Source organism: Tinamus guttatus, unplaced genomic scaffold (assembly GCF_059628265.1).
Source record: "Tinamus guttatus ecotype Peru unplaced genomic scaffold, ASM5962826v1 Tinamus_guttatus_pri_ptg000472l, whole genome shotgun sequence".
Lineage (NCBI taxonomy): Eukaryota > Metazoa > Chordata > Aves > Tinamiformes > Tinamidae > Tinamus > Tinamus guttatus.
The window spans coordinates 1,093,040-1,220,145 of record NW_028289006.1 but is presented as its reverse complement, the minus strand read 5'-3'; the positions used below and the strand labels follow the sequence as shown (position 1 = coordinate 1,220,145).

The window sequence follows — 127,106 nt, the reverse complement described above, 5'->3', positions numbered from 1 at the left end:
AAAGGGACAGAGAGACACTCCTATCTGCTGCTTTGGGGTTTATTTGCCTTCATCAGGTCCGCCTGCAGTGATGACCTTCTGAGCTGGCCCAGCAAGAGGATGACCATGAAAGCTGTTGCTTATAAAAGCTTAGGATCTGTAGGACTTTCAGGATGAAGAGCCAGTGACTGGATGTGTTTTCTTTCTGTGCGAGGTGGTGGCGTTTCGCCGGGTCCCCAGCTCCTTTCCCGCAGCGGAGGGCAGCAGGTCCTAGTGGCGTCAGCCAGCGCCGCGTTCGCTGCGAGGTCGCTGTAGACAGGGTCTGACCAGCGTGGCTTGGATTAAAAGCAGCATTGATATCGTGGGGAGGGGAGAACTATTTTAAAAAGTAATATACTGGACGCTTGCTCAGCTACTCGCATTTCTGAGTATTCAGCACATAAAATAGAAAATCTATGAGAGCTCATATTAAGATATCTATTTTAACTCTATTTTTAAAGATCAGTTTAAATGTTTGGGAGATAATTTGGCAGTTATTTTTTTCTAGAAGTTGCTACTCTCACTGAAAAGTATTTGGAAAGAAAGGGCAGCCTCCTGCTTCCTCCTTTCCCAGTAGCAGCTACTGAAGTTCGTATGTCCTTCTACATTAAGAAATAGACCTGTTGTGATATATGTCACTAATGTGTCCTGAATTGGTGCTGAAAATATTTAACTGCTGGTGTAGTCAGAAAAAAAAATCATTTTTAGCATAGATAATGTGATTGAGTAAATGACTTCTTTTCAACTGAATAAAATTTTTTTTTTCCTAGTGTCTATTCTCCATGTTCTGGGGAAAAAAATGGAGTTATTTTTGTTGCGTTATTTTTATTGGTGAAGAATCAGTTGAGTGGTGCTGCCGCAGGGGATGGTGTGGAAAAGCTGCTGAATTTGGTGCTTTTGGCTCTTCACAGTGCTGTGATGCATCTGGGGGAGAAGGTGTTGGGTCCTTGGGAGGGAGACGGTCAGAGCGTTTCCTTGTGGTGCCCGTGGCTGTTGTGGAGACCACAGCGCCTCACGCATCTCGGTTGAAAAGCAGTAGGAGTCGTGTACAGCAAATAAATGAATGGTACCACACCTGACTCCCTGATAAATATCTCTCGTTGGGAAGTGCTTTGCTGCTCCTCCAACCTGCCGGTGCTGCTGGAGGGACGTGTCCATTCGCAGAGCTCTGGCAGGTTGGTCGTGTTGCGGGAGAGTCTTCGAGAAATCGGAGCTGTCGGGATTCTCTAAAACCAGCCCTGGAGGAATTTAAAACACTGTCCAATGGTTTCTTGGGGAGCTCCTGAAAACGACCCTGCGCAGTCATATAATCCTCTTGGAAATAATTTATTTCAGATCAAAACATACAAAGTGCCTGTGTGGATATTCAAACCCGTGTGCAAGACATACACGAGCTTGATCCTGCAAAAGAGATGGGTTAATGATAATTTGCTTGACACCATGGATACCTCAATGAAAAAAAAAGATCTGGAAATCTTGTCTAATTTGGATCTCGTGAAGCAGAAATGGCCTATGCTGAACTTTAAAACGTGGGGACTGTATAAAGAAGAAAATCAGTGGCCCATCAACCATGTGGAAATTATGTATTTGAAAGAGAAAATGAGCAAGCAACAACCTGGATGGGAGAAATTATTTTCAGAGTTCTTCTCTGTTGTCCATTTTCACCAGGATCTCTGCAAGGAACGTGCGGAGTAGCACCATGTCCCTGGGAAATTTCAGTGACTGTTAACCAGTGCTTCCAAAGTGAGGGGCAATTAAAAAGAAGATTCTCACAACTCACCCGAGTGAGTCACTGCAGTAACTGCGGAGCGAGCGCAAAGGAAAAGGTGGAGCTTTTCCATGGAGGATACGCCAGGCATCGGTACGAGCTGGTGGGGTTTCAGCAGAGGCTGGAAGGATAAAATTTCCACAGGAATTGATTGAGAGTCTGGATACCTGTAACGGAGCACACGTTGATACCCAGAGCTGCAGGTTTGTTCCTCGGGACTCCTGCCCATGGCGCGCGCAGGCGGCAGCCCAAGCAGGGGCTGCCCGGAGCTCGCGGTGGGCTCGATGCAACAGGGATTTCACCGGGATTTGCAGCGTTCTTGGGCCTTGAACGGGCACAGAACCAGCCAGGCTTGGAGTGCGAACCGGAGCTGAGAGGAACCACGAGAACTGCGGCGTGGAGCGTGGGGGCAGCCCGCAGGGAAAAACTGTGTCTAATGCGGGGAACCCGGCTCACGCTGGGCATGGGAACGTGTCTGCTCTGCCTTTGTTTTCAGCTTGTCGCACACGGGCAATTAAATGGCAGCTCTGGTATTGTCACCATTTCATACGCACTAGGAGCTGTAATGTGTAAGAAACGGAGAGTCAGGGTGTATGAAGAAAGGCAATCTGTACAACTAAGGGCTACAGTTAGTGGGGAATCCTTTGGGGCTGAGGAGATTCCTAAATTATCCTTGCTAATAACTGTTATGACAGCAGGAATTCTGTAGGAATTCAGCAGGAATTCTGTGTGCCATCTGGCATGCAATGGTTGCATTGGACATACCAGAAACACATGGTAGAGAGCTACAGAATTGATAGGACCTAGACCCTGGCTATAAGAATGGCTGGAAAAAGCTTCTATCTAAAAATATGGAAAACTGGGTTTAAATATCAGGCTGTTAGAATATTTGGATGGTTGAGGGTAACTCAGTCATTAGTGTTAGGGTTTTTTGTGTGCACATGGTTATAAATTGTGTGTAAAACAACAGGAAGTCCAAACCAGATTCAATTACAGATCTAAAAAATGTAAAGATTCAGTTAAGCTTTTGTGGCTTTACTCATTTTCCTGTGAGAAGCTGAAAGTCTAATTACAGTCATTGCTTTGGGTTAGCAGGAGAAAGAGAGTGCTTGAAAATTTGAGACAAGATCTACAGAATGCAAAAGTGTTAAAATATGCTTTATCATGAAACAGATGAGATTCTTTGGGTTTGGGGAAATATTTCCACCAGACATCTTAGCACAGGGTTTTTGTTTTTTGTTTTTTTTTTTTTTTTTAAGATAGAGCTACTGCAGTATAATGTGAACCTGAGAATTTGTCAGCAAAGGCAGAGGGCAAAAGCAGCTATTAGAAAATTATGGGAGAACAGCAACTTTCAGGCACTTTCCCAGTCACGTTAGCTGCCAAAGCTTGATGCCAGCACGTTGCTGAAAAACCTCCTCGAGGCCCACAGACTGCGTTACCAGCGGCAAAGCCAAACCGTGCGTTACCCAGCAAACAGGCCAGTGCTGTTGAAATGCTCACGCAAGCTGCGGAGGCGCCCGGGGGTGACGGCCGCCAGCCCAGGGACGCGGGGCAGCTGGCGGGGGGACTGGCAGGGCTCGGGGCACAGCGGCAGCCCGTGCTCGCGGCCGGGGGAGCCGCTGCCTTTGCTGGCGCCGCGCGCGCGTCCGGCTCTTCGCTCTGCCCGAGGCTGCGCCCCGACCCGCGGGGCCGTCCTGCAGCGGGAGCTCGGCGGGGGCGGCCCTGGGGAGGCTCTGCGGGACGTGGGCGCACGGGGAAGCGCTGCCGGTTCCCTCGCCCGCTCACGGGACCTCCCCTCCGCGCTGCGCACGGAGCCCTCCTGAACCCCACTGCTGCTCTCCCTTCGATGTTACGGCTCCAGGGTGTTGAGCCTATCTGGCTGGCTGGTGTTGGAGCCACTCATCTGCCTCAACAGCCCTAGGAAGGGCTCGCTCTCTCCAAACAATTTAAAAATGAAAGAACAAGCAAACAAAAACCCCTCACTTGGCTCACGCCAAACCCCTAAGCTGCTGTGAAGGAAAAGGTCCTTCCTGTCCGGGGATCAGGACTCCAACCCAGGGCACAATCCTCAGCACGACAAAGTGTCCCTGCCCCTGGCACCGAACACGGAGGCGCACACGGCGCGTCAGCTCTCCATGTGCCGCGGGCTGTGCTCAACACGGAGCCGCCGGTGGGTTTGGGAGGAGCTGCCCGGCTGCAGGCGCATCATGGCAGCCGTCTGCCCCAGTCCCACTGGAATTTCTTTTTGGTGTCACATATTTCAATGGGGAGCAGCAAAACGGTCAGAAAGTTTCAGAGAAAGGTCTGGGGTGCTCTGCCCCTGTGCTAAGGCACGACATTGTAAAGAGAAGTCATCACTGGCCAGCAACTGGATTCACGTGGCTTGAAGCCAATTTAACAAAGAAGCATCAGCACATCTAATAATTAAAAAGAGGAAAAATCAAAATGCTTTTTAGCCCCTGTATTAGGAAACCAGAATTGGACTCCCACCTAAGCTCTTGCGCTTCTGATGTGTTTCTGTCTCAGAAGAGTGGTGGAATCAACATTTTTACACAGACCATAGAAAGAAATGTGCACATTATTTTGAGGACTGTTGGGATTACCATGACTGAGTAATTACCTGAGTTCTGGGTTGTAATCGCATCTAATTCTTCTAGGGCATTTTTTTAAAATCAGTTGGTCTCAAAGTACTTTATAGATAAGATAAATCTCAAGATACCAGTTTACAGTTGGGAGGCAAATACTGAAAAGCAAACTGTGATATCCCAGTTTTTGGTGGTGTATGATGGAATTAGGAATTGGCAGATGGAAATTGATCTAAAAGAGTCAATTAGGGATAGGCAGAATAAAGTGTGTAATTTAACGTAACGCTTCTGTTGTTTTATGTAATATCTTTCCTGCTCTTAAAAGGAACAGAGGAAGCTTACCATAAAGAACAGACGTTACAGCTTATTTATTTAGTTGGTGTCCAGTTGCGGCTAAGACACATGAGGAGTAATCGATACGTTTACAGGTGACCGATAGCGTAAGTATAACTGACAGCTTGGAGATAAACACAAAGAGCTGAATCTGCAAGAAAATCAGCCCTGCTGGGAAACGCGGCCCAGGACAGTTCCAGCAGCTGGAGTAGAGCGGAGAGAACTTCGCAGACGCTTAAGAGATGTCCAGAGTTGTATAAAGTCCTTTTCCAACTACAAATGTTCATGGTTTCACAGCATAGAAAAATAACTTACTCTGCTGGGTGGGAAAAAAAAATAGGAAACGTATTCCGGAGCAACGAGGTGAAAAGTGAACATTTGTAGCCTTAAAAGGAGCATTTGTGGCTACTGTATCACAGTCTACTTCTATTACAAAACTCATTTTTTTATTAGAAAGAAGGTTAATGTGTTGCCACAGAAACACAGACTTGAAAAAGATGCTGTTACAGCAGAAATACAAGTGCGCTCTATGTCGAGTATGAGCCAAGGATTTAGCAAATGTCATGTTTGTGGTTTATTGCTTCAGAAGAATAAAGAAGCTCTATCTGTGGCCTATGTAAAATTGCTGCAGTCTAGAAGATGAGCAAATTAGAAGAGGAAATCATTAAGGTGTAATAAGCAGCAGCAGCAGGAATTATAGTCTGCCGGTGACTGGAACAAATGCTGCTTTGCAGGTGGCTTTTTGCAGACACCTGTGCCTCAACCTCAGCATAACCCCCACATTTCATGGGTCCTACCTCTGAGCCGAGGGTCTGCAGAGCAGCTTTGTGGTACGAAGTTCCTCCCTCAGAGTCAGCGAGGTGGGAACACCTTTCACAAGGGTCCAAAATCTGGGAACGCCATAAAGCGCTAACAGGTCTTCAGAAGAACCGAGGAGAAGTTTCCTGCTGAACCTCCTCTTTGGGAGCTGTCAGGCATGAGAGGAGCTCTGGGACCTCTGGAGAGGCACCTGGAGCTCTGGAGTCCTCCCTGGTGGAACTGGCAGCTCTGTCCAACAATATACGGGTATAGGTGCTCAACAGCTGAGGAAAAATGATGATTTATTTATTTATTTGTTTGTTTATTTGGATGTTTTGGATTCACCAGTTTATGCGGCCTTCAGTGGAAGTGCTGGTAAGAATCCACACTGCCATGGGCCACAGTGAGCTCAGGGGACACTTGGACAACTTAGAGGCTGCAGTTCTAAGTTTCCCACAGGAAAACTCTTGTGCCTCTGCACAAGCAACACGCACAAAACAAAACCTGGTCCTTGCAGTGGGCAGGGTTTGTACCTTTAACATAGCGATAGTGAGTCAAGCCACAGCTTCACAACTACATGTCCTTGAAATGGGCTTCTAACAGACACACAATAACACAAGTCATTTCAAGGACAGAGTAGGAAGCAGCTCCTGTGTTTCCTCTTGGTTTTTACTCCTGCATTACTTGACAACACTTGTCTGAAGGCCATGGCCACCACAGGCCTGGTGGGTCGTGCCTAGCACTTGTCACAGACGATTGCAGAGAATCCCTAGCGATGCTGAAAAGCCTGACTAATAATCGGAAAGCACTTGAGAGTTCATAACAGGTATAAACAGGCTTAATCACTCTCATCTTTAATTACAGAAGTCTTTGTAAAGCTGTGTTGTTCTCCACATTTCTCCCTGTAATCTTTCATGCTGCTTTTAGACAATTTGTGTATTTCTCTTGCACCGTAGTAGTGATGCTCCTATCAGCTAGTGCACCCTGTTCTGCATAATTCATGTCTGGGCCACTCACAGGTTGTGCTTTGCAATTATAGCCCACAGGATTTGGGCCAAAGGAGCTCAGATTTCCCAGCTCTTCTGCCCCCCAGCCCATGTTGGGACTGCAGTTGGTCTCACTTAGTCCGACGGCACAGGAGCCCCCAGCACCTGCAGGCTCATGCACAGGTTTTCCTCCCTTGAACTCACAGCTATTTCCATGTTGTTACACTTCAGCAGCTTCTCAGTTGGCTTTTTGGTCTCTCTCTCATCTTCATCATCAAGTAGTTCTGAAGCTCTCACGTTCTTCACGTCTTCCTTCCTCTTTTTTTTTTTTTTTTTTTTTTTTGGCAATTCAATCAGTAAATTGATTCCAGACTTGTTCAGCTTCATTTTTTGTCTTCCCAAACTGACAAAATCTTTTCCCAATTGTTTCTTCAAGGTATGCCTGTTCCATACCCAGAGTGAAATAAAAATTCCAATTGCCTCTCTGCTCTGCAATCCCAGTAAAAAAAAATGCAGCTCTTACTTGTGAAATCTTTGCCTTTCATCCATACCTGTCCCTTTTTGAGCTTTTTGGTAATACTGTCATGATACGATCACAGAATAGATTAAGAGGTGCCTCCAGAGTCTCTGGTCCAGCCTTCTGCTCAAAAAATGCCAACCTCAAACTTGCCCAGGTTGCTCAGGACCTTGTTCTGTTGAATTCTGAGCGTCTTCAAGGATGGAGAATCCGCAGCCTCTCTGGGCCCCTTTCAGGACTGAGCCAATCTCATGGGGTAGATCTGTTTCTCGCTTCTGGTCACAGGTCCCTTTGCTGCAGCGGGTGGCTGTTGCCACTTGTCCCGTCCCTGGGCTATTCTGTTTGTTCCCTGTTTTTTTTTTTCTTTCTTTTTTTTTTCTTTTTTTTCTTTCTTGTTTTGTAGCTCCCCTTGGTATCTCTAGAGCCCAGTGTTCCCCGGCCTGACGCCCGCTATGCCCCGCTTGCTATGAGAGATGGCAGTGAAACCCCAGGGCAGACACGTTGCCGCTGGCTTGTGTGTTCCTCCCTCCCTTCCTCTTTCCACCTGGGGGCAGAAACCGCAGGTTTGGGCCCCTCCACCACATAAACCTCTGGCACGATGCAAACTTCGCCCTGTGGTGCTGGCGCTGAAGGAGTTTCCACTTCCCTTTCCCCTCCCGCTTCCCGGCCCCTCCAGGCCGCGCCGCCTCCCGCTCCCTCAGGCCCCGCCGTGACCCGCCCGTCCCAGCTCCGCGCGCTGCTGGAGGCGCCAAGCGCTGGGCGGTGCTGCCACCTTAAGGCTTCTTCGAGGAGCTGTTCCAGGAAACGAGGAGCGCTGGAGAAGCCGGGAAGCGGCCTCTCACCAAAGGGCATCTGAACCGGTGCGAGGAGTGCCTTGAAGCTGCTCCTCCGGCTCGCCGAGTTCCGTGACCGCTCTGCCAGTTCACATGGAGAAAATATAGAAAAAGGAAATAATGGAAAAACAGGTTGCCCTGCTGCCTGTGCTCTGCACCCACCATGGGCTTACCCCCAAACACGCATTTTGGCACTGATTTCCAGGAGCTCTCAGCAATGTTTGAGGTGCAGTTGGGTTTTGCACTGAATTTGCACTCTGGCCGCTGCATTATGTAAGGCCCAAGGCAGCCCCTGGGCTCTGTTTCCCGAGAGCAAGAAGGACAGTGGGATTAACCAGCGCTGAAGCTGTGTCCTGGCAAAAGTGCCCTTCACTGTTGCACTTACGAGAGTTGCACATGGAAGCAAGTAATATCAGACTGAGGTGCTGAATTTTGCCTTAACTCAAAACACAGTGAAGACAAATCAGAAAAGCCTTAGACTTTGGAACAGGCAATAAAGAGTATGCAATAATAAAAAATGTCCTATGGCCTCCCCGTGTTTCGTCTTATCCTGGAATAGCACCAATCAGAAAGCAACTGTTAGGAGTTAATACACATAAAACTGCACCTGTATTCAGCAGATAGATAGGAGGACTTTTGAAATTTCCAAGTTTTTAGTTACCCACGCTAATATTAGGTCATCTTAGAAAACAGCAGTGCAAAATCGTGGCCTTTCCATTGCCTTCCAACATTGGCTGTAGCCGCTGCCTCTGGTCCTTCTCCCCTCCCTAGAAAAGACCCCGACTTACGGAGACCTCTGTAGAGTGTTGGGTAATTTTGTTGGTGCAATGTTTTCATCATAGAAACTCAATTCCATGGTGCAGGTGTGCAGGTGCAGGAATATTAACAGAAAATATTAAAATGACTTTCGAAAATTAAACTTGCTCCTAAGCTGTTATGTCCAGGTGCTGTGCACATGTAGCAAGTCCTATTGGCAAAACTAATGTACAGATGATTTACGACGGAGTACTGGCAGGTAACCAGCAAGATACACACTTCACAGTAAGATCTTGCCTGCAGTTTCATCATTTCTAATTTCTAGTTCACTCCACATGCTCCCCCTGTTATTAATCAAACCATGAGCTTGGTTGGGCCAATGTTCAAACTCCTGCAGTCATTTAAGATTTTCCTAATCACAAAATATTAAAATATACATTTAAAGTGCCAGTGTGCACACTGGTTTGCGACGTATAAACTATCATTAGGAGTGCGAGGCAGAAATCAAACAGAAACAACCTGCTTCCCTCTCCTAATACTAGGCAGCAATGTTTCATGTTTCCAACATACTGACAAAAAAGGCTTTCAGAAACGGACTTGTATTCAAGCCATTGTTTATAGTGACATGCAAAGTGCAGATAAAAACATTTAAAATTGCTAATGAGAGCCTGACACTGTCTTATTCATGAAAATGGCAAAATAATAAACTCTGCACTGTAACAAGCACACTCTGCCCCAATGATTAGCAAGTTATAGGTCATCAAAACGTATGCTTGAGTACTTTGAACATATTTAATAACCATTTGGAGAAAAAAATAAGCTGGCATAAATGCATATTTTATTTTTACTTTTAAAGTGCAACGTTATTTACAGTGTGCTAATAGAAGTTCTTCAAACCTTTAATGAACTGCTTGACAAAGGCCACAATTCAGGAGCCGGGAGACCGCTGAGCAGAACCACCCCCAGTCTGTGTCCAGGGAACAGCAGCTGCATTTTCTCATTCATTTAAGGCTGGACGTCCAGGGCATTTGCCTTTGCTGTGCATAGGCTGCTCCCCAGAGCCTCGTAGCTCTTCTCTTGCTTTCTTGTCTCTTTGGATTTCTGCACTGGTCACTAATTCCTCTTCATCTTATCATGAGTTCCTGCCTCTTGAAGGTCCTCATGCAGCTAGGTGTGATACAAGACCACTGAATGATGCCCCTTGCAAATGCGCATCCATCAGCTATTTGGTTGGCAGGGATCCTGCACAAAAAACTCTTGTCATCTCCTCACCCCCGATCACCCCACACAAGCAGTAAGAGATGTCTCTGAGATCAGAGGAAGGCCCAACAGAAACTGTAATGTTTAGTCTTGGTGGCTCAACCAAGGATTATCAATTGAAAGGCTGTTTTTGGAAAACATCTCATAAATGACATTAAATGAGAGATTTGAGCTGGTCTATGAAGGGGCAAGGCCGGAGGCTATTTTGCTTGTTACGGATTGCCAGGAGAAGCCGCGTGGTACCTTGCGGTTTGAGGAGGATCCTTCCTTAGCCTGGTGTTACCTGTTACAGGGCCGTAAAATTCTCTAGCTGGGATTCCCTGAAGGCTTCCCACTGGCTCTGCAGCACCTCTGGCTGTGGCAGAGGACTCCATACCCCTGGACCCACCACACCATTGGCATGGCTGTGATGTGCCCAAACCGCAGGCACTTGCCCTCACCAGACAGATGCGTGACACTTCCCACAGAAAAAGGAATAATTCAGACTACTCAGACTTCAGAGACAAAAAGTCGCTCTCTAGGGTGTATGGTTGTGTAAAGGTCAGATTAATTATTCTTGGTGCAATAACAGGTATTACACACCCTGTGCTATCTGAAAATGGCAGCTCTTGCTTGAAGACCAATATACCTAACAAACACTGTTTGCCCACAGGCAGATACTCAAACTTCTCATTATTTTGCATAAAGTTCACTGCATTTAAGATAGATTCTTGAAAAATATAATCATTGGTGAATAGTTTTTAAAATGGAAAATTTTCATCAAAAGTCTAGCGTCTAGGAAATCTGTAGCGTCATGACAAATGACATGATTCTGCAGAAACTTTTTGCGCTCCCCATTGGAGCAAACACATTCACCAATTCTACGGCTAGTGTGAATGGAAGGTGATGTGGATGGAGATGTTCAATTGTATGTTTATGAATCCAAGAAAAGTGTGGAAAGTGTAACAGCAAGGACATTCTATAAACCATGAGAATCTTTTGCCTGGTTTTAGCTCTTCATTCAGAGATGCATTGAGCACATGCAGTTCTGAATGCTTTCCTGGCAAGCCAGGACTGTTCAGAACCCATCCAAAACAGGCTGATAGGCAAAAACTTATAGGCAAAAGAAAAAGAACTACCACTCATTTATCCATTTCATTTCCTAAAATCCGACTTACCAGGAGATAATGTCACCCAGGATAATTCTGTGCTGATCTATGAGCAATGTGAGCATCAGAGAGAAATGCAGCTCCCCACCAACCTCACGCTTTAGCAAAGCAGGATGTTTCCCCACACTGATTTTGATGCACTTCTCACAAAACCAAGCCTCCCCAAACCAAATGGCCAAAAGTCCCCCAGATCTTCCTGTTACAGCAGAGAAAGCCCCCGAAGTTTGTACTAAAATAAAAATGGAAAGGAATATATTCGTGGGTCTTTGGTACCTTAAAGAGCAAGGCAGGAAACCCATCAGCTGAGATAAATCATCGGCCTGTGGTATTAGGGGCATAAGCCTTATTTTTCTGACAGCTCCGCAGGAGAGTGTGAGTGGAGGCAGCTGCTTCTGTTCCTTTACCTGCATGAGTTGGATCTTCCAAGAGTTCAACCAGACACACAGACACAGAGGTTTCATAGTGTTTCTAGTAGGCATTTTAGACCAGAGCTGTTACCAGGATCAGTGCTAAGCAGTACTTTGCTTCGGAATCTGCCCATGCCGGGGGGTTAGAAATTGCACGTGCTGAGCTCCCTTTGGCTGCACCAGGCTAACGTGCAGGTGGAAACCTCGCGGCCTAAGACTGCAGTAGGAATTAAGGCCTGTCGGAGAATCTGAACTTAAATTCAGCTATCAGCCATTAGGAACCAAACCAGCTTGCTCCGATTTCTGCCTTAACTCCAGTTCTAGTGGTGTATCATAGAATCATAGAATCACAGAATGCTTAGGGTTGGAAGGGACCTCTAGAGATCATCTAGTCCAACCCCCCTGCATACGCAGGGACACCTAGAGCACGTGGCACAGGACTGCATCCAAGCAGGTTTTGAAGATCTCCAGAGAAGAAGACTCTACAACCTCTCTGGGCAGCCTGTTCCAGTGCTCTGTCACCCTCACTGTTAAGAAATTTTTCCTTAAGTTCCTATGGAATTTTTGATGTTTCAGTTTCCGGCCATTTCCTCTAGTCCTATCAGTGGCCACCACTGAAAAGAGACCATCACCGTCCTCTGCACTCCCTCCCTTGAGGTATTTATATACACTGATTAGATCCCCTCTCAGCCTTCTCTTCTCCAGGCTGAACAGGCCCAGCTCCCTCAGGCTCTCCTCATAGGGCAGATGTTCCAGGCCCCTGATCATCCTTGTAGCCCTGCGCTGGACTCTCTCCAGCAGCTCCACATCCCTCTTGTACTGTGGGGCCCAGAACTGGACACAATACTCCAGATGCGGCCTCACCAGGGCTGAGTAGAGGGGCAGGATCACCTCCCTCGACCTGCTAGAGATGCTCTTCTTAATGCACCCCAGGATCCCATTGGCCTTCTTGGCCACGAGGGCACACTGCTGCCTCATGGTCAACTTATCATCCACCATGACACCCAGGTCTTTCTCTGCAGAGCTGCTCTCCACAAGGTCGGTCCCCAGCCTGTACTGGTGTCTGGGGTTATTCCTCCCCAGGTGCAGGACCTTGCACTTGGCCTTGTGGAATTGCATGAGGTTTTTCACCGCCCAGTTGTCCAGTCTGTCCAGGTCCCTCTGGATGGCAGCGCAGCCCTCTGGGGTATCGGCTACTCCTCCCAGTTTCGTGTCATCAGCAAACTTGCTGAGGGAGCACTCTGTGCCTTCATCCAGGTCATTGATGAATAAATTGAACAGGACTGGACCAAGGACTGACCCCTGGGGGACCCCACTAGCCACAGGCCTCCAACTAGACTCTGCACCGCTGATCACCACTCTCTGGGCCCTGCCATCCAGCCAGTTCCTAATCCATCTCACTGTCCACTCATCTATCCCACACTTCCGGAGCTTGCCCAGGAGGATGTTGTGAGGGACGGTGTCAAAAGCCTTGGTGAAGTCGAGATAGACGACATCCACCGCTCTCCCCTCGTCTATCCAGCCGGTCATTTCATCATAGAAGGCTATCAGGTTAGTCAGGCAAGATTTCCCCTTGGTGAATCCATGCTGACTACTCTTGAGCACCTTCTTGTCCTCCATGTGCCCAGAGACAACGGCCAGTATGAGCCGTTCCATCACTTTTCCGGGGACGGAGGTGAGGCTGACTGGCCTGTAGTTGCCTGGGTCCTCCTTCTTGCCTTTTTTGAAGACTGGCGTGACATTGGCCTTCTTCCAGTCTTCCGGCACCTCCCCCGTTCTCCAGGATCTTTCAAAGATGATGGAGAGCGGCTTAGCTATGACATCTGCCAGCTCCCGCAGCACTCTGGGGTGCATCCCATCAGGGCCCATGGATTTGTGGGTATCGAGGTTCCTTAGGTGCTCTCTGACCCAATCTTCCTCTACCCAGGGCAAGTCTTCCTCTCCACCAGCTTCTTCTCTTGTCTCTAGGGCCTGGGGCTCTAAAGGGCTGCCCTTGGTAAACACCAAAGCAAAGAAGGCATTGAGCAACTCTGCTTTTTCTGTGTTATTTGTAACCAAGGTGCCCATCCCGTCCTCCAGTGGACCCACGTTTTCCCTGATCTTCCTTTTGCTGTTAATGTATTTGAAGAAATTTTTTTTGTTATTTTTAACGTCCCTTGCCAGCTTGCCTTCCAGTCGTGCCTTAGCTTTCCTTGTCGCATCTCTGCACTCCCTGACTACGTTCCTGTATTTCTCCCAGGGGGCCTGTCCTTTTTTCCACATTCTGTATACCGCTGCCTTCTGCTTGAGCATTGCCACAAGCTCCTTGCTCATCCACGCAGGTCGCCTGCCCCCTCTGCCTCCCTTCCTACACACAGGGATGCACTGTTGCTGGACGTGGAGGAAGTGCCGCTTGAAAACTAACCAGCTCTCTTGGGCCCCCCTTCCTTCTAGAGCACTAGCCCATGGGATTCTACCGAGGAGGTCTCTGAAGAGGCTAAAGTTGGCCCTCCTGAAGTCCATCGTCGCAAGGCTACTTACAGCCCTGCCTCCTCCTCGCTGAATCGTGAACTCCACCAACTCATGGTCACTGCAGCCGAGGCTACCCCCCACCTTAACATCTCCTACTAGGCCCTCCCTATTTGATAGCACGAGGTCCAGTAGCCCACCTCTCCTCGTCGGCTCCTCCACAACCTGCGTCAAAAAGTTATCATCGACGCTCTGCAGGAACCTCCAGGACTGCTTATGCCTGGCTGTGTTGTCCTCCCAGTTGATGTCGGGGTAGTTGAAGTCCCCCATGAGAACCAGGGCCTGTGACCGTGAGGCAACATCCAGCTGCCTATAGAAGGCCTCATCAACCTCCTCGTCTTGGTCAGGTGGCCTGTAGCAGACACCCACCACAGTGTCTCCCACATTAGCCTGCCCTCTAATCCTTACCCACAAGCTCTCAACTCGCTCATCCTCGACTCCCAGGTTGAGCTCCATGCATTCCAGTTGCTCTCTCACATAAAGAGCAACTCCACCACCTCGCCTTCCCAGCCTGTCCTTCCTAAAGAGCACATAGCCTTCCATGGCAGCGCTCCAGTCATGCGAGCTATCCCACCACGTCTCTGTGATTCCGATGAGATCATGACGCTGGGACCGCACACAGATCTCCAGTTCATCCTGCTTATTCCCCATGCTTCGCGCATTGGTATACAGGCATTTCAGGGAAGCAACAGAGGCCACAGGTTTCCCAGGAGGGGTGAAAGAGGACACTCCGGGATCATTTCCTATCCTCACTTCCCCACTACCATACTCCCGCTGGACGCCATCTGACCTGGGCTGTGCGGTACTGCTTGCCGTGTCAGTGTGCCACTCCCCTTCCCCCTTCTTGCCTAGTTTAAAGCCCTCCTAACCAGGTTGGCCAGCCTTTTTGCAAAGAGACGTGTGCCCCTCTTGCTAATATACAGAGTACGAGGTCAGGGCCCATAATGACCATGGCCTAGTCACCTATTGATCGGATGAAACACTCCCTGGTGTTACACGTTCCTGGGAGATCAGCCTGGCAGCATCTCCCACAATGCGAACACATCAGCGCAAGATAAAGCCGGGCCATTGGCTTAGCCAAGACTTCAGTTCCTCAGCTTGCCTTTAGTACTTGGGGCTTACTTAAGGAAACCTGTTTCCAAAGACAAACTTTATGCCAGGGGCTGCTTGACTTGTCCGCACGCAGCCACCTTCTGAGAATAAACTGCTTACGCTGCCTGACTGCTCGCAGCCGTCACTGCAGCCTGGTGCTGGGACGTCTTCCAGCACGAGCACCGAGTTGTCTCTTCAGGGTGGAAGATCAGCCCAAATACTTCCCTTGCCTTCCATATTAAGCTTAGAGTCATTGCTCTCCAAGAGAAAGAGATAGCATGGGGGTGGATGGGCTGGATGAAAAAAGAGTAAAATAAAATTACAAGTTGCTTTGGTAATGGATGATCTGCTGTGAGTGGTATAAGAGAAAGTGTAGGAAGATAGGGGAAAATAAAAGAAGAAAAGCCTAAAGAGCAGCTTTCTTTGCAATGTGGGAAGGTTGGCAGTAAGTCATAGTAACCGTAACTACGAAATACTTGGCTATTTCAGTTCTGCTGACTGCTTTGTTATGAGCAGGCTGTTAGCACAGTTCAACTTAAGGCTGTTCGAATATTTCCAATGTACAAACCTTGATCTGGAATCCAAGACAGTCACAATGAACCAAGTGAAACTAAATTATCCAAGTTGGGTCGTGGCTCAGCTAAATTAGTTTGGGACTGTTCAGCCAATTTTTTTTAATTCATTTCTAATGGCTGCCATAGTTCTTAGAAACTTAGTATTTACGTAACCTTCTTCTACACCCTTCAGAAAATTAAATATTGCACTTGAAATTTGGCAGGCAGCAGCCTTCTGTCAGGAAGACACATTGTACCAGCCCTCTAAAACTGTGCTCCAATTGGCCATGTTGCAAATACTTAAAAACCCGGTTTGCATGTACTTGATGGAGTTTTAGTTTTTCACCAAAAATTCCCAAGAAACGCCTGAACGGAGTCTGTAGCAGTTACTGCTGGTTGCTAGAGGCTGGAAGGCGTGCATAAGCAGCATGAAGAGGCTCCTTCTTCCCTGCTCTCCCCTTGCCCTCTTCCTGAACTGGTAGCAGAGCTAGGGAGGAGAAGCCACCTAAGTGAAAACAAAATAGGCAAGAGGCAGATTGTGGGCTGAAAAACAGGTGGAAGTTGGACCCCAAAAAAAAAAAAAAAAAAAACACTGGGACTAATAGTCCCTGAGATGGGGTAGCAGACCATGTTTGGAAGAGGACACTGAAGCATTTCTGGGGAGCTCATCATCTCCAGCTCTGCTTCAGTCTGGGAGATGGAGACCTAGGGACCGAGGCAGTGAGGTTGGCATTGACTGTGCTGTGATGCCAGGCTGGGCTTTGCCAGAATGAACCATCGCTGCATTTTTAGATCCATCAACAGAGGTTGGAGGGAAAGGGGTCAGTCTGCCTGGATCTGGATGACAGCTCAACAAAACACTCATTTCAGTTGACTCCTGCTTCCTGGCTGGCTCCACTAATAAAACAAAGAGGGAGGAAAGGAGAAGTGCTTCCTTAGCTGCTGAAAGCTGCCCGGGAGCCTGGATTTTAACCACATCTCCAGGCAAGGAGTATATTATGCTGACTAATTATGGAGCCAGCAGTTTTCACAAACAGCATTCCCAGTTGCCCTTCATGTACCTGGAAAATACTTCCCAGGAGGATTTTCTCCATAATCTCCTCAGGATCCCAGTTGAGGCCGACCAGATTATAGTTTTCATGCATCCTCCTCCTTGCTCTCCTTTAAGATGGCTGTGACATTTTCCCAATCACCAGGCACCTCCCAGGATTGCTGGGAGCTTCCAAAGAGGGCAGGGAGTGGCCTCACAGCTGATTTAAGAGTACTCCCTGCCTCTGCCTCAACTGTGGATAACACTTGGCTCTGCTAGTTGGCTCAGGAGCCTGGAAAGGAATGTTACCGGTGACAGCAGAGGCAGAAGGGTCATTAAGCCCCTCAGCTTTCCCAAGTTCTTGGTTATGCAGTTCCTGCCTCAATGTCTGGTGGATCCACATGTTCCCTAGCCTTCCTTTTGCAAGCACTGGATCTGCAGAAGCCCATCTTGTTGTCCTTCACATCCCTCACCGGCTCCAGGTCCAGCCAAGCTTTGGCTGCATATCTGGGAAATATCTCTATATTCTTCTTGCTTCTTTCTCCCGTGCAACTGCTCTTCATAGCTGAGCTCTGTCAGATCCCTATTCACCACTGCTGGCATCTGCCACACTTGGTCACATTTCTGAGTGTTGAAGCAGGCTGTTCTGGTGCTTTGAGGAGGTTGTGCTTGAAGAGCATCCAGCTCTCCAGGGCACTTTTGAACAAAGCGAAATCTCTAAACAAGGTGAAATCTGCTCTCTGGAAGGCCAGGACCATTTGTCCTGGTCATATCTCTCAGGACTTTGAAATTCACAGTTATTGCAGCTAACACACACACAGCCTTGGCCTTTGTATCCTGAACCTGTTTTCATGTGACAAAGCCAGCAGAGCATTCACCTTTGCTCATTGATCTCCTCTGCCAAAAAACTGCCTTCAGCCCCCCCCCGCCCCAGAACCGCCTGGCTTGCTTGTGCCCAAACATATTCCCCCTCCAGCTGAAGTGCACCCAGGAGGAACCAGGCCTGCAGTTTTAAGATGGCTCTTCTGGAGCAAGCGGTCTATAGAGGGCATCGACCACAACATGGCCCACGTTGCTCTGTCCCCCTGTACTGCCCACAAACTCTTACTTGCCTCCTCGCCTCTCCCGAGGCAGAGCTCTGCGCATCCTCTCATAGAGCACAACCAGTCCTCACCCTTTGCAGCCTGTCATTCCCAAGGGTCTGTGTCCTTCCACTGCACCACTCTAGGCATCAGAGCTACTCCAGCATGTCTCTGTAATCCAAAGTCAGCTCTGCATGATCTTCAACTCTGCAGGAGATTCCTCCTGTTTATTTCTCATGCTGCCTGTTTGTTTACAGATACCTGAGATGAACCGTGGTCTTGCTGCTTTCACAAGGGACCTGCAGGAGTTTAGCCCGTTGTGTATGCCCAGGGCCCACCAAGGGAGCCTTTGCACACACGTCACGAGCATGTAGCCTCCCTGGGAAAGGGCACTTGGACGCTGTGGCTACAAACCAGAGGTCATCGCAGTGCCTGTCCAGGCACGGCACTTCACACTCCCACCTCTCTATCACTGCGGCAGCAACTGCTCCATTAGGAATTTTTCTCTGATCATGCTGAGACCACAGATCAAGTTAGCTAGACCTAACTGTCATAATAGCAAGCTTTAGTGATTTTGCATGGCTGTGATGCCAGTAGTACACAGGTGTGCTGGTTTATGAAATATTCAAACTACCTCCATAATTGTGTTTTCATTAGCGCTGCACCAAAGGCTGGAAATGTAAGGCTCCTTGCAATGCAGTTACTGCCCCCCCTTGCATCTGAGCTGTATGCTACAAAAATCAAGGTCATCACACTGACTGACGTTTGCAGTTACATAAAGATCATTATTCCCCAAAACATAAATGATTTTTTAAGTGTTAGATCACTGTTTTAATCAGTAGCTGTGATTTTAACACTTACTGTAAGACAAAGCTTAACGCTGCCTGAGGTTTCTCAAGCTCCAATGACACAAACTTTCAGCCCTGCACACAGAAAATCAAACAGCCTGTGTGTAGAAGCTTGGATTATCTGGGATTATCTCTGGAGGCAACTCAGGCAAAACTCGTTCAAACTCACCACTTGAGAATGTAACAAAACTGGATGGCTTGTTTGAATGGTGGCCCCAACTTGGCTGTGGGACAGGGCACACAAACAACTGGACTTCGCCCAGTTCTGCCCCACGGAGGTCACTGCTGCAGAAGCCACTTCCACAGCAAGGGCAAAACAATTCATAAGATCTGACTTTGGAAGAGGAGGAGGAGGGATCCTCATCACCACTCCCCCAGGGCTGACCTAAGCAAGAGGAGGAGACTGGGCTTTAAGCCGAATCCCATAGTCACACGCCAGCAAACACAAGAAGGAGGGAGCAGAAAGGCAGAGGGAAAAAAGGGTGGGCAAGAGAGAGAAAGTAGGAAAAAGAAGACAGCTAGTGCAGGAAAGGAGTGAAAGAAAGGTGAAGGAGGCAGAGGAGAAACAGAGAGGCAGGCACAGTCCTGGGTCAGAAAAGGCAGAGCAAGGAGCAGGCAGGCTGAGAAATGGCATTGCTTCTGTGGCTGGGGTCCCAGCTGGCGGCCTGCTGGAACAGCATCTCCGTCCTGGGAGTCTTTGTCGCAGTCTTCACTTTGCTTCTTGATTTCATGAAGCGCAGGAAGAAGTGGAGCCGCTACCCGCCGGGCCCAACCTCCCTGCCCTTCATTGGGACCATGCTGCACGTTGATTTCCGCAACCCGCACCTCTCCTTTGAGCAGGTGAGCTTCACTGCCCAGCCGCAATGGTGCTGGCACCCTGCGAGGGCTGCGTGTGCCTGGGGCTCTTGGGGAACGATCCGCAATGAGGAGCCCCTCTCATGACGGCAGGACTGGGATGGGGATGACCTGGAATGATCGGATCAGAGGTGGGAACTCTCACCTTTGCACAAAAGCAAAGGGCAATGACCTCTCCAACCTCCAGGACAGAACACGCAAACAGATAAGCACAGGGCAAACTGGCCGGCTACCGTCTTCTAACAGCTGGGGGGGCTCAGTGAGAGACCCTGCGTTGCCCCTGCAGTGCGGGATGTTGTCTCGAATCAGCAGGTTGCCGGGGGCAAGGGCACACAGAGGTGATCAAACAAGGGTGAGGGAGCAAAGAGCTGTGGGCTTGGGAGGTGGCTGCAGGAAGGGCAGTTCCCTGTGGATTGCCTCAGCACCCCTGCGGTCTCGGAACAGGGGATCCACCTCTGCCATCTGTCCCGGCAGCAATGCACGAAATCTCTGCAGCGCTCCTCCTCAGAGTCAGGATTGATCTCTTCTCAAATTAAAAGAGCAGCTGCACAGTTTGCAGCAGCTAAAACACGTGGTGTTTGGTTTGTTTTTGTTGGTTTTAGTGCTTCAGTTTACAAACTCCAGAGGCCTCTTTTTAGGTCAGCACTCTTCAGCTGCCATCCAAAATCTGCTGAATGGAGAAACTAAGTAGAGCATTTGTATTATTTGCTTACATATAGTCCAAAAGAATAACCATTTCAAATCATATCAAATCAGGGCCAGGCTAGCTGCAATCTTGACCAGAAATTGCTTTTTATGATGTACTTTTAGTGGCAGGGAAGTACTAATTTCCTTTCCAACTCCATTTCAGTCATTTCCTTGATGTATGGAAATGAAGGCTTTTATACATGTGTACATATAAAAAGAAATCAGAGACAGCAAAGTGTGGGGGGCATTCCTATCACTGCAGGCTCCCAACAACAGACTCCTGAGCACTTGATGTAGTAGTGAGTAGCAGTGAAGCTTTGACCCATCATCCTAGGGTCCGAAGTCTGAAGGGCTTGTCTGCCTGCAGGGAACTTGGCTCCTGACAAGCCTCAGCCTGAGAGTGCAGCTGACTGGCTTATCTGCTTACCTGCCCCTTCTGTCAACATTTCATCTGTCACAGATCATGTAACATGTTTGGGTGCATGCCAGTTACCTATTTTGTTAGCTATACATATTTCTTGCCCTAAAACTCCAGCATGAAAGTACCTCTGCCTACTGTCTTTTTGAGATCTGGCCTCTGGGCAGATCTTTGGAAGCAAAGATGTATAAAACAAATCACTTCTTACTTGATTGTCGATGTTTCCTTCTACCAGAACAGACTGAGTGTCTCAAATCTTGCAGAGTCCTTCAGCCCAAAATAAATATAAGGATTAGGGAATGACATGCTGTTGAGTGTGAAGTCTTTAAAAATCTCAAAAGAGGGCCTGACCTCCTGTTTTCAGACAAAATTCCACGTATTTGCGCTTGGCAATAGTGTCACCAAGATCGCTGTATTCTGAACTTTTTTCAGCTGACACTGCGTTGATTCCTGCTTCAGCTGGAGTCTGGCACTGCTCTGAGCTGCTGCCCTCAGAGTTTCCCATCAAGTGTCAACTGAAGGTTTCCTAACGAAAGCACTTGCAGTTACTAAATTTTAAAGGCCTTAAGAAAGGATATGATGATTCTAGGATTTTCTCTTTTTTTTGGTTTTACCATCTAGCAAAAAAGCTTATTTTCAGTGAGCGCTTCTTTGTCTCGGCAGCTTCGGAAGAAGTTTGGGAACGTCTTTTGTCTCCAGAACTGCTGGACCAACGTGGTAGTGCTGAATGGGTATAAAACAGTAAAGGAAGCCCTGGTCAACAACTCAGAGGACTTTGCGGACAGGCCATACTTGCCCATGTATGAGCACTTGGGCTATGGAAGGAAATCTCAAGGCAAGTCCTCTGGAAATGGACGTTCCCTGCTAGAGCTAGCATGGGGAGGGTCGTGTGGATGGAAGATTTTGCTAGTTCAGTGCCTCCATCTCCTGTCCCTCTGGTCATTCTCTTGGTACACTCTGCTGCTCTGCTGCTGTAGTGACAAAACCAGACTAAATGAAAAATCTCCCCCTCTCTACTCCCAGTTCTAGTGAGTGACTTTCTGTACCAGCTCCTCTGTGCTGTGAGGACTTGACTAGCCAGAACTGGAGCTGGTAGATCCCACTGCCCAGAGGCTGGTGCTTACACTGCCACACTAGGTACATTTCAGCAGCAGCACAAAAATCAGGTTCCTCCAAGACAAAGAGACTAACATCCATCAGCCTGCCCAGATCCCTCTTTCTGGTTCTGTGCACTGACACAAACTGCTACTCCAGTTCACACAAGCTGAGGATGCAATTCCAAAGAGTTTGGGGAAATTATGTGACCTTCCTTTCTTCTTTGCAACATTGTTGCTCCCACATTTTCCTCTCCATCTCTGTGAACCATGTACATGTGTTAGAAAGTGCAATAACAAGTGCCTTGAATTGATGTACAAATCAGCTGCACAAGATCAGACCCTTCCATCCGTCCACACAAACTCGTGTTGGCTATTCTGGGTGGACTTTGCATGGTGTACACATCCACGCTCCTCACATTTCCTGCTCATCATTCCAGGGGTTGTTTTGGCAAGATACGGGCATGTCTGGAAGGAGATAAGGAAATTCACGCTTTCTACCTTGAGGAATTTTGGGATGGGCAAGAAATCCCTGGAGAATCGAGTGATCGAGGAGGCAGGATTTCTGTGCTCTGCAATCAGTTCTGAAGAAGGTTTGTCACATCAGAAGGACGGGGAAATTGGTCTAAACAATAGAAAAAGGCAATAGAACGATGCAGGAAGAAAAGTAAGAATACAGCTATTCCCATTCACATGCAGTGTTCTCTTTCTAAATGCGAGCAGTTTCAAGTCAGTATACGTAATAATTGCTGCTCTGTGAGCAGCAGCAATTGCTAGGGAGGCTACTGTATGTAACAGCAATCAGTGTGAGACAGAAAGTAAGCAGTCATAAAGGTAACAGCAGTCCCAGGAGAGGTCAAACACCATTATTTCCAGAATTCATTACCTATTACCTTTATGAAGCTCAGACCAACGCAGCGGTATTCTCACACTTGAGAGAAGTGAAGCGTCCACTTTTTGCAGTGCAGCGCTTGACATTTAGGCACAAAGCAATGTGGTACCTGGTGTGAGACAGCACGAGGCTGCAACTTTTAGTTTTACTTTGAGAGTTTCTCCTTTACATCATGATCACCCAAATTCTAGCAGGAGATGAGGAGATCGTCTCTTCGCAGGGTGGTGCATTTGCACTCACACAGTTTGGGGGCTTTTCCTCATGCACACATCAAGAAGCCATTTGTGCATTCTCTTACGCTGACAGTTGAGTTACCATCAATAGCTTAATGCTGCTGAGCCTCTTTGCTTGGTCTCCATTTTCATTTTTAGGTCGCCCTTTTGATCTGCGTTTTCTTGTAAACAATGCGGTCTGTAACGTGATCTGCACCACTGTTTTCGGAGACCGTTTCAACTATGGAGACAAGACATTCAAGGAGATGATACGTTTGTTTGAAAACTCCATAAAAGAAGAAGCTGGATTCCTGACTACGGTAACCCAATAATGCAATTTTGTCTGTAAAAAGCCACCCTTTGTTCCTTTAGAGTACTGTGTTTTCATTGCTTTTTCTTTTGACTAGTGTCACATAATGTCCTGTCTCTCCTTCTGGTTCTGGCATCCCAGCTTCTTAACGTGGTACCTGTTCTGTTGCGAATCCCTGGAGTGAACAAAAGAGCCTTTCGAGGGCAAAAGGAGTTAATGGACTTCGTAGACGTTCTTGTACATAAGCATATGGAGACCTGGAACCCTGCTTATACCCGAGATTTCACTGATGCATTTTTAAAGGAAATGGATAAGGTAGGGAAAAAATGGAACCTCAGGGTCCAAAGTTAGTTCCTCTTTTTTAAGCTTCTTGATGGAAGCTGACTTTCCTCATGAAGCTCTCAAGACGCCTCTTGACAACTAATATCCTATTTACTTAATTTGACTTTGTATCTCAAATGATGTTGACTTTTTTTTCACAACGTGCCTTCCTTTATTGTCTTCAGAGATCACACGATGTTAGTGCCCATTTTCTACCTCAGATTTAACTCGATTGCTCAGGATTCCCCTCCTCCCTTACAGTCTGTCAGCAACAAGTTTTTAAACTTTTAACTGATCTCATGTTGGAATACAGAAGAGTCAAACACCATTTATAAGGCATTTAAAAGACAACAAGTGAGATTTTACTAATATTTCCAAGTCTGCTCTGGCTGACAAGTCGACATGCAAAATTTTGTGTTCATCAGAGCCTTAATGATGTGACAGCTCAAAATCATTTAGAAAACAGCAGCAACAGACTAGATTTTTGGTACCACCGCCTGGCCAGCATCCTGCCTTTAAATCAGCCTATGGCTTGGAAAGATGGCACCAGCTAAGAGCTGTTTGCCTTTGAACCCCTTGATAAATAGTTAGTTCATTCCACTGCCCTTCTACAGATGCGATGAAGGCCTAAATCTCAACTCCACCAGTATTAAAAGGGCTCTCTCCTTTGATTCAGCTAGGCATAAGGTCAGTATAAAATGTAAGGCATGAGTATCAGCCCATCCAGCCACCACATGCTTCTGTAAATGGATTCACTAAATTTCAAGTGCCAGATGAACAATAACAGTAAATTCTGTCTGAGGATTGCTTCTGGCAACTGAGTCCTCAGGACAGACCCCTTCCCTGCAGAACAAATCCTGCAGTGCTGTGGGGTGTCAGCTACCTCCCGTGTGCACCTTAGCTATGTTGCTCTGCACTAAGATGGACTATTCCAGGGTGGCAGAAATGTCTTTGTCTAAGAGATTTGAGCCTGAACGCCTTCCCTCTTGTCACATATCTCTTCTGTTCACTAAGATCTCCTGATGAGCCAGTCATTAAAATCCTAGTATGGGGCCAACTTTGGTCAGATCAGCCCCATAACTCCCTTCCTAGAGATGTCTTATTTGAATAACTGTTGAGTCTTAAAACACCTTTTTAAACTACTCTACATATTAAGACAGCATCGAAAAATGCAGAATAATTTAACAGAAGCTAGTCCCTAGGCATGAGTAAGGCATGAGTATCAGCCCATCCAGCCACCACATGCTTCTGTAAATGGATTCACTAAATTTCAAGTGCCAGATGAACAATAACAGTAAATTCTGTCTGAGGATTGCTTCTGCCAGCTGAGTCCTCAGGACAGACCCCTTCCCTTCCGTTCCCTTCCTGCTGAGCCAGTCATTAAATCCTACTATGGGGCCAACTTTGGTCAGATCAGCCTCATAGCTCCCTTCCTAGAAATGTCTTATTTGAATAACTGTTGAGTATTAAAATACCTTTTTAAACTGCTCTACATATTAAGACAGCATCAAAATATGCAGAATAATTTAACAGAAGCTAGTCCCTAGGAAAGAAAAGCATAAAAAGGATTACAAAAGAAAAGCAGAACAACTCATGCAGGGAGCTGGTCCTATCTCATATGCTGACAAATTTGAAATCAATTAGCATTTGGATGAGATACCAGTTTTAATCAAAATGGTGTTGAAGGCTTAATTGGCAGCAGTGATACCCTGACTGCTTTTTTTTTTTTTTCTTCCCCCCCAGTTCTAAGAAAATACTAGGGCTAGAGCAGAGACAAGCAGTAATTCATAGCTATAGAGAAGCCCCTCAAAATACAGTTAATTTTGCGTTTGCCACATGAATGCAGCCTCCTCTGCATGGGTTTTCTGATCTGATCAAAGCTGAATAGTTCTGCTCCCCCTCCTCTGGAGGAGGTTGTTCTGGGAAGTGGCAACAGCCAACTCGCTGAATCGAGAGCACAAGATGTTCAGTTTGGACCTGAAAACAGGCATAATGTTCATTTCTCCCATGGGTGTGGGAGGTAAATGATGACCTTCAAATGCATGAGGTGACAGGGTAACTGAAGTACCGTGGTCATATACAGACAGTTGCCTCTGTCGAACTCCACTTGGCCAATGAATACATACTTGATCAGCAAAAATGTATCGGTACCTCTCTAGAATGATGCTCTTTTCTCCCAGTGTGTATCTTTGGTCCAATCACAGTTTATTTTGTTTTGCTTCACTCAGGGTAAGGCAGCCGAGGAGAATGGTTTCAACTATAACAATCTTCGTCTGGTTTCAATTGACTTGTTTGGAGCTGGTTCTGAGACCACCTCCACCACCCTCCGATGGGCATTTCTGTACCTGCTTCTCTACCCAGAAATACAGAGTAAGTGAGAGCACAGTTAGAGGTATGGCTTGTCCTGTCAAGCCCTGTCTTTCTCTAAGCAGACTGAACACCTCTCCATCTTTGCACTAAGAAACAGCTTTGGTGTTTGTTGGTCTAGAATAAACCAAGAGAGATAGTACCCCAAATGTAGCTCTTCTGGCAGTGAGAAAGAAGGAACCTTGGATAAAAAGACTATGGAGTTGGAAAAGAAAGTTCATGCTCTCCTCTCTCCTTAGTAGGTCCCAAGACTACTTAGGGTCCCCTCATGGCCACAGTAGCCTCCTTCCAGTATTTGGAAGAGTTACTAATCTGTTTTAATTCTCTAATGCTGCGTGACCAAGTACACCTGGAGCCATAAAGAGCAGGAGTTAAGGGAGGGTGTCTAGGGACAACATCTTTCTTAAAGACTGGGCACAAATAATAGTTTTATAGACTGCTGTGCAGAACTGAAATATCAGTGCATTTCTCTTTGGTTCCTGATCTTCTCTGTAACTGCTTGTTCTGCTCTCGCCCAATAGTGCATGCTACCAGGCTTCCTACAGCTTGCACCAGCCCTTCTGAGTTTATCATCTAAGGGAGTTTTGATTCCTTAGTTACCCTGCTTTAAACAGGGAAGAAAACAAACAAACAAAAAGCAAGATGAAACCAAACCAAATCACCAAATCTGCCTATGAGATGAGAGGTTAGCAACTAAAAAGCAGATCTGGAGCATCAGGGGAGTATCCCACAAGTTAGATGACGCAATACTTTGTCCAGATAGGAACAAAGCATTTGTCTCTATCTGCTAGATCTAAGTGATGCCAGTATCTGTCAGCAGCACTGACACTTCCACTGTTGAACTGATCCAACAGTTCATACTGGTACAGCTGAAATGTTCTAAAACAAAAAAATGCGGCCAAATATTGCTATAATATATTCAAATATAAAATAAATCCAAAGGCTCCAGTCAAGTTTAGCTCCTCACTGTGGAAGGAATTGCCTAACTAAAGAGGGAGAATGCCTGCTCCAGAAAGTGTAGACAAAGGTAAAAGCTGAATATCTTGAAAGACATTGTATCATCTTCTGCGTAAAATGTCTTCTCAGAAAAAGTCCAAGCAGAGATTGATAAAGTGATTGGCAGAGAGAGATCGCCCAGAATGGAGGACCAAGTGAACATGCCCTACACCAATGCTGTGATCCATGAAGTACAACGTTATGGAGATGTTCTTCCTGTTGGACTCCCTCATATGACGTACCGGGACATCGAATTTCAAGGCTACTTCATTCCCAAGGTGACTGTGGACACACAGGCAAAGCAGCAGCCTTTCCCTGTGCAGGTGCCAGGCTCAGCTTATTGGGCCAAGGCAGGGCCTACATGACTCTGTCATGAGAGCCGTGTCACCACCAGGGAGATGGCCACAGCGGTGCTCTAGGTTTCTGCCAGTTTTGTGAGAAGCCAACAAGTGTAGCTGCAGCTCAGCACAAAGGTTTGCTTTACTCTACGTGAGCTGTGACTTGCACTGCTCTGTTCTAAGGGGAAGGGAAAGGAGCCTAGAGGGCTCTGTGGAGGCACACAGCATAGGGAGACTTTCCCCACGTGGTAGCAGTTAAAACCTCTGGAGTTATTCAGATGCCACTGGCACATTCAATCCACTACCACTGTGACAGGCAGTAAGCGATACACTTCAGTCCAGGTAGCATTGGCAGCAAAGCCTGGTAAATTTTTCTCACCTTGCATTAACTCCTGTAGTTTAAAATACTGACATGCAAAACAGGAAAGATTTGCCATTTTTCACAGCCCATTTGATGTTTGGGCTTTGAAGCCCAGCAGTTGGCTGCTTCTCTCCTGCTATAAAGCCAACCCAGGAGGACCTGAAGTGTGGAGGCCATTTCCACAACGTGATCATGGATTTGGCCTTTGCGTTGCATGTTCTTTGTCAGGATGCCGCTACAGGAGTTCTAATGCTGCAGAACACTGGACAGGCACCGGACAGGGCTGGGAAAGTGCCCTGCTGTATTTATATTTTAAATTAGGGGTGGGAGAGGAGTTGTGTGCCTCATTCTGAGGTCCCTAATGATGGCTGCTGTTAGGGGAGAGAGACCAGCACCAACCTGTTGTGCCACGATAATCCTGCTGTTCTCACCTAAACTGTTTCCTCTTGTGCGGGAGCGCAGGGGACGACAATCATCACCAACTTGTCTTCCGTGCTGAAGGATGAGGCGGTCTGGGAGAAGCCACACCAGTTTTACCCCGAGCACTTCCTGGATGAGAACGGGCAGTTTGTGAAGCGAGACGCTTTCATGCCTTTCTCAGCAGGTAAATGTAAGGGGAGGATCTAGCTGCCCAAGAGGAAGCCGAGTACAGACCAGGAGGGATGATCTACCTCCGGAAAGTGGGAAGCCTTTTCCAGGCACCATCTCAGGAAAACCTTGTAACAGGCTGGAGGGGCTCGGTTCTCCACCTTTCCAAGCTCTCTGGCCAAAACCTGTGCAGCTTTCACAGGTTTTGAAGCTACATCTAACTTTGAGTCTGGCCCATCCTTGAGCAGAGGGTAAATGACCTGCGGGGAGGGCTCTTCCAACCTAACTTATTGTACAATCGAATGCACACCCAGTGGGTCTGTCCCAAGCTGGCTGGCTGCACACACCCATCCACACCCTTTGCATGGGGTTTGCACAGCACTTACCTTCCCCCTTCCCGCTGCCCGGAACAAAATACAGTGATCCTCTGGTTCACTCCACACAGGGGTTGCTTCTCCCACAAAGATTTGAGTGGTTTAACGGCCTCTTGCACAGACCATTTCTACTCCCTTTCTTGCAGGTCGTCGCATCTGTCTGGGGGAACAGCTGGCAAGGATGGAGCTCTTTATTTTCTTCACCACTCTCCTACAGAAATTCACCTTTGTACTCCCGGAGGATCAGCCCAAGCCACGGGAGGACCGTTACTTTTCCCTCACATGCTTCCCACAACCCTACCAAATTCGAGCTCTCCCAAGATAAGTGTGCGCTGCTCTCCTTACCCCAGAGAGAGAGCTGCAGTTGGGCTGGGCTTTGTCACTGGCTGCAGAAACAGCTCACTGAGTGCAGAGCTAATGAAAGATTACACACTGGAAAGCATCCATAAAATATCAATATCCTTGCAGCCACAGAGGCAGGGAATTTGTGAAATAACAACACATTTTCTACAAACATTTTTAAAGAGAAATCCCACTCTTTAGATTTACTATCTCCTATCTGATTTTTCTTTAAACCTTTTCCAGTGTCAAGTGAAGTGAGCTCTTGGGCAGCACCTTTGGTACTCGCAAAGGGCTGTTTGAACCAATTTTGCTGTAGGCTTCACAGGTAGCTTTCTCATTCTTCCTGCAATACTTCTGCTCAAATGTCTTGCAAGGTGTTAAGGAGATCAGACTTATTGATATTTAGATTTGTGGGGACTAAATTTTAACCCCGTGATTGAAATGACTGTAGCACAAATGAGTTCATAGGCAGCACTATGACACTCCAGCAATCCACAAAATAATCCAAAGGAATAAAAGTGATCTGAAAAATCTTTCTCTCCCCCATCCTTGTGATTGTCTCATAGTTCTCATGTCTATCTGCCTCTAATATTCACTTGACAATTCTCTGCTTACAGCCAGAATGCAGTTTTAGTCCTTTTAGCGTTGTTTGGTTGGTTCAGTGACCATGAACTAAATGTTCATGAACTTACCAGCGGGAATTCTTTTTTTTCTAAGAGATTTTGGTGAAGTAAACCTAAATGTAGCCAGAGGGAAAAAAAAAAAAAAAAAAGAGTTCGTTGATGAGAAAAAAATCTAAGCTGAGGAAATCAAACTCACTTGGCTCAACTCAGTGGAGATTCTAAGAGAATGGCTTGGGACAAGAATGGTTAAAATAAAAGGGACCAAACAATAGGTCAACGGGTCTAGCGCTGAAGAAGAGTAAAGGACAGTATTTTTTCGAGCAGAAAAAACGCCAGGCCTTGCCCGGAGCGAACGCCGCCAGCGCCGCCACCGAGACGGACCGCCCCGCAATGGCGCCCGCGGCGCCAGGCGGCCGTTGAGGAACGTCCCAGCAGCCACCGCGGCGGCCGAGGTGCGGAGGAGGAACCGTAAGGACTCTGCCCCTCCCTCCGCCCGCGTGGAGGGGCCCTTCTTGTCTCAAACAACCGGACCGCACCCAGCGGTGCCCCATGGAGGGCACCGCTGCAGGAGCCGCTTCCACAGTAAAGGCAAAACAATTTGTAAGGTCTGACTTTAGTGGTGGAAGAAGAAGGGGAGGAGGAGGGATCCTCATCACCACTCCCCCAGGGATGACCTGAGCAAGAGGAGGAGACTGGGCTTTAAGCCGAATCCCATATTCACAGGCCAGCAAACACAAGAAGGAGGGAGCAGAAAGGCAGAGGAAAAACAGGGTGGGCAAGAGAGAGAAAGCAGGGAAAAGAAGACAGCTAGTGCAGGAAAGGAGTGAAAGAAAGGTGAAGGAGGCAGAGGATAGAGAGAGAGAGAGGCAGGCACCAGTCCTGGGTCAGAAAAGGCAGAGCAAGGAGCAGGCAGGCTGAGAAATGGCATTGCTTCTGTGGCTGGGGTCCCAGCTGGCGGCCTGCTGGAACAGCATCTCCGTCCTGGGAGTCTTTGTCGCAGTCTTCATTTTGCTTCTTGATTTCATGAAGCGCCGGAAGAAGTGGAGCCGCTACCCGCCGGGCCCAACCTCCCTGCCCTTCATTGGGACCATGCTGCACGTTGATTTCCGCAACCCGCACCTCTCCTTCGAGCAGGTGAGCTTCACTGCCCAGCCGCAATGGTGCTGGCACCCTGCGAGGGCTGCGTGTGCCTGGGGCTCTTGGGGAACGATCCGCAATGAGGAGCCCCTCTCATGACGGCAGGACTGGGATGGGGATGACCTGGAATGATCGGATCAGAGGTGGGAACTCTCACCTTTGCACAAAAGCAAAGGGCAATGGCCTCTCCAACCTCCAGGACAGAACACGCAAACAGATAAGCACAGGGCAAACTGGCCGGCTACCGTCTTCTAACAGCTGGGGGGGCTCAGTGAGAGACCCTGCGTTGCCCCTGCAGTGCGGGATGTTTTCTCGAATCAGCAGGTGGGCAGGGGCAAGGGCACACAGAGGTGATCAAACAAGGGTGAGGGAGCAAAGAGCTGTGGGCTTGGGAGGTGGCTGCAGGAAGGGCAGTTCCCTGTGGATTGCCTCAGCACCCCTGCGGTCTCGGGACAGGGGATCCACCTCTGCCATCTGTCCCAGCAGCAATGCAAGAAATCTCTGCAGCGCTTCTCCTCAGAGTCAGGATTGATCTCTTCTCAAATTAAAAGAGCAGCAGCACAGTTTGCAGCAGCTAAAACACATGCGGTGTTTGTTTTTGTTGGTTTTAGTGCTTCAGTTTACAAACTCCAGAGGCCTCTTTTTAGGTCAGCACTCTTCAGCTGCCATCCAAAATCTGCTGAATGGAGAAACTAAGTAGAGCTTTGTATTATTTGCTTACATATAGTCCAAAAGTATTACCATTTCAAATCATATCAAATCAGGGCCAGGCTAGCTGCAATCTTGTCCAGAAATTGCTTTTTATGATGTACTTTTAGTGACAGGGAAGTACTAATTTCCTTTCCAACTCCATTTCAGTCATTTCCTTGAAGTATGGAAATGAAGGCTTTTATATATGTGTATATATAAAAAGAAATCAGAGACAGCAAAGTGTGGGGGGCATTCCTATCACTGCAGGCTCCCAACAACAGACTCCTGAGCACTTGATGTAGTAGTGAGTAGCAGTGAAGCTTTGACGCATCATCCTAGGGTCCGAAGTCCGAAGGGCTTGTCTGCCTGCAGGGAACTTGGCTCCTGACAAGCCTCAGCCTGAGAGTGCAGCTGACTGGCTTCTCTGCTTACCTGCCCCTTCTGTCAACATTTCATCTGTCACAGATCATGTAACATGTTTGGGTGCATGCCAGTTACCTATTTTGTTAGCTATACATATTTCTTGCCCTAAAACTCCAGCATGAAAGTACCTCTGCCTACTGACTTTTTGAGATCTGGCCTCTGGGCAGATCTTTGGAAGCAAAGATGTATAAAACAAATCACTTCTTATTTGATTGTCGATGTTTCCTTCTACCACAACAGACTGAGTGTCTCAAATCTTGCAGAGTCCTTCAGCCCAAAATAAATATAAGTATTAGGGAATGACATGCTGTTGAGTGTGAAGTCTTTAAAAATCTCAAAAGAGGGCCTGACCTCCTGTTTTCAGACAAAATTCCAAGTATTTGCGCTTGGCAATAGTGTCACCAAGATCGCTATGTTCTGAACTTTTTTCAGCTGACACTGCGTTGATTCCTGCTTCAGCTGGAGTCTGGCACTGCTCTGAGCTGCTGCCCTCAGAGAGTTTCCCATCAAGTGTCAACTGAAAGTTTCCTAACGAAAGCACTTGCAGTTACTAAATTTTAAAGGCCTTAAGAAAGGATATGATGATTCTAGGATTTTTTTTTTTTTGGTTTTGCCATCTAGCAAAAAAGCTTATTTTCAGTGAGCGCTTCTTTGTCTCGGCAGCTTCGGAAGAAGTTTGGGAACGTCTTTTGTCTCCAGAACTGCTGGACCAACGTGGTAGTGCTGAATGGGTATAAAACAGTAAAGGAAGCCCTGGTCAACAACTCGGAGGACTTTGCGGACAGGCCATACTTCCCCATGTATGAGCATTTGGGCTATGGAAGGAAATCTGAAGGCAAGTCCTCTGGAAATGGACGTTCCCTGCTAGAGCTAGCATGGGGAGGGTCGTGTGGATGGAAGATTTTGCTAGTCCACTGCCTCTACCTCCTGTCCCTTTGGTCATTCTGTCTGTACACTCTGGTGGTGTACTAACAAAACCAGACTAAATGAAAAATCTCCCCCTCTCTACTCCCAGTTCTAGTGAGTGGCTTCCTGTACCAGCTCCTCTGTCCTGTGAGGACTTGACTAGCCAGAACTGGAGCTGGTAGATCCCACTGCCCAGAGGCTGGTGCTTACGCTGCCACACTAAGTACGTTTCAGCAGCAGCACAACAATCATGTTCCTCCAACACAAAGAGACTAACATCCATCAGCCTGCCCAGATCCCTCTTTCTGGTTCTGTGCACTGGCACAAACTGCTACTCCAGTTCACACAAGCTGAGGACGCAATTCCAAAGAGTTTGGGGAAATTATTTGACCTTCCTTTCTTCTTTGCAACACTCGTTGCTCCCACATTTTTCTCTCCATCTCTGTGAACCATGCACATGTGTTAGAAAGTGCAATAACAAGTGCCTTGAATTGCTGTACAAATGAGCTGCACAAGATCAGACCCTTCCATCCGTCCACACAAACTCGTGTTGGCTATTCTGTAGTGGACTTTGCATGGTGTACACATCCACGCTCCTCACATTTCCTGCTCATCATTCCAGGGGTTGTTTTGGCAAGATACGGGCATGTCTGGAAGGAGCAACGGAAATTCACGCTTTCTACCTTGAGGAATTTTGGGATGGGCAAGAAATCCCTGGAGAATCGACGTGATCGAGGAGGCAGGATTTCTGTGCTCTGCAATCAGTTCTGAAGAAGGTTTGTCACATCAGAAGGACGGGGAAATTGGTCTAAACAATAGAAAAAAGCAATAGAACGATGCAGGAAGAAAAGTAAGAATACAGCTATTCCCATTCACATGCAGTGTTCTCTTTCTAAATGCGAGCAGTCTCAAGTCAGTATATGTAATAATTGCTGCTCTGTGAGCAGCAGCAATTGCTAGGGAGGCTACTGTATGTAACAGCAATCAGTGTGAGACAGGAAGTAAACAGTCATAAAGGTAACAGCAGTCCCAGGAGAGGTCAAACACCATTATTTCCAGAATTCAGTACCTATTACCTTTATGAAGCTCAGACCAACGCAGCAGTATTCTCACACTTGAGAGAAGTGAAGCGTCCACTTTTTGCAGTGCAGCACTTGACATTTAGGCACAAAGCAATGTGGTACCTGGTGTGAGACAACACGAGGCCGCAACCTTTAGTTTTACTTTGAGAGTTTCTCCTTTACATCATGATCACCCAAATTCTAGCAGGATATGAGAAGATTGTCTCTTCGCAGGGTGGTGCATTTGCACTCGCACAGTTTGGGGGCTTTTCCTCATGCACACATGAAGAAATCATTTGTGCATTCTCTTACACTGACAGTTCAGCTACCATCAATAGCTTAATGCTGCTGAGCCTCTTTGCTTGGTCTCCATTTTCATTTTTAGGTCGCCCTTTTGATCTGCGTTTTCTTGTAAACAATGCGGTCTGCAACGTGATCTGCACCACTGTCTACGGAGACCGTTTCAACTACGGAGACAAGACATTCAAGGAGATGATACGTTTGTTTGAAAACTCCCTAAATGAAGAAGCTGGATTCCTGACTACGGTAATCCAATAATGTAATTTTGTCTGTAAAAAGCCACCCTTTGTTCCTTTAGAGTACTGTGTTTTCATTGTTTTTTTTTTGACTAGTGTCCTGTCTCTCCTTCTGGTTCTGGCATCCCAGCTTCTTAACGTGGTACCTGTTCTGTTGCGAATCCCTGGAGTGAGCAAAAGAGCCTTTCGAGGGCAAAAGGAGTTCGCGGACTTCTTAGACGTTCTTGTACATAAGCATATGGAGACCTGGAACCCTGCTTATACCCGAGATTTCACTGATGCATTTTTAAAGGAAATGGATAAGGTAGGGAAAAAATGGAACCTCAGGGTCCAAAGTTAGTTCCTCTTTTTTAAGCTTTTTGATGGAAGCTGACTTTCCTCATGAAGCTCTCAAGATACCTCTTGCCAACTAATAACCTATTTACTTAATTTGACTTTGTATCTCAAATGATGTTGACTTCTTTTTCACAACGTGCCTTCCTTTATTGTCTTCAGAGATCACACAATGTTAGTGCCAATTTTCTACCTCAGATTTAACTCGATTGCTCAGGATTCCCCTCCTCCCTTACAGTCTGTCAGCAACAAGTTTTTAAACTTTTAACTGATCTCATGTTGGTATACAGAAGAGTCAAACACCATTTATAAGGCATTTAAAAGACAACATGTGAGATTTTACTACTATTTCCAAGTCTGCTCTGGCTGACAAGTCGACATGCAAAATTTTGTGTTCATCAGAGCCTTAATGATGTGACAGCTCAAAATCATTTAGAAAACAGCAGCAACAGACTAGATTTTTGGTACCACCGCCTGGCCAGCATCCTGCCTTTAAATCAGCCTATGGCTTGGAAAGATGGCACCAGCTAAGAGCTGTTTGTCTTTGAACCCCTTGATAAATAGTTCATTCCACTGCCCTTCTACAGATGAGATGAAGGCCTAAATCTCAACTCCACCAGTATTAAAAGGGCTCTCTCCTTTGATTCAGCTAGGCATAAGGTCAGTATAAAATGTAAGGCATGAGTATCAGCCCATCCAGCCACCACATGCTTCTGTAAATGGATTCACTAAATTTCAAGTGCCAGATGAACAATAACAGTAAATTCTGTCTGAGGATTGCTTCTGCTAACTGAGTCCTCAGGACAGACCCCTTCCCTGCAGAACAAATCCTGCAGTGCTGTGGGGTGTCAGCTACCTCCCGTGTGCACCTTAGCTATGTTGCTCTGCACTGAGATGGACTATTCCAGGGTGGCAGAAATGTCTTTGTCTAAGAGATTTGAGCCTGAACGCCTTCCCTCTTGTCACATATCTCTTCTGTTCACTAAGATCTCCTGATGAGACAGTCATTAAAATCCTAGTATGGGGCCAACTTTGGTCAGATCAGCCTCATAGCTCCCTTCCTAGAGATGTCTTATTTGAATAACTGTTGAGTCTTAAAACACCTTTTTAAACTACTCTACATATTAAGACAGCATTGAAAAATGCAGAATAATTTAACAGAAGCTAGTCCCTAGGAAAGAAAAGCATAAAAAGGATCACAAAAGAAAAGCAGAACAACTCATGCAGGGAGCTGGTCGTATCTCATATACTGACAAATTTGAAATCAATTAGCATTTGGATGAGATACCAGTTTTAATGAAATTGGTGTTGAAGGCTTAATAGGCAGCAGTGATACCCTGCCTGCTTTTTTTTTTTTTTTCCCCCGGTTCTAAGAAAATACTACAGCTAGAGCAGAGACAAGTGGTAATTCATAGCTATAGAGAACCCCCTCAAAATACAGTTAATTTTGCGTTTGCCACATGAATGCAGCCTGCTCTGCATGGGTTTTCTGATCTGATCAAAGCTGTATAGTTCTGCTCCCCCTCCTCTGGAGGAGGTTGCTCTGGGAAGTGGCAACAGCCAACTCGCTGAATCGAGAGCACAAGATGTTCAGTTTGGACCTGAAAACAGGCATAATGTTCATTTCTCCCATGGGTGTGGGAGGTAAATTATGACCTTCAAATGCATGAGGTGACAGAGTCACTGAAGTACCGTGGTCATATACAGACAGTTGCCTCTGTCAAACTCCACTTGGCCAATGAATACATACTTGATCAGCAAAAATGTATCGGTACCTCTCTAGAATGATGCTCTTTTCTCCCAGTGTGTATCTTTGGTCCAATCACAGTTTATTTTGTTTTGCTTCACTCAGGGTAAGGCAGCCGAGGAGAATGGTTTCAACTATAACAATCTTCGTCTGGTTTCATTTGACTTGTTTGTAGCTGGTTCTGAGACCACCTCCACCACCCTCCGATGGGCATTTCTGTACCTGCTTCTCCACCCAGAAATACAGAGTAAGTGAGAGCACAGTTAGAGGTATGGCTTGTCCTGTCAACCCCTGTCTTTCTCTAAGCAGACTGAACACCTCTCCATCTTTGCACTAAGAAATAGCTTTGGTGTTTGTTGGTCTAGAAGAAACCAAGAGAGATAGTACCCCAAATGTAGCTCTTCTGGCAGGGCTTAGTGGCAGGGGGAAAGAAGGAACCTTGGGTAAAAAGACTGTGGAGTTGGAAAAGAAAGTTCATGCTCTCCTCTCTCCTTAGTAGGTCCCAAGACTACTTAGGGACCCCTCATGGCCACAGTAGCCTCCTTCCAGTATTTGGAAGAGATACTTATCTGTTTTAATTCTCTAATGCTGCGTGACCAAGTACACCTGGAGCCACAAAGAGTAGGAGTTAAGGGAGGGTGTCTAAATACAACATCTTTCTTAAAGACTGGGCACAACGAATAGTTTTGTAGACTGCTGTGCAGAACTGAAATATCAGTGCATTTCCCTTTGGTTCCTGCTCTTCTCTGTAACTGCTTGTTCTGCTCTCGCCCAATAGTGCATGCTACCAGGCTTCCTACAGCTTGCACCAGCCCTTCTGAGTTTATCATCTACGGGAGTTTTGATTCCTTAGTTACCCTGCTTTAAACAGGGAAGAAAACAAACAAACAAAAAGCAAGATGAAACCAAACCAAATCACCAAATCTGCCTATGAGATGAGAGGTTAGCAACTAAAAAGCAGATCTGGAGCATCAGGGGAGTATCCCACAAGTTAGATGACGCAATACTTTGTCCAGATAGGAACAAAGCATTTGTCTCTATCTGCTAGATCTAAGTGATGCCAGTATCTGTCAGCAGCACTGACACTTCCACCAGGGAACTGATCCAACAGTTCATACTGGTACAGCTGAAATGTTCTAAAAAAAAAAAATGCGGCCAAATATTGCTATAATATATTCAAATATAAAATAAATCCAAAGGCTCCAGTCAAGTTTAGCTCCTCGCTGTGGAAGGAATTGCCTAACTAAAGAGGGAGAATGCCTGCTCCAGAAAGTGTAGACAAAGGTAAAAGCTGAATATCTTGAAAGACATTGCATCATCTTCAGCATAAAATGTCTTCTCAGAAAAAGTCCAAGCAGAGATTGATAAAGTGATTGGCAGAGAGAGATCGCCCAGAATGGAGGACCAAGTGAACATGCCCTACACCAATGCTGTGATTCACGAAGTACAACGTTATGGAGATGTTGTTCCTCTTGGACTCCCTCATATGACGTACCGGGACATCGAGTTTCAAGGCTACTTCATTCCCAAGGTGACTGTGGACACACAGGCAAAGCAGCAGCCTTTCCCTGTGCAGGTGCCAGGCTCAGGTTATTGGGCCAAGGCAGGGCCTACATGACTGTGTCACGAGAGTCGTGTCACCACCAGGGAGATGGCCACAGCGGTGCTCTAGGTTTCTGCCAGTTTTGTGAGAAGGCAACAAGTGTAGCTGCAGCTCAGCACAAAGGTTTGCTTTACTCTACGTGAGCTATCACTTGCACTGCTCTGTTCTAAGGGGAAGGGAAAGGAGCCTGGAGGGCTCTGTAGAGGCACACAGCGTAGGGAGACTTTCCCCACATGGTAGCAGTTTAAACCTCTGAAGTTATTCAGATGCCACTGGCACATTCAATCCACTACCACTGTGACAGGCAGTAAGCGATACACTTCTGTCCAGGCAGCATTGGCAGCAATGAAAGCCTGGTAAATTTTTCCCACCTTGCATTAACTCCTGTAGTTTAAAATACTGACATGCAAAACAGGAAAGATTTGCAATTTTTCACAGCCCATTTGATGTTTGGGCTTTGAAGCCCAGCAGTTGGCTGCTTCTCTCCTGCTATAAAGCCAACCCAGGAGGACCTGAAGTGTGGAGGCCATTTCCACAACGTGATCATGGATTTGGCCTTTGCGTTGCATGTTCTTTGTCAGGATGCCGCTACAGGAGTTCTAATGCTGCAGAACACTGGACAGGCACCGGACGGGGCTGGGAAAGTGCCCTGCTGTATTTATATTTTAAATTAGGGGTGGGAGAGGAGTTGTGTGCCTCATTCTGAGGTCCCTAATGATGGCTGCTGTTAGGGGAGAGAGACCACCACCAACCTGTTGTGCCACGATAATCCTGCTGTTCTCACCTAAACTGTTTCCTCTTGTGCGGGAGCGCAGGGGACGACAATCGTCACCAACTTGTCTTCCGTGCTGAAGGATGAGGCGGTCTGGGAGAAGCCACACCAGTTTTACCCCGAGCACTTCCTGGATGAGAACGGGCAGTTTGTGAAGCGAGACGCTTTCATGCCTTTCTCAGCAGGTAAATGTAAGGGGAGGATCTAGCTGCCCAAGAGGAAGCCGAGTACAGACCAGGAGGGATGATCTACCTCCGGAAAGTGGGAAGCCTTTTCCAGGCACCGTCTCAGGAAAACCTTGTAACAGGCTGGAGGGGCTCGGTTCTCCACCTTTCCAAGCTCTCTGACCAAAACCTGTGCAGCTTTCACAGGTTTTGAAGCTACATCTAACTTTGAGTCTGGCCCATCCTTGAGCAGAGGGTAAATGACCTGCGGGGAGGGCTCTTCCAACCTAACTTATTGTACAATCGAATGCACACCCAGTGGGTCTGTCCCAAGCTGGCTGGCTGCACACACCCATCCACACCCTTTGCATGGGGTTTGCACAGCACTTACCTTCCCCCTTCCCACTGCCCGGAACAAAATACACTGATCCTCTGGTTCACTCCACACAGGGGTTGCTTCTCCCACAAAGATTTGAGTGGTTTAACGGCCTCTTGCACAGACCATTTCTACTCCCTTTCTTGCAGGTCGTCGCATCTGTCTGGGGGAACAGCTGGCAAGGATGGAGCTCTTTATTTTCTTCACCACTCTCCTACAGAAATTCACCTTTGTACTCCCGGAGGATCAGCCCAAGCCACGGGAGGACCGTTACTTTTCCCTCACATGCTTCCCACAACCCTACCAAATTCGAGCTCTCCCAAGATAAGTGTGCGCTGCTCTCCTTACCCCAGAGAGAGAGCTGCAGTTGGGCTGGGCTTTGTCATTGGCTGCAGAAACAGCTCACAGCGCAGAGCTAATGAAAGATTACACACTGGAAAGCATCCATAAAAAACCAATATCCTTGCAGCCACAGAAGCGGGGAATTTGTGAAATAAGAACACATTTTCTACAAACATTTTTAAAGAGAAATCCCACTCTTTAGATTTACTATCTCCTATCTGATTGTTCTTGAAAGCTTTTCCAGTGTCACGTGAAGTGAGCTCTTGGGCAGCACCTTTGGTACTCGCAAAGGGCTGTTTGAACCAATTTTGCTGTAGGCTTCACAGGTAGCTTTCTCATTTTTCCTGCAATACTTCTGCTCAAATGTCTTGCAAGGTGTTAAGGAGATCAGACTTATTGATATTTAGATTTGTGGGACTAAATTTTAACCCCGTGATTGAAATGACTGTAGCACAAGAGTTCATAGGCAGCGTCACAGTGCTCCAGTATCTGCTCACATTTGCATGCATCTTTTTAATAGTTAATGGTAGAAGCTAAGACGGCTACTGAATTAACACAAATACTTTTTAGTAACTTTTGGTATAATTGTAACTTCAGCAGGAAATCCACATTTATGCTGTTAATCGAAAAAATAATTCAAAAGAATAAAAGTGATCTGAAAAATCTTTCTCCTCCCCCCATCCTTATGATTTTCTCATAGTTCTGATGTGTATCTGCCTCTAATAATCATTTGACAGTTTGCTGCTTACAGACAGAACACAGTTTTAGTGCTTTTAGCGTTCTTTGGTTGGTTCAGGGACCCTGAACTGAATGTTTATGAAGTTACCAGCAGGAAGTCATGTAGCCAGAAAAAAATAAAATCAGCAATCATGCCATTGAATAAATAGCATGGGTCTATCTAGAGCAAGGATTGTCATTTTTGTGTGTAAACACAGGCGGGGTCTATCTAGAGCAGGTAATGTCATTTTTATGTGTAAACACAGGCTCAAGGAGTGAAAGACCATCTGCCCAGGTGAATGTTGAACAGCAGCACTTTGGAGGAAGGGTTCTTCCTCTGCCTAAAGCCAAGAACCTGGCTACTACATGTGCAGTTCCCTAGTCAATGGCCTCAAACATCCAATTTTCAGGTGCTTCAGTCAAAAAAAAAAAGAAAAAAAAAGTTCGTTGATGAGGAAAAAAAAAAAACCTAAGCTAAGGAAAACTTGGCTCAACTCTGTGGGGATCTTAAGAGAATGGCTTGGGACAAACATGGTTAAAATAAAAGCAACCAAACAACAGGTCAAGGGGTCTAGTGCTGAAGAAGAGCAAAGGACAGTATTTTTTCGAGCAGAAAAAACGCCAGGCCTTGCCCGGAGCGAACGCCGCCAACGCCGTCACCGAGACGGACCATTACGAAATGGCGCCCGCGCCACCGGGCGGCCGTTGAGGAACGTCCCAGCAGCCACCGCGGCGGCAGAGGCGCGGAGGGGGAACCGTAACGACTCTGCCCCGCCCTCCGCCCGCGGCGCTGCACCACGTGGGAGGCCCTCGGGCAGCTGCTATTTGCTAAGGAAGGTGCTCGCCCCGCCCCGAAGACGCGGAGTGGCAGCGCCGCGGCCCAATGAGAGGCCGGCGTCCCGGCGCACCCCGCCCGCCGGCGGCGGGGCAGAGGTGGCGGCGGCCAAGATGGCGGTGGCCGGCAGGGGCGCCGCGGTCGCGAAGCCCATCTTCAGCCGCGACCTGGGCGAGGCGCGGCGGCGCGTGCGGGAGCTGTACCGGGCCTGGTACCGCGAGGTGCCCAACGCCGGTGAGGGGCAGCCAGGGAGCGAGCGGCGCGAGGGCGCAGCGCGCGGGAAGGCGCGCGAGCTCAAGGTCGTAACAGCCGCCCCGCCGCCGTTGGCTTCTTGAAGGGCCGGTGCAGGAGGCCGGTACCGCTTCCCCGGGGCGCGTGGAGGGGCCCTTCTTGTCTCAAACAACGGGACCGCACCCAGCAGTGCCCCATGGAGGGCCCCCTCTTATCTCAAACAACTGGACTTCGCCCAGCTGTGCCCCATGGAGGGCACCGCTGCAGGAGCCGCTTCCACAGTAAAGGCAAAACAATTTGTAAGGTCTGACTTTAGTGGTGGAAGAAGAAGGGGAGGAGGAGGGATCCTCATCACCACTCCCCCAGGACTGACCTGAGCAAGAGGAGGAGACTGGGCTTTAAGCCGAATCCCATATTCACAGGCCAGCAAACACAAGAAGGAGGGAGCAGAAAGGCAGAGGAAAAACAGAGTGGGCAAGAGAGAGAAAGCAGGAAAAAGAAGACAGTTAGTGCAGGAAAGGAGTGAAAGAAAGGTGAAGGAGGCAGAGGAGAAACAGAGAGGCAGGCACCAGTCCTGGGTCAGAAAAGGCAGAGCAAGGAGCAGGCAGGCTGAGAAATGGCATTGCTTCTGTGGCTGGGGTCCCAGCTGGCGGCCTGCTGGAACAGCATCTCCGTCCTGGGAGTCTTTGTCGCAGTCTTCACTTTGCTTCTTGATTTCATGAAGCGCCGGAAGAAGTGGAGCCGCTACCCGCCAGGCCCAACCTCCCTGCCCTTCATTGGGACCATGCTGCACGTTGATTTCCGCAACCCGCACCTCTCCTTCGAGCAGGTGAGCTTCACTGCCCAGCCGCAATGGTGCTGGCACCCTGCGAGGGCTGCGTGTGCCTGGGGCTCTTGGAGAACAATCCACGATGAGGAGCCCCTCTCATGACGGCAGGACTGGCATGGGGATGCCCTGGAATGATCGGATCAGAGGTGGGAACTCTCACCTTTGCACAAAAGCAAAGGGCAATGGCCTCTCCAACCTCCAGGACAGAACACGCAAACAGATAAGCACAGGGCAAACTGGCCGGCTACCGTCTTCTAACAGCTGGGGGGGCTCAGTGAGAGACCCTGCGTTGCCCCTGCAGTGCGGGATGTTGTCTCGAATCAGCAGGTGGGCGGGGGCAAGGGCACACAGAGGTGATCAAACAAGGGTGAGGGAGCAAAGAGCTGTGGGCTTGGGAGGTGGCTGCAGGAAGGGCAGTTCCCTGTGGATTGCCTCAGCACCCCTGTGGTCTCGGAACAGGGGATCCACCTCTGCCATCTGTCCCAGCAGCAATGCACGAAATCTCTGCAGCGCTCCTCCTCAGAGTCAGGATTGATCTCTTCTCAAATTAAAAGAGCAGCAGCACAGTTTGCAGCAGCTAAAACACATGCGGTGTTTGGTTTGTTGTTTGTTTGTTTTAGTGCTTCAGTTTACAAACTCCAGAGGCCTCTTTTTAGGTCAGCACTCTTCAGCTGCCATCCAAAATCTGCTGAATGGAGAAACTAAGTAGAGCTTTGTATTATTTGCTTACATATAGTCCAAAAGTATTACCATTTCAAATCATATCAAATCAGGGCCAGGCTAGCTGCAATCTTGACCAGAATTTGCTTTTAATGATGTGCTTTTAGTGGCAGGGAAGTACTAATTTCCTTTCCAACTCCATTTCAGTAATTTCCTTGAAGTATGGAAATGAAGGCTTTTATATATGTGTATATATAAAAAGAAAAAGAGATCAGAGACAGTAAAGTGTGGGGGGCATTCCTATCACTGCAGGCTCCCAACAACAGACTCCTGAGCACTTGATGTAGTAGTGAGTAGCAGTGAAGCTTTGACCCATCATCCTAGGGTCAGAAGTCCGAAGGGCTTGTCTGCCTGCAGGGAACTCGGCTCCTGACAAGCCTCAGCCTGAGAGTGCAGCTGACTGGCTTCTCTGCTTACCTGCCCCTTCTGTCAACATTTCATCTGTCACAGATCATGTAACATGTTTGGGTGCACGCCAGTTACCTATTTTGTTAGCTATACATATTTCTTGCCCTAAAACTCCAGCATGAAAGTACCTCTGCCTACTGTCTTTTTGAGATCTGGCCACTGGACAGACCTTTGGAAGCAAAGATGTATAAAACAAATCACTTCTTACTTGATTGTCGATGTTTCCTTCTACCACAACAGACTGAGTGTCTCAAATCTTGCAGAGTCCTTCAGCCCAAAATAAATATAAGTATTAGGGAATGACATGCTGTTGAGCGTGAAGTCTTTAAAAATCTCAAAAGAGGGCCTGACCTCCTGTTTTCAGACAAAATTCCAAGTATTTGCGCTTGGCAATAGTGTCACCAACATCGCTGTATTCTGAACTTTTTTCAGCTGACACTGCGTTGATTCCTGCTTCAGCTGGAGTCTGGCACTGCTCTGAGCTGCTGCCCTCAGAGAGTTTCCCATCAAGTGTCAACTGAAGGTTTCCTAACGAAAGCACTTGCAGTTACTAAATTTTAAAGGCCTTAAGAAAGGATATGATGATTCTAGGATTTTTTTTTTTTTTTGGTTTCACCATCTAGCAAAAATGCTTATTTTCAGTGAGCGCTTCTTTGTCTCGGCAGCTTCGGAAGAAGTTTGGGAACGTCTTTTGTCTCCAGAACTGCTGGACCAACGTGGTAGTGCTGAATGGGTATAAAACAGTAAAGGAAGCCCTGGTCAACAACTCGGAGGACTTTGCGGACAGGCCATACTTGCCCATGTATGAGCACTTGGGCTATGGAAGGAAATCTCAAGGCAAGTCCTCTGGAAATGGACGTTCCCTGCTAGAACTAGCATGGGGAGGGTCGTGTGGATGGAAGATTTTGCTAGTCCACTGCCTCCATCTCCTGTCCCTCTGGTCATTCTCTTGGTACACTCTGCTGCTCTGCTGCTGTAGTGACAAAACCAGACTAAATGAAAAATCTCCCCCTCTCTACTCCCAGTTCTAGTGAGTGGCTTCCTGTACCAGCTCCTCTGTGCTGTGAGGACTTGACTAGCCAGAACTGGAGCTGGGAGATCCCACTGCCCAGAGGCTGGTGCTTACACTGCCACACTAGGTACATTTCAGCAGCAGCACAAAAATCAGGTTCCTCCATAGACAAAGAGACTAACATCCATCAGCCTGCCCAGATCCCTCTTTCTGGTTCTGTGCACTGGCACAAACTGCTACTCCAGTTCACACAAGCTGAGGATGCAATTCCAAAGAGTTTGGGGAAATTATGTGACATTCTTTTCTTCTTTGCAACATTGTTGCTCCCACATTTTCCTCTCCATCTCTGTGAACCATGTACATGTGTTAGAAAGTGCAATAACAAGTGCCTTGAATTGCTGTACAAATGAGCTGCACAAGATCAGACCCTTCCATCCGTCCACACAAACTCGTGTTGGCTATTCTGTAGTGGACTTTGCATGGTGTACACATCCACGCTCCTCACATTTCCTGCTCATCATTCCAGGGGTTGTTTTGGCAAGATACGGGCATGTCTGGAAGGAGCAACGGAAATTCACGCTTTCTACCTTGAGGAATTTTGGGATGGGCAAGAAATCCCTGGAGAATCGAGTGATCGAGGAGGCAGGATTTCTGTGCTCTGCAATCAGTTCTGAAGAAGGTTTGTCACATCAGAAGGACGGGGAAGTTGGTCTAAACAATAGAAAAAGGCAATAGAACGATGCAGGAAGAAAAGTAAGAATACAGCTATTCCCATTCACATGCAGTGTTCTCTTTCTAAATGCGAGCAGTTTCAAGTCAGTATATGTAATAATTGCTGCTCTGTGAGCAGCAGCAATTGCTAGGGAGGCTACTGTATGTAACACCAATCAGTTTGAGACAGGAAGTAAACAGTCATAAAGGTAACAGCAGTCCCAGGAGAGGTCAAACACCATTATTTCCAGAATTCATTACCTATTACCTTTATGAAGCTCAGACCAACGCAGCAGTATTCTCACACTTGAGAGAAGTGAAGCGTCCACTTTTTGCAGTGCAGCACTTGACATTTAGGCACAAAGATATGTGGTACCTGGTGTGAGACAGCACGAGGCTGCAACTTTTAGTTTTACTTTGAGAGTTTCTCCTTTACATCATGATCACCCAAATTCTAGCAGGATATGAGAAGATTGTCTCTTCGCAGGGTGGTGCATTTGCACTCGCACAGTTTGGGGGCTTTTCCTCATGCACACATGAAGAAATCATTTGTGCATTCTCTTACACTGACAGTTGAGCTACCATCAATAGCTTAATGCTGCTGAGCCTCTTTGCTTGGTCTCCATTTTCATTTTTAGGTCGCCCTTTTGATCTGCGTTTTCTTGTAAACAATGCGGTCTGCAACGTGATCTGCACCACTGTCTACGGAGACCGTTTCAACTACGGAGACAAGACATTCAAGGAGATGATACGTTTGTTTGAAAACTTCCTAAAAGAAGAAGGTGGATTCCTGACTACGGTAACCCAATAATGCAATTTTGTCTGTAAAAAGCCACCCTTTGTTCCTTTAGAGTATTGTGTTTTCATTGTTTTTTCTTTTGACTAATGTCACATAATGTCCTGTCTCTCCTTCTGGTTCTGGCATCCCAGCTTCTTAACGTGGTACCTGTTCTGTTGCGAATCCCTGGAGTGAACAAAAGAGCCTTTCGAGGGCAAAAGGAGTTAATGGACTTCTTAGACGTTCTTGTACATAAGCATATGGAGACCTGGAATCCTGCTTATACCCGAGATTTCACTGATGCATTTTTAAAGGAAATGGATAAGGTAGGGAAAAAATGGAACCTCAGGGTCCAAAGTTAATTCCACTTTTTTAAGCTTCTTGATGGAAGCTGACTTTCCTCATGAAGCTCTCAAGACACCTCTTGCCAACTAATATCCTGTTTATTTCCTTTGACTTTGTATCTCAAATGATGTTGACTTTTTTTTCACAACGTGCCTTCCTTTATTGTCTTCAGAGATCACACAATGTTAGTGCCAATTTCTACCTCAGATTTAACTCGATTGCTCAGGATTCCCCTCCTCCCTTACAGTCTGTCAGCAACAAGTGTTTAAACTTTTAACTGATCTCATGTTGGAATACAGAAGAGTCAAACACCATTTATAAGGCATTTAAAAGACAACAAGTGAGATTTTACTAATATTTCCAAGTCTGCTCTGAATGACAAGTCGACATGCAATATTTTGTGTTCATTGGAGTCTTAATGATGTGACAGCTCAAAATCATTTAGAAAAAGCAACAACAGATTAGATTTTTGGTACCACCACCTGGCCAGCATCCTGCCTTTAAATCAGCCTCTGACTTGGAAAGATGGTGCCAGCTAAGAGCTGTTTGCCTTTGAACCCCTTGATAAATAGTTAGTTCATTCCACTGCCCTTCTACAAATGCGATGAAGGCCTAAATCTCAACTCCACCAGTATTAAAAGGAGTCTCTCCTTTGATTCAGCTAGGCATAAGGTCAGTATAAAATGTAAGGCATGAGTATCAGCCCATCCAGCCACCACATGCTTCTGTAAATGGATTCACTAAATTTCAAGTGCCAGATGAACAATAACAGTAAATTCTGTCTGAGGATTGCTTCTGCCAGCTGAGTCCTCAGGACAGACCCCTTCCCTTCCGTTCCCTTCCTGCTGAGCCAGTCATTAAATCCTACTATGGGGCCAACTTTGGTCAGATCAGCCTCATAGCTCCCTTCCTAGAAATGTCTTATTTGAATAACTGTTGAGTATTAAAATACCTTTTTAAACTGCTCTACATATTAAGACAGCATCAAAATATGCAGAATAATTTAACAGAAGCTAGTCCCTAGGAAAGAAAAGCATAAAAAGGATTACAAAGAAAAGCAGAACAACTCATGCAGGGAGTTGGTCGTATCTCATATGCTGACAAATTTGAAATCAATTAGCATTTGGATGAGATACCAGTTTTAATCAAAATGGTGTTGAAGGCTTAATTGGCAGCAGTGATACCCTGACTGCTTTTTTTTTTTTTTCTTCCCCCCCAGTTCTAAGAAAATACTAGGGCTAGAGCAGAGACAAGCAGTAATTCATAGCTATAGAGAAGCCCCTCAAAATACAGTTAATTTTGCGTTTGCCACATGAATGCAGCCTCCTCTGCATGGGTTTTCTGATCTGATCAAAGCTGAATAGTTCTGCTCCCCCTCCTCTGGAGGAGGTTGTTCTGGGAAGTGGCAACAGCCAACTCGCTGAATCGAGAGCACAAGATGTTCAGTTTGGACCTGAAAACAGGCATAATGTTCATTTCTCCCATGGGTGTGGGAGGTAAATGATGACCTTCAAATGCATGAGGTGACAGGGTAACTGAAGTACCATGGTCATATACAGACAGTTGCCTCTGTCGAACTCCACTTGGCCAATGAATACATACTTGATCAGCAAAAATGTATCGGTACCTCTCTAGAATGATGCTCTTTTCTCCCAGTGTGTATCTTTGGTCCAATCACACTTTATTTTGTTTTGCTTCACTCAGGGTAAGGCGGCCGAGGAGAATGGTTTCAACTATAACAATCTTCGTTTGGTGACATTTGACTTGTTTGGAGCTGGTTCTGAGACCACCTCCACCACCCTCCGATGGGCATTTCTGTACCTGCTTCTCCACCCAGAAATACAGAGTAAGTGAGAGCACAGTTAGAGGTATGGCTTGTCCTGTCATCCCCTGTCCTTCTCTAAGCAGACTGAACACCTCTCCATCTTTGCACTAGGAAACAGCTTTGGTGTTTGTTGGTCTAGAATAAACCAAGAGAGATAGTACCCAAATGTAGCTCTTCTGGCAGTGAGAAAGAAGGAACCTTGGGTAAAAAGACTGTGGAGTTGGAAAAGAAAGTTCATGCTCTCCTCTCTCCTTAGTAGGTCCCAAGACTACTTAGGGACCCCTCATGGCCACAGTAGCCTCCTTACATTATTTGGAAGAGATACTAATCTGTTTTAATTCTCTAATGCTGCGTGACCAAGTACACCTGGAGCCATAAAGAGCAGGAGTTAAGGGAGGGTGTGTAGGGACAACATCTTTCTTAAAGACTGGGCACAACGAATAGTTTTATAGACTGCTGTGCAGAACTGAAATTATCAGTGCATTTCCCTTTGGTTCCTGCTCTTCTCTGTAACTGCTTGTTCTGCTCTCGCCCAATAGTGCATGCTACCAGGCTTCCTACAGCTTTGCACCAGCCCTTCTGAGTTTATCATCTAAGGGAGTTTTGATTCCTTAGTTACCCTGCTTTAAACAGGGAAGAAAACAAACAAACAAAAAGCAAGATGAAACCAAACCAAATCTGCCTATGAGATGAGAGGTTAACAATTAAAAAGCAGATCTGGAGCATCAGGGGAGTATCCCACAAGTTAGATGACGCAATACTTTGTCCAGATAGGAACAAAGCATTTGTCTCTATCTGCTAGATCCAAGTGATGCCAGTATCTGTCAGCAACACTGACACTTCCACCAGGGAACTGATCCAACAGTTCATACTGGTACAGCAGAAATGTTCTAAAAAAAAAAAAGAAATGCGGCCGAATATTGCTGTAATGTAATCAAATGTAAAATAAATCCAAAGGCTCCAGTCAAGTTTAGCTCCTCACTGTGGAAGGAATTGCCTAACTAAAGAGGGAGAATGCCTGCTCCAGAAAGTGTAGACAAAGGTAAAAGCTGAATATCTTGAAAGACATTGCATCATCTTCAGCATAAAATGTCTTCTCAGAAAAAGTCCAAGCAGAGATTGATAAAGTGATTGGCAGAGAGAGATCGCCCAGAATGGAGGACCAAGTGAACATGCCCTACACCAATGCTGTGATCCATGAAGTACAACGTTATGGAGATGTTCTTCCTGTTGGACTCCCTCATATGACGTACCGGGACATCGAGTTTCAAGGCTACTTCATTCCCAAGGTGACTGTGGACACACAGGCAAAGCAGCAGCCTTTCCCTGTGCAGGTGCCAGGCTCAGGTTATTGGGCCAAGGCAGGGCCTACATGACTCTGTCACGAGAGCCGTGTCACCACCAGGGAGATGGCCACAGCGGTGCTCTAGGTTTCTGCCAGTTTTGTGAGAAGGCAACAAGTGTAGCTGCAGCTCAGCACAAAGGTTTGCTTTACTCTACGTGAGCTATCACTTGCACTGCTCTGTTCTAAGGGCTGAAGGGAAAGGAGCCTGGAGGGCCCTATGGAGGCACACAGCGTGGGGAGACTTTCCCCACATGGTAGCAGTTAAAACCTCTGGAGTTATTCAGATGCCACTGGCACATTCAATGCACTACCACTGTGACAGGCAGTAAGCGATACACTTCTGTCCAGGCAGCATTGGCAGCAATGAAAGCCTGGTAAATTTTTCCCACCTTGCATTAACTCCTGTAGTTTAAAATACTGACATGCAAAACAGGAAAGATTTGCCATTTTTCACAGCCCATTTGATGTTTGGGCTTTGAAGCCCAGCAGTTGGCTGCTTCTCTCCTGCTATAAAGCCAACCCAGGAGGACCTGAAGTGTGGAGGCCATTTCCACAACGTGATCATGGATTTGGCCTTTGCGTTGCATGTTCTTTGTCAGGATGCCGCTACAGGAGTTCTAATGCTGCAGAACACTGGACAGGCACCGGACAGGGCTGGGAAAGTGCCCTGCTGTATTTATGTTTTAAATTAGAGGTGGGAGAGGAGTTGTGTGCCTCATTCTGAGGTCCCTAATGATGGCTGCTGTTAGGGGAGAGAGACCACCACCAACCTGTTGTGCCACGATAATCCTGCTGTTCTCACCTAAACTGTTTCCTCTTGTGCGGGAGCGCAGGGGACGACAATCATCACCAACTTGTCTTCCGTGCTGAAGGATGAGGCGGTCTGGGAGAAGCCACACCAGTTTTACCCCGAGCACTTCCTGGATGAGAACGGGCAGTTTGTGAAGCGAGACGCTTTCATGCCTTTCTCAGCAGGTAAATGTAAGGGGAGGATCTAGCTGCCCAAGAGGAAGCCGAGTACAGACCAGGAGGGATGATCTACCTCCGGAAAGTGGGAAGCCTTTTCCAGGCACCGTCTCAGGAAAACCTTGTAACAGGCTGGAGGGGCTCGGTTCTCCACCTTTCCAAGCTCTCTGGCCAAAACCTGTGCAGCTTTCACAGGTTTTGAAGCTACATCTAACTTTGAGTCTGGCCCATCCTTGAGCAGAGGGTAAATGACCTGCGGGGAGGGCTCTTCCAACCTAACTTATTGTACAATCGAATGCACACCCAGTGGGTCTGTCCCAAGCTGGCTGGCTGCACACACCCATCCACACCCTTTGCATGGGGTTTGCACAGCACTTACCTTCCCCCTTCCCGCTGCCCGGAACAAAATACACTGATCCTCTGGTTCACTCCACACAGGGGTTGCTTCTCCCACAAAGATTTGAGTGGTTTAACGGCCTCTTGCACAGACCATTTCTACTCCCTTTCTTGCAGGTCGTCGCATCTGTCTGGGGGAACAGCTGGCAAGGATGGAGCTCTTTATTTTCTTCACCACTCTCCTACAGAAATTCACCTTTGTACTCCCGGAGGATCAGCCCAAGCCACGGGAGGACCGTTACTTTTCCCTCACATGCTTCCCACAACCCTACCAAATTCGAGCTCTCCCAAGATAAGTGTGCGCTGCTCTCCTTACCCCAGAGAGAGAGCTGCAGTTGGGCTGGGCTTTGTCATTGGCTGCAGAAACAGCTCACTGAGTGCAGAGCTAATGAAAGATTACACACTGGAAAGCATCCATAAAATATCAATATCCTTGCAGCCACAGAGGCAGGGAATTTGTGAAATAACAACACATTTTCTACAAACATTTTTAAAGAGAAATCCCACTCTTTAGATTTACTATCTCCTATCTGATTGTTCTTGAAAGCTTTTCCAGTGTCACGTGAAGTGAGCTCTTGGGCAGCACCTTTGGTACTCGCAAAGGGCTGTTTGAACCAATTTTGCTGTAGGCTTCACAGGTAGCTTTCTCATTCTTCCTGCAATACTTCTGCTCAAATGTCTTGCAAGGTGTTAAGGAGATCAGACTTGTTTATATTTAGATTTGTGGGGACTAAATTTTAACCCCGTGATTGAAATGACTGTAGCACAAGAGTTCATAGGCAGCGTCACAGTGCTCCAGTATCTGCTCACATTTGCATGCATCTTTTTAATAGTTAATGGTAGAAGCTAAGACGGCTACTGAATTAACACAAATACTTTTTAGTAACTTTTGGTACAATTGTAACTTCAGCAGGAAATCCACATTTATGCTGTTGATCGAAAAAATAATTCAAAAGAATAAAAGTGATCTGAAAAATCTTTCTCCCCGCCCCCATCCTTATGATTTTCTCATAGTTCTGATGTGTATCTGCCTCTAATAATCATTTGACAGTTTGCTGCTTACAGACAGAACAGAGTTTTAGTCCTTTTAGCGTTGTTTGGTTGGTTCAGGGACCCTGAACTGAATGTTTATGAATTTACCAGCAGGAAGTCATGTAGCCAGAAAAAAAAAATCAGCAATCATGCCATTGAATAAATAGCATGGGTCTATCTAGAGCAAGGATTGTCATTTTTGTGTGTAAACACAGGCGGGGTCTATCTAGAGCAGGTAATGTCATTTTTATGTGTAAACACAGGCTCAATGAGTGAAAGACACTCTGCCCAGGTGAATGTTGAACAGCAGCACTTTGGAGGAAGGGTTCATCCTCTGCCTAAAGCCAAGAACCTGGCTACTACATGTGCAGTTCCCTAGTCAATGGCCTCAAACATCTAATTTTCAGGTGCTTCAGTCCAAAAAAAAAAAAAAGTTCGTTGATGAGAAAAAGAAAACCTAAGCTAAGGAAAACTTGGCTCAACTCTGTGGGGATCTTAAGAGAATGGCTTGGGACAAACATGGTTAAAATAAAAGGGACCAAACAATAGGTCAACGAGTCTAGTGCTGAAGAAGAGCAAAGGACAGTATTTTTTCGAGCAGAAAAAACGCCAGGCCTTGCCCGGAGCGAACGCCGCCAACGCCGTCACCGAGACGGACCATTACGAAATGGCGCCCGCGCCACCGGGCGGCCGTTGGGGAACGTCCCAGCAGCCACCGCGGCGGCCGAGGCGCGGAGGCGGAACCGTAACGACTCTGCCCCGCCCTCCGCCCGCGGCGCTGCACCACGTGGGAGGCCCTCGGGCAGCTGCTATTTGCTAAGGAAGGTGCTCGCCCCGCCCCGAAGGCGCGGAGTGGCAGCGCCGCGGTCCAATGAGAGGCCGGCGTCCCGGCGCACCCCGCCCGCCGGCGGCGGGGCAGAGGTGGCGGCGGCCAAGATGGCGGTGGCCGGCAGGGGCGCCGCGGTCGCGAAGCCCATCTTCAGCCGCGACCTGGGCGAGGCGCGGCGGCGCGTGCGGGAGCTGTACCGGGCCTGGTACCGCGAGGTGCCCAACGCCGGTGAGGGGCAGCCAGGGAGCGAGCGGCGCGAGGGCGCAGCGCGCGGGAAGGCGCGCGAGCTCAAGGTCGTAACAGCCGCCCCGCCGCCGTTGGCTTCTTGAAGGGCCGGTGCAGGAGGCCGGTACCGCTTCCCCGGGGCGCGTGGAGGGGCCCTTCTTGTCTCAAACAACGGGACCGCACCCAGCAGTGCCCCATGGAGGGCCCCCTCTTATCTCAAACAACTGGACTTCGCCCAGCTGTGCCCCATGGAGGGCACCGCTGCAGGAGCCGCTTCCACAGTAAAGGCAAAACAATTTGTAAGGTCTGACTTTAGTGGTGGAAGAAGAAGGGGAGGAGGAGGGATCCTCATCACCACTCCCCCAGGACTGACCTGAGCAAGAGGAGGAGACTGGGCTTTAAGCCGAATCCCATATTCACAGGCCAGCAAACACAAGAAGGAGGGAGCAGAAAGGCAGAGGAAAAACAGAGTGGGCAAGAGAGAGAAAGCAGGAAAAAGAAGACAGTTAGTGCAGGAAAGGAGTGAAAGAAAGGTGAAGGAGGCAGAGGAGAAACAGAGAGGCAGGCACCAGTCCTGGGTCAGAAAAGGCAGAGCAAGGAGCAGGCAGGCTGAGAAATGGCATTGCTTCTGTGGCTGGGGTCCCAGCTGGCGGCCTGCTGGAACAGCATCTCCGTCCTGGGAGTCTTTGTCGCAGTCTTCACTTTGCTTCTTGATTTCATGAAGCGCCGGAAGAAGTGGAGCCGCTACCCGCCGGGCCCAAACTCCCTGCCCTTCATTGGGACCATGCTGCACGTTGATTTCCGCAACCCGCACCTCTCCTTCGAGCAGGTGAGCTTCACTGCCCAGCCGCAATGGTGCTGGCACCCTGCGAGGGCTGCGTGTGCCTGGGGCTCTTGGGGAACAATCCACGATGAGGAGCCCCTCTCATGACGGCAGGACTGGGATGGGGATGCCCTGGAATGATCGGATCAGAGGTGGGAACTCTCACCTTTGCACAAAAGCAAAGGGCAATGACCTCTCCAACCTCCAGGACAGAACACGCAAACAGATAAGCACAGGGCAAACTGGCCGGCTACCGTCTTCTAACAGCTGGGGGGGCTCAGTGAGAGACCCTGCGTTGCCCCTGCAGTGGGGGATGTTGTCTCGAATCAGCAGGTGGGCGGGGGCAAGGGCACACAGAGGTGGTCAAACAAGGGTGAGGGAGCAAAGAGCTGTGGGCTTGGGAGGTGGCTGCAGGAAGGGCAGTTCCCTGTGGATTGTCTCAGCACCCCTGCGGTCTCAGAACAGGGGATCCACCTCTGCCATCTGTCCCGGCAGCAATGCACGAAATCTCTGCAGCGCTCCTCCTCAGAGTCAGGATTGATCTCTTCTCAAATTAAAAGAGCAGCAGCACAGTTTGCAGCAGCTAAAACACGTGGTGTTTGGTTTGTTTTTGTTGGTTTTAGTGCTTCAGTTTACAAACTCCAGAGGCCTCTTTTTAGGTCAGCACTCTTCAGCTGCCATCCAAAATTTGCTGAATGGAGAAACTAAGTAGAGCTTTGTATTATTTGCTTACATATAGTCCAAAAGTATTACCATTTCAAATCATATCAAATCAGGGTCAGGCTAGCTGCAGTCTTGACCAGAAATTGCTTTTTATGATGTACTTTTAGTGGCAGGGAAGTACTAATTTCCTTTCCAACTCCATTTCAGTCATTTCCTTGCATTTCTTGCAGGATGGAAATGAAGGCTTTTATATATGTGTATATATAAAAAGAAAAATAAATCAGAGACAGTAAAGTGTGGGGGGCATTCCTATCACTGCAGGCTCCCAACAACAGACTCCTGAGCACTTGATGTAGTAGTGAGTAGCAGTGAAGCTTTGACCCATCATCCTAGGGTCAGAAGTCCGAAGGGCTTGTCTGCCTGCACGGAACTCGGCTCCTGACAAGCCTCAGCCTGAGAGTGCAGCTGACTGGCTTCTCTGCTTACCTGCCCCTTCTGTCAACATTTCATCTGTCACAGATCATGTAACATGTTTGGGTGCATGCCAGTTACCTATTTTGTTAGCTATACATATTTCTTGCCCTAAAACTCCAGCATGAAACTACCTCTGCCTACTCTCTTTTTGAGATCTGGCCTCTGGACAGATCTTTGGAAGCAAAGATGTATAAAACAAATCACTTCTTACTTGATTGTCGATGTTTCCTTCTACCAGAACAGACTGAGTGTCTCAAATCTTGCAGAGTCCTTCAGCCCAAAATAAATATAAGGATTAGGGAATAACATGCTGTTTTCAGACAAAATTCAGACAAAAAAGTATTTGCGCTTGGCAATAGTGTCACCAACATCGCTGTATTCTGAACTTTTTCAGCTGACACTGCGTTGATTCCTGCTTCAGCTGGAGTCTGGCACTGCTCTGAGCTGCTGCCCTCAGAGAGTTTCCCATCAAGTGTCAACTGAAGGTTTCCTAACGAAAGCACTTTCCAGTTACTAAATTTTAAAGGCCTTAAGAAAGGATATGATGATTCTAGATTTTTTTTTTTTTTTGGTTTCACCATCTAGCAAAAATGCTTATTTTCAGTGAGCGCTTCTTTGTCTCGGCAGCTTCGGAAGAAGTTTGGGAACGTTTTTTGTCTCCAGAACTGCTGGACCAACGTGGTAGTGCTGAATGGGTATAAAACAGTAAAGGAAGCCCTGGTCAACAACTCGGAGGACTTTGCGGACAGGCCATACTTCCCCATGTATGAGCACTTGGGCTATGGAAGGAAATCTGAAGGCAAGTCCTCTGGAAATGGACGTTCCCTGCTAGAGCTAGCATGGGGAGGGTCGTGTGGATGGAAGATTTTGCTAGTCCACTGCCTCCATCTCCTGTCCCTCTGGTCATTCTCTTGGTACACTCTGCTGCTCTGCTGCTGTACTACCAAAACCAGACTAAATGAAAAATCTCCCCCTCTCTACTCCCAGTTCTAGTGAGTGGCTTCCTGTACCAGCTCCTCTGTGCTGTGAGGACTTGACTAGCCAGAACTGGAGCTGGGAGATCCCACTGCCCAGAGGCTGGTGCTTACGCTGCCACACTAGGTACATTTCAGCAGCAGCACAAAAATCATGTTCCTCCAACACAAAGAGACTAACATCCATCAGCCTGCCCAGATCCCTCTCTCTGGTTCTGTGCACTGGCACAAACTGCTACTCCAGTTCACACAAGCTGAGGACCCAGTTCCAAACAGTTTGGGGAAATTATGTGACCTTCCTTTCTTCTTTGCAACACTCGTTGCTCCCACAGTTTTCTCTGCATCTCTGTGAACCATGCACATGTGTTAGAAAGTGCAATAACAAGTGCTTTGAGTTGCTGTACAAATCAGCTGCACAACATTAGACCCTTCCATCCGTCCACACAAACTCGTGTTGGCTATTCTGTGGTGGACTTTGCATGGTGTACACATCCACGCTCCTCACATTTCCTGCTCATCATTCCAGGGGTTGTTTTGGCAAGATACGGGCATGTCTGGAAGGAGATAAGGAAATTCACGCTTTCTACCTTGAGGAATTTTGGGATGGGCAAGAAATCCCTGGAGAATCGAGTGATCGAGGAGGCAGGATTTCTGTGCTCTGCAATCAGTTCTGAAGAAGGTTTGTCACATCAGAAGGACGGGGAAGTTGGTCTAAACAATAGAAAAAGGCAATAGAACGATGCAGGAAGAAAAGTAAGAATACAGCTATTCCCATTCACATGCAGTGCTCTTTCTAAATGCGAGCAGTTTCAAGTCAGTATATGTAATAATTGCTGCTCTGTGAGCAGCAGCAATTGCTAGGGAGGCTACTGTATGTAACAGCAATCAGTTTGAGACAGGAAGTAAACAGTCATAAAGGTAACAGCAGTCCCAGGAGAGGTCAAACACCATTATTTCCAGAATTCAGTACCTATTACCTTTATGAAGCTCAGACCAACGCAGCAGTATTCTCACACTTGAGAGAAGTGAAGTGTCCACTTTTTGCAGTGCAGCGCTTGACCTTTAGGCACAAAGCAATGTGGTACCTGGTGTGAGACAACACGAGGCCGCAACCTTTAGTTTTACTTTGAGAGTTTCTCCTTTACATCATGATCACCCAAATTCTAGCAGGAGATGAGGAGATTGTCTCTTCGCAGGGTGGTGCATTTGCACTCGCACAGTTTGGGGGCTTTTCCTCATGCACACATGAAGAAATCATTTGTGCATTCTCTTACGCTGACAGTTGAGCTACCATCAATAGCTTAATGCTGCTGAGCCTCTTTGCTTGGTCTCCATTTTCATTTTTAGGTCGCCCTTTTGATCTGCGTTTTCTTGTAAACATTGCGGTCTGCAACGTGATCTGCACCACTGTCTACGGAGACCGTTTCAACTACGGAGACAAGACATTCAAGGAGATGATACGTTTGTTTGAAAACTTCCTAAAAGAAGAAGCTGGATTCCTGACTACGGTAACCCAATAATGTAATTTTGTCTGTAAAAAGCCACCCTTTGTTCCTTTAGAGTATTGTAAGTATTTAGAGTATTTTCTTTGCTTTTTCTTTTGACTACTGTCACATAATGTCCTGTCTCTGTTCCTGGCATCCCAGCTTCTTAACGTGGTACCTGTTCTGCTGCGCATCCCCGGAGTGAACAAAAGAGCCTTTCGAGGGCAAAAGGAGTTCATGGACTTCTTAGACGTTCTTGTACATAAGCATATGGAGACCTGGAACCCTGCTTATACCCGAGATTTCACTGATGCATTTTTAAAGGAAATGGATAAGGTAGGGAAAAAAACGAAACCTCAGGGTCCAAAGTTAGTCCCCCTTTTTTAAGCTTCTTGATGGAAGCTGACTTTCCTCATGAAGCTCTCAAGACACCTCTTGCCAACTAATATCCTATTTACTTAATTTGACTTTGTATCTCAAATGATGTTGACTTCTTTTTTCACAACATGCCTTCCTTTATTGTCTTCAGAGATCACACGATGTTAGTGCCCATTTTCTACCTCAGGTTTAACTCGATTGCTCAGGATTCCCCTCCTCCCTTACAGTCTGTCAGCAACAAGTTTTTAAACTTTTAACTGATCTCATGTTGGAATACAGAAGAGTCAAACACCATTTATAAGGCATTTAAAAGACAACAAGTGAGATTTTACTACTATTTCCAAGTCTGCTCTGGCTGACAAGTCGACATGCAAAATTTTGTGTTCATCAGAGCCTTAATGATGTGACAGCTCAAAATCATTTAGAAAACAGCAGCAACAGACTAGATTTTTGGTACCACCGCCTGGCCAGCATCCTGCCTTTAAATCAACCTATGACTTGGAAAGATGGCACCAGCTAAGAGCTGTTTGTCTTTGAACCCCTTGATAAATAGTTAGTTCATTCCACTGCCCTTCTACAAATGCGATGAAGGCCTAAATCTCAACTCCACCAGTATTAAAAGGAGTCTCTCCTTTGATTCAGCTAGGCATAAGGTCAGTATAAAATGTAAGGCATGAGTATCAGCCCATCCAGCCACCACATGCTTCTGTAAATGGATTCACTAAATTTTAAGTGCCAGATGAACAATAACAGTAAATTCTGTCTGAGGATTGCTTCTGGCAACTGAGTCCTCAGGACAGACCCCTTCCTGCAGAACAAATCCTGCAGTGCTGTGGGGTGTCAGCTACCTCCCGTGTGCACCTTAGCTATGTTGCTCTGCACTAAGATGGACTATTCCAGGGTGGCAGAAATGTCTTTGTCTAAGAGATTTGAGCCTGAACGCCTTCCCTCTTGTCACATATCTCTTCTGTTCACTAAGATCTCCTGATGAGCCAGTCATTAAAATCCTACTATGGGGCCAACTTTGGTCAGATCAGCCTCATAGCTCCCTTCCTAGAAATGTCTTATTTGAGTAACTGTTGAGTCTTAAAATACTTTTTTAAACTGCTCTACATATTAAGACAGCATCAAAATATGTAGAATAATTTAACAGAAGCTAGTCCCTAGGAAAGAAAAGCATAAAAAGGATTACAAAAGAAAAGCAGAACAACTCATGCACGGAGCTTGTCATATCTCATATGCTGACAAATTTGAAATCAATTAGCATGTGGATGAGATACCAGTTTTAATCAAAATGGTGTTGAAGGCTTAATAGGCAGCAGTGATACCCTGCCTTTTTTTTTTTCTTTTTTTCCCCCCCAGTTCTAAGAAAATACTAGGGCTAGAGCAGAGACAAGCAGTAATACATAGCTATAGAGAACCCCCTCAAAATACAGTTAATTTTGCGTTTGCCACATGAATGCAGCCTGCTCTGCATGGGTTTTCTGATCTGATCAAAGCTGTATAGTTCTGCTCCCCCTCCTCTGGAGGAGGTTGTTCTGGGAAGTGGCAACAGCCAACTCGCTGAATCGAGAGCACAAGATGTTCAGTTTGGACCTGAAAACAGGCATAATGTTCATTTCTCCCATGGGTGTGGGAGGTAAATGATGACCTTCAAATGCATGAGGTGACAGGATCACTGACGTACCATGGTCATATACAGACAGTTGCCTCTGTCAAACTCCACTTGGCCATTTAATACATTCTTTGGTCAGCAAAAATGTATCACTACTTCTATAGAATGATGCTGTTTTCTCCCAGTGGTCAAATCACAGTTTATTTTGTTTTGCTTCACTCAGGGTAAGGCAGCCGAGGAGAATGGTTTCAATTATAACAACCTTCGCATGGTGACATTTGATTTGTTTGGAGCTGGTTCTGAGACCACCTCCACCACCCTCCGATGGGCATTTCTGTACATGCTTCTCCACCCAGAAATACAGAGTAAGTGAGAGCACAGTTAGAGGTATGGCTTGTCCTGTCAACCCCTGTCCTTCTCTAAGCAGACTGAACATCTCTCCATCTTTGCACTAAGAAATAGCTTTGCTGTTTGTTGGTCTAGAAGAAACCAAGAGAGATAGTACCCAAATGTAGCTCTTCTGGCAGTGAGAAAGAAGGAACCTTGGGTAAAAAGACTGTGGAGTTGGAAAAGAAAGTTCATGCTCTCCTCTCTTCTTAGTAGGTCTCAAGACTACTTAGAGACCCCTCATGGCCATCTTTCTTAAGATCTTTCTTAAAGACTGGGCACAAATAATAGTTTTATAGACTGCTGTGCAGAACTGAAATATCAGTCCATTTCCCTTTGGTTCCTGCTCTTCTCTGTAACTGCTTGTTCTGCTCTCGCCCAATAGTGCATGCTACCAGACTTCCTACAGCTTGCACCAGCCCTTCTGAGTTTATCATCTAAGGGAGTTTTGATTCCTTAGTTACCCTGCTTTAAACAGGGAAGAAAACAAACAAACAAAAAGCAAGACGAAACCAAACCAAATCACCAAATCTGCCTATGAGATGAGAGGTTAGCAACTAAAAAGCAGATCTGGAGCATCAGGGGAGTATCCCACAAGTTAGATGACGCAATACTTTGTCCAGATAGGAACAAAGCATTTGTCTCTATCTGCTAGATGTAAGTGATGCCAGTATCTGTCAGCAGCACTGACACTTCCACGGGGAACTGATCCAACAGTTCATACTGGTACAGCTGAAATGTTCTAAAAACAAAAAGAAATGTGGCCAAATATTGCTGTAATATAATCAAATGTAAAATAAATCCAAAGACTCCAGTCAAGTTTAGCTCCTCACTGTGGAAGGAATTGCCTAACTAAAGAGGGAGAATGCCTGCTCCAGAAAGTGTAGACAAAGGTAAAAGCTGAATATCTTGAAAGACATTGCATCATCTTCAGCATAAAATGTCTTCTCAGAAAAAGTCCAAGCAGAGATTGATAAAGTGATTGGCAGAGAGAGATTGCCCAGAATGGAGGACCAAGTGAACATGCCCTACACCAATGCTGTGATCCATGAAGTACAACGTTATGGAGATGTTCTTCCTGTTGGAATCCCTCATATGATGTACCGGGACATCGAGTTTCAAGGCTACTTCATTCCCAAGGTGACTGTGGACACACAGGCAAAGCAGCAGCCTTTCCCTGTGCAGGTGCCAGGCTCAGGTTATTGGGCTAAGGCAGGGGCCACACGACTCTCTGTCACGAGAGTCGTATCACCACCAGGGAGATGGCCACAGCGGTGCTCTAGGTTTCTGCCAGTTTTGTGGAAGCCAACAAGTGTAGCTGCAGCTCAGCACAAAGGTTTGCTTTACTCTACGTGAGCTGTGACTTGCACTGCTCTGTTGTAAGGGGAAGGGAAAGGAGCCTGGAGGGCTCTGTGGAGGCACACAGCGTGGGGAGACTTTCCCCACATGGTAGCAGTTAAAACCTCTGGAGTTATTCAGATGCCACTGGCACATTCAATCCACTACCACTGTGACAGGCAGTAAGCGATACACTTCAGTCCAGGTAGCATTCGCAGCAAAGCCTGGTAAATTTTTCTCACCTTGCATTAACTCCTGTAGTTTAAAATACTGACATGCAAAACAGGAAAGATTTGCAATTTTTCACAGCCCATTTGATGTTTGGGCTTTGAAGCCCAGCAGTTGGCTGCTTCTCTCCTGCTATAAAGCCAACCCAGGAGGACCTGAAGTGTGGAGGCCATTTCCACAACGTGATCATGGATTTGGCCTTTGCGTTGCATGTTCTTTGTCAGGATGCCGCTACAGGAGTTCTAATGCTGCAGAACACTGGACAGGCACCGGACAGGGCTGGGAAAGTGCCCTGCTGTATTTATGTTTTAAATTAGAGGTGGGAGAGGAGTTGTGTGCCTCATTCTGAGGTCCCTAATGATGGCTGCTGTTAGGGGAGAGAGACCACCACCAACCTGTTGTGCCACGATAATCCTGCTGTTCTCACCTAAACTGTTTCCTCTTGTGCGGGAGCGCAGGGGACGACAATCATCACCAACTTGTCTTCCGTGCTGAAGGATGAGGCGGTCTGGGAGAAGCCACACCAGTTTTACCCCGAGCACTTCCTGGATGAGAACGGGCAGTTTGTGAAGCGAGACGCTTTCATGCCTTTCTCAGCAGGTAAATGTAAGGGGAGGATCTAGCTGCCCAAGAGGAAGCCGAGTACAGACCAGGAGGGATGATCTACCTCCGGAAAGTGGGAAGCCTTTTCCAGGCACCGTCTCAGGAAAACCTTGTAACAGGCTGGAGGGGCTCGGTTCTCCACCTTTCCAAGCTCTCTGGCCAAAACCTGTGCAGCTTTCACAGGTTTTGAAGCTACATCTAACTTTGAGTCTGGCCCATCCTTGAGCAGAGGGTAAATGACCTGCGGGGAGGGCTCTTCCAACCTAACTTATTGTACAATCGAATGCACACCCAGTGGGTCTGTCCCAAGCTGGCTGGCTGCACACACCCATCCACACCCTTTGCATGGGGTTTGCACAGCACTTACCTTCCCCCTTCCCGCTGCCCGGAACAAAATACACTGATCCTCTGGTTCACTCCACACAGGGGTTGCTTCTCCCACAAAGATTTGAGTGGTTTAACGGCCTCTTGCACAGACCATTTCTACTCCCTTTCTTGCAGGTCGTCGCATCTGTCTGGGGGAACAGCTGGCAAGGATGGAGCTCTTTATTTTCTTCACCACTCTCCTACAGAAATTCACCTTTGTACTCCCGGAGGATCAGCCCAAGCCACGGGAGGACCGTTACTTTTCCCTCACATGCTTCCCACAACCCTACCAAATTCGAGCTCTCCCAAGATAAGTGTGCGCTGCTCTCCTTACCCCAGAGAGAGAGCTGCAGTTGGGCTGGGCTTTGTCATTGGCTGCAGAAATAGCTCACTCCCACTCTTTAGATTTATTATCTCCTATCTGATTTTTCTTTAAACCTTTTCCAGTGTCAAGTGAAGTGAGCTCTTGGGCAGCACCTTTGGTACTCGCAAAGGGCTGTTTGAACCAATTTTGCTGTAGGCTTCACAGGTAGCTTTCTCATTCTTCCTGCAATACTTCTGCTCAAATGTCTTGCAAGGTGTTAAGGAGATCAGACTGGTTTATATTTAGATTTGTGGGGACTAAATTTTAACCCCGTGATTGAAATGACTGTAGCACAAGAGTTCATAGGCAGCGTCACAGTGCTCCAGTATCTGCTCACATTTGCATGCATCTTTTTAATAGTTAATGGTAGAAGCTAAGACGGCTACTGAATTAACACAAATACTTTTTAGTAACTTTTGGTATAATTGTAACTTCAGCAGGAAATCCACATTTATGCTGTTGATCGAATAAATAATTCAAAAGAATAAAAGTGATCTGAAAAATCTTTCTCCCTGCCCCCATCCGGGAGTATGGTAGTAGGGAAGTGAGGATAGGAAATGATCCCGGAGTGTCCTCTTTCGCCCCTCCTGGGAAACCTGTGGCCTCTGTTTCTTCCCTGAAATGCCTGTATACCAATGCGCGAAGCATGGGGAATAAGCAGGATGAACTGGAGATCTGTGTGCGGTCCCAGCGTCATGATCTCATCGGAATCACAGAGACGTGGTGGGATAGCTCGCACGACTGGAGCGCTGCCATGGAAGGCTATGTGCTCTTTAGGAAGGACAGGCTGGGAAGGCGAGGTGGTGGAGTTGCTCTTTATGTGAGAGAGCAACTGGAATGCATGGAGCTCAACCTGGGAGTGGAGGATGAGCGAGTTGAGAGTTTGTGGGTAAGGATTAGAGGGCAGGCTAATGTGGGAGACACTGTGGTGGGTGTCTGCTACAGGCCACCTGACCAAGACGAGGAGGTTGATGAGGCCTTCTATAGGCAGCTGGATGTTGCCTCACGGTCACAGGCCCTGGTTCTCATGGGGGACTTCAACTACCCCGACATCAACTGGGAGGACAACACAGCCAGGCATAAGCAGTCCTGGAGGTTCCTGCAGAGCGTCGACGATAACTTTTTGACGCAGGTTGTGGAGAAGCCGACGAGGAGAGGTGGGCTACTGGACCTCGTGCTATCAAACAGGGAGGGCCTAGTAGGAGATGTTAAGGTGGGGGGTAGCCTCGGCTGCAGTGACCATGAGCTGGTGGAGTTCAGGATTCAACGAGGAGGAGGCAGGGCTGTAAGTAGCCTTGCGACGATGGACTTCAGGAGGGCCAACTTTAGCCTCTTCAGAGACCTCCTCGGTAGAATCCCATGGGCTAGTGCTCTAGAAGGAAGGGGGGCCCAAGAGAGCTGGTTAGTTTTCAAGCCACGTCCAGCAACAGTGCATCCCTGTGTGTAGGAAGGGAGGCAGAGGGGGCAGGCGACCTGCGTGGATGAGCCGGGAGCTTGTGGCAATGCTCAAGCAGAAGGCAGCGGTATACAGAATGTGGAAAAAAGGACAGGCCCCCTGGGAGAAATACAGGAACGTAGTCAGGGAGTGCAGAGATGCGACAAGGAAAGCTAAGGCACGGTTGGAACGCAATCTGGCAAGGGACGTTAAAAATAACAAGAAAAAATTCTTCAAATACATTAACAGCAAAAGGAAGATCAGGGAAAACATGGGTCCGCTGGAGGACGGGATGGGCACCTTGGTTACAAATAACACAGAAAAAGCAGAGTTGCTCAATGCCTTCTTTGCTTCGGTGTTTACCAAGGGCAGCCCTTTAGAGCCCCAGGCCCTAGAGACAAGAGAAGAAGCTGGTGGAGAGGAAGACTTGCCCTGGGTAGAGGAAGATTGGGTCAGAGAGCACCTAAGGAACCTCGATACTCACAGATCCATGGGCCCTGATGGGATGCACCCTAGAGTGCTGCATGAGCTGGCGGATGTCATAGCTAAGCCGCTCTCCATCATCTTTGAAAGATCCTGGAGAATGGGGGAGGTGCCGGAAGACTGGAAGAAGGCCAATGTCACGCCAGTCTTCAAAAAAGGCAAGAAGGAGGACCCAGGCAACTACAGGCCAGTCAGCCTCACCTCCGTTCCCGGAAAAGTGATGGAACGGCTCATACTGGCTGTTGTCTCCAGGCACATGGAGGACAAGAAGGTGCTCAAGAGTAGTCAGCATGGATTCACCAAGGGGAAATCTTGCCCGACTAACCTGATAGCCTTCTATGATGAAATGACCGGCTGGATAGACGAGGGGAGAGCGGTGGATGTCGTCTATCTCGACTTCACCAAGGCTTTTGACACCGTCCCTCACAACATCCTCCTGGGCAAGCTCCGGAAGTGTGGGATAGATGAGTGGACAGTGAGATGGATTAGGAACTGGCTGGATGGCAGGGCCCAGAGAGTGGTGATCAGCGGTGCAGAGTCTAGTTGGAGGCCTGTGGCTAGTGGGGTCCCCCAGGGGTCAGTCCTTGGTCCAGTCCTGTTCAATTTATTCATCAATGACCTGGATGAAGGCACAGAGTGCTCCCTCAGCAAGTTTGCTGATGACACGAAACTGGGAGGAGTAGCCGATACCCCAGAGGGCTGTGCTGCCATCCAGAGGGACCTGGACAGACTGGACAACTGGGCGGTGAAAAACCTCATGCAATTCAACAAGGCCAAGTGCAAGGTCCTGCACCTGGGGAGGAATAACCCCAGACACCAGTACAGGCTGGGGACTGACCTCGTGGAGAGCAGCTCTGCAGAGAAAGACCTGGGTGTCATGGTGGATGATAAGTTGACCATGAGGCAGCAGTGTGCCCTCGTGGCCAAGAAGGCCAATGGAATCCTGGGCTGCATTAAGAAGAGCATCTCTAGCAGGTCGAGGGAGGTGATCCTGCCCCTCTACTCAGCCCTGGTGAGGCCGCATCTGGAGTACTGTGTCCAGTTCTGGGCTCCACAGTACAAGAGGGATGTGGAGCTGCTGGAGAGAGTCCAGCGCAGGGCTACAAGGATGATCAGGGGCCTGGAACATCTGCCCTATGAGGAGAGGCTGAGGGAGCTGGGCCTGTTCAGCCTGGAGAAGAGAAGGCTGAGAGGGGATCTAATCAGTGTCTATAAGTACCTCAAGGGAGGGAGTGCAGAGGACGGGGATGGTCTCTTTTCAGTGGTGGCCACTGATAGGACTAGAGGAAATGGCCGGAAACTGAAACATCAAAAATTCCATAGGAACTTAAGGAAAAATTTCTTAACAGTGAGGGTGACAGAGCACTGGAACAGGCTGCCCAGAGAGGTTGTAGAGTCTCCTTCTCTGGAGATCTTCAAAACCCGCTTGGATGCAGTCCTGTGGCACGTGCTCTAGGTGACCCTGCGTATGCAGGGGGGTTGGACTAGATGATCTCTAGAGGTCCCTTCCAACCCTAAGCATTCTATGATTCTATGATTCTATGATCCTTATGATTTTCTCATAGTTCTGATGTGTATCTGCCTCTAATAATCATTTGACAGTTTGCTGCTTACAGACAGAACACAGTTTTAGTCCTTTTAGCGTTGTTTGGTTGGTTCAGGGACCCTGAACTGAATGTTTATGAAGTTACCAGCAGGAAGTCATGTAGCCAGAAAAAAAAAAATCAGCAATCATGCCATTGAATAAATAGCATGGGTCTATCTAGAGCAAGGATTGTCATTTTTGTGTGTAAACACAGGCGGGGTCTATCTAGAGCAGGTAATGTCATTTTTATGTGTAAACACAGGCTCAATGAGTGAAAGACACTCTGCCCAGGTGAATGTTGAACAGCAGCACTTTGGAGGAAGGGTTCATCCTCTGCCTAAAGCCAAGAACCTGGCTACTACATGTGCAGTTCCCTAGTCAATGGCCTCAAACATCTAATTTTCAGGCGCTTCAGTCCAAAAAAAAAAAAAAAAAAAAAAAAAAAAGAGTTCGTTGATGAGAAAAGGAAAACCTAAGCTAAGGAAAACTTGGCTCAACTCTGTGGGGATCTTAAGAGAATGGCTTGGGACAAACATGGTTAAAATAAAAGGGACCAAACAATAGGTCAACGAGTCTAGTGCTGAAGAAGAGCAAAGGACAGTATTTTTTCGAGCAGAAAAAACGCCAGGCCTTGCCCGGAGCGAACGCCGCCAGCGCCGTCACCGAGACGGACCATTACAAAATGGCGCCCGCGCCACCGGGCGGCCGTTGAGGAACGTCCCAGCAGCCACCGCGGCGGCCGAGGCGCGGAGGGGGAACCGTAACGACTCTGCCCCGCCCTCCGCCCGCGGCGCTGCACCACGTGGGAGGCCCTCGGGCAGCTGCTATTTGCTAAGGAAGGTGCTCGCCCCGCCCCGAAGGCGCGGAGTGGCAGCGCCGCGGTCCAATGAGAGGCCGGCGTCCCGGCGCACCCCGCCCGCCGGCGGCGGGGCAGAGGTGGCGGCGGCCAAGATGGCGGTGGCCGGCAGGGGCGCCGCGGTCGCGAAGCCCATCTTCAGCCGCGACCTGGGCGAGGCGCGGCGGCGCGTGCGGGAGCTGTACCGGGCCTGGTACCGCGAGGTGCCCAACGCCGGTGAGGGGCAGCCAGGGAGCGAGCGGCGCGAGGGCGCAGCGCGCGGGAAGGCGCGCGAGCTCAAGGTCGTAACAGCCGCCCCGCCGCCGTTGGCTTCTTGAAGGGCCGGTGCAGGAGGCCGGTACCGCTTCCCCGGGGCGCGTGGAGGGGCTCTTTCCTGCCCCTCAGTGAGCCGTTTGTCGTGCTCTGGCTACCCCACTTTCAGCTCATGTGCAGGGTGAGCGGGGCCCGACCTTCATGCACTTGTTTACTGGGTGAAATCGTGTTTTCTTTCTTTTTTTTTTCTTTTTCTTTTCTTCCCTAACTAACTAGAGGATGAGCCCACATTTAATTTTCCCTACTAGGGGTGCGTGGTAGTGCTGTCTGCCTTCTTAAAACCACCCTGTTTGCGTGCCGGGACTGTGTTGTGTAATTGTTGTACACTAGCAATGTTTAACTAAGCTGGCAAGCCCTGCAGCAACAAATGACTAGGATCCTGCAGCTCTGGAACTGAACACTTCCAAAAAAACATTTTTGTAGCAAGGTAGGTGACCTGTGCTGGTGTTCTCTGCTTTTCCTAGTGCACCTGTATCAGCTGGACATCACGGTGAAGCAGGGGCGGAACAAGGTGCGGGAGATGTTCATGAAGAATGCCCATGTTACGGACCCTCGGGTGGTTGACATGCTGGTTATTAAGGTACAGATCAGTGATTCTTGTCTTGTCAAAACTGCGGCATGTGAAAGTGGGCCATTGGTGGTGAGTGTGATGGAGAATAGGGGCTTTTTTTACTGATGATTTTTATCTCAGCTTGATCTATGGAGGAGCTTGGCCAACCTGGTCTGCAAAAGATTTATCTCTAGTGACACAAGTTTGTTGATAAGGAAGAAAGCTGCTTTGACCATGAGAGAGGCATAGGGTCCACTGTCATATGCCAGAGTGCCTAGAATATTGATTTCTGTCATTTATTGTAGCCGCTCTTCTGTTTTGCACAGGCTTAAAAAAAGTGTATGGCAGGCAAAATGGTGATCTAAACATGACAGGACTTGTTTTTAGAACACAGCAGCAGTTGAAGGAGATGGGGATAGGATGCTGCCAGCTGGTTCCCCATCAGAAATGACCCTTGAGCTCCCTTCTGCACTTCCTTAGACCGTGGCACTTCTCCTCACCATTTCTGAAATGTACATTAGGAAGGCAGTGCTTGATGGGAGCCTGCCTTGGGATTTACATAGGTGCCAACACCCTAACCCGGTAGGATACCTGGGTATGTCTTAAGCCTGAAATTTATGTGGGCCACTTGTCTCAGCAGTAGTAATTCAACTTTGCAGTTCTCATAGATTATTTAAAAATAAATAAGCCAAAGTATTCAGATGACTTTTACAGTGGTGTTCAGTTAGTTCTAATTAAGAATTAATCTAAGGTGTTCTTTGTGCACAGGGAAAAATGGAACTTGAAGAAACTATTAAAGTATGGAAGCAGAGGACTCACGTCATGAGGTACTTCCATGAAACGGAAACTCCACAACCTAAAGACTTTCTCTCCAAATTCTATGCAGGCCACGATCCTTGAGACAGACTGAGTGTGTCTTGCTGCCTTGCATTAAAATAAACATCTATATATTAGAAAGAAAATCTGTTTCGAAAGAGTGTATAGCTCTGCGCATATGAGTCTAACTAAATCTGAATCCAGTGCATGCACATCACTTTGAATTGCATGAACAGCTGTGACTTCCTGGGTTTTGACAGTGTGTGTTTTCGATGGGTGGAGTCTGTCCAATCGCTTGCCCTGGAGTACTGGTGAATAACCAGAGTATAACCTGGTTGTGCAGTTTTCTGCTTAGCCTGCAGGCTTGTGTGTAGGTGTTAGCTCCCAGGAAAAAAGAACAGACCTTTAGGAAAGCCACTGTAGGCATAGAAGTATTTTTATCCTTGAGGCACATCTTTCTTCATGTAGTATTTTGCAGTTTCATGTTACAGCTTTTTGTGAGGTGGATTAGGAACAGGCTGGATGGCAGGGCCCAGAGAGTGGTGATCAGCGGTGCAGAGTCTAGTTGGAGGCCTGTCGCTAGCGGTGTCTCCCCCAGGGGTCAGTCCTTGGTCCAGTCCTGTTCAATTTATTCATCAATGACCTGGATGAAGGCACAGAGTGCTCCCTCAGCAAGTTTGCTGATGACACGAAACTGGGAGGAGTAGCCGATACCCCAGAGGGCTGCGCTGCCATCCAGAGGGACCTGGACAGACTGGACAACTGGGCAGTTAAAAACCTCATGCAATTCAACAAGGCCAAGTGCAAGGTCCTGCACCTGGGGAGGAATAACACCAGACACCAGTACAGGCTGGGGACCGACTTTCTGGAGAGCAGCTCTGCAGAGAGGGACCTGGGTGTCATGGTGGACAACAAGTTGACCATGCGGCAGCAGTGTGCCCTCGTGGCCAAGGAGGCCAATGGAATCCTGGGGTGCATTAAGAAGAGCGTCTCCAGCAGGTCGAGGGAGGTGATCCTGCCCCTCTACTCAGCCCTGGTGAGGCCGCATCTGGAGTATTGTGTCCAGTTCTGGGCTCCACAGTACAAGAGGGATGTGGAGCTTCTGGTGAGAGTCCAGCGCAGGGCTACAAGGATGATCAGGGGCCTGGAACATCTGCCCTATGAGGAGAGGCTGAGGGAGCTGGGCCTGTTCAGCCTGGAGAAGAGAAGGCTGAGAGGGGATCTAATCGGTGTCTATAAATACCTCAAGGGAGGGAGTGCAGAGGACGGGGATGGTCTCTTTTCAGTGGTGGCCACTGATAGGACTAGAGGAAATGGCCGGAAACTGCAACACAAAAAATTCCATAGGAACTTAAGGAAAAATTTCTTGACAGTGAGGGTGACAGAGCACTGGAACAGGCTGCCCAGAGAGGTTGTAGAGTCTCCTTCTCTGGAGATCTTCAAAACCCGCTTGGATGCAGTCCTGCGCCACGTGCTCTAGGTGTCCCTGCGTATGCAGGGGGGTTGGACTAGATGATCTCTAGAGGTCCCTTCCAACCCTAAGCATTCTATGATTCTATGACCATGGTTTTACTTTGACACTATGCTGTTTACCTCCTACCAGAGAATGGTGTAAAATCCAATAGGCCAATAAAGCCTTTTTATAGAATCATATAATCATTATAGTTGGAAAAGACCTTCAAGATCATCGAGTCCAACCGTAAACCGTTCAACACCATGCTGTTTCCCTGATGCAAAATCAAATTATTTGGGAAAATGGCCTAGAATAGGGAGACTTCATAAGAGTACATGAATGCATAGAACATAGTGTCCTACCATCACTTCTATAGTTGATTTGGGAATTGCTAGCTAAATTGTTGAGAAGATTAAGCAGAATTTGCTGCTTTGCCAGTGAAAATGTTCTCATGTTGGAGCACTCCAGTGTGCAATCAGCACGGGCTGCTTGCAGCACTCTCAAACTTCTTACTCCTGCCTAAATACCAGTTTGGGTCTTCATCCCCCTCCAAGAACTGCCAGGCAGCGCTCCTCAGAGCTCTGGGTGTGCTTGGGTGCCCAGGAGCTTAGGGGGTGGGATGCTTTTCAGGGCTGGGCTGAAGATTGCTAAGGCTACAGGATCAAGCAGCAGTAAGCACAGACAGAGCCTGGTTCCCAAGAGTGGGTGAACAGAGCAACTGCTTTTCACAAGGCCTTGGGGAGGAAGGGAACAACCTGGATATTCAGTAACTCTGAGAACTCTTGTTAATTGCCTTCAACTACCGCTGTTACCATTACTCACTTTGCAAGTTCTCTTTTCTGTCAGCGGTACAAGGAGCTGCCCTACCCAAACCTGAGAAATAAACAAAGCAAATGCCAAACAGCAAGGAATGTGGCTGTCTGAACTATACACTCTGCTAACGTGTGTACGTACTGCCTCAGAATTTGTTTGCCACCTGAAGTTGGAGCAAATTACATATAATTGAAAAGATGCAAAGCAATTCTGGATGTTTACAAAGCAAAGCTAAAGACAACATTGCCATAGTTAGATATGCCCCAGCACAGGACCTAACCTACTTGTATTTCACCCTAACTTCCTTTAAATGTGAAGTAAACTAATTGTGATAAAAGATGAGATTTCAGTTGAGAGATCCTTTTTTCAGGAAAATAGTAATCATTCATTTTGAGGGATGCTGATAGATTTTCATAAGGAAGCGTAACTCTCAGGTACCCATAAGCCAAGAACATACACATTGATTTGCATTTTCAGACAAAAAACCGATGTATATCCCGGTGGGACACATCTTGCATTTCATACTTGTTTATAAACAAGAGCTATTCACAGCCATGTAAAGGCAAATATTATGGATTTCACAGGATAATCAGCAGTATATAAATCCGAGGATTTTATTTGAACCAGAAGTTTTCCAATTATGAATAGAAGGTAGTTATACCATTATGTAAACTCAGGGTGTGACTGGGAAGCAGTGCACGCCCATGTTTGCTCTTGGGAAGAGCCAGAGGTCAGCCTCCCTACTCTGTCACTGCCCTGTTCCTCGTGCAGACATCTGTGCAAGTGCACAACCAGCTCAACTAGAGGACCTGACATTAAAAGAAATCTGCTTTTTAACTGTTACTTGAATCCTGAAAGACCTTCATGTTTCCAGTGTTTGTTTCCAGATACCTAAGAAAACTACTGGCAGGCCACTGGTCTGAAATAACAGAGGAGATTTCTGGCATGCACTAGCAGTAAAGATCTTAAAGTTTATTACTGTTGATTTAACTGCCCTAATGAATACTTTTGAGGAAAAAGAAAAGCTGAAATTTACACAGAGGCAATAAAATAAATATAGGGCTATAGAGAAGTACAGAATGGCAATTACAAGGTATCTGTGGCCAGAGCAGTATTCTTGGATAACATGCTGTAAGACATTTGTTTAGTTTGCCACTCGGGATCTTAATCCTCCCCTTAAGAAACCTGCTCAAATTTTGACTCCTCAAGGTAATACTCTGTTTAATCCTCAGTGAGGTGAAGCTACTGATGTGGTCCCTGCCAGACATCACTGCACAGTGCCAGATTATGGAGCATGAACACACACACCACAATTTTAATAGCAGTTTGCTTTGGGGCTGCTTGTTCCTCCAGGATTCCTGTTGCTTGTGTGATATGGCACAGAAGTGAATCTCAGGGAGAGGACACGTAACTGTACGTGCCTATGATCAGAGCCTCCTCACCTTAAGAGATATATGAACGTGGAAAAATGAACACAGAAATGCTGCATCATAGGCACAAGATGTATAAAAACAAGAAAACAAAGCCATGCTTCTTAGTCTGTTGTTCTTTAATTAAGTTTTCCATTTAGCTAAAGAAAGGAATCCCAAGCAGTCTTTTTGTGAGGCAAAGATAGTGTATGTGAGGATGCAGTCATATCAATTACTCCCTTCAATCCTGACCCAGGATTTTCTCTCATGCACGGGGCATTTACTGGCAAAAGGGGACACACGGTCCCTCTGCCCCTCCTCTTTAGGAAGGACATAACATGGGTGACAGATGTCAGAACCATTTCTTTCCCAATGGCTTCCTCGGTTCTGTTCTTCCATTGCAATCCTGCAAAGAGATTTAAATAAGCATTACTTGCCACAGGATTGGCCTTGTGTTATTCTTCAGACAGACCTCTCCAAGTACCAGTGTACCCCTCCCCACAAGCCACATGAGGTGGGGGTGTACAGAAAACAAGCTTCTAACCAGCCACTTCAGTCCTTCAGACTTGTTCATTCCTTGCCTTTAGCTAATACACTATCAGGAGTTGCTAAGCTGTTTTTGGTTTCATTTTTTTGACTTTATGTTTGACTTTATGTTTGTTTGATGGTTTTTTATACAAGAAGGGCAAGCCAAAGAGGATAACATAAAATGGAAGTGTGTGTGGTGTAGATAAATCTCTGCTTTCCTTTATCTAATGGCACCAAAATATCCCAAAGCCTACTCGACACTTTAATCTGATGGATTCTGAAATTCAGCCTATCACATGGAGTGATTATTACTTAAAACAGTCATTCTACTAGTTAGCAGAAGACTTTTAAACAGGTAACATGCAATAGCATTTTGATACTGAGGTCCTTGTATTTTTGCAGCATAGACCTCTCACTGACTACAGTTATTTCTGATTCAAATGACAACATTACACACTGCACCAGTTCATTATGATCACGGAAGAATTTACGCAGCAGAGGTTTCAAATTCAGACACCGGGCTGTCCTACCCAGGCTAAGGATTTGCAGCCAGGGTCAACGCAGTTGTGGGTGCCGATGCGTTTAACCACATGGGCACCTTGTTGATCTGTTGATCCCTGCTTTTCCAGCCTGTCGTTCTCCTCCGGGCCCGAACTGGCAGGAAGCAGCAGGAACTAAACTGCAGGCGACGCTAAGGACGCACCCGCTCTAGTCGTCGTCGTCGTCGTCCTCGGGGACGAAGATGTCGTGCTCCTCGAGCAGCGCCGCGAAGTTCTTGCTGATCTGCGTGCCCACGTACAGGAAGGGGATGACGACGCTGAACACCCTGAGGAGGCCGAACGGCATCTGCCGCGGCGCACGGGAGGCACAAACCGTGGGCGACGCGGCCCCGCACCGGCGCGGCGCCGCCGCCCCGCCCACTGCCTCCCGCTCATTGGCCGAGCCCCTGCCACTCAACAGCGCTCCGACCGCCCACAGGCCACACAGCGGCTGCGATTGGACAGGGCGGCCATCAATACGCCGCTCCCCGCCTCCCATTGGCTGCCTTCCTTCGTCCCGCTCCTCCCTTACCTTAACCGGCTGGGGCAAAATGGCTCCGCTGCGGGTGACGGTGGCGCTGCGGGACGGCACCGGCGGCGGCGCCGGGGCGCGGAGCAGCCCGCCCGCCCTCGCCGACGAGGCCGCGGCCGCCGCCAGGAAGCGCCCGGCTGCTGCCATCCTCCTGCCCGCTCCGCGCCGGGGCTGCGGCGGCCGGGGCGGCGGCGGAGACGGACGCAGCTCTCGCGATGCTTGCGGGGGAGGCGGGGCTCCGGTGCGCACGCGCGGCGGGGGGGCGGGGCTGCCGGGAGGGAGGCCGCGGTCGGGGAGCTGCGGGTCGCGGTGTCCGTTGGCCCTGGCGGTTTCTCCCTGGGAAAAGTAACTTGTTCGGGCTCGAAGTCAAAGGAGCAGACACCTTCTCTCGGGTGTTAGCTGCTGAGTCCATTAGGAACAGACAGGTTACAAATAAAAACGGTTTATTCAGCTTACTAGCATAAAATACACGTTAACAATGTATTGAAATGCAATAAACCACACTTTAAAAAACATAGTTAAAAGACATGCAAAATTGCCCTTAGAAAAAACATTATCTACTTAATATATGCACTTCAAAACAAGGGAGTGTTTCTGCAGGTTGTATGTAGTGTCACATATTAATCGTGCCAGACTTTAAAGTACGTTGGATGCTGGTGCCAGCGGCCGCCAAGCTCCGCGAAGCTGCCGGCACCTTTCAGCGGGTTCTGCTCGAGTTCCTCCCCACAGGCCACTGGGAGGACGGTGTCTGGGGGTTGGGGTCCCCCCGCCCGTCCACACAGTCACTATTGCCATACGGAGTCGTGAACGGCCACCCAAGCGGCCAGCGGGCAGCCCTCGGTAAAACCTGTAGTTACTCCCACCACTAGGGCCTGCATTCAGACCAAGTGGAAAACATCACAGTGGTTGCTTTATGAAAAGATAAATGTGCATAAATCAATACATTACAGGCCTGGATTTGAAGTCCCTCAGAACAATACAAGTATTCCATCTTTGTTTCTCTCTCTTTTTTTAAGCAGGTTCAGGAGCCCTAAGCTTACGAAAAAGCTGTTGACATCTCCCGCCCTCTTTACATCTTCAGTTTATTTATATCCAAGCGTTCTGGTTCAAGCATTTTCATCACTTTGCATATTCTTCTAAAGAGAATTGCTAGAAAAGAAAGTGACTTCAGTACCTTGAAAACAAAGATTAGCCTTTCAAAGTATTCAGTTCCCCTTTCGCTAGGATCTCTAGATCCTGTTTTGTGCTGGCCAGAGATTTTCCATTTTAAAAATAATAAAAGAAAGAGAAGGTGGGAGGAGGTGCAGTCCAAAACTGAACGACTGGAGAAAGACATACAGCAGCAATCAGTCTAATTTCGCTATAGGGAATAATGTGGTAGCAGGTAGGAAAAAAATCTCTCCTTTCCTGTAATGATCTGGGCCTGCACATGCAGAGAGAGCACAGTCCATTAGCGAGATGAATGTACAATCCCAGGAAACAGAAATCCTGACTGTTTGCCTAGAGGCTGCTCCGGAGGATGGTTTCATGGCCAGCCTAACTAATCCCAGCTGAGCTGATTTGATATATTCTTTCCCAAAGAAGCCAGTTGCGCACCACCAGTTTGCTGATTCCTGCCTCATGAAGGCAGCGGTGGTGTTCAGACAACAAGCACGCATGTGGGCAAACATAGAAATTTAGGCACTGCTCCAGTAATGATTCTTTTTGCTCAAAAAAAGGTCTGTCCCTGCTATGGAATGGGCTAAACAGGGATGACGAGAAGCCCTGAACAAGCACATCAGAAGTCATAGAGAACCTTCAAGATCTAGCAAACGGGCAGGCACTGCCTGTTGGGCAAGGCAGCAGTATTGTTTAAAACTCAGCCATTTTCTTCTCAGCACTGCAGAACAAAATGCAAAATTACTTAAAATGTAATCAGACAGAAAGCAGAGCAGAGCTCCTCATTTGCAGGATTTAGGATTTAGCTGGAGCGTGTATTAATGCAAAGGCAGGTAGTGTGGAAATTATACGATTTGAATGGACAGATTAAAGCATTAAATATAAGCTCTTTAGTAGTGTTACTACGGCTATCCTGGATTATTGATACAGACTAAGCTTCTTAAAAATGAAACTGCCCTTAAATGAATAATACTGTTTCAGTTCCATTTTTGACAATCTGGCTTTGCTAATTTGTTATCTCTCTTAAGTCACTCTCAATTCCCGGGTTTCCTGCAGGAACTGCTATTACATTTGGCTTTTTTTTTTAAGTAAAATCTTCACTGTCACACTGCCTTCCATAGGTTTGAGACATCAGGAATATTCTTCCTATTACATTAAAAAATAAAAATGGTCACCAAACACGACCAGCATAATGCTCAATCAGAATGACAAGGCACCACTCAGTGTGTGCCCTCCCCACACCATGGTGCTGCTGAACAGGCATGAGGAAGCGCGGCAGATTCCCATCAAGGTCCAACTGTTCCAGCAGCAGCTGATGAGGCAGAAGTGGCCCGTAAGTTCAGCCAAAGGGACTGCTGAGCACTGCAGGGCTGGTCAGACCAGTGCAGCTGCTGCTTCTGATCACAGCAGCCTGAAACAGCTGGAAAGAGGCAGTGCAAACACGTGCTCTCCCTGTGCTCACACACATGGGGAGCTGGAGTCACAGACACCCCCGATGGACACAGGTCTGTTCCCAGCCCGCCTGTTCCTATTTCTTCATTATTGTTTTCACCTAAGAAACCAAGACCTGAAGATTGCTGCTACAAAGAAATACAGACATGAGCTGGATTGCATTATTCATACATGAGGATTACCCTTCTACTAACTGAAAATATTTTTTAAAAATCTGATTTCCTCTAATACACCATCAAGTCATAGTCAGGCAGGAAACTTTTCACCCAAGCTCCCAGAGAGAGATTTTCAAAGGCACCAAGTGTGAATGGCCCTCATTTGATTTCTGCCTTTGACACAATGCCTACTGGCTATTGCAAAGTATTAAGGTGAATGCATTTAACTCCAGAAAATTGAATATATATGCACCAGGCATGACTTGGAACGGCCTCTTGTTTTTCTAGCAAGATTCCTTAATAGAAAGGGCAATAAAAACAAACTTAACACTGTTAGGGAAGATGAGAGACACAAGACTGTTTCATGTATTCTGCTCGTAAAAGCAGCTTTTAGCCCCCACATCTGACTGCCTTTTAACCAGTCTCTGACCTAATTACATGTCCACTTCTGTATAAAAGGAATAGGCTTCACTCACTACAGAGCTTCTCATCTGCTACAATGGGAAAAGCCACTGAGATTGACTAAGTGATGCTGACACAAAATTGGAGGGAAGCCCCAGCAGGTCAAGTTTGCCCTTCTTAGAAGGAAATATTATGGCTTTTATGTTCAAGGCGAGTTCAAACACAGCTGACGCTCAGGGACCAGGGAATAATTTACAACTCACACCTTCAGATCTGTTTGGGGCCAATCCTTCTCCTCCTCCCTGCGTCTCCAAAGCCAGGCCATATCTTTTCTTTCCTCCTACTTCTTGGCCCTGCCAGGCACTCCAGAGAGCTTGGCAAAAGCAGCCCTGCAAGAGTTCTGGACACTGTCTTCAGCAATCAGGGAGAGAGCAGACTCCAACAAGCAGATTGTACCATATATAGCAATTTCCAGGAGCTGTGGTCTGTATAAATTCATCCCTAGGAAGGCAGACAGACTTATTGATCCTCATTTTTATCAGAGAAGACTTGAGCCAGCAAAATTAGAAGGCCTGGATACTGCTGGATAGTAAGAGCCCAATTCAGACTTGAGGAGCTCCTTATAACAGCTTTTAGTCCGGACCCAGCCCGGCATTTCCCTGTCTCCCTCCACAAGCCTTGCTACTGAGCTTGTGTGCTCAAAGAAGCCTACACAAGCTTGTGAAATCCACCCAAGACACCCTGAGGGAGTTAGCAGGGAGGAGGATTAGCGTGGATGAAAGTAAATAAAATTGAGGTTTAGGGATATGGCAGTGTTCTATTTTGGTACACACCCCTGCTCTCCACCCTGCTGAGGAAGTTACTAATACGGTGTAAGAAGAGGTTTCTGCACCTAGTTATCCTTCATCAAAGTATCCTGTCATTGAGTCCCAGGCCTCTGGGCGTGACACTGTTGCACAGGGGCAGGTCCAGGGCCAGCCATGACGCACTGCAATGCATTATGGATTCAGGGCTTGACAGCTGAAAGACTACGGTCTTAAACTTAAACAGGCCCAAGAAATAGAGTATGTGGCAGCCCCTAGGTTAAATACAAGCAGGGACCTATTAAGGTGAACCGCAGCTCCTGGACCAGCCAAAACTGCGGTATCTCAAGCATGTCCTTGTAAGGCCCGTGTGGGGCGGAAGAGACACAAAGCTGCAGGTACCATTTAGGGCCAACAGCCCACTGGAGGCATCTCCTAAGAAGCCAGTCTTATCTACAATGAGAAAAAGAAAACCTCGCAGAACTTCAGCACAACACCACAAACACTAATAAATGCTGACTGGTGCAAATTCCCACGCTGAAAAACAAAACCAAAGGAACTGGTGAAGGAGATGATGAAACGCTCAAAGCACCCACAGTCCCAGGATGGCAAGCATCAAGACAAGCCATCTGAGTGGAAACAGGATGAGGCCTGTTCTGAACGTGTCAGTTTGGGTCCCTTTCACGCCTCCTATCACCAGCGGAGAGTTCAAAGGCAGCTCTCCTAAATGACACATTCTAAAGCCTCCTGGAAACACAGAGAAAGTGAAAAATGAGAGATCCAGTGAAGACACAGGTCCCTCCTGCATGCCCTGTGAAGCACACACGCAGCCACATACACTCAGCCACCAGAAAGGGAAGAGGGCAAACGAGTGGCCCTCGCTTCTCTTTTCCTGCACGGGGCAGCAGCCACACACAGCAACAACTCTGCTAGAAGCCAGCTGGATGGCGGCTTGTGCCCTCTGTCCCCGTGCCCCACGTCACAGATTGCCCCTCTGCTGCCTCTCCAGCCATTCCCGTCTCAGCACCGCAATCTCCTGCCCGTACCAGTTGTGGAGCTTCGAGAAGCAGGCCGTCTCCGGGGACACCGGGCTCTCCTGCAAAGCCAGCGGGAGGCCGGGCACGGGGGACGCTGCCGCGCCGCCGCCGGCCGAGCGCCGGCGCGGAGGCAGAGGCGGGGGCTTTGAATAGCCGCCATCGCGGTCAGCGCAGGGGCTCCCGCCAGGCTCAACACTGCTGCCCCACGTGCAGTAGCCGTTCTCCAGAACAGCAGGCTTCTCCTGGACGGGCCCCAGGGCGGGATTGGAGAGGTGCCTCTTCCTGCCCGAGTGGGACCTCCTGGGTGACTTGCGGCAAGCAGCCAGGCTCTTGCAGGCCTCCTCCAGCTGCTTCTCCAGCTCCCTCACCACCAGCCGCATGTAGTCAAAGCTGGCCCGTGAAAGCGCCTTCACCCAGGCCTCCATGGCAGCCTGCCCATCGGCCACCAGCACACAGGCCTTGGCACCCGCGTCATCGAAGCGGATGGCGAAGGCGAACTCCTCTGCAGCCTCGCACAGCTCCACGGTGCAGCCCTCCAGCACCACCAGGCCCATGGGCTCCCGGCTTTCCCGTTCCTCAAAATAGAAGAGCAGGTTCCCCTTGAGGACGAACCAGCGGCGCTGGTAAGAGGTGCTGTGGTGGGCATGGTGGTGGTGGCGCTCCACGCGCTGGCGGAGGAAGCCGGCATGGTCCGCGGGCGAGTCGCAGGTGGCGTAGTGCGCCACGCTCCGCTCATTCAGCTTCATCGCCCCCGGCCAGCGGCCCACCTGGAGCAGAGGAAGAGACATGGGAGAAGTCGCCTCGGGGCAAGAAATGATTCAGCCCTCCGGGAAAGGCCCAAACTTGTGCAGAGACAGGACATGGGGAATAGCGTCCCTACTCCTGAAGCCCCAGCGTACAACAACGCCTAGCCCAGCACATATGTCACTGCAGACGGCAGGCCAGATTCCTCACAGGTAGAGAGGGAAAGTCAGCTGAGCTCCACCACTGAGAAGCCTACCTTCCACATTGGGAAAACAATACGGCCAGTTCTTTCTTTCTTTTTGTTTTTACTCCATTAATATCCTAAGACATTAATGTTGCAGGTTCTTATGAGGCACATCAGTTTCCCTACAAGGTGTTCATTTTGCCCTCCCTTCTATTATGGGACAGGATAAAGCAAACTTTTTCAGATCAAAGAGCTTGGGGAGCTCCATTTAAGCGCCCTCTCCCTGTCTACGCTGAGGGACCACCTGGCCCTCTCAGTCCTGCTGGCAGCAAGTCCCGTCCCCAGCACTGACAGATTGGGCAGTGGGGTTGAGAGGTGCTTACCAGCTGTGCTGGTCAGACTGCAATCCCTTGCTATCTTCCTTGGTTGGGCCGCTTTCTTGAGGAGAGCCTCCGAAGCTTCATCGTGCTCATGCCCATGTTTGGTCGGAGCTAAACCAACAGAGTTGGTGTCAGCAAGATCAGAAGAGCTTGGATCTGAAAGAAGAGAAAGGTGCATCACTGAAACAGACCTTTCTGGCTCCTGTGGATTTGTTTTGGTTTTGTTTAAAAATAAAGAGAGCTTCTGTAGAAGCACCTCTCTGCATCATCTGCTCAGGCCACATGCAGGCAGTTCAGCCATCTGTGTGCAGTAGATCCTACGAAATGAGAGCAGCCTTTGCACTTTTACAAGTGCAAATGGGGGCTCAAGAGCTGAAACACCCCACCAAGAAGCATGCAAAAAATAAAGCACGAAGGCCGCCCCCAGCCAGGCATGGTGGCACCATGGGGTCCTCCTTCTCAGGGGAAGGCAACCTCTAACTTCCCTCCCAGAGCCTTTCTCCTCCAGGAGGACCCATAGGGCAGGGCCCCAAGGACAAGGGCACACAGACAGAAGTTGCATCAAGGAAGCAATCTGGCTGGACCCAAGGAAAACAACTCTTTCCCCCGAGGCTGCTCTGCCCATGGCCCGGGCATCCCGAGGAACCTCCGTCCTCGGAGGTGCTGGCCCTCGGGCGCGGAGCTCTGGGGTCCCGTCCGGCTGCGTGCGCCCCGGGCCATGTTTGGCGCCTGTGCCTGCGCGCGGGTCCCGTCCCCACGGCCGGGCTCCGGGGCTCCCCGCGGCCCGCGCGTCCCTCTCCTCCTCGCTGTCCCCTCCACCCCGCGCCCCCGCTTTGCCACCGCTGCCCCCGTCAGTCCTGCCCGCGTCAGCGCGACCCGCAGCCCCCGGTGCCCCCTCGGGCCCGTCCCGCAGCTCTGCCCCGGGCAGGGCAGGGCGCGAGCGCGCGCGCCCCTCCGGGGGGAGCCGAGGTGGCACCCGCCGCCCGTCCCGCGGGGAAGCCAAGCCGGGCGGCACCGCCGCAGCGGCCCGGGGGGCGCAGCAGCCGCGCGGGGGGACCCGGGGTGCCGGGGGTACCTGGGCGAGGGGCGCTGGGGGCGGCGGCGGCGGCGGGGGCCGGGCCGGGCGGGCCGGGAGGCGGGCGGAGGGTCAGGTGATGCGGGAGGGATCATGTGAGCGGGGCCGGGCCGCGGTGCTGCTCGCTGAGCCGAGCCGAGCCGAGCCGAGCCGAGGGGAGCCCAGCCCAGCCAAGCCGAGCCGAGCCGAGCCGAGCCGAGCCAAGCCATGCGGCGGGGGCGCCGGGCCTGGGCGCTGGCGCCCGCCTGGGCACTGGCGCTCGCGTGGGCGCTGAGCCCGCCCGGCGCGCGGGCGCTGGAGAACGGGCTGGCGCGGAGGCCGCCCATGGGCTGGCTGGCCTGGGAGCGCTTTCGTTGCAACGTGGACTGCGAGGCAGCGCCCCACGACTGCATCAGGTGAGCGGCGGCCAGGCGGGCCGCCCCCGACCCGGCACGGCCCGGCCCGGTTGTGCGGAGCGCCCCCTCCGCGCGCTCGGATGTGCCCTGGCCAAGGGCGGGATGGGGCAGCACGTGGGAAAAGCTCCTGAGGAGGGTGCATGGGCTGAGCAGGGTGGTGGGATGTCAGCACCCTTGGGCAAGGCCTGCAGCGGTGGGAAAACGGTGCCTGGTGAGGACATGGGGCAAACCAGTATGTGGGAGACCAGCGTCAGGCTGAAAGACGTGGGCAGGCTGTGCAATGTGTCAGGAAGATATTCCTGCTTGGTGAGGTCTGCTAGCGCCGCTGGAGACCTTCCTGTGTCATCCAGGCCCATGTTGCGGTGGCAGGGGAAGGTGGACCCTCTATTTCCAGTTCAAAAATCCTGCTGGCTGCAGCAGAGTTAGCAAGAAGTAAGTGTTACAGCCTGAGACGCCGCATCAGTCTGTCTCTCCCACCACAGTGAGAAGCTCTTCATGGAAATGGCAGACCGCTTGGCGGAGGACGGCTGGAGAGAGCTGGGCTACACGTACGTCAACATTGATGACTGCTGGTCAGCGAAGCAGCGGGACGCAAGCGGGCAGCTGGTTCCCGATCCCAAGAGGTTCCCCCGAGGGATTAAAGCCTTGGCTGACTATGTAAGTACATGTGGGAGAGGTTGGATCCTGAGGGAGGATGAAGATGATGGGGGCATCCCCGTTTCCCTGTATCAACTTGGCTGGAGCTGTTGTGGCAGGGGGGCTGGGACAAGATAGAGAAGCTCATTTCCCTGCGAGATGCTCTGGACTCTTGTATCTCCTGTCTCCTGACAGGTCCATTCCCGGGGTCTGAAGCTGGGCATTTATGCAGACCTGGGCACCTTCACCTGTGGGGGCTACCCAGGGACCACACTGGACCATGTGGAGCAGGATGCCCAGACCTTTGCACAGTGGGGTGTGGACATGCTGAAGCTGGATGGGTGCTACTCATCGGCGCAAGTGCAGGCAAAGGGTAAAGGCTGAAGCTCGCTCGCTGTCTGTTTTTTCTCTTGTAGCTACTTCAGCTGGGAGTGGCTGTCTGACTTCTGACCTCGGAACTGCTTGGCTGGCTTTGTTTCTTTCCTCGCATGTCGATCTTTGCAACCCTGATGAGTTGTTTGGTTTCCAAACAAGCTGCATCTCAGAGGGGCTGCGGGGCTTATCTGCATGTGAAATAGGGCCCAGAGTGGAGGAGGAGGGAACCATCCTCATCGATCCCTTTCCTGCAGAAGTCATGTATGCAGGCACATGGTGAGCTTGGAGGTTTGAGGCTGGGTTGGTTTTTGTGTCCCAGAGTCAGAGCGGTAAGTATTTGATCCTGGGAGAAGGCAGCTTTTGTCTGTCTCCCAGCTTTACATCTTTTTCCTGGCTGAGCCCACGCATGGCTTTCTGAGGGCTTCCATTCCAGCAGGGTTGCCATGGCCTTCCCAGGACTGAGTGCACCCTAGCTGTAGGGCAAAAGGGTAACCTGGACAGCTCTTGGACAAAGAGCTGGTATAATGCAAGTTAACCACTCAGCTTCTTCTCTCCCTAAGGCTACCCGAAGATGTCGAAGGCCTTGAATGCGACAGGCCGTCCCATAGTCTACTCCTGCAGCTGGCCAGCATATCAGGGTGGGCTCCCTCCCAAGGTGAGGGTTATCTCAACATATGCGGGATCTGGTGGGTTTTCTGTGTGCCCTGGGGAGCTCTCACTGCGAGCTGCAGAAGCCTATGTACCACACTCCTTTCTTACTTATAGGATGGCCCTGTAGATCCCAGGAGGGGAAATAAACCCCTTGCCAGGAGGTGGCCATTTCATTGGCTTCCCATGGAAAACTGGGATTCCCGACATGACTAGGCCATATAAGCTTGGAGCAAGACCCCAAGGCCTTGCCCACCCCTCTCAGCTCCTGAGGGCTTGATCCTGACAGACTGTTCTCCTCAGTGTTGCCTTGTCTGATTCAGTGCTTGAAATGGAGCTTCTACTCTTCCCCAGCATGTTACTCGTAGTAACACTACTTGTTACCTGAGCACAGATTTACCCACCTCCCACCTTCTGAATCAATCCTAATCTACCCCTATTCCCTTGCAATGGTTTTATTCCCCCAGAGCCTCCATGGTTGTTTTGACAGACGTCGTAACATACTGGGTATGGTCCTGTCCATCATGTTGTCCTTCCCTAGATCTCTCTGGCTTGCAAATACTCTTTGGACACTGCAGCTCCCAGCAAGTCTAGGTGCACCTTCCTGCTGTTGGGGCTGAGGGAGGGAGATAGCATCTGTGTCCCCCCAGCCTGCAGACTCCCTCCTACCTGACTCATTTACTCCTCGCCAGGTGAACTACACGATCCTGGCAGAGATCTGCAATCTCTGGAGGAACTATGGCGACATTGAGGACTCGTGGGACAGTGTGCTTTCCATCGTGGACTGGTTCTCTGCGCACCAGGACGTGCTGCAGCTGGCGGCTGGCCCTGGCCACTGGAATGACCCCGACATGGTGCGGCTGGGTGGTGGGTGCATGGACCCAAGGCAGGGGTGGGGGATTTCAGGGATTCCACTTGTAGAGACAAGGCAAAGGAAGGATCTGTCTGGCTTTCAGGCGGGAGAGGAAAAGCCTGTGTTGCCCTGCAAAGCAGAGGGAAAAACCTGTATTGCAGTGAACCCTCGGCCCCTTGTGTGTGCCTGTCCTTTTGCCCAGGTGTCTTTCTTTGTCCTTCCCTATGCCCCCTGCACAGCAAGGGGGAGAAACTGGGGTGAAGCTAAGGGTGCTTTTGAATATGTGCTGGTCGCTGAGCACCTGGCAGAAGTGGGACCTTCTAGCAGTGATAGGCTGCTCGAAGGGAAGTGAAAGCATGTGAGGTTTTTGGTGCTTACTCCCCACCTAGCAGGGTGCAGCGTCACCGACTCAGACGTGCAGAGAAGTTTCCAACCATTTGCTGCTTCTGCTTTGTTTTGTCTCCTCTCCCCTCCAGCTCATCATTGGAAACTTTGGCCTTAGCTACGAGCAGGCACGCTCCCAAATGGCCTTGTGGACAGTGATGGCAGCTCCGCTCCTCATGTCTACTGACCTCCGCACCATTTCCCCAAGCGCCAAGGAGATCCTGCAGAACCGGCTGATGATCCAGATCAACCAGGACCCCCTGGGAATCCAGGGACGTAGAATTGTCAAGGTTAGGGGGAAGGTGCATTTGAGGGAGAGTAGAGGAAACAGGGATTGATGTATTGAAGGAGAGAGAGGGTATGCAGAGAGAGCTGTGGGAGTGACCTGCTGACTTAGCAATCCATCCAGGCAAGGATGGAAATTACCAGCATTTCTGTGAACACCTCCTGCAACTCAAGACCCCTGCATGGGTCTTTCCTTGAACACCCTGCAGGCCTAAATGTTCTCATGCCCTCAAGAGCAGACACGGGTAAGAGGGATTCCGGCAGGAAACCTCTGCTGGCACTGCCTCCCTGCACCCTGCGTGCCTCGGGCAGGCAGGTGCTCCTGCTGCTCCTGGTTTCCTCAGGGTCCAAGCGAGGAGGTGCCCTAAGAGCCTGCAGCACTTCGAGCACTGCTCAGGGCTTTTTCCCTGCTGTGTCCCCACAAGAGGGAGCTGGTCCTGGCAGCTCTGTCTCACCAGCCTATTCCCATGCCAGGAGAAATTCCACATCGAGGTGTTCCTGCGCCCGCTGTCCCAGGCCGCTAGCGCCCTTGTCTTCTTCAGCCGGAGGACGGACATGCCCTTCCGTTACACCACGAGCCTGGCCAAGCTCCACTTCCCGGGCGATGCTGTGTATGAGGTGAGCGCTGCCGGCCAGCTGCCCCCACCGTGTCTGAGCTCCCTCCTGTTGTCACCCCGTGCGCTGGGGACAGGAAAGGGGATTTTTCCCTTCCCGTTTGCTGTGTCTATGTGGAAGGGGAAACCTGCTCCCCTACCCTGAGCTGTGCGTCACACGCTGCCCTGTTGGTGGCAAACACCCACTTGCTGTGCTTTGGCAGGGGAACATGTCCTGCTTGCCCTGTCATCTCTCTCTTAAGAAAGACTTGACAAAGTCTGGGGACTGCATTGCTGCCTGGGACACAGAAGGAACAGCTGATTTTCCCCTCTTTTTCTCCCAGCTCTCATCCTGTCCCTGCAAACCTTGTTTATCAACTGCTGAGCAGGGAGCTTCAGGGGTGGGTCAGGTTTTGAGGCTGAGCCTGTGGTTAAAGCCCTATTCCTAGGTATGGCCTGGCCAGCTCAGGGCAGCAGCAGGCGTGTTGACCCTGGCTGGATGATTTGGGGACATCCGAGCAGAGACTGCCCCTCTCTTGCAGGTCCAAGACGTGTACAGCGGTAAGATCATCAGCAGCTTAAAGACAGGAGACAACTTCACGGTGGTGGTGAACCCCTCGGGAGTGGTGATGTGGTACCTCTCGCCACTGGCGCAGCCCTGGCACTTGCTCAGGCAGCAGGGCCCCGGGGCAGGCGTCCGCCCCATCCTTCTGTGACGGGGCCCCGCACTGGGGCGCAGGGCAGCGCCGGGGGCGTCCGTGAGGCCCTGGAGCGCCTTGCTCTGTGTGGCACAAGTGCCTCTCGTGGATATTATCGACAGTGCAGGGGGATGAAGTTTACGCTATTCCTCTGGTACAAACTTGATGATTTCTGCTTGATCTGTGAAAAGCAGGACTTCTTGCTACCTGCTTCCTAAGGGTGGTGCACAGCTTGATTCCTCGATCATTGCAAAGCGCTCCTGTGGAAAGTTGCCTTAGAAGATGGTCCAGTCCCACTTTGAACTTATCAGCTCTGATATCTGAGCACCTCATCATGTCAAAGCAGGTACCACTGCGGGAACTCTTCTAACAAGGCTGTAGCATCATGTTCAGTAACAACTCTCCATGCGTGTGATGAAGTGACTTGCAAGTATTGGACACTCAAAGAAGACCTCTTTGCTATAATCAGCTTGGCTCAGAATAAGGGGGTGGGAGTAGGGCTTCACCCTGCCACGTGCCCTCCACGAGACCAAGCGCTCCCAGAGAGCGCATGGTCATGGTGCAGCAGCAGGGAGGCTCCCGGAGGCGCCAGCTTTGCCAGCAGCCTGCAGGCCAGCACTGCTGCTCCCTGACATGCATGCGTGCCCCAAAAATAAAGGCTAGTCCCACTCCTCCGTCAGGAGCTTCCTACCACCAAGCTTCGCAGCCACGCTGGAGTACAAGCTGCAAGGCACATTGCGGTCTTGCTTTTTTTCAGGAGGATGAACACTCCAGGGTTTCTCAGGGAACAGTTCCTCCTTCTCCAAAGGGCAGCTATATGGACAGATCCAGCAGCAGGAGGAGTTAGCACTAACAACCTGGAGGTGTTCAGAACAAGTTGTGGCATGAGCTCTGAAACCTTTCTCTGATTCATTTTGGTACCTCAGCTGTGCCTGACTGTACATATGATCCTGAGTATCTGCATCTGCTACCACAGATGCTAGTCAGGATGGGATTGACCACAAGGAGGAAAACTGCCATCCTTCCCAGGCACCAGCTTGTGCTGTTACCCACAGGGAGAAAAGCAGTGACAAACAACCAAGTAGAAGAGCGTTGGGGGGAAGGAATGTCTCAAAACATTATGGAGACACCACCCCTCAATCCCATGGCTGTTTCTTATCAGGGAGACACAAGAGAAGAACGTGGCAGATCTTCCCTGATCTCATGTACTTCAACATAGAATCATAGAATGTTTAAGGTTGGAAGGGACCTCTAGAGGTCATCTAGTCCAACCCCCCTGCACACGCAGGGACACCTAGAGCGCGTGGCACAGGACTGCGTCCAAGCGGGTTTTGAAGGTCTCCAGAGAAGGAGACTCCACACATGTTGTCAGTGTCCACAGAAGGGCTGGCTAACGCGCTGGGTTGTGGCATCACTCACTGCTTCTCCCAGCCCTGTGCCAGAGCAATTTTAGGAGACCTGCTCGGGGCAAGCACAGACAGAACAGCTAAGGAGTTTCAGGTCACTTGCCTACCTGGAGTGACTCAGGAGAGGGGTGCAATGTTTGTTAAAGTTCTCCCTGAAAGTATAAGGCAACCGAGGAAGACTGGTAACGCTGATAAGCGCAGCCTGGGGAAATGCCCCATTTTAACTTAGCTGGAGGGAAGAAGGACCGAAAAAAAAAAAAAAAAGCTTCCACTTTTGAGTCACTCCAGATGACAGGAAGATGGGGAACCTACTCCAGTTCCTGGAGGACCAGGGGCCAAGTCTAGCCCCTCGCAGCTGCTTTCTCCAAGAATAGCAGCAAGTTCCAAATATGACGCTTTGCAATGCCAATAACTGAAAAAAAAAAAAAAAAAACCCACCAACTTCATGCCCAGGTACAGGAGCTGGCTTCGTTCTTGCTAAGTGATGAAGACAATTTCAATAAAAGGGAAGCAGGTCCCAGACTGTCTCTGGCATTTATTCAGCACCACTAGCTGTTTGGTTAGGGGCAGATTTCAGGGTCAGCACTTCCAGGGAGGAAGGACTATGCTGGGAGATAGAGTTGGTCTCTTGGCAGCAACTGATGCTGAGCAGCTTTCCAGGACCTACGTTGTGCTCCACAGGACATCAGCCTTCACTGGCACAAGGGGAAACTCAAGGCTGTACAGTCTGCAATTAAGAGTGATGCTCTTTAATGTGTATTTATTTATCCAATATTGAGGAGGAGGAGAGGGGAAGCTGGATTAACCATCTAGTTGGGAGCTCCTCTTGAAGATAGCTAATACTGCCTGAGGGAAGCCTACTAAAAATAAAGCTTTAGTGAGGGGCAAGGTGGTGACACCATCTCCGTTAAACAGTGCCACCTGCCCAGGGGACATGGACATTGGTGACAGCAGCAAAGGCACAAACCGCCCTCCACCAGCAGTCAAATGGTTAGTCAAACTTGGTGCTCCTGCCTGTCTTTTCCCCCAGTCCTGATCCCAGACCCAGCTTCCCCGTGCACAGGGAGAGTGCAGGGTTGACCCAAAGCCAGCCAGAAAGACCGGCCACGTTTATCCCTCGTCGCTGCCTTCTCTGCAATAGGCAGGAATGATAGAGATCAACACAACACACACAACAGCAAAGAGACAGCTAGAGTTACCAACACTTTTATATTAAAGTGCAATGCAAAAGTTACAAACATTCATGGCTTAATATTTTAGTTTTAGAGAATCATCAGAGCATCTCTAACTCTGATTTAAAACTTCTTTTTTTTTCTTCTTTTAGAAAAGGAAGTTCACTTCCCTCTATGCTAGGCTACTTCAAGAATTCATTCTTATATTTGTGCAAACCTCACTTAAAGGAGAGCCCTGGCATGCAGGGAAGTAAGATGAAAATGCTCCTTCCTCTTCACTGAGAAAGCAGGAAGACTACAGGGAAGAAGTAGGATGATCCCATACATGTAAAGGATCACAGTGATCTCCATCACACTAATGACACTCTCTTCAGAGCAGTTTAATGGCAGTTATCTCCTACAGAAGGAGGAAAGTTTGTGGCTGAGCAGCAGCAGAGCTGAGCACTAGTAATACCCCCACCAGGGAGAGCAGACCCCAGCTTGGAGGGTGCTGCGCCCCTAGGCAACCCGAGCCCAGCACTCGGGGCCTGCTCTCCCCACACATGGGCACACACAGCATGGCTGCAGCAGCCCAAGGAAGGGAGACGCAGCTCAGGCTTCCCTTGCCATGATCACACCCTGCACGAGCTCCTAGAAGACCCAGAGGGAGACTGACACGCACACCTGGCAAGCTGTCAGCACGCAGCCCGGCAGCCCCACCGCCCACATGCTCTTCTATTCTACAGCTAAAGGCGGGCTGAGTTTGGGAAGTCACCGCTCATGCAGCTCCTCTGCCATGAGCAGGAGGCAAGCGTACAGCCTGGTTTTGCAGCATGTAAGAGACCTGCAGCAAACCCCTGCTGGGTGGGGGAAAGATTCACTGGAAATACAGAGGTGCATCTCACAGCGAAGGGGAAGGAGCAGAGAGAAGAGGCAGCGCTGGCTCTACAGACACCAGCGAGTGCAACATCTCACCCCATTTTGGAAGGCTAACTAGGAAAGGAGATGGAGAAATGTTAGCAGAGGGTTTTGCTGCATTGAAAGCAGACGTGTCTCTGCCCAGAAGCTCCTCTTGCTGCCAAAATGCAGTAGGATGATATATCCGAGCGCTTCGTAGTTCTTTTGGCTGAGCTGTTGGATTTGGTCTCTGCATGTTGGGGCCCATCCCTCTCCCACTTACACTAGCAAATGATTAAGCGTCTCTCGAGATGCATTTCTCAAGTTTATGACCCCATGACTATTAGTCCAGGACATGAACACATGCTTCCAGGATGACACAGGATTTCCAGAGTCCCATCTCACACTGAACTGTGCCAGAATTTAAGAAATTTAACACCCTTCTGGGACTCCTGAGGGCCTATGTGAGGAACTTCATGGCTGTCTACACCTTGCCTCTTGGCTGGTGCTTGAAGAAGTCAAAAGGCTTCCACTCCAAACAGTTCTAGTCCAAGAGCCTTCATATTTTACTCCTAGAATAATGACGTGGTTTGCTGATTTATGAAGAAATCCTTCTCTTTGCTCAGGCCAAGGGCAGACCAAAAACTTAGTACTTTGACCTCATGAGATGAAGCAGAGAAGCAGGAAAGTGCTGCCACTCTGCCTTGTATTGCCAGACTGAATGTTTAAGGAGGGCAGGCGCCCAGCAGCCCAAACTACATACATTGTATATACATAAAGAGACCTAGAGATATGCTAACCCAAGGGGTAGTGACAGCCAAATTGTCTTCAGGGAAACAGCGTAGGAGGCTGGTTCTGTTAGTTGTTCTTTTTATCCTCAGGAGGTGTGTAAGGAGGTGGCTGATCCTGGAAGAAAAACAAGAGAGTCATCTGCTGCGCTTGCTTCATGTGGATCTCTTCACAAGCATTCCCAAGCCTGGCTTATGGGAAATCACTGCTTCCCAGCAAGTTACACCCAGAACTGAATGCTGTATTTTAGGCTGTCATTTCACCCCACAATTTCTCTCTAGTTATGGCACCACCATCCCCACCTCCCCCAGGGAAATGCATGCTTTCTGCACCCAGACCAGCTGAGCAGTGATTACTGTGAGGCAGCAAGCAGGCCATCAGATTTCACTCTGTGGGGCACATGCCACGATCTGACTCCCATAGCCAAAAGGGCGACTGTCCAAAATTCAGTTTGGCAGCACTGTGTTCCTCACGACTCCCTCGCAGCTTCCCCTCCAGAGCGCAGAGCCCCTCCACGGGGGCAGTGCTTACCGCAGGCATGTACACGTTGTGCGGGTTGGCAGGGTTGTAATACGCACTGGAAGTCGCTTCCGTGGCCTTACTGCCACCTAGAGAGGAAAGAGAGGGAGCAAACACAGGACCTATTTGTCGTAGGTGGCTTTTGCTTGTGGCCCCAGAACCTTCTCCCCAGCTACTGCTCTTTTGGGGAGCAGGGGAGAAATACCCAAAGAGCAGTAGAAAGCACAAGAAGCTGAGTCTGAATCTGGAGCAGTTCAGAAAAGGTGTGAGGCGGCCAGAGCTGACCACGACCAGTGTAAAGCTGAGCAGCTTCTCCAGTCCTCTGTCACCTCAAATCATAGACCGAGAAGACCTAGAGCTCCTACAACAAGTTCCCCCTCCACCAGCACCACCTAGAGCTCAAACCTCCAATTGCCCTTCTGTGCCTGGGCCATGTCAGCCCCACGTCCCACTCACCTGGCATCCCTGGGGCCACCCAGGCTGTGGGAGCCGAGGGGGCTGAAGGTCCTGCAGGAGATGGCCCGGCGTACGGGGGAGGAGGTGGCACATTCATAGGGTTTGTGTTTGGGAGTGGTGGGTAGATACCTGTGAAAGACGACACCAGGTTGATGTTTTAGGTTGTTAGGGGGCATGATGTGGAAGCAGAAAGCACAGGTTTTATGTTTGCCTAATGCCTGTCATCGTCAACGGCTCCTGCCAAGCAGGAGCACCATTTCAATGCTGCAGTTTTACCTCCTGTCCAGTTACAACTCTGGAGACACACAGGTATGATCATCAAAACACAGCAAGATTTGAACAGACAAGGACCCGTTCCTTGTCCAGAAAGGAGGCCAAACTTCAGCACCCCTCAGCGTGCTGTCATGATTTCTTCACAGCCAACACCACGCGCACACTGTGACTCATCACCGCGCAGCTTCCCTTACCTGGAGGCTGAGCATAGGGATATCCCATGGGCTGTGGAGCTGGTCCGTAGGCATACATGGGTGGTGGCATGTAGGGATATGGCCCGTTTGCTGGAGCAGGAGCGTAGCCCCCCAGCACGGGCGAGTAACCGCCCGGCGCAGGCGGGACGGGCATGTAGCCATAGGCAGGGCTCTGCAGAGGGGCTCCGCTGGAAGCTGGGGGCACACGGAAGCTTGTGTTAACTGCATGTTTGTACAGAGTAAAAGGCAGAGTCCTCTTCATGCAGCCCTGTTTCTCCTGATCCTAGTTCTGGAGATATCCATTATACAGCTCCACCATAGCACTGGGCATGAAAAGCGCTTGGAAATAATCTCCCTGCAAGTTCATAGGGTGCTAAAAGAAGTCAGCCGCACTAATACTAGCTATAGGGTAACAGATCAACAGCAGGGCTTCTGAGATTGGAAAAAGGGACCATTTCATAAAAGCTTTATCAGTATTTTTTAAAACTTTCTTCTCAACAAAGGCTGATTTTTTTTCCATTTCAAAGTTTTAAACATGAAGCTTGGATTTTTTTTAAGTTTTAAATATAAAACTTTTAAATATAAAACTTTGAAATTGTTTTTCCCCTCTCCAAATCTGGATGTGTTATCTTTCCATTATGACAGAACTGGGCTGAGGGTAGCTCAGGATATATTTTTCACTGCCATGTATTTCAACTCTTTTTTTTTTCTCCAGGAAGAATAAATTTCCATGGAAAAATCAAAGCCCACCTTAAAAACACAAACTCCAGAATATTCTGGCTACACCAAGCACTAAGGTGAAAGGAAGAGGACTGGACAGCACAGAGGATGCCCCCTCCCCTAGCCCCTAGTTCAGCCAACCAGAGTAGAACTGAAGACTCCGAAGACCCCTTACCACTGGAAGCAGCTCTGAACATCAATTGTCCAAACTCGATGGCTCCTCCACTGTTGAAAGTCAGTTTAAATGTTCCCTGCCCTTCCCAGCCACCTAGGAGAGAAAATTTGATCTGAAATTAGCCTCCTTAGTACTGGCTACAGCAGAAAAACAGCTAATATTCAAATTTATTGAAATTCTAATAAAGAATACCTTAAATTTTGTATTGTATTGCCAGGAGGGCAGAATCATGGCTTTGTCTCAGAGGTCCTCGAAATAATGCTTTCTAAATAATGTCTCAAGAGGACCAGGAATTTATTTATTTATTTAAAGACTTTTTAGAAAGATTTCCAAAACTATTTTATATCCTGGGTTGGTCTGTCCTTTCCCAAAAGGTTGAGCAGATCCTATGATTACAGTGCAAAGAAAACAAAACAAAGCATTTAATTCACTGAGGACTTTAACAAAGCACCTGAATGAAATTTTATTATTGATCTCAGGGTCTGAAATTCAAACTAGGATTTGAATTAAGTACGTTTTAAATCTTTTTGCCCCACAGGAGCTCAGACAGATTATAAACATCTAGGTATAATAAAGAACTTTCAGAGAATCTCTAATTAGTCAACAAGATCACAAGATAAACACAAGAGTACTTTATATTTTTTAAAACATCATTTAAATATTTCATAAAATAAGCTTAATATTCATTTTTCTTGCCTAATCAGTAATGAAGTTATGTTGAGAAAGTAAATGCAGACAGAGTCTCTTGAGAACAGAAAACAAATGCATAGCAGAAATAAAACATGCAATCCTCCACAGAAAAAGTCATCCCCTTGGAGTTTCCTTAAAACCACTGTCTCAAATGATTTCAGTATCAGGAAATGGCTGATCAACAAACCAGAATCTAGTCACACTAAAGCACTGTTAGGAACATGAAGCAAGAGCAGAAAGCTCTCCAAACGCATCCAAGTGCACATAAACTTGTCCGGGGGCTAAAGAGGGAAGAAGTGTGAATCAATAGCTCTGTTTTTTAATCCTGTTTATTATCTGCAATTTCCCAGGTTTGGTCAGGACTGTTGCTATAGTTCCTATCAGTCTCAGCATCAAGTTGTGAACAAAGCTGAATCATTGATGCAAAGCAGTGTTTGAGACGCATACAAATGTACACATGTTGGTAAGGGTCTACTGGTCTCCATAAACCATGTACAGTAGCTGAATGTATCCACGTATAGTTGTTGAATGTATCCAAGCATCGTTGCTGAATATATCTAACAATAACAGTGGCTGGTGACTCGGTCACTTAACCACCCTCTCGGGTCAAAGCTAAGAGAAAACAGGCAGAAACCAAGCACACAACTTACACGGCAAGACAGAGCCTAAAAGAATAAATAAAGCCACCCTACAGAAGTCAGTTATGAGCTTTGGGGGCAGAAGGTAACACTGAAATCACATCTCAAAATTCAGAAGTCGGGAGTCTCCTTAGTGACTAAGTGCTAGTGGTGCTGCTAGTGACCACGAGCTAGTGGTGCTGCTGTAGCCCCACTGGCCACTCTTCCTGTGCGAGCAAGCCCTCCACCTGAAGTTCAGCACAGCAGAGAGGACTTGGGAAACTCAGGAAGAGCTAGTCTGCAGAGCATGGGCACATACCTCCTGCCTCAGCCTGAATCTGTCCTTTGATGTAATTGGCAGAGAAAACGGGCTGCTCAATAGAGCATCCTTTCACCAAATAAAATGGCATCATGAAAGACAGCATGGGATCCTTGCCCTTCGTCACAAAGATCATCTGTAAGACAGGAAGGAACACTTGAAGAAGTTGGTTTAGATACAAAGGCTGATTATGGAGCTCTAGTTGTGGCAGTGGCCCCAAATGGGCAGTTTAAACACTGCCGTGGAGAACTGAGCGTCTAGTGTCGATGTGAGTGACGCGATTTCAGGCGCACAGCTTTTACACTGCGGGACAGACTTGATGTCACGGCTCACTCACCAGGAGCACTTTCACTCCACAGTAACACACAAAATAGAGATTTTTCTTGTTCTATTTTTTAAGGACAGTTTTCAGAGTGATACTGACTGATACATCACATGGTATTTCTTCTCTACATGGATATTTCCCAGCTGGCATGAGCTTTAGTTGGTGGGATACCAATACAAGGATAGATCGTCCTATTCCTCCACTCCTTCTTCTACCTAATACTCCCAGTGACTCCCCATTACAAATCATTTCTCCTTTCACTCATGAGGTTTCTGGGCTAGAAGTTTGAGATCCCTTGAGAAAGGGGAAGCCCTGCTGCTATTACACTTACCCTATAAGGAGTGAGGTACAGCATTCCTTTCTTGGTGCCTTTGAAGGCCTCAGGCTTCCCCGTCACGTCACTGAAGGAGAGCTCCACATCTTTGCACTGTTTGAGAATGCTGCCGGAGGAAACCGGACAAGTTGGACAAATTAGAGACCTCAGCAGTAGCTCTAACACAGGCACCACCACACAGAGAGGGGCCAGCACAACAGAAACTCTGAACTGGTTCCCAAAGACTCAGTTCTACTGTGTTCTCTTTGAACATGGAGGACAATTTATGCAGAGCAAGAGACCCCACACTGGGACAAGCCCTGCTCCTCCTCCCCAAAGGATGGTTTGAAAGGATGGTTTCGCTTTCCACTTCCTAAGCATTATGACTGAAGGCATTATTCCCCCACCCTCAGGAAAAGGGCTTCCACCCTAAGGTAGGAGCACCAAGAGGGCCAAATTTTTGAAACCTTCCCATGGAAATGTGGGGACCAGCTCAGAGGAAGCCACTCTTTCACCAAGAGCATTCTGACATTTAGGACCAGCCACTGCACAAACAGAAGCCCTCTAATGCTGCACCCATGGGGCAGGCTGCACTCCAGGGGAAGTCACGTCATTAACACACTAACTGCTGACCACGTTTCGCGTGACTTAAGTAAATAACTATGACAAAAATCAATGCACCAGAGAAGAGAACTGAGGCTGCCCTGGTGGCAGCAGCGAGGCTGTCATCATCAGAAGTCTATGTGAACAAACTCCTGCTGGCATCAAAGCTTCATGAGAAAATACACATGTCTCTTAGCTTAGAGAAATGGAGATACCCAAGCTTTTTTTTGTCGGAAAATGGGAAGAGTCAGCTTGGAAAAGAGTGCCACCAAGTGTGGAGTGGGGGCAGATCCGAAACCACTCAGTAAGGAAAAAAAAAAAAAGGCAGAACAAATGAGAGAAACCTGGGAGTGAGGAGCTTGCAGCGTGTCACAGTAATAAGAGGAAAAAAAACCCAATACATTTTCAGTTTGAGATTGAAGAAGAAGAAAAAAGAAACCTTTAGAACTCTAAAAAACAATAATCACCTCAGTATAAGCCTGAGGAGTCCAGACCTAAGGTTATCCTGACATATTCAGCCTGTAATCGGATCAAGCCAGGGAGTTGTATAATTATTGTGGGAAAGGAGAAATTGGTAAGGCCAAGAAACGGGAAAACAACCAAAAGCTCCATTCTCCTGTCAGGGACAGGCTGACGATGCAGCAGAGGTTCTTCCATTTCTCAGATGTAAAAGGGAGGCATTTCTCCTAACCCATGTACAAGCAATGCCTCTGTACTCTGAATATTCCCAGTATTACTTCCTCAGCATCATCCCGTAGCCAGTGTTCACGCCATGTCACTTCTTCGGGAAGAACTTCCATGGAGTCACTTTAATGTTTACTCCTGCAAAGTTACTCGGACATGCAGATAACCAAGCAGCCAAGCACGGGAGCGACTGCACTGCCGAACCGGTTTGGGCTGCGCGTGGGGTCGGGACTGTCCTGGGCCGGCCGAGCGCCCCGGGGAGCTCCGACTTCACCCGCCTGTGATTAAGCAGCACCTCGAATAAGGGCTTGAGGTCAAGCATCCAGGGATCTCCTCTAAGTCAGCCAAGACACACGTTTCAAAAAGTACAAGTAGTGAGTTATAAATTCAAAACTATTTGGAGCATGTTGCTCTGATCAGATATCAGGCTGAAAACAGCTTGCCAGGCCTTTAACACACCTTTCCTTTCCAGGATTTCTGCAGGCAAGTCCCGGATCTCGGAAGCACCTTGACACAGTTAAGGAGAGGTCAGGACTTGCCAAGCTGGTCCAGCAATCTCGGGTAGTGGCGAGCGTCAGCATTAATCAGACGGTTCAGACTTCCCAGGACAAGAAGAGCATCTGCTCTGCTCAGCTCGTCTCTTGGCAGAAACCCTCCTGCTTCTTACCCCATCTTACCACAAACAAGTGATTAAGGCTTAACCTATTGCTTAAGTGATCTCTGCCTCTCCGGGATCATTAGTTCCCCTCAAGTCCGGTGATAACACACTGGGCAGCTTTGTGGTTATTTTTAAAGCAAAGTTTGCTAATTCCTTGCTCTACTTCTGCCTGCATGTTCCAACACTGCCAGGGAGGACTTGAACAAAACAACCCCCAGGGCTTCCGCTCTGACACAGGCAGAAACCCTCCGCTCCTACTTGTGGATTCAGCGCTGTTCTCCTCTCAAAATTAAAGGAATTGCATAAGTGCCAGTTACACTACGTGCGAGGCGGGTGCACGAGGCGGACAGGGTTTGCTCGCACAGGTGGCAGGAGCAGCCTAACACGGGACACCGCTGAAAACGCCACCGACGCTCCAGCGCAGGCAACTCAGAGATCTTTCCAGCTTTTCCAGTCACTCCAGAAGCAAAGTGGGGAGAGAAGCAGGAAGAAGAGATGGCAGCAGACAAACAGGGCTGCACAGAGGTCTACGAGTAGGTGCAAAAACAAGCTGGGAGAACACGAGGTTCTCTAACGATTCTCCGCTACCCGAGGAACGGAACAGCAGGAAACAGGGGCAGGGGAAAGCAGCGTCCAGGCTGGCTGGCGGCTCGAGGGTCCCTAGGGGAGCGAAAGCAGCACAACGTGGGGCAGCAGGGATGGCAGCGGCCCCGGGGCTGTGCTCGGGGGAGACAGCGGTGGGACAAGGTGGGACCTGAAGGTCCCGGCTCGCCTGGGGGAGGCAAGGTGGGATCAGGGATGCCCACATCTCCATGATCACGGCACATTTTATGGATGAAGAGGGGCTGCCCCACAAGCAGGGGGCTGAGCAGCAGCCGCCCTGGGGCCCCCAGCCACCGCACTGTTCCCATCCGCCCTGCCCGCTCCGGACCCACGGCAGGGCCTCACCACTCTCCTGTGCCCCCCACCCCAGACTCCCCAGCCCCACAGCTACGGCACAGCCGTGGTCCCCAGCCCCAGGGCCACCCCACTGCAAGGCCCTTAGCACCCCTTAGCTGGGGTCCCCAGCCCTACAGCTCCCTCATAGGGCCTTCCCTCCCCCAGCGCAGGGTTCCTCTGCCCTATCAAGCCCCCTATAAGGGCCTTTCCCCCACGGCGGCAGAGCTTCCCTGCCCCATAGCTCCCCCACAGGGCCTCCCCCCACGGCGGCAGCGCTTCCCTGCCCCATAGCTCCCCCACAGGGCCTCCCCCCACCGCGGCAGCGCTTCCCTGCCCCATAGCTCCCCCACAGGGCCTCCCCCCACGGCGGCAGAGCTTCCCTGCCCCATAGCTCCCCCACAGGGCCTCCCCCCACGGCGGCAGAGCTTCCCTGCCCCATAGCTCCCGCACAGGGGGTCCCTCTGGCCCCAGAGGCTCCCCCGGCCGCTACCTCTCGGCATTGGGGACGACGACGCCACCCTCCTGCGAGTGGTTCCTGTTCAGCGCCATCTTGCCGCGCCCCCGCCTTGTGCCGCTGCCGCCCCGCGTGACGTCGCGACCCGCCCCGCGTGACGTCCCACCTCCGCGGCCGTGACGTCACCCGGCACCTTGCTCTCTTGCCCTCCCCCTACCTTCGCGGCCTGTGGCGGCGTAACTGTTAGAAATAAATATTTTCTAAGCGTCTCTAGTGTTTTGATCTTGAAGGGTTGTCTTTTTTATTTTTATTTTAATCTTGGTTTCCCTAATTCACAATTGATTCTTTTTCTGCCTTTTTTTCTTTTTTTCCTCTTTTCTCCCCACAAAACCCTCCGGGCCCCGCAGCGCCTGGGCCGGGCGCCCCGCGCCGCCCGCCCGCCCGCGAGGAGGAGGAGGAGGAGGCCGCTCGTGTCCGCACAGAGCCCAGCGCTCGCACCGGACACACGGGGCTGTGGCGGCCCTGCGGTCGCCTCATGGCCCTGTCACCGGCACGTGTTGCCCGCAGGCAGCGGCCCCCGTTGCGCTCCCGGCGGCCGTTACAGGAGGCTCCCAGTATCTCCTTGGGGTTACTCCTCCCGTGTTAAGTCACGTGCGTCTTCCAGGGAAGAGTGTCATTCCGGAACAGCTTCGGGTGTTTCCAGCACGCTCCCATGTCTTTCCAGTCGGATTTGCTGCGGCCAGGCTGAGTTGGTTGCGCTCAGGGAAAGCTTTTCTGTGTAAATACTCCCAACTCTCCATTCACGTCTTCCTAAAGCCCTTTTTCTCCATCTTTCCCTCAAACCCTTCCAGCACCTCACTTTACCTGCCCGTTTCGGAGGCGTGCCGCGCCCCTTCAGAAGGGCTGACTAGCGCGTCTTGCACAGCCTTTCCCTCTGAGATGTCTGCTCAAAAACAGCCACTCGTAGTTTATGTTCCCCTACAATTAACCAAAGTACTAGTGACTAAACATAGCCCTTCTTGCTCTCTTTAAGGGCAAAGCCACGTCTGCCATAATATTACTTAACACCTTAGCTAGCCCAAATGATATTTTGTCCAGTCTAGGCCTTTGGGATCTACCGCATGTTGAAAACTTCCTTTGGGAATAGCTGACATGGAAAATAGTTTCCAAGTCTCTGAGTGCTGAAAGGCTGTGCACCTCCTGGGTGTGGTGTGAACTCTTTCTGCTCTGAGTGCCGTTAAAGAGGTGGCAGGGAGGGATTTGTGTGACCGCCTGTGGCCATCCCGGGGGTCAGCTGGTGGCACAAGAGAGCCATGATCCACTGAGGCTTTTCCCAACTTCTCCAATAGCAGAGATCTTTTTCCCAACAGACTCCTCCTATCTCCTGCGGTCACCCAATACGGACAGTTTTTGTTTTGTTGCCCCTTGCAAATGTGCAAAGACTTTCTGGTGGATATACATTTGCCTTTGGGATGTTTGGATAACCGGATGGCAATGTGGTGTACCTGAGCTCATTTTGCTCAGTGAACTTTTATGGGTCCATAGGTCCATTAGTCCGTGATCTGACAGGGAACTGCAGAGCAGAGCTGGAAACAAGGTAAAAAATAATGGAAAATATCCCTCTATTTTTGCATGAAGACCACTTTGTGCAACTTCACTAAGCAGGGCAGTGTTGCCTCTCTGCCATAACCTGCGTTTAGGCCCAAAAGTGAACGTACGACAACCAAAAAGGCACCCTGCAGCACTTGGCACCAACAGTGCATGTCACAGCCTGCAGTGACAAAGCCCAATGGCAAGAGAGTTTCTTTATAGCAGCAGCATGGCCGTAAAAGAGACATGTAAGAAAGCAACTGTAGGAAGCACCTCCTTATGCACCTGCCGGATGTGATGGAGCTTCAGCCTCCAGTGCAGTGAAGAAGGGGAGCATTGGAGATGTCCTTCCTGTTGCTGTTGCACAGGGCTTCAGACGTTATGTACAGAATGGGCAGAAGCAGCCATGGCAGAGTACACAGGGATGGTGTTGGAGTCATGTCCACGCTGGGGAAGCAGCTCTGGCCAGCTGGAGATGAGGCCTCCACGTGGAGGCTTGTACCTTGCCTCTGACTGTGAGTGGCCAAGATGGATGGGAGGAGAAGCAGCAGTAACTGGATATTTTCCCTGTTCATGATGTCTGTGATACAGCTGCTTGCGCCAGCGAAGAGGCTTTTATTTTCTGTTGGGTTGGGAGGTCTGGCACACATGGGCAGAAGGATGTAACACTACGTGCACACTGCATACAGGGGCGCCGCGAGCCATGAGCATGGGTGGTAAAAGGATCGAGAAAGACCAATAGGGTCCTCACGTCCTTGTGATGTTGAGAATGGCTGATTTGTGTGGACAGGTAGGAGCAAAACTGAGGAGACTTTTGCTTTGCAATGACAACAACAGAGAAAGCTACATCACAACATGTTCTCTTACATGGTTCTGCTAAGGCTTTCTGTCTCTAAAGCACTTTCTGCCTTCTCAGGGCTGGCCCCCATACAGCTCTGTCAGCAAACATCAGGCTTAGCTCGAATCATCCCCAGCGCTTCCCTTGCTGGGATTTCCTTCATCCCTAACCCCCTACACCTCCTGTTACTCATGCTCCCTCAGTCCCACACCATGGCAGCCTCCATGTGCATGTTAAATGCAACCTACTGCTCTTCTGGAAGTGACATTCCCTGCCAAGCATGTGACAGGCATCTGCCAGGAGACAGGCAGGGGCTGTCAGCCGCTGTGGTGTCTGCCAGGAGGGGCTGAGCCCCGTCTTGCCTCCTGCCTGCTGTGCAGTCAGCCCTGGGGCTTTCTGCCTGGCTCAGCTACACACAGGAAAGAGCTGGCAGTGCTCTTTTGCCAGAGATGCCTCTGGATTAAGATGCCTCAGATTAAGATGCATCAGATTAAGAAAACTAAAGGTGCTCTGGGTGACAGCACTGACTTGTGACTTGGCATCTGTACGAACAGGGAAATCAGCTCCTTAAAAAGAGATGTGAGGCCCCCTCCGTGCTGCTGGGCGAGGAGCTCTCTGCCCCAGCAGCATTGCAAACACATGTGGTGGCAGCTGAGCCCCAGGGAGGACGGGGAGCCCCAGTCCACAGGAACCTGGGGCAAAAGCGGGAAAGTGCCTTTCTACATAACTAAATTCAGCGATGTCTCTTCATCCTTATTGTACATAGTTTTCACCTTCCTGCACCCCAGCTCAGTGAAGCCCTTGCTGTCAGCCTGAGAGGGCATGTGCTGCTCTTCGTTGCTCCTGTCTGAATACTCAGACCTGCCCCAGGCTGGCCAGAGGAAAGAGGGAACAGACTAGGCCAGGTGCATTTGCCTTTCCTAAAAACAATGTCTTTTACAGTATGAAAATGAATCCAACCTGACCTGTAGCCACCAGCTAAACGTGACAATAAAAACTTCAGTAAAGCTGCTGCTCCACAGTCTGCTGGGTCTTTCCCTTCACTCCTAGTCCCCTTCATGGGAACATAAAACAGCAGCTTCTAAACATGGCACAAAAACACAGCATGTGAGAGCTGCTGAAGAGACAAGGAGGCAGAAGGAAGAAAGAACTTGGAGAAGAGGAATACCTGGGGAAAATGAAAGAGGGAAAAAAAGGGCAGAGACAGAGAAAGTAAAAGTGAAAGAAATGAAATAAGGAAGATATGGAGCGGTAAAGCGGAATGAGAAGAAAAATTATAGAGGACATAGAAGCTGGGAGGGCAGTTAGAGGGCCAGGGGGCCAGCACGGACTAAGACTGCTGCAGTAGCACATGTTTTAGCGAAGAGAAGGGTTTTCTTGTGTTCTCACCACCAGTGCAGACCAAAGGAGACCCTGGTCCAGTGCGTCACCTTCAGTGACTCTCTCAGACTCCTCTGAGAGCCCGAAGGCCACGTGCTGAGCGGAGCGGCCCCGAGGAGTCCCCAGCCAGCCCTGTCTGACACAGTGTTCCCTGCGCCCCTCAGCAACGGGACGCTGCTGCAGGGAAAAGGTATGGCCAGGACCGCTCGGTGCTGGTGAGGAGAGGCCGAAGAGACTGCTGCAGCCAGGCGTGAGGTAGGGGAGCCTCAGGGCATGACATCCTCTGCTGCACAAACACATTCTCCGCCTCCTGGTTTTGCTTTTTTACCCCCTCTTTTTTTTTTTTTTTTTTATAGTACCCAATATTCCCCCAAGTACCTTGACTCAAGTACTTTGATGCTTCTCAAATAGATGCTAAGGCCCAAGACCCGATTCTGTGTCTCCCATCAGTCACTGCCTGCACCTCAGAACATGTTAGTATGTCACTTCCCCCATCCAGCCACTTCCACATTTCTGTTTCCCTCGGGGAAGCCACAGCAAGAAATGGGGATAAAATACTGTCCTCCTCCAGACCAGCTACTGCCTTCCCAGCCCCAAAGGCCCATCAGAAAGCTCTGCGGCCCTCACTGGAAGACGCTGCCTGCACTGACTCCACCATCTATCCTTAGAGTCTCTCCTTGCTGCATTGCTAAGGGATAAAGACAGGACCACAGCTTACCCCATACCTCCCACCACCAAGAGCCCTCGAGCCCCCAAATAACCCCCCAGCACTATTTCCCCTAAGCAAAACACACATGTGAGCCACAGAACATGAGAAAAAGGAAGATGACACACAGTCTGCAGTGCAAAAGACAAATCAAAAAGGAGGACACACCAGGAAGGAGAGAGGAGATGCCTTTGGTCCATCCCTGGCACACAGGTACACACACGCACACGCTCGCACACATCCTCTCTCACACACAGAGGAGGTGCCACATGCTCCAGAGACAGGTCCATGGCAGACTCAAGGGCAGCAGAGACAGGGGGTGGCAGGAGGGAGGGGTCATTCACAGGTTACTTTCGTGGCTTTCCTCTGTCTCGGCGGTCATGGGGGGCAGCCCTCCGTTGTCATTCAGCCGCTTGGCCCTGTAGGTCTCGTAGTGGATGTTGTGGGTCACTTCTTTTAGGTCTTGAAGGTGGGTCCTGCAGAAGACAAAATGGAGACGCGGTTGCAAAGAGGATACAACAACTAACATCAGCACTGTCAGGGCTAGTGTTCTGAGGATCCTTTTATTCCCCAAGATAAATGGAAGATTCCTCCAGTTAGTCTGGCTCATGAACATCCCTGCTCTTATTGTACAACTGTTATAGCACAACTGATAGCTGGAGCATCATCATTCAAGAGAATGCACACACAGGATGTAGGGCATTGGCTGAAACTCCCTTTTCTGTTCAGTAATGTCATGCCCCTCTCAAACCAGTGCCAATGGGGATATTTACTGGCCTTTCTGGTGTGCAGGAACAGACAATGACTCATCTCTTCTCACATCCTGCTTCCATCAGAGTTGAGATGATGATGTGGATTAAGTCTACTGGAGATCATAACCTGCCATGAGCAGTAGTCTCTAACCTCCTTAAAAAGCCTGTGGGCTTGGTTTGTTTTTCGTTTTGTGACTATTGTTTGGTTGGGATGTTTCTAGTAGAAGATTTGGGGAAAGCACAACAGCTGTGGTAAGTACCACTGTTAAGCACTTGTCCTGAGCACAAAAGGAGGATATTAGGGTGATGTCAGAGCTCTCTGCCTGGCCAAGTGTCTTATTACCACCATACTCACAGCTGTTATGAGTCACAGAGCGATGGCTTTATAATGTATTTCCTAATGTATACATTGCTAATGTATACCCCCCCTTTTTTTTTTAGTTAATTTTGAAACCCTGGCTCTTTGTAAATCTTCTACAGAATTCAGGGCTGATATAATTTGTGCTGAGATAGTGTCATAAGACAGGGTGTGAATAAGACAGGGCAATGAAAGCTGAATAAAATATGGAGCTTTCACTTCTGGATCATATGTTCGAGGCCATTCCTCACAACTGGTAGGTCACAGGGCCTAGGACTGGGTAGGAGCCTCTTTCTCACTGATTCCAATCTCATTCCATGTTTGAACAACTGGAACAACTAGAAGCTGTTGCTAGCTAATACGCTTGATGGGATGGCATGGGGTGCTGGTGCTTACCCTCTTTTTCCTCAAAGCATCCACCTCATACATGCAAAGTAGTGTTAGATACACATCATTAAGAGAGACACTAGAACATTCTACCCCTTAATTTGGTCCAAACTATCCTTTGGAATATCCACAAAAACTTTCACTGCCTGGAACGTGGTTTTTCTTCCCTCCCATCGGGGCTGTTTCACTTCATTGGGCCAGTCTCAGGAAGGTTTCCTTCTCACCGAGGAAAAATTGTAGCATGATCATAGGCTCACCTGATGACGAAGTCTCGAAGTAGGGCAAATTCGCAGTGAGTGAGGTTTTCCACTGGAAAGAAAGAAAGAAAGTAGTTGTGAAAGTAGTTTTATTTTCTTAATAAAAGAAAATAAAATTCTTTAAAATAAAGAAAAAGAAAAGAAAATTCTTCTCTTCTTTGTGGTTACAGAACATGGGAAGGTCATTGCTGTGAGACACATTCCCGGTGGGCAGAGCCTGCATGCTTCAGAAAGGGCAGACAGTTGTGTGGACACCACTCTCAAGCACTGCGTGGACACACTGAGCAGTCATATGTGAACTTTCCCTTGAAAATCAAGGAAGCCTCAGGAAATCAGCTTTGCCCTGGTGGTGTTCAGCTTGTTCCACCTTCAGCCAGTCAGCAGTACTGCAGTGGCCATGGCAGTTCCTTACAAACAGAGCTATCTGAAATTTCTTCTTTTCCTTGGTTTTACAAAGCTTATCACAAAAGCCATGGGAATGTAGCAATGGGAAACACATTTGGACCTTGGCCTATTACTGGGGCCTGCAGAGATGCTTTAGTGCCCCCGAAGCAAGACTTTCTTTACCTTCGATGATCCCCCAAGGTGTTTTTCTGCCCAGGACTCTTTTGCCGTTCACCTGGTATTCCTTGTCGCTACCCACCACTGCGAAGGGCATGCTCTCCTGCTGGGGAGAGACACAAGGAGAGACCTGTTGAGCCCATTGCAGTGAGCAGCAGCGTCACCGTTCCCCGGTGCTCAGCTCACCAAGCACAAAGCCGCCTGCAAAGTAACAACTTTTCCAGAGCAACACTTTAATTGGCTGTCCCCTTCACCCGTCAGTGCTATCGCTGGCATTTCGAGCCCTTACTTTACAGGTGTCCTTGCCCAGCCAGAGCTCAGCATGCAGCTGGCAGCAGTGCCAAGGTTCTGGAGAACGGGGCAGAGGTTTTCTGCACACATCCTCAGCATTTCTTAAGGGGAGGATGTGACCGGAAGGTGATTTCTTGGTGTAACCAGGGGAAGGTCTGTTGGCTGAAGACTCCTCATAGGGATAGTTTGCAGTGAGCAAACTGCATTTCACCAAACAGTTTGTAATCCCTAACCAGAAGGAGAGGATGCAAAATAATGTAAAATAATCTCCCCCAACAGGATACATGAATGTCCAAAATCTAACATCTGAAATAGTTGGTACTCCAAAAGGCCAGGAATGGGATGGGGTGCTCGGACAGTAGATGAGGCTATCAGGGAACATAAATTCTCTAGAAGACTGAGAGAAAGCACCTGTCCCCAGGTGCAGGAGACCCTAGTATGTCCAAAAGGTTCACAGACTTGCTAAGTTTTATAGATAACCCTGGGCCCAGAAAGGAACTTCAATTATCACAGAATGGAGTGGGGTTTTTTTTATTGTTTTTAAAGGTGATTCTTACATTTGAAACTACCAACTTAAGACCATGGGGCTGAAATGCAGAACAAAATGTGTAGAATAGTCAAACCCATCTGGTCTTCCCAAGAATATGTGTTGTGTTGCCATATGGGAAACGATTAATTAAGCTGGGGAACATGGGAATTTCTGATGGGATGTGACAGCACAGGGAGCTGAAAGGACTAGTGTCAGGCTGCAAGGCTGCGGAGTTTCTTGAAGACTGTCATGGAAGCCAATGTGGTTTCACTAATGCCTTGCCACAGCAATGAGGAGTGGGATAATTAAATGCACTAACATCAGAGAGCCAGGCGGTGTTGTCGGCACGGAGGCAGGGTGGGTTGTTATCCAGGAAGATGTGCAGAAAGTTGCGGCACCAAGGGAAGCATTTAGGAAGCATCAGTGAGATTTTCTGCTGGAGCTTGGCAGCTCATGAACAAGCAAGCACTGAAGGAGGGGAGGGACAGCATGTGCTAGTCGGTCACAAGATGCCCACAAGGCAGTGATGTGATGCATTAGTTTAAAAAACACATGTGGTCCAAGGGCTTATAGTTCAGATCTCTCCACAGAGCACAGCGTATCCATATCAGAAAACTCTGCTAGGAAATCAAGTCAAATTGGAACAAGTCCAGAAAAATAAGCGAGGAGGATGGAGTATTGAGAAATTGGAAGTCCATTCTAGGGAGCTTGTCTGGTTTAGCTGATCAGAAAGCCAGCAGAGGATAATGTGGTTCTCTACAAATGCCTGAGCAGTGGAAGGAATCACTAGGCAGGAGAACTGCTCGAGTCAGTATTGCTACAAGAACACAGACATAACCCTAGGTACAACGTGATCATGAACAAACACAGGCTGCAAATTACTGTGATTGGATGAGCCTTTTCACAAGGACTAGGAGCACAACAAACCAGACTACTTTCAGAGAGGTTTTGATCAGTGGATGAAAGTGCTTATGGGGCAGTTGCCTGGGACAGTCAGAGGCTGGGCATCAGCTGCATACCAGGTCTCTTTAATCCTTAACAGAGACCAAATAAAGCATTCAGCAAGAGAAGATGAAGCATAGTCCTTCCTCACTCAGCCCTTAGAGCACTCTGTGATAATGACAGGGATGAATTAAACTGAATGAAGGCCCTGGATGAAGGACCATCCCTTACATTTATTGAATTTTTCACCCAGGTACCATAAAGCACTTTAAAGCTTCTAGTGACTTTGTGTTTCATTCACACTCATTAAATTTGACCAGTCTTTGCCCCTTGCCCTTCTGCTCCCATGATGAAGTGTTTCCTACCCTGATTTTGTCGTTCTCTGTTTTATCCTCCAGGTCCTCATCAAATTCTTTCTGGGGGTAAAACTCGATGCCATTTACTTCTAGCTCTTTGCGCACCTGAGCAGAGAGAACATTTTGAAGCAATGAGCCACACAAGCTTGAAGGGAAGGCAGGCAGGACAGTTGGGCAAACATGCTTGGCACATTTTTCCAGAGGGGAAAGGTTGGAGGGGCTGTTTGCAGGGAAGTATGTGGCAAGGTGAGAGCTTGAGCTGGGGTGGGGAAGGGTCCCCTGCAAAGGACGAGATACTCACTCTTTGTTTGAATTCAGTCTTCTCCTCCAAAGTCATGGTGTCAGCCTTGGCAATAACAGGGATGATGTTCACTACCTTGCTGAGATGTTTCATGAACTCCAGGTCTAAAGGCCTCAGGCTGCAGCCAGGGAGGGAGCAACATGAAAGGGATCATTTTACCCTCCCCATCTGTCACATGAATGATCCTCCCAAGCATCAGTGCATTGAGTAAACCTTGCTTGGTCATTCTCTGCTTGTTGCCGCCATAATCTCTTCTCCTCCCTTGTTATCTAGACCCATTTCAAGTCCCAGATGCCCCAAATGTGGTCTGCCCCACAGGCAGGATCCCTGGTCCCATGGCTGGCACAGAGCAGTGTAGAGTATTTATCTGACACAGCAGCACTATGGGCTTGAGAAAGGAAGGGGTTGTATACGTACGAGTGGCCTGTGGGGGAGATGAAGTAGAGGCAGCAGTGTACTCGTGTGTCTGGAATTCGTTTCTTCCTTGCAATATTCACTTCCTCTTTCAAAAACTTTTCGTATTGCTCATTGATGTATTTCTCAATAGGTTCCCAGCTGTTACAGTGGGAGAGACAGATGAATAGACAGGTACAAATCTCCTCATGTTCCTGCCTACAGTGTTCCCAGCTCTGACAGCAGTAAAGCAGGCTCTGGGGTAAGAAAAAATCCTGCACTAACACCTCACCATCAGTGCAGATGTTTAAGAGTTCCTGTAGCTGAGATCAGGTTTTTTTGCAAAACCGCTGTTGAAATTAGTTAATAAATCATTGGAAGGGGAAAAGAAAGAGCCATTAGTGGCATGGTAAGGGCCTTCTGAAAGCTGCTCTTTGAGAGAAATACAGGGAAAAATGGAATTGGTTCAGGATGGGCAAAATAACTTGAATCTGCTAAATTTCAGGTAAAGGACTATATGCAGAATTTGGATGAACTGTCAGCCTGGGAAGGAGACTACATTTTTTGTCTGACTTCCTGGCAGTGGGTGGGCTGACAGCATCACTGCATTTTACAGGCGTTAGGAGAGGGCTGCAGGGTTGAGACAGAACGAGTGGGAGGAGGTGAGTGTTTGAATGAGGCCGAGAGTTTTAAGGCACTTGTTGTGTTTGTGTGCATACCTCCAAGCAAGCACAAGAAACCAGGGCATTCACAATTTCACATCCCCATTACTTTTCCCAGCCCTCAAGTGCCCCAGATGGGAGTTACTCTATTTGCTGTGTTAGAGGCAGCCCTTTCTGGGACACAAGGTCCTGACTGTGTAGTACTCACCAGTTCTCGTTGTTGATCTGGTCCCCAAATCCTGGGGTGTCAATCACAGTCAGCTTCATCTTGACACCACCTTCTTCAATGACTGGGGAAGAAATTACAAATGATCATACACCTCCTGGGGACTTGCTCCATCACGAAATACATCTCTGTGTCCTGCAAGGGAACGAGAGTACTCTGCGCTTACCCCTGCCCAGCAAGCGTGAACAGGCCAGGCTGGGTCACTGCATGCCTGGACAGCTGGGATTCCACCTCCGTTCCTTCCTCATTTTTTGATAACCTGTGCACTAAACCACTCTGTCACATGAAAATGGATTTGTGCTCAATCTATGGCCTAACGAGCTCTTGAGGATAATGGGAATTACCCACCCTACAGCAGTGCAGCTCTTACCGTGGCCAATGGCTTTGATCTCCACCGTCTTGGGGATCTTCTCCTCGCGGTTCCAGCCTGAAGATTTGCGGCTCACCTGGGATTTGAAGAGGGTGTTCACCAGCGTCGACTTCCCCAGCCCACTCTGACCTGAGGATTGCAAAGAAGAAGCTCATGACATCTGCCACAGCCCGGGGATGGGGAGGCCCAGAGGACGGAACGGGGCTGGCGAGAGAAAACTCTGGAGACATCTTCTTGCCTTGTGCCAGCTGCCCTTTGCTCCCACTGCAATCACTGCCTGCTCCCTCGTGCCTCCCAATAGGGCTCGCGCTCCCACCTGGCCTTTTGGGAGAGTGTCCTGCCATGGTTCCCAGGACTTCAGTTGATCCCTGCCTACCTACAACCATGATGTTGAAGTCGAAACCTGTCTTCATGGTCTTCTTGCGCATCTGCTCAATGATGGTGTCAATCCCGATGTAGCCTAGCAAGTTGGCATTAATGCCCATTGGCTTCATTGGCACAGCTGGTTTTTGCCGTGGCTCTGGGACCAGTTCAGACATGGCTGCCTCGTTTTTGCTCTCCACTGGCCCTGCACAGGGAGAAAAAATGAAAAAAATAATCATTTGGGTGTAACAAAGGCCTGTCTAATCACGATGCGTTCCTCAAAGCGAACCTTGACGTTTGCTTCAAGAACTGGTGGCTGAGTATGACTGAATGAAATGATTTTAGCAGTAAGAACCTTCATGGGGGAGCATCTAGATTTTCTAGCATACTTTTCTATGTATCGCTCTAGTTTGAGAAGATGAAATATGGGGCTCTTGAAACACTGAACATACTAGTGGCTACCAGCAAATAACAGCAGCAGATCAGGCGCTGCTGACTTCACTGCTAATCAGAAGTCATAAGGTCTGCGCATCTCCATTCTCTTTTTTTCTCCCCATTCTCACCAAGACCACCAATGTTTTACTCCCTTCAAGTTAAGCACGGGCCCTGAAATTTGCAATGGAATAGACTTCCCTTTCAAAATGATCATGTGTCGAACCCTGGCATCAAAACAGAGCTTGGAATTTAACGTGAGGCGTTGCAAGCTTGGCCACACCAGAGAGAAGAGCCTCTGTGTCCTACGGGAGCCTGTGCTACTCATTGTGCTATGTGCTCTGATGTCTTTGGAGGAAGGCAGGGGTGGAACAACCTCTGATTTTGCCTCCTACCTGTAGATCAGAAGTTTCTGTCATGTCTGCCAAGGAATTTTGCAGCTTCACCTTTCATTCCTCACTTTTTCCTCCTTGTTTCTTCTACGTAAAACAAACCAGTAAAAGGGAAGGCCTGTGTGGTTTCCGGCCTTCCTACCCCTCCTTATCAGGTAAGGACACACTTGGCTTGGGTCAGACCTCACCTGCTTATCGCTGCCTCCTGTTTTTCTCGTTAGCAAGCATCTCCTGACCACCCTGGGGAGAAGCTGGGTGTTGGGAGAGGACAGGACACGCAAGAAAAGTTGCAGTTGGTGGGGAAGGGAGGCTTGAGGGTTGAATCCAGAAAAGAAGATAAAAGGGATGGGAGCCAAATACCTTCAATATATGAAACAGCTGCAAACTAGAGCCTCTCCCACTCCAATCACTTGGCTCCTCCATGCTTTGTCTCATTAGATGGTTATTTTTTCAGGACAAGGACAGCTTGCTTGGTAAGCACTTTACTATTTTGGTTACCACTTCGGTTCAAGTAACCCACACTGAATTATTCCTTTTAATCTTTTTTCTTTCTTTTTTTTTTTTTCTCCTCTCAGCAGAACCCACTGGCTGCAGAGTGGCAGGCAAGTGGCCAGACAGACAACTGTCATTTGGTATCTGAGAGGCCACTTGGAGCGGGGAACAGGTCAGAGGTGGCAGAGGTAGGGACACTGTCAGCACCAGCCTGGGACACTGGTGGCAGCTCAGCCAGGTCACACAGAGACAGAGAGGGCAGAGGGGTTTTGTTCAAGGACGGAGTTAGTCTGCCTGGGCAGCTGGTGTTCCAGCCCAGCATTTCCATGTCAAAGCTTTGATGCAGACATGAAGGGCTGCTCTACATAGGGAAAAAATTATGTTTTACATAAGCTTTAATATCCCAAGATGTTACAGAACTTGCAGAAGGGCCACCCTTAGCAAGGAGAAAGGTGCCTGTGCACAGCTCATTTTGCTTTAGAAAGTGTTTTATGTTAAACTGGGAGAAGTGTCTCCTCAGGAGGGCTGTGTTGCCCAGCAGCACAGCCGCCCATGCAGGGCACAGCCAGTGATCTCCTAAGGGTATCAGCTTCGCACCCGCTCCATTTCCCCGTGCTCAGGGGACAGACCTGCCCAGAGGATGTCCCCTCTCTTTCCCATGGAGCAGGTGCACTCTTAGCTGTCACCACCTTCTTCTGAAGCACTGAGCATCAGCCGGTGGGGGCACAGCACAAGCTGGACTGATGGCCTGAGCCAAGCTGGCCAACGTGAGCTCCGTATGCCAGCGGGGAGCTGTACGGTGAGGCAGGCTGCTGAGCTGAGTGCTCCTCAGCTGTGATCTGCTCGTCCACACGTCACAACTAGTCTGTGCCTTTCCTGCTGACAAAGCATCCCCCGAGGCTCCTGATGTCTTTTTCCAGCTTTCTCAAAGATGCTGCCAGCCAGGAGAACCATCTATGTGGCAGGGCAGGGAGGGCCGGCCCCGCCAGCTCTGCTCTCCTTCCCTTTGCTCATGCTCTGCCCTGTAGCGCGTGTGCTGTGGGGCCCGCTGTGCCGCAGCCCCGGTTGCCACACAGCACTCACCAGCTCCGAGCCCACAGGGCCCTGCTCGCGAGGTGGTGCCTGGGCCCAAGCCCTGGTGAGGATGACTATGGAGGAGACCAAAGGTGAGAGCAAGCACAGCTATTGCTTGCTGTTCCTGGCCACAAGGTGCCAACCCTCTAATGCAGGGTAAGAGGGGGGGAGAGTTTCCCAGAGCATGAGGCTCCCGCACTCCAGACTGCAGGAACTGCATCTGCCTCCTGTCTCCCTCCGGCCTAAGAGCTCTTCTGACAGTCGCAAGGATCAGTGCATTAAAGGAAGTGAAGTGTCTGGCTATTACGATAACAGAGAGCGAATAAAGCCCTGGAGGTAAACGAGGAGCAGGTCAAGAATGTGGGAAGGAAGCCTGGGCAACAAACACATCTCCAGAGAAGAGAGCGCAGGTGAAGGTCTTTTCCAACCATAATGATCCTGTGGTTCCCTAAGCAGCCTCCCTGCGGGGCTGGTGGTGTGGGCTGAGCAGGACAAGCCAAGGAGCCTTTGCTGCCTGGGCAGGAGCTTCTCTTTGAGGAGTCTGTTGCCCTCTTTTATTCCTTTGACTCCTTTTTCTTACATGGGGAGAAATAAGGAGGGAAGAAGCTACCAGACAACTCCAAGGTTCACAGGAATGTTCCTGGCTTGTCCCTCCCATGGCACTGAAGGACACTTTGCCCAGAGTTGCCAGATGTTGCCAGCTGTGCTGTGCACATTGCAGGTTTTGCTGCTGGAGCTGGGAACTTGCAAAGTCTAGAGCAGGCTTTTCGGTGTCAGGTCTTAAACACCTGAAGAAAGTACTACAAAAAGCTCTCAAATCAGGTGAAAAGAACTCCTAAAGTCCCCTTAAATATTTCCCGGATTTTCTGTCAGTGATTTGGGGAAAAGAGGGAGAGGGAAAGTTTTGATTTAGGATATTCAAAGTCTCAGAGTAGACAGTATCCTCTTTCTCTTACCTTCTTCTCTCCCCATGCCACATCTGAAAGACAAGCCCCCATTTTACAAAGAGGTATCTAAGCACTCAGCTTTGCGCCTGCAATTTTCCACCTCCTGACTTCCACGGATGAGTCCAAGGCGACAACTCAGGAAGCAGCAAGGTCAGGGTGTGCAGACAGAGGCATGAGAAACACCTTGAGGCAGGAAACATATCTACCCGCTCTGCTGGGAATATCTCTGTCACGTATGAAGTAATGCTGGCACTGCTATGAAACCTCACTGAGCCCTTGGCGAGTGCTCGAGGAGCAGCATTATGCATCCTAGGCACATCCTGTAGACCCTTCAACGGCTCCCTGTCCCTGTAATAAATTCATGATAGGGACGATGGTCAATGTAGCTGATAATGAATAGAGGATTAGGGGAGGTTAACGACGAGCATCCGCTGCTTGCATTACCAGCCTTTTCACTGCTGCTTTGTTCTGCCTGCTAAGCACAGGCTGATCTGAGAGGGTGGTGGTTGGTGATACCTCTGCTCCCCAGCTCCCTCCTGGCAGGAGGTGGTGGGAAGTGGCAGGAGGTGGCAGAAGGTGGCAGGAGATGGCTGGGCTGCCAGTGATAACCGGAGTCTCTGGGAGGACACTGCTCTCGCAGCATAGCGCTCCCATCGCAGCCTGCAGCGGGGAGGGCTGCAGCGCCCGGCCCAGGGCAGGCAGGGCCGGAGGAGGCCGTGACTGCCCCAGAGGCTCCAGCAGGACCTGCTGGCCCAGCACTCACCAGGCCCCTGCAAGCCTCTCGCTGGGAGGCCAGCGAACGCGGCCGGCAGTGAACGAACGCCGCTGCTGCAGGGCACCACTAGCACCCCGATGTTCCCAGCAGTTGGCTGGGATGGCAGTGGCCTCATGAGATGTGTTACAGGGCTCGGGTGGCCAGGACTTGGTTTACTCCTATCTGGGGGGAAGGTTTACTCCTATCCGGGGGGAAGACCAGACCCGATAACCTAGATACAGCCTTGTCCCCTCCCCCTGCCTTCCCTTTCTTTGTCTGAGTGGCAACGCGGAGGGAGGGGTAGAAACCATCCCTTCACAAGGAAACCCAGCTTCCAGCAAGGAAAGGCCACGCACTTATAACGCTCATAATGCAGCCACACACTCCCCGTCGGTCTCCTCCCGTTCCTTCGGCAAAAGACATCCTGCTCCCGCTGGCGGCAGTGATCCAGACGCACATCTCGCTCCAGCCCCTTCACCTGCGTGGCCTGGGGCTCGCGTTCCCACTCCCTGCTGGTGCCCCAGGCACAGGCGGGAAGGCTCTGAAGCGTGAGCACAGCAGAGGCGCGGGCCCTGCACGGGCTGCACCGGCTCCGAGGGAGCAAGCGGCTGCAGCTGTGGCGCGGCTCTCTCAGGGCTTGTGGGCAGTGATGCCCGCTCCCGGCTCTGCACTCACGGAGGCACCTAATTAGGTGCTTGGCCATCAGAGAACTCCCTTTCCCTCCCATGCCATGCTGATCTCCAGGGTATTTCTCCTAGCCACACAGTGCCAAGGCCAAACCATGCGGGACACACCACCTCACCTCAGGATGCAAGGCACATACATTTTCTTTACCCAGTTTCTTTTGCCAGGGACCACTGGCCATTTCGAGTGGTGCCGTGAAACTTATCCCAGGCTGCCGCCTCCTTGGGGCTGCCTCCCTGTGGGTGCACTCAGCACCCTGCCTTGCAGAGGGCTTGGGCAGGAGCCCGGCCCTGCCACGGCGGCCGCGAAATCTAGGGCAGAGCGTGCGGAAGCCTCGCCAGCGGCGCGGGAGATGGGGGCGAAGGGCCTGGGCACATCCCTACCCAGCCGCCGCAGGGCCGCTCTCTGCCTGCTGCCTGCGCGGGGCTCCCTGCACCTCTGCAGCTGGCCGCGCCAGCGCGTGTCCCCTCAGCCTCCCCGTCTGCATCCCCCGTGGCTCAGCACCTCGTGAGGGAGCTGCGGCGCCCACCCCGGGCTGCGCCGTCACAGACCCTGCCCGCACGCCCAGGCCCAGCCTGCGTGGCAGGACTGTCCCGTGAGGCGAGAGGTCTTCCCTAGCCCCAGGCCAGCGCTATTATATCTTTCCTTCAGAGCAGCCCCTGGCAACAGCTACCCGGCATCGGTACCACAGCCGCCTCTGCTCTTTCTCCTTGATGCCAGGCTGCTACCACAGAAACAGAAAGAAAGGATAAAAAAAAATACACGCCAGGACCAGTTTCTTCCACTGCCCCTTGGAGGAGATATTCACCCCCGATGGCCGGAGCTGGGCACCACGGAGTGTGTACGCACAGAAAGCCCCAGCGTTCCCCAGCCCTGCCGAGCCCGGAGCATCCTACCTTTGAACATGAAGCTTCCTTTGTCTCCGATCACTCTCCCAAGGGGCTGGGCTTCCCCCCAGTTTTCTAGCCTGAAGCTGCTGCAGCGCGGTGAGCCACAAAGCCCTGCTTTTACCTCTCTCTTTCTTTCTTGTCCTCCTCTCCCCCCTCTCCTTCCCCTCCTTCTCCAGTGGCTGTTTCAGCTGAGCAGGGATGCTGGTGCTGCTCCTGCTGCCACCGTCATGTGACCTGAATATTAAACATCGCTGCAAAATCTCCCCCCGCGCCCGCCCCCCCAGCTCCATCACGGAGCCTGCGAGAGCCTCCCCGCCTGGGCGGGCAGGGGAGTGGGGCCGCCGGGACCCCCCACACACACGGAGGCCCCCCTCCTCCTTGCATTGCACACAGGTTTTCTTGCTCCTTCCCTCCCTGTTCCCCAGCAGCTTGGCGTGCTGCTGTCTGCAGAGCATCTCTGGATGCAGCCACTTGTTTATGGAGGGAGATATTTAACCCCTTGCGGTTTTGTTGTGGTGGGGCTGGGCGATGCCGCGAGTCTTGCTCCCTCTCCCTGTAGGTATCCCCGGCATTTGCAAGGCCTCGTCCTGCTTTCCTGAAGAGAAGGAACTGGGGACAGCTCCTCAAAACCGAATCGCCCTTCAGCTCAGCTTTGGAGGCATGGGAAACCCTTTGGCAGCGCGGTTCCCGACCGCTGGCCAATGCGGAGCCGCGTGTACATGTGTGCATGTGTGTGTGTGCCAGGCACAGGAGCAGCGCGGCAGCAGCGGGCCCGGCGGCGTGGCTCTGTGTCACGGTGCATGGATCGCGTCTCCACGCCGCCCGGGAGGCACCTGCGCCTGGCTGCGCCCGTGTGCATGTGTCAGGGTGGATGTGCCCGTGCCTGCAGAGCGCCAGCCGCCTTCCTGCCATGCACCGCGCGGTGGCTGGGGGAGCCCCTTCCTCCCTCCACATCTCCTCCTCCTGCCATTTGCTGGCCTGATCCATTCTTTTGCTCTGCTCTGGTGATGGGGACGGGCCCAAATCTGGTACCACGAGGAACAGTCGCTGGCTGTCCTGGTGACAAGGACGCGGGGAGGGTAGGAGTGGTGCCCCTCCACTGCCCTCACTCTGCACCACTTTCTCCCAGGGGATTATCCGCAGGTCCTGGGATTATCCCATATGCGGCTTGGCTCCCCCGGAAGCCCGTGAGCCCATTTGGGCAGTGTGACCGACCCTCTCCCACACTGGGCCCTGCCCGAGCGCGGCAGCGCTGCGGTGCCGTGTCGAGACGCGTCCCCCTGGGGCAGCACCGACCGCCAGCGCGATTGAGCATCCAGCACATCACCCCTCAGCGGAACGACAGCTCTTTCTTTTAACACAGCCCAACTTTTCAGGGATGTCCTCACGCGGCAGTCCCACCTGCAGGAGCCTGGCTGCAGAGTGCCTCGCAAACTTATATTTTGTGGAGGGTTTTGAGCACCTGCCTCCCTTTGCAAGAGCAAAAAACAACAACAGCAACAACAGACCCTGCAGATGATAGGAGCATTTAGAAATCCCCCTCTGCACTGAAAAGCTGCCTTCAAGCCCCATCCCCCTGTGGAGCTCCCAGCAAGAACAGCTCCCATGCTGTGCCACAGCGATAGCGTCCCTGCACCCTCGCGCCCCGCATCGGACTCACGCGTCGGCCAGGCCGGGCCAGGCCGGGAGACCCACCAGTGCTGCCCAAGCTCCCTGCAGTGGTGCTCGCCGGCAGCCCAGGGCCCAGTGCCTTTGCCACTGTCTCAGCATCGCCGGGGTCATCACGCCGCGGCTGAGGGAGGATGGGGGTGACCGGGGCTGATCCCCTCTGTGTGTCAGGGTGCGGGCGAAGCACGGCCACCGGCGTCTCTCCCCGGGGCAGCAGGGCGCTGCTTGGCCCCTCAGACCCCGCGGGTCTTCCCCCAGGGCCCAGGGGCGGCCGGCGGGTCGAGGGGGCCATGGCGGGGAAGGGCTGGGGCCGCGGTGCCGCTGCTGCCACCGCTGCCACCTCGCGCGGCAGCTCCCGGGGGGCCGCGAGGCGCTGCCGGTCCCGGGGGGCTGCCCAGGCGCTGCGGCGGAGGGTCACCAGGAGGGAGCTGCGCTTGGTGGGCGCTGTGCTGTTCGCCACGGCCCACGGCGGGAGCCCAGCTGCAGAGGGGATGGGGGCTGGCTCCGTGGTGCCGGGACGGGCGCCGCCGCGGCCCCCGATGAGGGCAGAGCAGCGAGGCAGAGCCTCACGGGCGATTTCCCTCTGTGGGGCTGGCGAACCAAGGGGCGGCGGGGCCGACAAGCCGAGGGGCGGCGGGGTCCCAGATGCTGCGGGGCGAGCAGCAAGTCCCGGGATGCGGCTGGGGCCCAAGGAGGAGACTGAGGCAGGCAGACGCCGGCGGTGAGGGGTTGGGGAGAAGTCCTCATCCATCGTGGGCACCAGCAGCCACAGCCCGGCCTGGAAACACAAGCAGGAAGAGTGTGTGAGCGCCAGGGGCAAAGTTGGTGCCCTGACCCCCGGTGCCCTATGCAGGGCAGCATGTCGTTCGATGTCCATTCGGAGAATGCTGGCACAGCACAGGGGGCCCAGCACTTACCTGGTCCCGAAACGGGGGCTGCGAGGGGCCGCACAGAGCCCGAGTGCCTGCCTGGAGCGCCCAGGGCACCACGTCTGCCTGGCGAACTCCCGGCCTGTCCTGCCCTCCATCCCTCCTCCCTCCCTCCCTCTCTCCAACGGGCAGTTTCCTCCTGACCCCTTGTCCTCGTAGGAGTTTTCCCAGCTTTGTTCGAAGTAGTGGGAGAAGGCGACGCTTGGGAAAGGGGGGGCCGCGGCGGAGCCAGCGGAGGCGTGAAAGGCAGCTCTTAAGGAGCACCAGGGAAAAACAAGGGATCCGGGATCAGGGGGGAAGGTGAATGACCGGCACTTGCCCAGAGCGGCCTTCAGCTGCACGGTGGCCAGCCCTGTGGTGGATGTCTCCAGGCGAGGCCTGGCCGGCTGGGGCCCACGCCGGTAGCTCCGGCGGGACAAGCCAGAGCCGCCTCCAGGCGCGACAAAGAGCCGCTTGTGGCGGGCCCGAGCGGGCCGAGCGCCTCGCATTGCAGCCATTCCTGTTCCCTGTGCCAGCGCATTCCCGGCCCGGCGGCTCACGGGCCCTGGGAGGCCACCCCATGGCTCTGCCCAGCCCAGAGTGTCCGGCCGTGCCTTGGAGCAGCCCTGAGCCAGCATGGTCTGTGCTCCCCATCTGCCTGCAGCACTGCTCGCAGGTGAAACTGGCGGGAAACCATTGGCGATAAAACACCTGCCCTTGAGCAAATGACTGTGATTTAAGAAGAATAGCATTGAGTTTTTGAAATATTTTCCCTTTCTCTTTAGTTTTTCCCCACTGAGGAAGGCATCGTTTGCTTCTCAGGTGTTTGTTCGGGCTTTTGCCTTTCTTTTTTTATTCTGATTTTCTATGGCTTCTCTATTATTCCAGTTGCTTTCTAATTCCATTAGCAGTTGGCCATTTTCAGGGTTAAAAGTGTACACCTTACAAGCAGTCTGTGGGTTACTCTGCACCTCCATCAAAATGTCCCATCCTAAAATATCCCAAAGTATCCCCTCAAAATAAAAGTCATTTTGAAGAGCTGTGCAATAACTAAGTACGAAAGAAAAAGGATGCATGTGTTTTGGTGGGAGGCATGAGCCAAAACATTGGCAAACAGGACAAAAACAGAGAGATGGGGCGGAAAGTGAAAATAACAACCACCACAATATCTATTGTTTTTGCTTTTTTTTCCACAATAATTGAAACGTTCAAAAGGCCAATATCTTCCCATGAAAAGTTTCAGCATCTCCAAAGCTGAGGAGTCTCTCATGAGAATGCCAGCACTGGGGGAGAGGAGTCACCTCTGCCCGGGGAGGCCTCCCTTGGAGTCCTTGGGGACATCCCCACCACTCTGGCGGTGGAGGAGACGGTGCCCAGCTGATTCGGCATCACTCCCACCTGCAGCAGCAGGAGAAAGGTGCCGTGTTAGCCCGGAGCAGCGCCGAAATGTCCACGCGCAGAGCAGCATTTCAGGCGCAACTGTGCTTGCTGGGGCACTGGGGCAACCAGGACCGGCCGCTTTTGTGGCAGACAGTACAGCCCAGGAGCAGCGCATCGCGTTTTGCACTGGCAGCACATGGCAAACAAGGGCCCTGTGGCTATGACAAATCTGCCAGGGGCTTAAGGCTGGGCTGAGCGCCCAACGGGAAGTGTTGTGGGTAAAGAAGGGCTCAGGACTGCGGAACTTCTTCATTTATTTCAAGAAAAAGAGAAAGGAAAGATGAAAAAAAGCAATCTGATGCTCTTCCATGTTTCCAGCAATTAGTATCTTCTCTAATGCCTCATCCAGTTTAACTCAGTGTCTGAGACTATTTCACTCTCCCCTGAGAGAGTCTTTATAGCTGCACAGATATCGCAGTGAAGAAACAGTCTCGGTTTTCGCTCAGTGTTTTCCTTTTCCTTAATTACTCCCAGATAACCCCTCAGTATACACAGCAGAGAACCACTCAAATAAAGAACTATCCTATTTTAAAGGGAATCTAACTACAAACTAGTCCTTGCTGGCTGTCTTAAGATGGAGGGAAGCAGCTCCCAGGGAGAACAAAATGAAAACAGAGCAGTGGAAATTGTTTACACTTTTATTTCATAGTAGAGGGCTTTGGCATTATTAACAATAAAGTACTTAGTAGCCATGAAAAAAAAAACTGATTTAACACCATCAGGATTAAAGAGAATGAAACAAGCCAGAGAAGCTAAATACATAGTTTGCAAAATATCCCGTAGACCTTGAAACTTGGTCTTGCTCTTTCTTCCGCTCTTGGGATGAAGTCAGGGCATCAGGCAGATGAACACAGAGGTACTGGGGACGCCAAAGGCAATACTCACAAGATCACCTCTCAGTCCTCCTCTGCAAAGTTGTTTCCTATGGAACCATCTCCAGCAGCTGGCCCTGCCAAGTGCTCAGTGCCAAATGCGCTGATGCCCTCCTTGTTTCTGTATTGAGATATTCAAGCCCCAGGATGTGCCATAGAAAACTGAACAAAAAGGCAAAAGCAAGTGGGACGGGGCTGAACTTGCTTTCCTCTTTTTTGTTCAGGTTTCTATACAGACTCCTGGGTGCAGAGGAGATGAAAGCAGGCAAGACTGCACACAGCAGATCATGCAGAGCAGGCAGGAGGTGCCAAGGGGACAGCGAGAGCCAGCAGAGCCACGGAAAGCCCGTAGCAGCCCAGGCTGCCAGCTCGCTGCAGGCACCCGAGCTTGCATGCAGAGCGCTCTTGTGCAGGGCACACACCCATGGCATGGCGTGCTGTGCCTTTCATTTTTACCAGATCTGTGGCTTTTCGATTTCTCTTTTGACTCAGCAGGTGAAAGTGCCAGAGCAATTTGTGTTGGTGGAGACCACGGTGGTCAGCTCCAAACTGCAGGCAGATCCCGACTGCAACGTACTCTGGCCCTCGTCATCCTGCCCATGCATGTCTATCCGGGCTTGGAGAAGTCTACTGCTGGGGCAGGGGCAGGTTTAGGGAGGTTGGAAGAGTCCTTTCTGAAGATCCAGTCTAAACATTTTGTAAACAAGCAGCTGAACCTGCAAACAAACCTTTTTTTTTTTTCTTTTTTTTTTTAGGTGAGAATGACTGGGAAATGCCCAGCCATTTTGTTCCTACCAAGAGATCAAGCTGGAAACACCAGGAAGATCCATATGCATGAAAGGGATTTCCTTACCATAAGCTGGCTCAACAGATGGTCCTGTTGCACAGGGACAGTCTAGCCTGTCCCCAACCTCCCTTTCCACTACCTGATCTCCACGACAAAAGTTTTTACTGCTACCCCATTATTCTGGCTCTAGTCTGTTTGCATTGCAGCCCTAGCTGCCAGCAATGCCGGGAAGCAAGTTTCTAAGCTGACACTTGGAGCCTATAGCTCTATTGTGCTGGAGGGCTGCAGATCCAATCGGTGCAGCCAGCAACTGTATGTGATAGCAGGCAGTGCAGCCCTGTGGTGTTTCCCTTCCACAGGCCTGACTCACTGAGGAACAAAATGGGATGTACCGGGATGTACCTGCTTTGGGCTGCACCTGTGTTTGCTAGGGCAAGTGTAACTTTCAGCACAGGAATCATCCTGCTTATTTCATTTCCCTGCTGGATGAAACTCCCCAGTCCAGGGCACCTGCATCAAGATCTCTGCTTTTGGCTGAATGAGAGGACTCTTGAATTTTTTCCCTGACTCACACATAGCTAGAAAGCTCCTGCCAGTTTTGCTGAGAAAGAAAATGGTGATACCGTTGCAATCTGGGCAGATGAAAATCCTCAGAAAGACCTAAGCTATTTACAAGATTTCCTGACCCATTCCGTACTGGTCAAAACCTTTGGATCTAAAAATTAACTTCAGAGAATTACCAACAGCACATCACTCAGCTACACCAGTCCAGTGCACTCTCCTCCCCTCAGTAATGGAGGAGAAAACCTCTGCTGACAGTTTCCAAGGAGAGTTATTGCACGCTGCCCAGCTCATGTCGGAGGCTAAGCAGCATGACCCCTTCAGTGGAGAGCTGTGATGGAAGGAGGAAGCCTCTTCCCACAGCTGGGTTGAGTCTCCTGCTGCCCAAAGGAGTCTGTGGCAGAGAGTTGGTGCCCTCTAGGCAGCCTGGGGATGTGGATCCAGCGTGTGCAGGTGGCAGTGTAAGATGTTTGGACACATGGACACTGGTGTTGTGGTGGCTGGCTGACATCCTCCAGGATGCGTGTGATGGGGCACATGGGACCCCGCTGGCAGCTGACAGCTATACACAAGCTATACAGCTTATGTATATAAAGAGTGTTTTCTGGGTGAGAGGAGAAGGGATTGCTGTGACCAGGGCTCTGTGGATGGCACAGGAGAGCAGCACCATGTACGTTCACACTGGCTGGGCCAGCAACAGCTTATTACAGAGTCCTACAGAGGTGAAGGCAGGAGCACAATATACAACAGTGACATGGCAGCATGATATGCACCAACGAGAACCAAGCTTGGACCCTGGCAAAGCCTCCTGTCACAGGCTCGGAGCTCCCCCAGGACTTACTTTACCCCCTGGGCATTGCACACCACTGGCAGGGAGGGAAAGGTACCAATGTCCCAGCTACTCACAGCTTCACATCTTCTTACAGTGCTTTGGTAGCAGATCCACCCCAGGGGAGTGAGGAAAGTGCAAATACCGCATATAAATGTGGGATTTTGTGCGAGACCCACGTCATACAGCTCAAGTCCAGAAAACACAGGCAGTGCAACAGGTTCGTTTCACCAAATGGCTCAGTGTCCCTTCTCAGAGACATGCAGAGAAAGGGTGTTGAGGGGTGTGTCACAGCTTTCAGTGAGGATGACAGTGAAGGGAAAGTAGCACCTGGAATTCACTCAGGACGACTCTGGGGTGCAGGGGACCAAACGAGTGCAAATCAATTCGTAGAAAAATATCTCCTTCAGTAGCAGAGAGGAGCAGAAGACCAGGTGCTTCGTGGTAAACCAGGAGAGGCTTACAAGATCAATCTGGCAGCACCCCTTCGTGGAGTGCTGCAGAATATCTCTGTTTGGCACACGGCTTGGACAAACCTCTTTTGTAATGATCTTAATGTGAATGCTGTGCTTATGGCAATGCCAGATTAGAGCTCCAAATGCTGAAGCTCCAAAACGAACACAAAAAAGGAGTGCACCCTTAGCAGCGAGAAGGGCATTCAGCCTCCAGGGCTGTCAGTCCCTGACCCCTCCGCACAGGGGTAAGCAGAGGGGAGCTTCAGCAAGCTTACCAGCATCTTGCCAAGGGTGACTGCCGAGAAGAGCTCAGCTGAGGCAATGAACTGAAAGCCACTGAATTCATTTCACCAAAAACACTTCTCTGACTTAAGCAGACTGGGTTAGATTGAATCCAGCAACTAGGTGTAAAAGGCTCTGTATCCTCACGGAAGGCCTGTATTCCTGCAGAGACCTTTCTTTGTGAAGGCCATGTCAAAACACAGTGTCTCAATCTCAACAGTGAATAACAAGACACCTTTTTGTTTTAGTGATTTGTCAGTCCCAGCCATCAGAGGTGCAGAAGTCTTTGTTGGGTAAAGAGTTATGGGCAGGTGGAAAGTCCTGAGTCTGCAGTGCCACATGAACATAACCTAAGGGGTGAAGGGAAGGCAAAGTGAACGGTAAGACACACATAGCAGCAAAGAACAAAGCGTCAATCCACCCCACTTGCACGTGGGAGACCTGTCATCCTGACCAAGGTCTGTGGATGTCCAACCACACAGGAGAGATTCTTCTGGACTCAGCATGCAGAGCTCACCCCTCGTGGGCAGCATTTTAGACCTCGGGCACCCCAAAGGCAAGGTTGTCCCGAATCATCAACGTCTTCCGCAGGTCCCGCTCCACGATCGGCCTCTGCGTTCGCCACTTATGGGCTTCCTGTAGTCCTGGCTCGAAGTAGTAAATGCAAGCTCCAAAGCCCACCAGGATGAGAATGGAGATCATCAGATACACCGGCACAAACCAATCCAAGAAGTGGGGCATGGCTGCCAGAGAAAAGGCGAGAAAGCTCAGGTAGGGGGAGCACCTAACGAAACAGCTCCACCAGGCCGCACCATGCCAAGGCACAGAATGGCAAAATCGCAGAATGCCCGCGGCTGGGAGGGACCTCTGGAGATCACCTAGTCCAACCTGCACAAGCAGGGCCACCTAGACCCTGAGCAGTGCCCAGCCTCACTGCACGCTAGCTGGGCCCAGGCTGCATCCCAGCTGGTGCTAACGCACCTCGGCCTCGTGGAGAGGGCAAATCCCTTTAGGCTGCTTGCTGTGGGGCCTCCCCTGCGGGCAGCAGTGCTGCTCCCCGGCAGCAGGGGAGGATGGAGCCGCCGGAGCGGCTGGCGGGCAGCGCGAACGCCCGCTCGCCCCACGCCGCTGCCGGCAGCTGAGGGTGGGAAGCTGGTGCCTGCCCCGGCCAAGCTGCTGCACTAGGACATGCAGCTGCTTTGCTCAGAAACTCAGCTGCTGCTGCCACTGTCCCTTTCTCTAGCATTTCTGGGCCCCTTTGAGTCCATGGTCTGAGACAGCCTAGCTCAGTGCTGAGCTCTACCTTGCTGTATCTTACTTAGGCCCCCCCTGCTTTGGGGATCTTGTAGCTAGTTGTTAGTTCACCACTGATTTTTGCCTTGCCTGCCCTGGTCTCTCACCCTTTTCCAAAGGGCTCCCAAGCCTACCCATACTTTTTTGCAGTGGAATTCAGTAAGGGACAGTTGGGTTTATTAGCAGAACTTATTACCATCCACAATGTTTATGACTTCTGCTTTTAGATCTTTTGGACCCAGGTCTCTGGTTTGTGCTTGTCTGGCAGCTGCAGGCTGCCACAACACCTGCTAGGGGCAGAAGTGACTTACCTGGAGCGGCCGGTCTGCCTTGCCAAAAAGCCCTTGTGAGCCACGTTCCTATTCCAGATCAGCACTGCCCTGGGAAACATAGAACAACAGGTTCATTATGGAGCCAGCCCATGCCAGCGCTATCACCACTGCTGCCAAAAACCAGCAAGAAGGAAGGATCAGATACCCCCCTCTCCAGCCATCAGGGCTCAAGTTTCCCAGAGGCATGGGGCAGGGAGAGAAGCCAACAGCGAGCCCGGCTGGAAGGCAGCAAAGGGATCAGCACAGAGGCACAAAAGGCAATAGTTGAAGCACATTTTTGAGAACTCTTGTCCTGGGGTGCTGCAGATGAAACGCCCCTTGACTTCAGTGAGGCAGAGCTGAGCCTTATTGAATCCTGCCTTCCAAGAGACCTTCAGGATGCCACATGTGCAGGTCCTGCGAGTCAGCACGAGTCAGCACCACGCTGCTAGCACCTCCTGCTCCTGCCCGCCCATGTGCAGGCCCGCTAAGGCAGGGCTGGGGAGAGCTCTGTAGCGCTCCCCAGCCACTGCTGCCCATCCCTGCTGCAGGCTCATCCTTGGGATCCCTTCCCCGTTGCTGCCGCTGCAGCTTCTCACCGTGATCCTAACGCACGTGCTCTGGAAGCAAACGCCTCCTGACACAAGCTGTGCCCATGACACAGGCATGTAGCATCTTCTCCTTCCATATATTTTGTCCTGTGGCCCCAGCTTAGGAAGGTAAATTCCTGAAGCCATCCCTACTGGCGGAGTGCAGGAATGCACACAGCTTTACCTGGTAAGTTTTTTCTCACTCTGATTTCTGTGATGCAGTACATGCTAGTTAGTTTGCGATCACATTAACTGATTTCACACAGAGCTTGCTGGGCTTTTTTTATTTATTTTTTAATACCAGCGCAATCAATTCATTCAAATCTGCCCAGAAGCACTGGTCTGCTGAATGCATCCTGCAGGGACAGTCCCTGTCCTTGCCTGCCAGCACACAGACTATCAGCAGGAAGCGCAAGAATGAACAGGACATTTCTACCCTATAAATAACATTTTCTGTCAAAGAGTTAGATCTGAAACTAGCAGGAATTCTTGCTAAGATAAGCAAGAAATTGACAGAAGTAGAGAGGAAAAAGGAAATGGAAAAAAAAAGAAAAGATTTCCCTACGCTTAGAGGCACAGCTGTTGGATATTTACCTGTCCTTGCAGGATGAGAGAGACATTAGTGCATTTTGCTTCCTCCTACCATGTTGTTCTCTGCTTTTAGCAGCCATCATTTCGCCTACCTCCAGCACTGCCGCTACTGTCACCAAGTCCTGCCAGATTTTTGCCACCTTCCTCTCGTTCCCTTTTGCCAGGACTCCGCTCTGCACTGCTCAGCATCAGCCACCTTTTGGCTGGGCGCGCAGACAAGTGTCAGCAGTGCTCCTACCTGTGCATTGCCATCCCTTCGTTTCTCCAGTAAATAAACTGGGAGATTAAAGACAAAGCCCAGGCTAAGCCTTAGGACCCCGCAGATACACTGTGGGGAGCAGGGAGCTGGACAGGGCATTTCCCTCAGCATCGGGGGCTGCAAAGGTACAGAGCAGGCCTGATCCCTCCCGTCACAGCAGCCACGCGTGAGCCCAGCTACGGCCAGAGCACCTCGAACGCTGCCCTCACTGTTCTCTGCCAAAGTAGCTCCTGTTTCTTCAAGTGCTGCTGCTGCCTGACCAAGTCTGACAGGATGTACCCCTGCATCCTCCCCCGCCGCAGCACTGATGGAGCCTCCTACAAAGCCTTTACCTGGTGGTGAGCAGATGATATAAATCCCTACCCGATTTAATGCAGGAAGCGACAGGGTTTGGGAAAGAAACACCAACTCAGCCTCCTCAGGCGATGGGTTGCAAACCAACAACCTAAATTCCCTTCCCCAACATCCACCTTCAAAATCCAAAAGTGCAGCTGCCATCCAAAAAGCACCACCGTAAAGAGCAGCCTCACAGAGTGCCCGGTTTATCCTTCCTCGGGCGCCAGCAGAGCCCGTGTCTCCCAGCTCCTCACCGGCATTGCTCGTTCCAGCCTGCTTGCTCTGCCCCCGTGCCCACCCGCCCCAGCAGCTCCATGAAGGAGCTTCCTGGGGGCACTCTGCAGATACACAGGGTGCCCCAACCCTCGTGCCCGCTGCTTCCTGGTGCCCCGTTTTGCAGCGGGACACCCGGGCCCTCCCAGAGATGAAGAGCCTGCAGTATCCTGCTGAGACAGCTCCTCGGAGAGGCAAGACGACTGATCCTTGTCAAACTCCTGCCCCCCCCGCCACTCCCCTTCAAATGCCACCACCGGAGCTCTCTGCCGATCGCCACTGCCCCCGAGCTCCTGGCGGGGGCAGCACACAGGTGACTTTGGCCACAAAAACTATGGGGTGCACTGTCAGGAGCTCAGCTCTATTTTTCCCATGTGAAACTCTAACCCATGCACCAAAACAGGCTTATCCCCACCGCGGAAGATCGTGCCGGGACCATGCACCCCGGGGGAAGCTGCAGCTTGGGGAAAGGCACTATGGATGGCAGGGACAGGCACTATGGATGGCAGGGACACCCCCGGCCACAAGGCAGCCTGCAAGCCCCCGCTGCCAGCCCTGCACGTGCCACCTACCTCCTTCCTGGGGAGCGGGACGGCGGGATGGGGCTGCTACCGCCGGCATCTGTAGGACCCACGTGGGATGAGTCAGGCTTGCTTCCCAGCAAGCAGATTTCCCTGCG

General features: G+C 49.7%; 11 protein-coding genes across 12 annotated transcripts; 6 read left to right on the top strand and 5 right to left on the bottom strand.

The window, feature by feature from the left end:
- The first annotated feature begins 19,092 nt into the window (after nucleotides 1-19,092).
- On the top strand, nucleotides 19,093-28,712 carry LOC148592984 (cytochrome P450 2D17-like). The gene is made up of 9 exons (XM_088532828.1): nucleotides 19,093-19,366; nucleotides 21,150-21,321; nucleotides 22,021-22,173; nucleotides 22,844-23,004; nucleotides 23,136-23,309; nucleotides 25,544-25,685; nucleotides 26,769-26,956; nucleotides 27,840-27,981; nucleotides 28,486-28,712. Exons 1-9 carry the CDS (start codon nucleotides 19,154-19,156, stop codon nucleotides 28,662-28,664), a joined length of 1,524 nt encoding a protein of 507 aa, XP_088388954.1. The 5' UTR covers nucleotides 19,093-19,153; the 3' UTR covers nucleotides 28,665-28,712.
- Nucleotides 28,713-30,184: 1,472 nt separating this feature from the next.
- On the top strand, nucleotides 30,185-39,428 carry LOC148592983 (cytochrome P450 2D17-like). Its single transcript, XM_088532827.1, is given in 10 exon segments — nucleotides 30,185-30,438; nucleotides 32,218-32,389; nucleotides 33,083-33,186; nucleotides 33,188-33,236; nucleotides 33,907-34,067; nucleotides 34,188-34,361; nucleotides 36,243-36,384; nucleotides 37,481-37,668; nucleotides 38,556-38,697; nucleotides 39,202-39,428. Coding segments are annotated over 10 exon segments (1,524 nt in total). The 5' UTR covers nucleotides 30,185-30,225; the 3' UTR covers nucleotides 39,381-39,428.
- A 2,328-nt stretch (nucleotides 39,429-41,756) lies between these two features.
- On the top strand, nucleotides 41,757-50,856 carry LOC148592982 (cytochrome P450 2D17-like). The gene is made up of 9 exons (XM_088532826.1): nucleotides 41,757-42,006; nucleotides 43,800-43,971; nucleotides 44,673-44,825; nucleotides 45,496-45,656; nucleotides 45,788-45,961; nucleotides 47,685-47,826; nucleotides 48,907-49,094; nucleotides 49,984-50,125; nucleotides 50,630-50,856. Exons 1-9 carry the CDS (start codon nucleotides 41,794-41,796, stop codon nucleotides 50,806-50,808), a joined length of 1,524 nt encoding a protein of 507 aa, XP_088388952.1. The 5' UTR covers nucleotides 41,757-41,793; the 3' UTR covers nucleotides 50,809-50,856.
- Nucleotides 50,857-53,177: 2,321 nt separating this feature from the next.
- Nucleotides 53,178-62,293, top strand: LOC148592981 (cytochrome P450 2D17-like). Its single transcript, XM_088532825.1, has 9 exons — nucleotides 53,178-53,427; nucleotides 55,186-55,357; nucleotides 56,059-56,211; nucleotides 56,880-57,040; nucleotides 57,179-57,352; nucleotides 59,233-59,374; nucleotides 60,349-60,536; nucleotides 61,421-61,562; nucleotides 62,067-62,293. Exons 1-9 carry the CDS (start codon nucleotides 53,215-53,217, stop codon nucleotides 62,243-62,245), a joined length of 1,524 nt encoding a protein of 507 aa, XP_088388951.1. The 5' UTR covers nucleotides 53,178-53,214; the 3' UTR covers nucleotides 62,246-62,293.
- A 4,421-nt stretch (nucleotides 62,294-66,714) lies between these two features.
- On the top strand, nucleotides 66,715-68,478 carry NDUFA6 (NADH:ubiquinone oxidoreductase subunit A6). Its single transcript, XM_010224497.2, has 3 exons — nucleotides 66,715-66,870; nucleotides 67,431-67,546; nucleotides 68,285-68,478. Exons 1-3 carry the CDS (start codon nucleotides 66,750-66,752, stop codon nucleotides 68,414-68,416), a joined length of 369 nt encoding a protein of 122 aa, XP_010222799.2. The 5' UTR covers nucleotides 66,715-66,749; the 3' UTR covers nucleotides 68,417-68,478.
- Nucleotides 68,479-72,129: 3,651 nt separating this feature from the next.
- SMDT1 (single-pass membrane protein with aspartate rich tail 1) lies at nucleotides 72,130-73,827 on the bottom strand. The gene is made up of 3 exons (XM_088532966.1): nucleotides 73,607-73,827; nucleotides 73,239-73,381; nucleotides 72,130-72,413 (listed from the first exon to the last, which is right to left on the bottom strand). Exons 1-2 carry the CDS (start codon nucleotides 73,751-73,753, stop codon nucleotides 73,244-73,246), a joined length of 285 nt encoding a protein of 94 aa, XP_088389092.1. The 5' UTR covers nucleotides 73,754-73,827; the 3' UTR covers nucleotides 72,130-72,413; nucleotides 73,239-73,243.
- Nucleotides 73,828-77,901: 4,074 nt separating this feature from the next.
- Nucleotides 77,902-79,963, bottom strand: PHETA2 (PH domain containing endocytic trafficking adaptor 2). The gene is made up of 2 exons (XM_010224479.2): nucleotides 79,925-79,963; nucleotides 77,902-79,380 (listed from the first exon to the last, which is right to left on the bottom strand). The coding sequence occupies exon 2, from the start codon at nucleotides 79,357-79,359 to the stop codon at nucleotides 78,556-78,558; it is 804 nt and encodes a 267-aa protein (XP_010222781.2). The 5' UTR covers nucleotides 79,360-79,380; nucleotides 79,925-79,963; the 3' UTR covers nucleotides 77,902-78,555.
- Nucleotides 79,964-81,203: 1,240 nt separating this feature from the next.
- On the top strand, nucleotides 81,204-85,881 carry NAGA (alpha-N-acetylgalactosaminidase). Its single transcript, XM_088532965.1, has 8 exons — nucleotides 81,204-81,391; nucleotides 81,874-82,048; nucleotides 82,223-82,400; nucleotides 82,963-83,057; nucleotides 83,743-83,904; nucleotides 84,380-84,577; nucleotides 85,047-85,190; nucleotides 85,708-85,881. Exons 1-8 carry the CDS (start codon nucleotides 81,204-81,206, stop codon nucleotides 85,879-85,881), a joined length of 1,314 nt encoding a protein of 437 aa, XP_088389091.1.
- A 3,742-nt stretch (nucleotides 85,882-89,623) lies between these two features.
- WBP2NL (WBP2 N-terminal like) lies at nucleotides 89,624-98,184 on the bottom strand. The gene is made up of 8 exons (XM_088532817.1): nucleotides 98,082-98,184; nucleotides 94,726-94,834; nucleotides 94,070-94,205; nucleotides 92,444-92,536; nucleotides 91,549-91,743; nucleotides 91,082-91,210; nucleotides 90,638-90,714; nucleotides 89,624-90,223 (listed from the first exon to the last, which is right to left on the bottom strand). The coding sequence occupies exons 1-8, from the start codon at nucleotides 98,138-98,140 to the stop codon at nucleotides 90,176-90,178; spliced, it is 846 nt and encodes a 281-aa protein (XP_088388943.1). The 5' UTR covers nucleotides 98,141-98,184; the 3' UTR covers nucleotides 89,624-90,175.
- A 4,478-nt stretch (nucleotides 98,185-102,662) lies between these two features.
- On the bottom strand, nucleotides 102,663-115,219 carry SEPTIN3 (septin 3). Of its 2 annotated transcripts, none has more exons than XM_010224480.2 (10): nucleotides 114,979-115,219; nucleotides 109,321-109,512; nucleotides 108,945-109,073; nucleotides 108,557-108,638; nucleotides 107,711-107,848; nucleotides 107,294-107,411; nucleotides 107,002-107,097; nucleotides 104,881-104,980; nucleotides 104,314-104,365; nucleotides 102,663-103,035 (listed from the first exon to the last, which is right to left on the bottom strand). In XM_010224480.2, the coding sequence occupies exons 1-10, from the start codon at nucleotides 114,986-114,988 to the stop codon at nucleotides 102,900-102,902; spliced, it is 1,053 nt and encodes a 350-aa protein (XP_010222782.1). In that variant the 5' UTR covers nucleotides 114,989-115,219; the 3' UTR covers nucleotides 102,663-102,899. The 2 variants fall into 2 exon arrangements, with proteins under 2 accessions (XP_010222782.1, XP_010222783.1); XM_010224481.2 differs by having other exon boundaries at nucleotides 104,881-104,977.
- A 7,669-nt stretch (nucleotides 115,220-122,888) lies between these two features.
- Nucleotides 122,889-124,443, bottom strand: SMIM45 (small integral membrane protein 45). The gene is made up of 2 exons (XM_088532964.1): nucleotides 124,379-124,443; nucleotides 122,889-123,517 (listed from the first exon to the last, which is right to left on the bottom strand). The coding sequence occupies exon 2, from the start codon at nucleotides 123,513-123,515 to the stop codon at nucleotides 123,309-123,311; it is 207 nt and encodes a 68-aa protein (XP_088389090.1). The 5' UTR covers nucleotides 123,516-123,517; nucleotides 124,379-124,443; the 3' UTR covers nucleotides 122,889-123,308.
- Nucleotides 124,444-127,106: the final 2,663 nt, after the last annotated feature.

Coding starts and splice junctions, on each gene's coding strand:
- LOC148592984 (XM_088532828.1), top strand. CDS start 19,154: ATGGCATTGCTTCTGTGGCTGGGGTCCCAGCTGGCGGCCTGCTGGAAC. Junction 19,367..21,149: donor CGCACCTCTCCTTTGAGCAG/GTGAGCTTCACT, acceptor TTGTCTCGGCAG/CTTCGGAAGAAGTTTGGGAA. Junction 26,957..27,839: donor AAGGCTACTTCATTCCCAAG/GTGACTGTGGAC, acceptor GCGGGAGCGCAG/GGGACGACAATCATCACCAA.
- LOC148592982 (XM_088532826.1), top strand. CDS start 41,794: ATGGCATTGCTTCTGTGGCTGGGGTCCCAGCTGGCGGCCTGCTGGAAC. Junction 49,095..49,983: donor AAGGCTACTTCATTCCCAAG/GTGACTGTGGAC, acceptor GCGGGAGCGCAG/GGGACGACAATCATCACCAA. Junction 50,126..50,629: donor TTTCATGCCTTTCTCAGCAG/GTAAATGTAAGG, acceptor CCTTTCTTGCAG/GTCGTCGCATCTGTCTGGGG.
- LOC148592981 (XM_088532825.1), top strand. CDS start 53,215: ATGGCATTGCTTCTGTGGCTGGGGTCCCAGCTGGCGGCCTGCTGGAAC. Junction 55,358..56,058: donor CTATGGAAGGAAATCTGAAG/GCAAGTCCTCTG, acceptor TCATCATTCCAG/GGGTTGTTTTGGCAAGATAC. Junction 60,537..61,420: donor AAGGCTACTTCATTCCCAAG/GTGACTGTGGAC, acceptor GCGGGAGCGCAG/GGGACGACAATCATCACCAA.
- NDUFA6 (XM_010224497.2), top strand. CDS start 66,750: ATGGCGGTGGCCGGCAGGGGCGCCGCGGTCGCGAAGCCCATCTTCAGC. Junction 66,871..67,430: donor CCGCGAGGTGCCCAACGCCG/GTGAGGGGCAGC, acceptor TGCTTTTCCTAG/TGCACCTGTATCAGCTGGAC. Junction 67,547..68,284: donor TTGACATGCTGGTTATTAAG/GTACAGATCAGT, acceptor CTTTGTGCACAG/GGAAAAATGGAACTTGAAGA.
- SMDT1 (XM_088532966.1), bottom strand. CDS start 73,753: ATGGCAGCAGCCGGGCGCTTCCTGGCGGCGGCCGCGGCCTCGTCGGCG. Junction 73,382..73,606: donor TTTTGCCCCAGCCGGTTAAG/GTAAGGGAGGAG, acceptor GCGCCGCGGCAG/ATGCCGTTCGGCCTCCTCAG.
- PHETA2 (XM_010224479.2), bottom strand. CDS start 79,359: ATGAAGCTGAATGAGCGGAGCGTGGCGCACTACGCCACCTGCGACTCG.
- NAGA (XM_088532965.1), top strand. CDS start 81,204: ATGCGGCGGGGGCGCCGGGCCTGGGCGCTGGCGCCCGCCTGGGCACTG. Junction 83,058..83,742: donor AGGGTGGGCTCCCTCCCAAG/GTGAGGGTTATC, acceptor ACTCCTCGCCAG/GTGAACTACACGATCCTGGC. Junction 85,191..85,707: donor CGGGCGATGCTGTGTATGAG/GTGAGCGCTGCC, acceptor CCTCTCTTGCAG/GTCCAAGACGTGTACAGCGG.
- WBP2NL (XM_088532817.1), bottom strand. CDS start 98,140: ATGGCGCTGAACAGGAACCACTCGCAGGAGGGTGGCGTCGTCGTCCCC. Junction 94,206..94,725: donor TGTACCTCACTCCTTATAGG/GTAAGTGTAATA, acceptor CCTGTCTTACAG/ATGATCTTTGTGACGAAGGG. Junction 91,211..91,548: donor TCCCTATGCTCAGCCTCCAG/GTAAGGGAAGCT, acceptor CGTCTTTCACAG/GTATCTACCCACCACTCCCA.
- SEPTIN3 (XM_010224480.2), bottom strand. Junction 108,639..108,944: donor GATCAAAGCCATTGGCCACG/GTAAGAGCTGCA, acceptor TTTCTTCCCCAG/TCATTGAAGAAGGTGGTGTC. Junction 107,098..107,293: donor AGACTGAATTCAAACAAAGA/GTGAGTATCTCG, acceptor CTCTCTGCTCAG/GTGCGCAAAGAGCTAGAAGT.
- SMIM45 (XM_088532964.1), bottom strand. CDS start 123,515: ATGCCCCACTTCTTGGATTGGTTTGTGCCGGTGTATCTGATGATCTCC.